Below are 144,179 nucleotides of genomic sequence, written 5' to 3' on the forward strand. Positions count from 1 at the left end.
TGTATTTCAGCTATTGAGTTTATCCAGAGAAGATCTATTAGATTATTGACCTTGCCAATCTTCTCTTCTCAGCCATCATCTGTAGTAAGAGTGGGGAATCTGCAGCTCTCCGGGTGTTGCTGCAGTCCATCTCCCATCAGCCCCAGGTAACATGGTCAATGGGTGGGAGTAATGGGAATGGTTGCCCAGCAACATCTGGGGGCCAGAGGTTCCCCATTCCTGATTTGCAGTAAGGATGAATAGGGAGTTGGGTACATTTAGCTTGGAGAAGAGAAGACTGGTCGGTGATATGATAGCCACCTTCAAATAGCAGAAGGTCTGTCAAATGGCAGATGGAATGAGCTTGTTTTCTGCTGCTCCAAAGGGCAGGATCCAAACCAATGGATTCAAGTTGCAAGACAGGAGATTCCGACTAAATGTTAAGAAGGACTTCCTGACAGGAAAAGCTGTTCAACAGAGAAATGGATTAATAATAATAATAATAATAATAAATTTTATTTATATCCCGCCCTCCCCAGCCGAAGCTGGGCTCAGGGCGGCTAACAACAATCAAATAACCAAATAGTTGAATAATCACACATTCTAAAATATTTCATTATAAAAATTAATTAAAATCAAATTGATGGCAACCAAAATACTGTGCAGGTTGCCAGAGGAGGGGGTCAGGCTGCGCCCCAACCAAAGGCCTGGTGGAACAACTCTGTCTTGCAGGCCCTGCGGAAAGATGTCAGGTCCCGCAGGGCCCTAGTCTCTTGTGACAGAGCATTCCACCAGATTGGAGCCACAGCCGAGAAGGCCCTGGCTCTAGTTGAGGCCAGCCTAACCTCTCTGAGGCCTGGGACCTTAAGGATGTTTTTATTTACCGACCGTAGGTTTCTCTGTGGGGCATACCAGGAGAGGCGGTCCCGTAGGTACGAGGGTCCTAGGCCGTATAGGGCTTTAAAGGTTAAAACCAGCACCTTAAACCTGATCCTATACTCCACCGGGAGCCAGTGCAGGTGGTATAGCACCGGGTGAATGTGATCTCGCAGCGAGGACCCCGTAAGGAGTCTCGCTGCGGCATTCTGTACCCGCTGGAGTTTCTGGGTCAGTCTCAAGGGCAGCCCCACGTAGAGCGAGTTACAATAATCCAGTCTGGAGGTGACCGTCGCATGGATCACAGTGGCTAGGTCAGGGCGAGAGAGATAAGGGGCCAACTGCTTAGCTTGGCGGAGATGAAAAAATGCCGCCTTTGTTATAGCTGTAATCTGCGCCTCCATAGAGAGGGAGGTATCGAAGATTACACCCAGACTCTTAACGGACGGTGCTGGCACCAATTGCACCCCCGCAAGAGATGGGAGTTGCCCCCCCGATCCCATATCGTCCCGCCCCAGCCAAAGGACCTCTGTCTTCGCAGGATTTAACTTTAACCGGCTCCCACGTAACCATCCAGCCACAGCCTCCAGACATCTGGTCATTGTGTCTGGGGCCGAGTCAGGATGGCCATCCATCAACAGATAGAGTTGGGTGTCATCAGCATACTGATGGCAACCCAGCCCGAAGCTCCGGACAAGCTGGGCAAGGGGGCGCATAAAGATGTTAAAAAGCATCGGGGAGAGAATCGCACCCTGAGGCACTCCACACACCAAGGAGTGGCGCGATGACAATTCCCCCCCAAGCGCCACCCTCTGTCCCCGACCAGAGAGAAACGAGCGCAGCCATTGAAGGACTGTGCCCTGAATCCCCACGTCGGCAAGGCGGTGGTCCAGGAGTTCATGATCGACCATGTCAAAGGCTGCTGACAGATCTAGAAGAATCAGCAGCCCCGACCCACCTCGATCCAGCTGCCTGCGGAGATCATCTGTTAGGGCGACCAGAGCCGTCTCGGTCCCATGACCAGCGCGGAAGCCGGACTGGAATGGATCCAGAGCAGATGTTTCATCCAGAAACCTACCAAGCTGTTCAGCAACCGCTCTCTCAATCACCTTACCCAGGAATGGAAGATTCGAGACCGGGCGGTAATTGGATAGATCTAAGGGATCTAATGATGTTTTCTTTAAGAGCGGACGCACCACTGCCTCCTTCAGTTCCCCTGGGAATGTCCCGGTGCCAAGGGACAGATTGATGATATCCCCTAGGGGGGCCCGCACCTCGTCTGGACACGCTCTAATCAGCCAGGACGGGCACGGGTCGAGAGGACAAGTGGTGGGCTTTCCAGCTCGGAGGAGTCTGTCCACATCGGCTGGGGATATCCGGTCGAAGTGGTCCAATACTGGACCCGAGGACAGTCGAGGGGCCTCCAGTTCCTTTATTGTATCGAAATTGGCGGGGAGGTCATGGCGGAGCAACAGGACCTTCTCCGCAAAAAAGCTCGCAAATGCCTCACAGCTGTGTGTCCAATTGTTATTTAAATTTGGCTGTCCTTCGAGGGACGTTAAAGATCGAATTATACTAAATAATTGCGCCGGGCGAGAGCTAGCGGATGCAATGGAGGCCGAGAAGTAGGACTTCTTAGCGGCCTTCACTGCCATCTCATAGGTTTTCATAAAAACTCTATAGGATGTTCTTGAAGCTCCGTCGCGGGCACCCCGCCATACTCGCTCTAGCCGTCTGAGGTCCCGCTTCATTTTCCGGAGCTCCTCGGTAAACCAGGGAGCCCGGTTTCTCAGAAGGTGGTGGGTTGCCTTTCATTGGTGGTTTTTTAAATGGAAGCCAACTGTCAAGGATTCTTTACCTATGAATCTTGCATTGCAGGGGGTTGAACAAGGTGACCTGTGGGGTCCCTTCCAACTCTACAGTTCTGTGATTCTATGAATAAGTCAATAAATTGGATTTTTTCTTTTGAGGAGAATGGGAGGGTTCTTTCCCCCATTTCCCCCCTTCAGGTTTTCTTTTTTCTTTTTAACTTCCATTTGCAATATTTCCATGTTAGTTTATGAAGTTGTTTTTTTGGGGGGTTTTTTAAGTCCTGGCAGAAAGAATTCCAGCATTTTAGTGGGCGAAATATGTACATTTTGTATGCAATTTCTCCCAATATACACATTTTTGCAAGCAATTCCCCCTAATATTTTGCCTTTTGTTTATTTTCATGGATACATACACACTGTCCCTCAATATATGCATGTTATTGGTTGGAAAATATCATCATAAAATGCAAATTTCAAACTGTAGCTTGAATTTTGGGTTGTGTATTGTTTCAGGAAGCATGAATTAGTTATGTTCACATTAAAATGCAAACAGGAGGGAATTTCTTCACCATTCCTATTCTACAGAATATGAAGGTTTTGTGAAGGTGAATGAGTTCACCATTTTCTTAATGAATGAATGAATGAATGGAGGGAGGGAGAAGGAAGAAAAGAGTGGTTAGGCTTATTTACAACCCTGGAATCTCCACAAGGTGACATCCACCCGAAACAGAGACTTCTAGGAATTTTCGGTTCCCCAAGGCATGGATGGTACCCACAAAAGCTGTGATCTTATTTTTATAAGATATCCAGTAAGTAAAAAAAGGTCAAAGTTCTGTAGAATGACTGCAAACAGATCACATTGGGTGGTGAACTTTCTGAAACAGCTACTGGATGTAGTCTTTTCCATGTGTTCAATTTCAATGCTTTTGGCTCAAGACTTAAGAGGAATGCTTAGAGGATAGGGATTGGGACAGTTTTTTTCAGCCCAGGGGTAACATCTCTTTGTGGGCAACCATCTGGGCCTGCAGGCCAGCCATGGGAAGGAACAGAGGAAAAGCTGGAGAGATCAATGGAAGTTTGTGCAACAGGGTAGATTCCATTCATGCAAAAGCTACAGGTTTTAAGTCCCACATCTCTTTGTATCCTCCATCTAGGCAGGCAAGAGGCATGGTCAGCATTCAGGGACACAGTCCAGCCAGGCAAACAAGGGTATGAAGCAGACCTAATGAAGGATGTGACCTGGAGAAGGAGCGTGAGCTGGTGAGAGTTCCAGATACAAAAGCCTAGAAGGTTGTGTTCTGCCCCCAGGGTTGAAGTTCCCCATCCCTTTAGAGAATATACCCATCAAAAAGCTAGGTAATAACATTGTTGTCTCTTGCCACTGAGAACAGAATAGTAAGAGGAAATTACCGACTCCCTCCAAATACAGCTAAGTCCTGTGTCAACACAGTATATTAGTGTGATGCCACATCAAAAGTTCTTAGAAAGATGTGGGTTGGTGGTGCTCTCAGGTTTCCCTGGGCTTTGTTGACGGTGGAAAGAAGAAGAAGAAGAAGAAGAAGAAGAAGAAGAAGAAGAAGAAGAAGAAGAAGAAGAAGAAGAAGAGAGCTGATATAAAGTATGAAAAGGTAATGTTGGGGTAGGCATTCATCTTTGAAGATCCTGTGTCCCTACTCCAAAATGGGTTTACTATTCATAGTTATAGGATGCATTTGGTACCCATTTAGCATGCTGACACTCCAAGAAAGGAGACATAATGTCTGTCTTTAATAGGCCAGCCTCCAGTGTTCTTCATGTTTTAGAGCTAGGAATGTTTGACTTTTGCAATGTTTGTGTTTGGCATTGACTGAAAGAAAACTCAAATGTCACCACCAGCCATCTTCAGGAAGCTGTTTCTGCTCTTGGTACTGGGAAGTGGGAATGTTTTGATTCTGCACACTCTAAATTAGTTGGCACCAACCTGGTGTCCTCCATATGTTGTTGGACTACAACTTCCATAAGCCCCAGACAGCATGGCCAATGAACTTATGGGAATTGTGGTACAAGAACATATGGAGTGTCCCAGGGTGTGGAAAGCTGATCTCATAGTCAACTCTAAAAGGGCATAAAGAAAAATGGGTTAGCAGATCTTCCATAATACTGTGCAGAATTCATGTTGGACAGGCAAAGCAGGAAGTGCTAGCAAATCCAACTTCCTATGTAATGTATCAATGGGAATCTAGGCATCTTCCTTGTCATTACAATAGTGAGTTGTCCATGTGTCTGAAAAATACCCATTTCCTGGTTGGTTGCTTTGCTGTGACATAACTCTTCAAGACCCACTATGAGAGTCACAAGCAAAATCAGAACTACTAATTAACGCCTAATTGAGCTGATGCTGGCATTTCTGGAAGCCTTGGTACATAGTCCAAGGATAAAAAAACATAAAACTCTTATCTTTCCAAGGAGTCTGTGCTGTGCTTATTCTTCGAAACAAAGAGGGAATTGATTGCACAACTTAATTATTTTATATCTTGCACATGATAACAAACGTTCTTGCTTGAAGATAGATTTTAGGGGTGGTCTTTGTTTCAGTTTTCACACTGGCTGATGGCTGACCAGACAGATCCAATCTTGTGTTTTCACAGGTCACATGTTGACGTGGTAATGCGGGGTCTGCCAGTCAGAGACAACAATCAGAGGTTGAGCCTAGTGACCTCCAGCAAAAGGTTAGCCAGTCTGAGGACTGAATTGAGGTCACAAATATGAAAAAGAGAGAAAGACAGAAGATGTCGAGCTGTTCAAAGACTGCCTTTGGCTCGTCCCATTATTTGTATTATTTGTTTTATTAAAGGATTTATTAGGTTAAACTGGGCCTCCCTACTAATGGAGTTGAATCTGAGTTCAGGAAATTTGGCAGAGAAAGCAGTTGACAATCCTTTGGCCCAAAGCCTTCCTTCTGGAAATCACACCCCCCCCCCATCTCTTTCTCTTGAAACATGACTGCATATCAGAGTAGGTTTGCCTAGAGTTGAAATAATAATCCAATCACTCAATTTTCCATGGGTGTAATTTTAGTGAGGCACACACAAATTCTATGAAGGTCTTTCTTCTTGCTATCTTGCGCTGTGGGCCTCACTTTTAGTTTCTTGTTCAAAACTCCAAATCCGCCACCCACACAGTTTCAAAGTGTGCCACTGGATTTCATTCCCCATAACTGATGCTGCTCCCACTTCTGTTTTTGTGGTGCTATTTAATGCATTTTGTGTGAATGCTTGTTCATATGCCAATGTAAATATTTCAATTTGGTGGCCATTTTTTCCACGTGCACCAGTGAAACAGAATGGTGGTGACCAGCAGCGTGATCCAAATATGGCAGCCATTTTTAAATGTGCAAATGCATGCTCACCAGAACAATGGGGACAATAGTTTGAATCAAGTGAAATTATTTGGGTGGAACAACTTCTGCTTTTGCAGTGGAACTTCCCTTTCCTTCCCTCTACTACCCCCCTGTCCCCTGTGCCCCTCCCAGATCTGCTCCAGAGGGTTGGGGGGATAACATAGAGCAGATTTGGGGGAAGTCACATGGGGGGGGGAGGGAGAGGAAGATCCACTGCACAAACAGAAGCCTTTCTGCTTGTGCAATGACTTCATTGGATACAATCCAGAGACTCAAAGTCCCCAAATGAGCAGCCCTAACTGTGGATACTAGTACCAGATACCAGTTTATACCAAAGTATAAACAAATACTGCATTAGCCCACTGTAATGGATCAAAGCAGAGCCAACAATGGAATGACTGAAACAATTATCCTTCTCTGCACCATTGTGGTTGGTGATACTAGGGCTGCCATACATTTTCGAAAGGTGGTGCTGTGTCCTGGATCTTAGGCAAGTCAATTGAAAAATTGTGGGGGGTTTTGTTTAAAAAGGCTCAACAATTTCGGGGTGTCTTGGTTTTTACTTTTTGAAATATGGCAACCCTAGGTGATACAGTAATGCATTGCATCTGGTATTAAAGTCTGGGCATTTGAGGACTTTGAGTTGTTGTCCCCATCATTCTTTGTCGTCTAAGTTAATGTGCTTGCATGCACATATGTACAAAGGATTGCCATCTTTGGCACCCATATTTGACACCTGCCACCCCTTTTACATTTCAACTTTCCAATAGTTGTTCAGACATCAGAATTTTCAATGGCATATACACAATGGGTACGCAGTACCAGCACAGCTCTCTCTCTTGGTTAAAAAGAGTAGCACTTACTGTAACAACTTCATGATGAGTACCGGCACCTATTTTTCTAGGGGTGGGGGGAGCACTGGATATACATTATATTTCCCAAGCAGAAATACATGGGGGTGTTGGTTTGTTTGTTTGTTTGTTTGTTTGTTTGGTCTAAGAGCCAACAGTGGCCTTCATAGCACCTGAATAACTTTCTCTGTGGCTTCACATGCTTCCTATGAATGTGTGGCTTTCATGTAGTTTCCTCCACATAGCCGAAAACTTCCTTTTCTTTCACAAAATGGTGGCACTTTCCTTCCAGGATCCTTTCTGACAAATATCGATATTTAAAACCCTATAACAAAACCTAGGACGAAAAAGTGCATGATAGCCTCCAACACTTCGTGTCCTGCAGAAAGAGTATGTTAGATCATCTGTCGTTGCCTGCGCTTTTCAAAATGTTTGCTTAAGGATTGCCATAAACCACACACTATTGAACGGAGGATGCAATTTAAGTTGATTTAGACCAGGTCTTATCTGCCACCATATAATCATGATTCAGGGCATAGACTCATAGGGCACAAGGCAGAGAGAGAGAGAGAGGCAGAGCATGCAATAAAGACTAGGTCATTTTTACCTTCCAACCTTCTGATAGTGGTGGGGGAGGGAACAGCGGGAAAGTTAGGTAATGATTTGTCATCCTCAAGCCTGCCGTAGTTGTCAACCCTACCGTGCTGGAGATCCTCGCTGTGATTGACAGCAGGGTCGTGGGGGCCTCACTTGTCTCTGTTGACAGTAATAATGCGGATTTGTCAAAGCCTAATGGACATGGAGATGCCAGATTACGCTGAGTCCCTCGACTCCTCATACACTATGTTGGAGTTCGAAAACCTGAGGGTGCTGCCCACAAACTCATCAGGTGAGTGAGGAGATACCTTCCGTTGCCTCTCCAATCGGCCTCTGCTACCTTTGTTCAAATGTTGTCCTCTTCGGTGGACAAGAAGGAATGGGGTCGAAGGGTGGAGGGTGTCGCATTTGTGTGGGTGAACTCTTGGACTTCTGCATTGGGACGGGTCTTATGCTGCGGCCTTGAATTATATTGCCGATAAGGGACTTAGATTGAAAAGCTTGTTGTATTGTGATTGAGAAAACGGATTTCTAATCAATGGAAATCTCTTGGAAAAGGTGTATTCCACACCTCACACACCTTGCTATGACATCACAATGTTGCAAAATACTTAGCCAACAGCAAAGACTATTGTTTATTAAGCCTGGAAAAATCTACTTTCTGAATATTATGCTGATGATGCATTTATCAAATAAATGGCATTTTATACCACTGTCCACTTTGTTTGGCAAGATGTACCATTGATAAATGAGATGGTGGGGAGAGATTACATTTAAAAATATATATGAAATAGCTTGGCCTTCTTCTTCTTCCTCTCCTTCTCCTCCTTCCAAATCACTCTCATCCGAAGCTGATTTCTGGGGCACAGGGAGAGAGGTCATCAGAGTTTTGTTGGTCATGTTCATTGTGAATGTTCACAGAACTTGCATATATTTAGAATCTCATGTCATCTTGGTTCTGATTGTAGCTCTTGGATTTCATGACCATTTGGACTTACTCTTTACACACGTTTCCCCCATCTACCAGCTGAGGAAAACATAACATTTTACATATCTGATGAAGTACAACATTTCATTTTCCAGAGGAGGAGCTGTGTTTGTCTGTTGTAGCAAACGCAACAGAGAACCCTGTGCTACCTTAAAGATGAACACATTAATGATTGGATAAGCTTTTGCGGACTACAGTCAACTCCATCAGTCCATAAAACCTCACACCATTATAAATGAGTTAGTATTTGAGGGGAGAAATGGCATTTCAAGCATCTGATAAAATGAGCTCGAGTCTTGTGCTACAAGATTTCTCTTAGTCTTTAAGGTGAAACACAGGTGCCTCCCTGTTCTTCTTAAACAATATGGTGACACCTTTCTGTGACTTTGACACAGAAGGCTTGTGGGTAGCCAGAAAGCTTGAGCTGATGTTTCCTTCAAATATGTCCCACCCCCCCCCCTTATAACCTGTGGCTCAAGTGTCACTGACTGGACAGGACATCATTCCTAGGAGTACTTCTTGTGGTTCCCCATGCCCCTGAATTTGGGCCAGCCTCTGCTGTGGTAGGCAGCCTTTAGTGTGGTAGGCCCTGCCCTGTGGAACTCCTTGCCAGTAGAAGTTCAGAAAGAACTGTCCCTCCCTCCCTTCAGACATCTTCTGAAAACTGTTTAATTTAGAAAGGGCTTTGCAACCTGATTTTTCTTTTAACTGATCAATATCTATTGTTATTCATTGTTTTATTAATGTTTTTAATGATGTGTTATGGATCTTTGATTGGTTTTATCTCTATAGCTCCACCTTGCTATATATTTAGAAAAGTTAGGATTCATAAATAAATTATATCTATACAATAGTGTAGAAACAACACGCTAGCTTTTCTGAAAGGTGAAGGCTGTTTCAAGTTGGCATTGTGGTATTTGCCTACTTGTTAATAAGTAAACCAACATAGTCAGGAACTTGCTGTTTTGAAATGAGCATGTTTGTCTTGGGTAAGCATCCTCATCAAAAATTTGTCCAAACAGCTTAAAAAAGAAAACACCCCCCTCCCTACAAGCTAGCCAAAACCTTGAGACTGCGACATATCCCATTAGTAAAATGATCCAAATGTAAGAGGTCTATCCAAGAGCTTTCACAAAGCTCTTACAATAGACAAACAGCCATCTTTTTAATGGTGTTTAGGGAAAATTAGGGGAGGTGTTTGCTCAAATTATGGAATTAGCAACTGGTTTAGAAGAAAGGAAAGGCTTTGTCTTGTATTGTGTTCTCAGTCTCATTCTTATCCTGGGCTTTGGAGCTTTCACTCGTGTTCCTGCCCACCCCCCTCCACCAAACAAAAAGGAACTTTGATAAAGTGATACTTCTCTGTTGCAATGGGGAAGGGGGAATATATTGATCCCTGAAAGAAAGTTCACATTGAAACAAAATTAAGACTCTCAAAATGGTGGTACATCACTGAAGGGAGAGGAGATAGTTTTGCTGGCACTGCTCCTGCTTATTCTCTAAAGGGTGGTATGCCAGGAAAACCCTGAGGCTGGCTTTAGAGATGAAGAATAAAATTAAATCGAAATGTCTTTTAAAGCATACAAAGATGGTGTTGACATGAGGTGGTGGTGGTAAGCTGCACTGCTTATCACCAGAGATATCACGAGCACTCTCTTGAGTAAGGTGTTCATGACATTGACGCAAGCACACCTAATAGGACTCTGCAGGTTTACTGGCTGAAAAACTGAGCTCCCCTCCCCTCCACCAATTGCAATTTATTGCAGCTTGAGCACCAGGGAAATGGGATATCCTTGAAGCAGAAACACTTTGTAGAAGGAAAACTTGGCGGATCTCATCTTGCACGATAAACAAGCAACATTTGCGCACTTGTTTCTTGAAAAGCTAATCATTGGGTAGGTGTCAGGGGTTCAGGAGCAGAGGCAAGGGCAAGGAAGGAAACAGAGAGCGAAGGGGAGGAGGCAGAAGAAAGGATGAGCGATGACGACGACCCGAGATCTCCGAGTCTCTCCAGTGAGTCGGAGGATTCACAGAAAGGAGCACCAGTGGCCAAGGCAAGGGGGGAGTTTAGGGGGGCACCCCAGGGAGATAGAGCCAGAGGGGAATCAGAGGAGAGCAGTTGGAGATCGGGTCCAGCGTCACCGCCAGAGAACAGGGAAGAGGAAAGGAGCCAGGGGGCAAGCGCTGGCAGCTCACAGCAGGAGGGAGGGCACGAGTCAGGGGTGGCCACACCTCCATCTGGGAGCGAAGAGACGGTTAGACGGAAGGTGGAAGGTTGGGCGCGCGCGCCAAGTTCAAATGCACAGGAAGGAGGCGCAGTAGGCAGCCCGGAAAGAGAGCCGGGTCCTAAAGCCCGGCGCAAGGAGACAGGAGAGTCCGGGGGGTCAGCGTCCGAAGAATCCCGGAAGGAAGAGACCCAGGGGGGCAGAGGGACCCAGAGAAGAACAGTCAGGCGGAAAAGGTGGAGCAGGGCTAGGATATTAAGTTGGTGTACGAGGGGCGGAGATTCAGACGGAGCTTCGCCGATCTAGCTACTAGACGTAGGGTTGCACGCAGCAGCTTGAGAATGGAAACTGTAACTCAATAAAGACTTTTACTTAATGACCGTTGGCTAGCGTGATCCTCTGTGAGCTAGGATCTTGAAGCAACCCTGACAGGTAGGGTTTTAGATATGCCCCGTTGAATCATCTTATTTTGTCGAAGCCAATGCCCTTTCCAATGCAGATTTAAGAGTCAAAAGAATTTCAGAATTAAAATCCAGCGATGAAACCTTCTGACTTTCTTAATTTTGTAGTGATTTCCTGTAACCTCCAAGAACCCCACTGGATTTCAGTGGCCTTTCGGTAGCCTTCCCAGTTGTTAAGATGGTTCACTTCTGACATGAAATTGGGGAAGAGCTCTATGGTAGAGCATCTGCCTTACATGCAGATGGTCCCTGAAAAGTATATGTGATGTGCAAACAATGCTAGTGGGGTTTCAAGAAGCACTGTGAAAGTTGAGATACATTGTTAAAATAGAAATAGAAGTGGGAGAGAAGTCTAATGGCAATATAAATAGAAGAAATGCGTAATTGAGAGGCAAATATGGATGATTGTCAGAGAAGCTGAAGGAAGTCCAAACAGAGTCAAATTTGTGGAAATTTTGATATAATTGTATATTTGTGTTGAAAAATTAATAAAAATTATTAAAAGAAATATACATGCAGATGGTCCCAGGTAACATTCCAGCATCTCCAGGCAGGCCTGGGGAAAGCTCTTGCCTGAAACCCTGGAAAGTCATCATCAGTTAGTGTAGCCCAGGGTTTCCCAAACTTGGCCCTCCAGCTGTTTTGGACTACAGTTCCCATCATCCCTGACCACTGGTCCTGCTAGCTAGGGATGATGGGAGTTGTAGTCCAAAAGCATCTGGATACCCAAGTTTAGGAAACCCTGGTGTATACAATACTGAGCTGGATCGACCAATAGTCACTAGGTATAAGACAACTTCCTATGTTCCCATGTGAAGCCGGCATAAATTGGCCTTACAAAGAACACCTATGTGGTCACTTGGCCCCATTGCTACTCACTTCCAGGTGGACGACAAAGACAGTTTCATTTCAGTGGCATTTTTTTTTAAGACTGCCTTGGGAAGGGGATTTTATGCTGACACTGTCTTTGTAATAATTTTAGCTTGTTTTATCTGGTATGATTGAAATTGTTCTTGCTTCATTTATTACTATGCATTGATTTTTGATTTTTTAAAATGGAAAATCATCTTGAATACTTAGTGGGAAAGTGGGATATAAATTGTGGCAATAAAAGAAAGAAATATACATCTCTTTTCAGTAGATTTTAGAATTTTGAAGATTCACCAGAAGTGGATTGAACCAGAACAAGATGTATGGTTGTAATCTAGAATAATTTATGATCCTGTTTCTCACCCCCCCTCACTTTTCTTTCCTTTTCAAACCAACTCTTACAAACTTGAGAAATATTCTCCATGAGGCTACATCTGTTTAGTTTTCTCTTAGGTACCATTTTAGCTGTCCTGGTCTTCCTAACTTACATTGTTTATGCTGGACGAATACCTGCCCCATAATACAATTCCTCATATTGTTGTTTCAATATCTGGCTGATGTATCTCATTAATTGGAATTGCTATGACAACTGGCTTGGAAAAGGAACTTCTCTTATGAAAACGTTTCGTTGTTTGCCCTAATACTTTCCCCCATCCTAGAAGTTCAGCATGACCCTTTTCAAAAATGTCACAGCTGCAATCTGGTCCATGGGTGGTGGCCAGGATGACCAAGTCAAACAAAGTAAGCTTATTATAGAGTAACATACCAAGAAGGCAATAGACTATATATCTGGATTCATGGAGAAGTGCACAGGGCATTGGGAGTAAAAATGGCTCTGTTCTTGAGGTGTGGCAGAACAGGCCAGATAACATCTCAATGCCATTTCAATAAGCCTCACCCCACTCGTTGGCAAGGAAATACCCATAATAAAATACATTGTGACATTGAGTAAGTTGATATCACATTATCAAGTGCCACATAACGTTCGTTCTGCACTTGTAAGGAATCATAAGAACGTTAGAAGAGCCTTCTGGATCAGATCAAAACTCCATCTAGTCCAGCCCTCTGTTTTCACAGTGGGCACCAGATGCCCTTTTGGGAAGCCTGTGAGCTGAACTTGGTGCACCTGCACTCTCTCCACCTGTGATTGTAAGCAATGGGCAACAGCACCTACTCTTTGGAACGCCCTGCCCATTGATATTAGGCAGGTTGCCTTCACTGTATGGTTCGAAACTTTTTTTGTTTCACCAAGCTTGCAAAGGCATGCCATTTTAACATGTAATTTTTAGCAGGTAGTATGGCTGATTTTATTTGCATTTTGAGACTTTGTGCGTGTCAGCTTGATTTTAATGCTTGCTTTCATCAATATTTTAAATGAATAGTTGTTATTGTTCTTTGTAAACCCCTTGAAGGTTTTCTGTCCAGTTAGCAGGATATACATTTTGTTCCATAAGAAGTACAGAAGAAGAAAACAGGGAGAAACTTGACACACAAGTTGCAATTCCACTGCTAGCTCTGTGGAATTAAAATAATAATTGAGATTCCAAGATGAAAACTAGGACTGATCCATTGTTGTATAGAGAAGCTCTAGGCTGCTCTGAGTGACTTACAATTATAAAAGCATGCATGATACAAAATTTAAAAGACATCAGATGGATGAAATGGCATCCATTGACTAAATCCTGCAAAAACAAAAAAGGGCAAAATCTTACACACACCCCACTACTAAAAGAAGAACACCAATACAGCCTAAGGTATTGTCATTCCCAAGTGACCCCAGTTAACAGGCAACTAGTTGACTGAAGAGTAACATCTTTGCTTGCACCAAGAAGTTGAGAATGATGGCGCCAGGCACATCTCTCTACGCACACACATAATGAAAACACACAATGAAATAATTTCACCAGAACATCAAAATAAATTAAAGTGTACAATAAAACAAGCCCATTGAAACAACACAACAATTTTAATAGTTCCCCCCACAATTAGAGCAGGAATTTCAACTTAGCCAATTAGGGGAATGCTTGTCTAAACAAGTTTGTCTTCAAGAGCCGGAGGAATGCCAGTACTGATGGGGCATCTCAGATTTCAGCAGTGAGATCATTTTACTACACTGGTTTCACCAGCGAAAAAGCCTGCCTTCGTGTTATCACAAGCTGATAGCCATCAGACCATGGTGACATTAACCAGGTTCCATTTATTGACCGTAATGCCCTTACTGGCCAATAGAGTGAAATAAAGTAGAGGGTTTTTTTAGGGCTTTATAAGTAAGAACATGGCCCAGAGTTGTTTAGGGATTTATAAGTAAGAAGGAGTAACAAAGAAATAATTAAGTCTATCTTGTTGAGTGCTAACCATAAACTGCACGTTTTCAGGTTTAAATGTCAGCCTTTTGTTCTGCATGCACTGTATATATTGAAGATCAACAATGTGCTACGCACTTCCTCCACACATGATGCGGTTGTGAGGATACATTTTCTACCCCAAGACATTGCCATAAATTCCCAAACTGCACACAGTGCATCCATCACAGCCAGAATGTTTGTGGAACTTGGACGGAGTAGATTATTTTTCTGCCAGAGAATTCTCACCACAAATATATCTCAGAGCCACTCCCAGGAATTATTTTCCTGCCCCAGAACAAGGCCATTTATTGTATTTAAATTAGGGTATGTTTAGAGGAGATCTAGAACCCAAGTTCCATTAAGAACAGTTTAAAGAAATTTTTTTTAGCCTGGAGAAGATTATGGAGAGACATCATAGTGATCTTCACATCTCTGAGGACTGTCGCATGGAAGATGGACAATACCTGGGCCACATCCACACCATACATTTAAAGCACTATGATACCACTTCAAAAGTCCTGGCTGCAATTTCTAGAGTTCTCTATGAAGAGTGATTGATTGTTAGACCACTCTGGAAACTAGCTCTGCAAGGCGAAACAAGGGATCTCCTAACAATTCTCAGCACCTTTAACAAACAACAGCTCCCACAATTCTTTGGGGGAAGACACAACTGTTTAAAGTGGTATCATAGTGCTTTAAATGTATGGTATGAATGTGGCCATATATTGCCTGCTTTCTTCCCACCCACCACCTGCTTTTGAAAAGCACTTCATCCCCCCTCCTTTTGACATCATCATAGCATCACTAATATTATTTCACTCACTGAAAGAATCAGCCAGCCTTTTCTTTCCAAGCAAAGACATTGAGGAGTATTTATGGCCAAATAAAATGTCATCATCATATATCCCAAGCTAACATTTACTTAGCTGAGTTAAACTAAATGACAGGTGGCAAGCATCAACAAAGGATTCCATTTTCTTAAAGGTTTCAGAAGGCAGAATTGGAGAGATGGCCCTGTGACACAAAATATTAATGCCAATGATGCTTACCTTGGTTGGGCACCTTTGTGGGATGGCGTCAGGATCCAGCAAGCACTCTGGTGGCGAGGCACTTTCCTGAGCCTGGGTGAACCCACAGGAGAGGAGAGTGCTGTTGTGTTCAGGCCTTGCTTGCAGCTTTCCCAGGGGCATCTGGTTGGCCACTGTGAAAACAGGATGCTGGACTAAATGCATCATTGCCAGTGTGGTGTAGTGGTAAAGAGCAGTAGACTCATAATCTGGTGAACCGGGTTTGATTCCCCGCTCCTCCACATGCAGCTGCTGGGTGACCTTGGGCTAGTCACACTTCTGTGAAGTCTCTTAGCCTCATTCACTTCACAGAGTGTTTGGGAGGAAGGGAAAGGAGGTTGTGAGCCGCTTTGAGACTCCTTAGGGTAGTGATAAAGCAGGATATCAAATACAAACTCTTCTTCTCTTCATCATTGGCCTGGTCCAGCAGAACTCTTCTTATGCTATCTTCCCAAACACCTGAATGGCTAAACAAGGGAGGGACTTTTCAGTGCTCACACCTGAATTGTGGGATTAGCTTCCAGAGATACCCACCCAACTCCATCACAGTTGAGCTTTAGGCATCTGATTCAGAGAGCAGAGGAGTCAGTAGATGACCAGCCTGTTCACTGCTGGATGGCTTGGCTGCTTTACTGATGCTGTGGTCTCTTATAATGCTATGTTGTGTTTTAATTCTCTTGGTTTTATGACCACAAGCCACCTTGGCGATTGCAAATATGAGAACGTCGGGTATGGCTTATGGCTGTGCACAGCTCATCCTCCTTCCATCCAGCCTGTGGTCTCAATTTGGGTGGGCAATCAGGTTACATCCCCCACCCCACCCAGCCACCTACCCCAGATCCAGCCCCAAATTAGTTTAGGGGTGGGACTAATGTTTATTTCCCCCCTTAAAACCTAATTAAACATACAGGTGGGGGATGTTGCAACTCCCCACTAACTGAGAATAGGAGGGTTGAACCTGGAGGGGGCGCTGTTTCACAAGAGGCTTTCCTGCAGGCAAGCCACTTGGGAAGGAACACCCTGAATCCGTTGTTGCACAGAGACACCAATCATGTGAGGTGCTGCTTCAGAGATGGCGCATCAGGCAGGAAGGAGAATCATGCAGCACTGGGCCCCTATCTTATCTTGGGAAGATGCAGCTGGTGGTCAGATAGGCCTTGGCCTCTTAGTGGAGGTTTCCTGTCCACCACCTGCCTCTCATTGCTGCCTGATGCCAAGTTGGTTGCGTGTTTTTTAATGTGAAATGGCAGCTGCCTGGATTGAGAAAGCAGCATTGGTAAAATAAGGTGGTCTGTGAGGGCAGTAACTGGAAGATCCCTGTGCAAGACAAGAAAATAGAAGTCCGTTGGGATACTTCCATGTGTGCACAGTCTTGTTGCACCATCTTTTGCACGTGGCCTTGCACAACATTTCAGGATACTTGCTCACAGAAGATGCATTGCACATCATCACACAATGTTTTTCTGGTGGCTCTTGCACAACAGTTAAATTGAACAGCACCGCTGCCAGAAATTTGTCCTCTACTGCATCTTTGGATCCAACTCTAAATAAATAATGCTTCCCCTCTCCCCAAAAGATTGTCAACTGATCCTGGGTAGGCTGCTAATTTATTTCTCTGCTCTCTTGTGTGGTGTAGCTTGAACCACCTGAATCAATAGCTTTTTAATGATCAAGAATCTGTTTTGTTTTGTTTACCTTTTCAAGACCTATAAGGCACCATCTCTCGGCTTGGTCGTGGCTTGTAGCATCATATCCCAGGACTGCATAGACCAGGCATAGGCAAACTCGGCCCCCTTTTTGGGACTACAACTCCTAACATCCCTGACCACTGGTCCTGCTAGCTAGGGATGGTGGGAGTTGTAGTCCCAAAACATCTGGAGGGCCAAGTTTGCCTATGCCTGGCATAGACTGATTTTCAGGATCCTGATTGAACTAGCTTAGGAGTGGGCAGATCTTGCTTCCATGGCCAATTTCTGGTGGGCCACCTAGAGTCAGCTAGTGGCTTTGCTAATTTAGACCACATTCATATCATAGACTTAAAGCACTGTGATAACACTTTAAATAGCCATGGCTTCCCCCAAGAATTCTGGGAACTGTAGCTTGTGAAGTGTGCTAAGCAATGTTAGGAGACTCCTCTGTTCCCCCTACAAACAATGATGCCCATAGTTCCTTCTGAAGAGTGATAGATTGGTATATTTTTGAATTGTAGCTCAGGATGGGTAAAATGTGAGTCTCCTAATAATTCTCAGCACCCTTAACAAATTCTACAGCTCCCAGAATTCTTTGGGGGAAACCATGACTGGTTAAAGTGGAATCACAGTGCTTTAAATGTATGCTGTGAATGTTGACTCATTTAACACGCAGCAGTGAGCAACGCAAATTTGGATTTTAAAAATAAGGCAAGACCCAATACTCTATGGATTGGGTTGGTTTTGTTCCTATCCAGAGCTGGTCCAAGAGGAAATATAGAGCTTACCTCCCCACCCATTCTCTATATAAAAGCCAACCAGATTGGTGGTTGCACCTAACTTAGACATAGGTGGTGAGAAACGATCCTCCACTCCACTAGAGGGCAGTAGATTAGTTTATAAGTTGCTAGGCAGACCCAGCTGTAGCCATACCTCTTACCTATGGTCACCTGTGGCAGCTGCCTCCCTCTGCCTCACAGTAGGACTGGCATCCCCAGGATACCCACTTTATTGACCACTGGTGAACTCCTTTTTTGCAGATGCCATTGTTTCAGAGTCAGGGAGTGGCGGCCTGCTGGCGAATGGGATCAGCTCAATGTGTGCCATCTGTGGAGACCGTGCTACTGGGAAGCATTATGGAGCTTCCAGCTGTGATGGCTGCAAAGGGTTCTTCAGAAGGAGCGTCCGTAAGAATCACGTCTACTCGTGCAGGTAGATCTATAGTTTTGTAGGTCATCCTTTGACACTGACCGGCTTTTCCATAAGCTTTGAACATTGTCACTGGCTTGAAGTTGAAGACGAATGACAATTTGGAATTTTCTCTAGTTTGCACTGCCTGAAACAATATGTGAACCATCCTTTGAAATTCACACGTTTCCTAATTTTGCAGTGGAGTTCTCCATCCAAGTAATTTGTACAAAAATGTACATACTAGGATAAAGTTGGCATATAAGGGCATGTTTTCATGAAAATAACACACGACAATGCATTATATTTGGGGAAATTGCGTGCAAAAACAAGCACATTTAATCAAAACTGGATAGCTCAGTTGTTTAGAGTATGGTGCTGGTAACAGCAAGGTTGCAGGTTTGATCCCCATAAGGGACAGGTGTATATTTCTGCATTGCAGGGGGTTGGATGAGATGATCCTTGAGGTCCCTTTCAACTCTGATTCTATGGTCAGGAGAAGTTTGCACCAAATTTCTAATAAATTCTCATGAGGACTGTTTTACCTAAAATTCATAAATTGCTACAGTAGCTTGAAAAAATGAATTTAAGCGGGTGGAAATGAGAAATGGAGAAAGAGACAGAATTGCCTATCTCTGTTGGCCGTCCATGAAGCTGCCCTAACACTTAGCTGAAGCTAAGCAAGTCTGGCCAGTGGCCACCCAAAGACCACTTGTACTCCACCTTGGGCTCCATAATGGACAGATAGTGAGATATAAAATGTAAAAGAAAATAAGAGCCTAAGACATTTCATTGCCTGAGGCAAAGAACAAGATAGCTCTCAACCCAACCACACTGACAGTTGACCCTTGCTTCAACCCTGGCAAAAGGACAGCGTACAAGGCAGCAGGATTTGGGAAGGGCTGGTAGCTCATTGTATCTGCTTTGCATCCAGAAACTCCCAGGTTTAATTCCCAGTACCTCCAGGCAAGACTGGGAATGTCCACTCCTGTCTGAAACCCCAGAGAGCTGCTACCACTCAGCCTAGACAACACTGAGCTAGATGGGCCAATGGTCTGACATGGTATAAGCTTCCCCTCTTCCTCTGCTTAGCAGGGGAGTTTCCAGCCTTTAGCATTGCCCATTGCCACCTTCACCCCTGGCACCTGCCGTCAAAGGCAGCTGGCTCACTCTGCCAAATGATAGGACCGGCCCTTCATATCACCAATGATTTTTTCAGAGCTTGCCTCTTTCCCTTTCCAGATTTAGCAGGCAGTGCATAATAGACAAGGACAAGAGGAACCAGTGCCGATACTGCCGTCTGAAGAAATGTTTCCGGGCAGGAATGAAGAAGGAAGGTAAATGGTCTAAAACTATCCCCTGATCCAGAGTCCCATGTGCACTGCTGTGAGGCTAGCCTTGCATTCAGGAGCCTGCTGCTAGCGTTGGGGGAGCTGATGAGTTGTGCCAAGTTCCACATCAGCAAATTCCTTTGCAGCACCGTTAATGAGGGTGCTGAATCACAACAGATGAATTCTGAATCACAAATAGGCAGAGCTGGATCATGTGGTTTGGAGGGGGGGGGGGTTGGAAAAATTTTAGGATGTTGCCCTGACAGTGCCATCCCAAGACATTTTGCTTCCTGAAGCAGAGTTCAGATTTGTATTAGTAGTTTGATTTATTGTCTACCGTTCACTATGCAGTCTCAGGGCAGGTTTCAACCATTCAAAAATACACTAAAACCAGTTAAAGACAAATTGCAATTGCAAGAATACAATGGCCCCTGAAAATATACCTGTCTAGTGTCAAAGGCCAGAGGTGCATCTTCAGTATTTGATAAAGACAGTATAGTGAAGGTGCCAGGTGAAACAAGATGAAAAACAAGGATAGAAACCTCATCTTGTTTTAAATTTCCTAAGCTGCTTTGAGAGCATTTTGCAGAAAAAGGGGACTATTTTTAAAAATAAAATAAAATAAGTAATTAGTATATCAGCAGAGCACCAGATGTTGCAATCAGACCCTCATCATTTACATAGTATACGCATATCTAGTGAAAGTTTTGGGAAGTTACTGATTTGCTTCCTTTGCCAGAAAAGTGACCTCTACTGGGACATGTATCGATTTCCTATGGTTTTTTTATTTATTTCCGCCCCTTGTCCCACTCTGATTCACCCCCTCTGTAGCAACCCGATCATGTTTCAGGGGAAATGAAGTAAATTGTTTGGTTGGTGTTGCACTAGGAAGTCAAACAGCAAACACAGACCTGTTTGTTCAAGATTTTGAACCTGGAAGGGACATCAAAGTTTTCCATCACTCAATTGCAGAATGCTCAGCAAAATTCAGATATAGCAAGGCTCCTGATAGGAAATACCCAGAGATTTTCTACATCCTAAATTCTGGTCCAAAACACCAAGAAGGCATTGAGTTTGTAAAGGCAGAGTCAAAACTTGCTCTGTGATCATGCTGTATTTCCAGTGATGCAGTTTCAGTAAGCCTTTGTGTCTGTCCAGCCTTTGAGATAGGCTACTGGCTTCAGCTTAGAGATGGAGGAGAAACTCAATTTAGTTTGCATTTATGGGCAAACCTTCCTAATTCACATTTTCCGTAATAATACACTATCTGAAATGCAGTCATCCTTCAAAATTCACACATCTTTGAACTTTGCAATCTACCATATTTTTCACTCTATAAGATGCTCCAGACCACAAGACGCACCTAGTTTTTGGAGGAGGAAACAAAGAAAAAAAAATCCTGAATCCCAGAAGCCAGAACAGCAAGAGGGATCGCTGCGCAGTGAAAGCAGCAATCCCTCTTGCTGTTCTGGCTTCTGGGATAGCTGCACAGCCTGCATTCACTCCATAAGACGCACACACATTTCCCCTTACTTCTCTAGTTAAGTAACAAATAGAACAAATAGAAAAATGCACATATAGAGGCAAAGTGTTCACAGAAATGCATATATAAATGAAAACTGCATATAAAAATGCATTATATAAGGGAAAATCGCCTTGCAAATATATGTACATTAGGGAAAGCTGCATACAAAGGTGTGCACATTAGGAGGAATTCACACTAAAATGCTGCTGAATTTTCACAAGGAAAATGTGGAGAACTCAACCTAATTCTGGGAAACAGAAAAACTGAAATTCACAGGTTTGCCCATCCCTGTCTCAGCCTTAATGTTTCCATTCATCAGAAATGCATTGCAATGCACTCACCACCTAATAATGACTTACTTTTACAGTAGGTAAAATATTAACTGGATAAGTTTCTTCCAAGGAACCTCCTGCGATAATGCCAAAATCATCTTGAGAACGTCATGCTTTAGGCTGGGGGGTTGTTATCTGCCTTGAAGGGAAAACAGAAAAATATACACCATAAACCACACAAAAGATAAACAAGGAACCGCTTTGCTCTCCAAAGGGTGTGATTATGATAGGAGCATTAATGCAACTCACTTCAATTGGATCATGTCTTCATTTGTGCTTTAAACAGTATGTGACACACCTGTTTTTTATCTCTTGCGTGGATGACCTTTTGGCCTCACTTTGTCATAAAATAATTCTTCTTTCTGTTCTCAGGGTATATATGCCTAGCTTATGCATCCATATACCTAAGTGGGACCCACAAAAGCTTTCAACACAAAAATGTGTTTGTTAGCCTTTAGGGTACTGTGGGACAACACTGAGTCAGACCACTGGCCCATCCAGCTCAGTATTGTTGACACTTAATTTATATCCTGGGCTTAGCGTAAATGAAAACAGATGCAACTTAAACCACACAATGAATATCAACAGCGGCACTGAAAACAAACCACACAGAGAGACAAAAATACAACGCCCACCCTCAGAAGGCACTGCCACAACAGCTAGTTGGTGGCCAAGGACTGTTGGAACAAAAAAAATATCTTTGCCTGCTGGGAAAAGGAAAGCAGAGGGGGGCGCCATTCTAGCTTCCCATGGGAGGGAGGTCTACAATCTGGGAGCAGCCAGCAAGAAGGCCCTGTCTTGTGCGCTTACCAGATATGCCTGTCATGGTAGCAGAGAAACACCTCCCCAGAATATCTCAAAGCCCAGGCAGGCTCTCATAAGGGAGAGCCCGTCCTTCAGAAAGGAATATGAATTCAAAGGGTGTGAACATTTGCAAATGATTCTAACCACGTCCCCACCAGAACACTTGCCTATGGGTTCTTCCTACCTGGCCTGACCAGTTCCCAAGATTCTTAGCATCTGCATTTGGCGCAAGTCCAGTAAGAAATGTAAACTTCGGAAATTACAGTGCAAGTCAGCCCTCTTGCTTATTGACAATTGGTTGTGTGGTCATTGGAGGGGATGCCTGCCTGACACGGTTGCTTCGTCTCTCTTGCAAAGCTGTACAGAATGAGCGTGACAGAATCAGCATCCGCCGGAGCAGTTACGAAGACAACGGAGCCCTGTCAATCACCATTCTGACCCAAGCAGAGGCGATGGCGCATCAGGTAGGAGGGGAACCTCCCCCCCCCCATTTCTTCTTACATCTTGTGGTCATTGGGAGTCTTCTTATCCTGAGGTCCTTAACCACACGGAAACCTGGCAATAGGGTATACAGTGGTACCTCGGGTTAAGTACTTAATTCGTTCTGGAGGTCCGTTCTTAACCTGAAACTGTTCTTAATCTGAAGCACCACTTTGGCTAATGGGGCCTCCTGCTGCCGCTGCACCACCAGAGCACTATTTCTGTTCTCATCCTGAAGCAAAGTTCTTAACCTGAAGCACGATTTCTGGGTTAGTGGAGTCTGTAACCTGAAGCGTATGTAACCTGAAGTGTATGTAACCTGAGGTACCACTGTAATCTTCTGCTGCACGTGAGGCAGCACAATGTGGTTCAGGTCACATCTAAAGGTGAACCTACCTAGTTCGTACTTTCCAAAACAATATGTGAATTGAAACACAGCCATCTTTTGAAATTTGTGTATCTCCATATTTGCAGTGCAATTGTCAAGCCAAGCAATGGGTTCAAAAATACTAGGGTGAAATGTGCAATAAAATGTGTATATAAGCAAACAACAACAAAAGGAGCAAAAGTGCATTGTGTTAAGGAGAATTGCATATATGCTCTAAAATGAATTTTCGTGAGAACTAGTTGTTGGGGAAGTGTGGATGACTGAACTTAAGGCAGTCAAAATGAGAAACCAAAATGGACAAATTCATCCACCCCCAAACAACAGGCTAGTTTAGGAGGCCAAGGCAGGACAGATACTGTACATGGCTATGAACTCTTCAGCCTCCCTGAACGCTCACATTTCCTGAAATCCCCAACATCCTCAGCTGGGCTTTCCCATTAGCCCCAGTAGGTGGGGAAGCTTCTGACTGTATGTTTGGAATTTGTTTATCATTTTTTGGCTGTAACATCCAGACCATTTTCCTCCTATCCTTTTCTTTATTCTTTTTCATTGCCCAACCACTCCCTACCACATGGAGGATCTTATCCAACAATGAAATCTGGAGAACTCTTAAGCTTGCCACATTTTGGCTACTTTTTGTTTGGTCCTAAAATAAAGGTATTAGCTAACTGTGTACTATGGAGTTAGTTTCTCTCTCTCTTTATGAAGAAATTCTAAAGTGCCCCAAACAGGAATCAATAAATAAAATGCAAGCCTCTTGCACTGAAGGACTACAGATTTCCAGAACCTGGAGGGTGAGTTTGGGCAAAAGGCAAATTCATAATGTCAACGTACGTTGTTGATAGAATAGTTGTGATCTATTGCCACCTTCTGGACAAAAGGGTAACTTTCCATTTGGAAACGATAGACTCATCTATACGATGGTGTGTTATATGGAGGGGTGAAGGAGTGGGAAAATGGGGAAGAAGGAGATGTAGGCTTGCCTAGTTAAAGGGTGCCTTATCTTTTCTCTTATAGTATTCGGCTCTCCGTCCTGTGCACAGTGCCGATATTGCCATGAAGAAGATTGCAACCATCAATGATGTGTGTGAGTCGATGAAGCAGCAGCTCCTGGTCCTCGTTGAGTGGGCAAAATACATCCCAGCATTCTGTGAGCTTCCCCTGGATGACCAGGTGAAAAAAGCAACATGTGGCTTCTGCAACCTGGATTCTTTGAACGTTATGCTTTCCTTCTGCAGACCTGCAATGTGCAAAGGAGAAACTTCCTAACTCAAAAATCTGTACATTTGTTCGTTTCACAACAGTTATGGATTGATTTAGTGATTTGAGAGAGAGAGAATAGAAAACCTGGGTGTAAAAGATTAGCATTTTTCAAGCTAACACATGTACTGTATGGCAAATGTTGCACAGAGCTTCAGATATCAATGAGCTGGATGGGTAGGATGCCATGGAATGTTAGCGAACATTGCACTTGCTCAAAGAACAGATGTTTTCTGCTTCTGAGAGGGGAGTGGAAATTGTCAGTTTGGCTGAGATGAAAGCTTCGCACAGACCCTAGAGACAGGAGTGGCTTTTGGGGGTTGGTCTAAGAAGAAGTCTCAGTCCAAGAGAGAAGTAACCCCCATAAGCAAGGTAACCATAAACAGGGTAGAATGGACTGAGAAAAAGGTACATGAAGGGAAGGTGTTGATGGAAGAGAAGGGAACTTGGGTAATTGGACAGATGAGGTGACAAACTGGGGCAACAGGAGGCTCTGAAGAGACCTCACAGCACTTAAGGAGGTGGGGAAGAACATAAGAAGAGCCTGCTGGATCAGGCGAATGGCAGTGAGGGTTGTAGGTAGGCAGCATTGAAGGAACCCTAGGGAGGCAATGAGCATGAAGAAGCTGTAGGGAGGTTACCAGGGAACGGATTTCACATATTAGATGTAACAATCCTAGCTGCTACTCCAGTTTAGCAGGCTGGGGAAAAAGCATCAGGTTTGGATGGTCACTTCTACATTACCAAAACATATATGTTAACTTTGGTATGTTTTAAAGTATGGTTGTGATTTTTTTCCTCAGTTTTATTGTTTTCTTTTTTGTAAATTGCTTTGAGGGCTTTTTTTTTTTACATTTGTGTATACATTTTATGAAATGCACACACACAGGAAATGCACCATTTGTAAAGGAGACAAAAGGAGAGGACAGGTCTGCATACAATTTGCAAATGCTCATTAATGAGGCCAGGGAAAGACTGGCGCTGCAGCAAAAAGGCTGCTGAACACGCCCCCTCCACGGCACCTGGTTGGGTGGCCACCGGGGGGGCGTGAGCGCCAGCCCGGTGAGCTGGAGGCAGAGGCGACACCCCCTGCTGGGCGGTGCTCGGGCTCCCGCCCACAACCACTCCCCTCTCTTTCAGGGAGGAGAGTCTTTCCTATCTATAGAGGCGCATTGAAAGATAATGGCTATAATTCACACAGACGTTACTGTGACCAGTGTGGAGAAGACTGTGACCAGATGACCCATTTGCCTAGTGCTCATTGTCAAGTCTCACCTGCTCTCCCTCCTTAGGGTCCTTTATTTTTAAACCAGGCTTAGGCCAGACAGCCCTTCAAACAGAGGCCACCTTCAAACAGGGGACTTACCTCTGTAGAGTTGGACACATGGCCACCCTAGCCAGGCCTTCACACTCCTCTCATTTTTGTGGCTTTGGGGCTTCAGTCCTAGTTAATTTAAAACAAGAGTTCTCCCATATATCCCAATGGGTAACTCTCTGGTATTATGCCCATTTAATTAACAATGATCTTAAACCTATGGTTTGTATTTGGATTTAAGATTCCCTCCCCTCCCCCCCCCCCAGTACCAGTAAGGGGAAGAAAGTATAGAAGCTGTAGGTAGGAAGGAAGGAAATTTATGGCAGCACCAGACATAAGGATGCTGGCTGATTTATTTCATGTTTTGATCACTTCACCAGAACTAGGATCTGATCAAGATCCATTGTTGACATGCATCGGTAAAGCAGACTACAGTTTACAGTTTAGTCAGTATGAAATTGTTCTTTCTTCTCTCTCTCTCTCTCTCTCTCTCTCTCTCTCTCTCTCTCTCTCTCTCTCTTTCTTTCTCTCGGGATTCACAGGTTGCCTTGCTAAGAGCCCATGCTGGTGAGCACTTACTGCTGGGAGCTGCAAAGCGTTCTATACCATACACGGATTTTCTATTACTAGGTAAAAATACCCATGCACTATAACTCACCTCATTGTCTGGTTTCCACAGAGTAACCAGATCTCTGTACTCTCTCCATGTTTTCAAAACCACAGTGGTTCATTATTATATTTTTGGTGTTATAGAATAAGACAACTGGAAAGATTACCCCCAAAGACCATATTGTCCAACTCCCTCTAGTAAGGTGAAAGGTAAAGGTAAAGGACCCCTGGACGGTTAAGTCCAGTCAAAGGCAACTATGGGGGTTTGGCGCTCATCTCGCTTTCAGGCTGAGGAAGCCAGCATTTGTCCACAGACAGCTTTCCGGGTCATGTGGCCAGCATGACTAAACCGCTTCTGTCGCAACAGAACACCATGATGGAAACCAAAGCGCACAGGAACACTGTTTACCTTCCCACCACAGCGGTACCTATTTATCTACTTGCACTGACGTGCTTTCAAACTGCTATGTTGGCAGAAGCTGGGACAGAGCAATGGGAGCTCACCCCATTGTGGGGATTCGAATCGCCGACCTTCTGATCGGCAAAGCCCAAGAGGCTCAGTGGTTTAGACCACAGCGCCACCTCTAGTAAGTTAACAATAATCTATAAACACCCCACCCTAAAATGTATCACCCTAACACAAGAAGATCCCTGCTGGATCCTGTTTCCCACAGAAGATAAGCCAGGTGTTTCTTTAAAGCTCACATGAAACAGGGCAAGAAATTCACTCTATGCACTGCACCTAGTGGTATTCAGAGGTAGACTGTAGCTGAACATGGAGGTTCAATGATCAATAGCTGCTGATAGACCCATCCTTCACAATTTCATCTAGCCCCCTTATAAATCTACATAAGTTAGTTGCTCTTGTCACATCCTTCGGTGGCAAATCCATTTATTTATTTGGAACAATAAAACATGCATGCATATACATGCATAATTGATTGAGAATTTATGCAGTATGTGAAGAAGTACTTTCTTCTGTCTCAATTTCACCGAGCCTTTATTATGAGAGAGGGGGGAAATATCTCTCTGGTTCCCTCTCTCCACACTAAAGATAGCACATTAAACAGCTTTATAAACAGCCACCATATAATATCCCTTTTATAATCCAAATCTATACATGTCTACTCAGAAGCAAGCCCCAGGGAGTTCCATGGTACCTACTCCCTGGAAAGTGGGCATAGATTATTGCCTTAAAGTGTATCCTATACATCCATTGTCTACTCAGAAGTAAGCCCCCCTGAGTTCAATGAGGCTTACTGCCAGGTAAGTATACACAGGATTGCAACCTGAAAAGCCCCGAACACTCTAGCTTGGAGATGGAGATGGGACGTCTAGATCAGTGGTTCTCAACCTGTGGGCCCCCAGGTGTTGTTGGAGTACAACTCCCATCACCCCTAGCTAGCAAGGCCAGAGCTCAGGGATGATGGGAGTTGTAGTCCAACAACACCTGGGAGCCCACAGGTTGAGAACCGCTGCTCTAGATGATGCTGAACTCCAACTCCCCCCATTGGTCATGTTGGCTGGGGCTGATGGGAGCTGTAGTCTAAGGACATCTGAAGGTCTACAGCTTCCACATCACTCTTACATCCTTTCCCCAACAGAAAAGGGGGTCCACCCTTTTCATCCTTTACCACCAGGTTTTCAGACAAGGAAACCAGAGAACTGTGCCTTAACTTTGTTTGGTGAAGAGTCCCATTTTAAATCCAAAAGCTTGTTCATTCTTACTTGTGGGGCCAATTTGTTTAAAATAATTTTGAAACAGCACATCAATATTTGCACTAAACATTGGAGAAGGCCTAGAGAGCTCAGTGGTAGAACATCTGCTTTCCATGTAGAAGGCTCCAGGTTCAATCTTTGGCATCTCCAGATAGGGCTGGGAGACAATACTGAGCAATACTGAGACAATACTGAGCAAGATGGCCAAGGATCTGGTGTATAGCAGCATCCTATGTTCCTCTTTGCATCAAGGTAAGATGCTTTTTCTCCTCCCTCCCTCCCTTTTCAGGAAATGACTTCATCATCCCAATGCACTGTCCAGAGCTTGAAATTGCCCGTGTAGCTACCAGAATTCTGGATGAGCTGGTGAAGCCCTTGCGAGAAATTCAGATTGATGAGAATGAATACGCTTGCCTGAAGGCCATTGTGTTCTTTGACCCAGGTGAGGTCCTCTCATGTGCTACTGACTGTCACAAAATCCATTAATCATCAGAGGATGATGCAGATTTCAGCAGCAAGACTTCACTGCATATCTCTGCCCATCCACTATGCTTCAGGTTCCTTCCTGGACCATTCATTGATATGGTACCCCCTTCACCATTTCTTCAGAACCCTCCCACAAACATCACTTTTCTTCAAGGCCTTTTGCTGAACCCCTTAATCCTCTAGGTATACTGGAAGAATTCAGTTTTGGTGAATCTGAAAAGTGAACTGACCTGATCTACACATTCAGGATTAATGTGTGGATCGGAATGCAATTTTCTTTTGGATTTTGCACTTCTCTGAATATTACAACATGCTTCTTGACTTGTGCGATTTAGCAATTTGTATTATAGGAGAAAAGAGTGTTTAGAAATGCATAGGTTGAAACAAAATATATTTATAAAACAGCTATTTTTCAATAATTTAAATACAAATCTTCATGCAGATTTCTTAGAAAACAGCAACAACATATGCAATAAGAGGATAATTTATTCATTTTTTAAAAGTATACCCTGAGTTTCACTATCTCAGTCCCCAACGGTCTTACAAAATAGAAACATATGATATACAACATTTGAAACATAAATTACGGTAAATGCCAGAGATTTAAACATCAGTGCAGCAGAGTCCTCCTGGCATAAAACAGTTTCAACCAGGTGTCTGAAATTTAACAGGAGTGGTACAGGTTAATGTGGAAATGGGTTGGAACAAGCTATGAGCATATGTGAAATTAACATGGGGCATCTTTATCCCATAACCAAGCCTAAGTCCAACCAATGGTATTTGCCCTTATCCATCCCTTGCACCTCTTGTCTCTCCTTCACCTTCTTCAGTTGTCTTCACCACATGTCCATTTCCTGGGGTGGGGAATTCCACAAACTGGGCTTCACTAGGGAGAATGTTCTTTCATGCACTGTTGCGAACCACATCTCAGATGGTGGCAGGGCATACAGAGAAATCTCCTCAGGTGATCTCAGAGGGTATTGTGCGTATCCTAGTTGGAAACCCTTTAAGGCAGGGACAGGGAAATTGCTGCCCTCCAGATGTCGGGCTCCAACCCCCATCAGTCCCAGCCAGCATGGCCAATGGTCAGGGCTGATTGGGGGTGGGGTGGAGTCCAACATATGGAATACCACAAATTCCCCTGAGTCAAATTGCTGCATGCAAGCCAAACTAACCTTAGTTAGTTTCTCTCTCCCTCCCAGATTGCAAAGGCCTGAGTGAGCCTGGGAAGGTGAAAAACATGCGTTTTCAGGTACAGGTGAACTTGGAGGATTACATCAACGACCGGCAGTATGACTCGCGAGGCCGATTCAGTGACATTCTCCTCCTGCTGCCTCCTCTCCAAAGCATCACTTGGCAGATGATTGAGCAGGTTCAGTTCGTCAAGCTCTTTGGAGTGGCAAGGATCGACAGCTTGCTGCAGGAAATGCTTCTGGGAGGTAACATGGTGCTGTGTCTTTCTCAGCTGTGTGTCTTAAAACTAGAATGCAGCCCTCCAGACCTTTCTATATGGCCCTCAGAACTCTCCCTAGGCCAGTGTTTCCCAACCTTGGGCCTCCAGCTGTTTTTGGACTACAACTCCCATCATCCCTAGCTAGCAAGACCAGTGGTCAGGGATGATGGGAATTGTAGTTCAAAAACAGCTGGAGGCCCAAGGTTGGGAAACACTGCCCTAGGCCACACTCTTCACTGGCTTTGTGTCATGCCAGAAATGTTTTTGCCTTGTTCGGATGTGTCATTGAACTCTGGTGATGCCCCTTGTTTCCATGCATAGAGAACGTACAGGTGTGTGTAGACCCTAGCCTACTAGACAAAGGTAAACTTGCTGCACCCACTTTTGCCTCTTGCCCTGCCCACTGCTGGTACGTGGCCCTTGCAGAAGGAAAGGCAGCCCTTGGATTGGAAATGTTACCCTGCCTGTACCTTGAAACAAAACTAGGGGGAATGACACACTTTGGGCAAAAGCCAGGAGACAAATCCATCCGTCCATTTGGGTGTTTGCATACAAAGAGAATGGCATAATTAGAAAATGCTTTCTGAAGGCTCAGAGTGGGTCACATCAATAAAAGCAAAAGGATTGCATTAGGCTTTCCCATTAAAGGCAGAATGAACTTCAAAACAAAGAAAAATGACGCCTGTGTTTGGTATTTGGTCAATAATGACTGGCAGAATGAGACAGCTTTTCTCTCTGTTCATGCAGGGACAACTATGGATGCACCGCAGTACCAGTCAGGCCCTTCCAGCCTTAACATGGAACCTCTTCCAGGACACATTGTGCTCCCCAGCAGTATCGGATCAGTAATTCACACCATTTCAGCCTGTAGGTGTCCAATTTCCTATCTGTTTCACTTAGTTAAAACCTTTGCTTATTAAGGCTACGCAGATCTTTCCTCTGAAATATTAAATTCTGAATGTGCACATATTGGAACATTTCAGAAAGGCATGTGCTTTCTTCCAAGGAGCGAGGATAAGAAGAGGAAAATTTGGGAGCGATGCTTCAATTTCACTGCTAAAATTTAAGATGCGATATGCAATTTCCTGAAAAGGAAATTGCATACTTCAAGTGCACATTTCTTCACAGCAATGGGAGAAATTGTACACGGCAGTAATGTAATTCAATGATAGCAAAGATGCTTTGCATCCAGAAGTACTCTGGTTTGATCCTGCCACGATCCTGTCCAACCCAGAGACCTCTTTGGAGGGAAAGGTTGAGGGGATGATTACATACATAACATTTGCAGACTTAAAAAAAAAAAAAAAAAAAAGCTAGTGAATGCTACTCATATTCACTTGTATGATTCCAGTTCCTGATCTCCAATGAACATGCAAATTGCAGCAATGTCCACTCCTGCTCCCATTTCTGATGGAATTCCCCAACATCTATAGTTCTGACCCACTGGTTGAAGATTAATGCCAGGCTATTGCAAATAACACCTTTTTGTGTTTTTTCACCTCCACAGCATCTCCTGAAACATCCCTTCCTTCTCCTTCAACCAGTACAGGAAGTGAAGATTACAAGCTAGGTCCTGCCCCCAGGCCTGAAGTAGTACCTGCGACTGTTTTGCCTCAGGCGGTGATACCCAAACAGGAGATTCTATAAAGAACCACGCTGAAGAAATCAATAATTTAACCTTTCAAGTCTTAAGTCCAGTGGCAGCTAGCACTGCCAACCTCGCGGGGCCCTTTTCAGACACTGAAACAAAATGGCACCTTTCAGCAAAGACAGGAGAGAGCCCACCTGTCGGCAGTGTCCCCTTCCTATGGGTTCATGTCGTTTCCTCAGTTAGAATTGTAAGGTGTTTGGGGCAGGTGCTTCCTAATGAAGCAGCAAGGGTTCTTTGTTAATGGAGATTAAGTAGAAGATAGATGCATGTGTTCTAAGTTCTCTTGGCGACGGGTCTTCATGCTTGTGCGTGTTCATGCTTTCCATGCTCTGCCTATATACCAACAATGCCTGGAAGGCTCAAGCAGCAAGACAGACACAGACTCAGAGAGACACGTTCAAAAATTAGAAGCAAAGAGCAGGAAGCACATTGTGAATCCTAGACCTGTCTGCTGCTCTCTTCTCCTCTGGGAAGCTCCACAGTGCTCCAACAGAGAGATACTCCTTCATGGGGCTTGGCAATATTACATCTTATGAGGCCTTAATAATGTGCTGCATACTAAAGAGGGCAAGCAAGCATAAATGCATCATCAGGCCTTGTTTCCAAAGTCCCATACCCTCCCACATTTCTCCAATGAAAATAGGGACATCCTATTCCAAAATAATAATAATACTAATTTTACTATTTATACCCTGCACATCTTGACTGGGTTGCCCCAGCCACTCTTGGTGGCTTCCAACTAACAACATTCAACATTAAGAAGCTTCACTATACAGGGCTGTCTTCATGTGCCTCAGGGGTCAGATAACCCCATACTCTCCAACATTTTTCTGATGAAAATAGGAATGTCCTAAGGAAAAGCAGGACATTCCGGGATCAGATCAGGAACTGGGACAGTTCTGTAAATCTGCGACTATCCCTGGAAAATAGGAACACTTGGAGGGCATGGGATTCCAGCTGGCTCCCTGTTTCACTGCAGAACATCCACTATCTCAATCTTGTAGCACTCACTAAAGAGAGACCCACTGATATTATTATTTGTGTAATTAATAGATGTTAAGTGCTGTTTGCACTCTCCTCAGTTGGTATCTCAATGGAGGCTGGTTCATTTGGGCAAATGGGGCACTGCCCCACCACCCTCTAGCTGCCGTCTCCCAGTCCCCAGCTGCCTGCCTTCTTGCTCCAGGATGTGGCGACACTGGCTGTCAGCTTCCAACTTCTCAAGTCCCAGTGTTGGCCCTGTAGAACTCAGTGGGGAGGAGGATGGGGACAAAACTAAAATTAGTTGGCTCCACCTGTCCTTGGCTCTGTTTCTGTCTATGTGGGTCTCCCTGGCTTCCACCTTACCAGTTCCAATGGGCATCAGTCTTCACTGAAGAGCATGCTGCTCATCAAAAATTGGCAGTTTATTTTCTGTTAACACTCCCAGCTGTTGTGTGGTTCTTTTGGAACAGAATACAGGATACATAATCCAAAGAAGATTGGTTCTGCTCATATCACAGCCACTGCCAAAATTGATTCCTACATTCCCATTGCTATTCCTTTTGATCCCATAGGTGTCTGTTTATTAATGTCTGATCAGCATACTATTAGGACTTACTAATGTTTCTGAGATTTGTTATGCCGTTTCTAAAAGCCGTCAACATTTGAAAATAGGAACATGCTGTGCTTAAATAAAAAGTCATGAAGTATGTATTAATGCTTCAGTCTTTCCATTGCTTCTTGGGGACAGAAGCCTCTTCATACGCGTCAAGCTATGAGGTGCTCCTAAGAATATGTATCATGTGAAAGCCACAAACCACTGTATTGACTTGGATGGATGCATTGCCACTGCTGCCCTCATGAAGCGGGAACCACGACCAATAGCAATTATTGAAAGCCAGGGTCACCAGTGCTTTGGACCCAGTGCTTACATTTGGGATTTTGAGAAAGTGCTGTGGCACAAGTCACAAAATGGCTGCCATGGAGACATGACAGAGCATAACACAAAATGGCTGCTGTGAGGTATGTGGAAGACCACAAAATGGTACTGTCGTGCCTCTCCATCAATGGTAAACAAAGACACCTACATTAGGCACTGCCAAACTTGCTCACGGAGAAGCTCTTGGCACCTCTCCTATGTTCAGAAGGGTGTCCTGTCCTGGTACACAATGAACTGTGGACATGCTTAGGAGGACATGTTCAATGTAACAGTGCAAATAGAAACTGAGTGGAAAGAGCACTCATGGCTTGTGGATTTTTGAGGGGAGACCTTTTGTAAACAACAGGGGAAGTACTTGCAGACACACTGAAACATGTGGGCACCACCTCTGATTTAAAGCTACCTTCTGAGGATTTTGAGTTGAGAAATATCCTTTACTACATGGAGTATGTGGGGTATCAACAAATACATTCACCACCAACACCACACCGTATTTTTCCGTGTATAAAACACCCCCATGTATAAGGCGACCCTTATTTTTTTAAACCCAAAATTAAGAAATTAAGTTGCTTAGCTTTTGGGGTGGGGGTCACTTCTGCCAGTTGCTCACCTGTCTGCCTGCCCTGCCACTTGTCTGCCTGCTCACCACTACCAACAGCCCACTTGCTGCAGCCACCAATTGTCTGCCCACTTTGCCACAGCCGCCAATCGCCTGCCCCATTGCCGCTGCCAATCTCCTGCTTGCTGCTGCCATTAATCACATGTCCCCCCCTCTGCATTCACTATCTGTGTGTAAGACGACACCCAATTTTTGCCTTTTTTTTAAATAGCAAAAAGCATCGTCTTATACATGGAAAAATACGGTATATTCTATTCTGGCCCCAGCAGAGGAAGCTAGTTTACATGCTATGAAAAAGCCACTGGGCAGCACACAGGGATGTAACAAACATTTCATTCAAAATGATACCATACTATGACTTATGCTAGGACAGTGCAACAATGTCATGGGTAGGAGTGCTTGCTATGAATACATGCAGATCCTGTTGATTGCTCCTTCCTGGTAAAACTCCTTTGTTTGATATCAAGTATAACAGAGGGGACGTGGGTGGCGCTGTGGGTTAAAGCCTCAGCGCCTAGGACTTGCCGATCGAAAGGTCGGCGGTTCGAATCCCCGCGGCGGGGTGTGCTCCCGTTGCTCGGTCCCAGCGCCTGCCAACCTAGCAGTTCGAAAGCACCCCCGGGTGCAAGTAGATAAATAGGGACCGCGTACTAGCAGGAAGGTAAACGGCGTTCCGTGTGCTGCGCTGGCTCGCCAGATGCAGCTTTGTCACGCTGGCCATGTGACCCGGAAGTGTCTCCGGACAGCGCTGGCCCCCGGCCTATAGAGTGAGATGGGCACACAACCCTAGAGTCTGTCAAGACTTGCCCGTATGGGCAGGGGTACCTTTACCTTTACCTTATAACAGAGGGATATGTAACTACACCTCTGTTGAACCAAGGTGAATCTTCCAGGGTGGCCACATGCCATCTTTTACAAAGCACAGCCATCTGTTTGAAGGAGTCTTCTGTTGCAGAGCTATCTGGTCCAAGTCTAGTCTACAAATAGCCAACACTTAAGAGTGAAGAAATTAAGGCAGGAAATTGAGTGAGCACACAGGAAACCTAGCTTTCTTCACTATGTACAGATGTACTGTATTTCTACAAACAGGAGATGGGTCGGAGCTCAGTGGTATTTACTTTGCACCCAGAAGGTCCCAGGTTCAATTTCTGGCATCTCCATGTAGGGTTGGGAGAGACCCACAACTGAAAAACTGGAAAGAGCTTCTCCCAGCCAGTCTGTGAGCTAGATGGACCAATGCTCTGACTCAGTATAAGGTACCTTCCTATAGTCCTAATATGATCAGCTACCAGACCAAAATATATGTTAACAGTTATTTCCTCTCTTTGAACAGCTGAAAAATAAAATGTCAGAAGGACATAGTCCTTGAAGGCAAGGAAGTTCTTAAAAGACAAATGCACAGGGAACAAAAGACATTAGGTCATTGGTCCCCCTATTGCCTCCTCTGTTTGGTTTCTGAAAGTTTTAAGTAGGTATTCTTCCCAAATGATGCCCAGACTACTATGCACGCAAAACATGAGCTCTGCTGTCAATATATAAAAATGAAATTAAATATCCAACACAAAGCCCTCAATTAGTTACTTTATTTTACATTAAAAAAATTACAACAGAACAAGGATTCGAAAAGCCAAGAAACTCCATTTTCATACACACACGCACACACACTTGCTAAGTCACACACAGGTTCAGCTGCTTTAAAAGGGATTTGCTGAGTTCCAGCAGTATACAGTCCATCAAAGTGTATGTATGAAGTCTTGTGTTAAAGCAGATATAACCAATTCCCAAACTAGGTGAAGGTACAAAATGGAAATGGGCAAGATCTTCCTGGGCTTGCTGCATTTTTACCCCTTGCTTTGGTGATCCGAATCTAATGTTATTTATCTGCTTGCAAGTTCTGCTTCCCTAGTAATACGTGCACAGACTTGACGGAACTGTGAATATGTACATAAGAACAAACTGCAGGCTTTTGTTCATGGGCCGAGAATGGACTGCAAAGATCCCTTGAGGCATTGTCTGAGCATTTTTTGATTCTTACAGGTTGCTTAGTTCACCAGCTGTGTGGCCTTGTAGCCTGGCTTCGCTACAAGTCACCACCTGCTTGCTGTGAGCCCATTTTTCTGTATGGCAGGTAGTGCACACATCACCATGGTTCCAGTTTATGCCCTGCATGGTGGGAGAGCAAATAGGACCCCTTCATCACCATATAAATACTGTGATTTTGTAAGAAGCCTCTCCTGATGGAGGCCCAATTCCCCTCCTCCAAGGGAGAATTGTTTACATGGATGTATGTACAGTGTGCTTGCCCCACAGCTTACACTATGTGTGTGTGAAGAGGGGGAGCCTGTAACAAATTCATCACCTACATTAGGAGGGTCAGTGAACTGGTATGCAGCATGAAACAGACCCTTCCGTTGTATCTCTTGTTTCTCCTCCCGTACTTCTATTCCTCCAGATCACACAGTTTTCATTTAATGCCAAAGACCAAAATGGTCATGCAGGAAGCCCCCTTCATGGGAACACACGCTTGGGCATCATTGCCATCCTGCTATAAAACACAATTCAGGTCAGTATAGTTAAGACGCTGCACAGAAACATAGAGAAATAGGCGAGTGAACCTCCAGGAATTAAAGATCCTACTGGAAAACTCACACTAAACTTATAGCCTACAAGTCATTCAGAAGAGGGAATTCTGCATGAGACAGAAGTTTGCTTGCTGTTTGCTTGCTTTTGTAATAAGAGAAGTCGCAATCCACTCTCTAAGCCACTTCTTTTCAGCAGTGGGAAGTGCTGGGGTAATATCAGCAAAGTCCCAGCTTCCCAGGCACATGCATACTCTGTCATCTGTGGGGTGTGCCAGCCTCCAGATTCTTGAGCATGCTGGTACTGTGATACCAACGGCTAAGCAAAAGCTCAGCCTCGATATGTTTAAAGGCAGGTTTCAATTTAGAAAGGCTTCCCCCGCCCCCTCAAAAAACATTTCTCCTTTCTATATATGCATGCTCAAGATGTGAAGTCTCCTGTTTAAATGGCATTAAAAGAAATTGGGGGGGGGGGGAGGATTAGCTTCTGTTACTGAGCACACATATCATTCCCTTCAGACAATGTTTCATTACTTGCAGATGTAACAGCACATTCAGACCATGTAGTGGTTTCACTCTACAAGGGATGGTAAAAGCTGGTTTGATACCACTGATTTCTCCAGTTCAGAAGTGGTTTTGTTTGGAATATGGTAGCATGCTGTATTTCCTTTTGCTGCCAAGGATTAAAAAAAAAAAAATTACATGGAATTGTGACAGTCAAGTACTGCACTTGTTTCTGAAGAAATCTGCCCATCTCCTTTGCCGACAATGGTAAGCAAGTGTAGCTATGAGTCACACGGTTGGCATGGCTGCAAGGAGACTATCTGAACAATTGGCAACATTCCCAAACGCATACAAGATTCATCATGAGAGGCCCATATTTGTGTAGGAGTGCTGACGAGTACTCAGCGCTCTCACAAGAGTAGTGCCAATAGCTTTAACAGGACAATGCCACTACAAGAATCCCTTTGCGGAATCAGGAGGCGCCTCTCCCACTGCAGTGAACATGAAAACTGGTGTTATGTGGCAGCAGTGCATGCACAATGGTGCATTAGTGAACTCGGCAATTAAGGCCATCTGGAACCAGCAAGTCTGACTTCCACAGAGCATGTTTAGAATCTGGCTGCAGGCCAGCATGTTTAAAGATATGCCTGTTCTTCAGATCTATTGCAGCTTACATCTTCCCTATGTGCAAGTTCACTAGGTCTTACCCATAGCTTTTGAGAGGCCTGGCTTGCATTCTGACAAATTTATATAATGAAATGCAAGAAGCAATTGAAGCCGTTGGTTCAATTAAGAGACTTCCAATATGCATTTTTTCATGCCACCAGAAGTTTATATCCATGGTTCCACTCCCGCCCCCCTTTTGGAAGGACAAAAGGTAATCCTTCAATACACCTAATGATGAGTTCCCTTAGAAATTATAATGAACAGGAAATTGGTGTAAATACCTCAGGGTAGAACAAAACCCTGCAATATGATTTCTGCACACTTACCACTTAAAACTGAATCCCAAAAAAGGAGTACTTTTCTGAGCCTATGGAAATTTTGGACACTGACCGGCCTTGTATGTTTTGGCTACAAGGTAATGGATTACAGACCTGTTCAGATACCCACATGCAGAAGTACAGCTGAGGGGGTCTTTGGGGACAAACAGAAAAGTTACATAATGGAGCTGAGCATTGCCTAAAAACTATCAGGTCAAAAATGGTTTCTTTTGGCTCGTGATTTCCAGCATTTGTACTTGTATAATAACATGATTGACAACTGTGCCTTGCCACAAAGTCATATAAAAACAGCAGAGGTCAACTCCTTAAAAAAAAAAAAAGACACATATCAAATAAAAGGGGTTTGACAAAAATAAATGCATAATTAGTCCTCTAAAATAATAAGTTACAGTAGTAAAGACAATATTTTGGCTTCATAGTGTGACTGTCCACCTTTCTTGGTTGTTTCTGATTGTTTTGTCATCTTGCTTGAAAGCCATGTGTGGTAGTATCCAGTTTTCTGAGAGTTAATGAGATGTCTGTGACTATAAATGTATAAAATTCTGCTTGCTACAAGCAAAATGTTTCATGTGTGTCAAATCTTCATTGGTCACAGGTTACTTGTGGGCAGCTTTTTTCTTTTTTCCTGGTGCCCAATAAATACAATATACTACTTTTTGTGAGTTCCAGCATGATTAGACAGACTCAAACAGAAAACTCAGGACCTCCTTTCTTGGCTCTTAGCATAAGCCGTCTGATTCGAAATCCAGCAAACGGATTTATCCATAGCAGAGAAGGCTGGCCCCCAAAGACAGATTTCATTCCTTCCCAGCGCAACCTCCGTTCCCATGTAGGCTTCTCACTCTTCAGTCTTTCAATCTCCTGCAAGTAAATATGATAAAAACTGATGTTAAGAAATTTGGAAAGCACGCCAAACTCTAGCCAAGACTGAACACCTGTCTCAACAGAGGATATGGAAAGGGGCATAGGAGCATAGGAGAAGCAGGTTCAAATCCCTATCCAGTCCTGAAACCAGACCCCAAGAAAAACCCTCAATTCTGACCGTTTCATCGTTGCATATCGAGTGGATCTGGGTGCCGAACATTACTGCGGTAAACGTCAGAAACAGAAAACCCTCAAGGCACAAGAAGATCAACAGGATCACAGTCACAGGTGGTGAAAAGTCACTGCATTCTGAAAGAGAGCGGATGAACTTCAATGAAAAAACAAACTGCAACAAGCACGCCAACAAGAGTTAACTTCAAAACGATTAGCAAATCTGAGAATGTAACAGGAAGTTAGGAGGATCACATGCATACACATCAGTAGCCAGACTGTTGGCCTGCAAGGGGCCAGTGACATGTAGAATGGGAGTTTGTTCCTGTATGGAGCTGCCACTGTACACAAATGGTAGTGGGACACCATGTGCTCAAATGGAAAGCGCCTTCCAGGTGCTTCAGGCTCAGGTGCCACCAGAATTTTTATAGATCAAAATACCCAGCTGTATTTATATGGCAAAGTATAAAACACAATATACGCAGGCCTCCCTCATCACTGATTCACCATGCTAGCTAGGTGTGCATGACCTGCGCCCACATGCACAATTTTAAAAGGCAATTATTTTAAAAGCAAAGTTAAAAGGCACTGTCTATTGGAATGTGTCCCACCATTGTCAAGCTCCAAGGACTTCCTTAATAAGGAAGGATGATGCCTGTTCATCTTTGTGATGGAAATGGCAAAAACCACCTTAGCAAATACTGCAGGGCTTCTCAATCATAGATTTACATGGGTCACCAGTTTTTTAGGCCAAAATTTCAAAGGGCTGTTTTTAATCTTGAAAGCCCTATACACCCCGAGCTGCCAGAGGACCGCCTTCTCCCCTATGGTTCTGTCTGACCCCTTCAGAGGTCCTTCTCAAGGTACCCCCATCTTCAGAGGTAAGGAGGATGGTTGCCAGGGAAGAACTTTTCAGTGGTGGCTTCTATACAGTCTTGGTTGACAAATGCCTTGCGACTTGAACGTTCTGGCTCCCGAACGCCGCATACCCGGAAATGAATGTTCCGGTTTGCGAACATTCTTTAGAACCCGACTGTCCGACGTGGTTTCTGATTGGCTGCAGGAGCTGCATCCAATTGGAAGCCGTGCCTTGGTTTCCAAATGTTTTGGAAGTCGAATAGACTTCCGGAACGGATTCCATTTGACTTCCGAGGTACCACTGTACAATCCCCAAACAAATCTGGGAGGCATTTTTTAAAATAATACTTATGCGGTGAGTGAAAGCTTTTCTTTATTAACCAAGGTGTTTGAATGACTGTTCTGCTGTTTTTACTGTTTTAGTGGTTCTTGAGGTTTATCTGCTTTAAAAAACAACAACTGTTGATTATTATTCTTTAGATAATGCTGTTAACTTTTCAATTGTTTGATTTTTACATGGTAGTTTCTTTTATGGCACTTGGATACTCTGGTAGAAAAGTGAATTAGATATACCAAAAATAAATAAGTAAAACGCCATATTACAAAAGCAACTGAAGTGTGTGCTTACCAATCCACTGTCCTCTGACGCAGGAGAAGAACTGAAACCCACACAGGATGAGAGCATGAGCTGAAATTAGAGCTATGTACATCTGGAAATGAGAAAAAAGATTTGGAAATCAGCTCTGAAAACCATGCAACCATTAGGCAGGCAGTCAATATTTAAATTCTTTTACAACTTGTAAGAGGACCATGCTACACTGTGCAGTGCTTTCAAAATTCTCTTTTTTTGAGGCGGGGCAGGTGGGCAGGGAATTTGCTGCATTAGCTCAAGGTTTCATCTAGCACAGGGATAGCAAACCTTTCCCACCATGCCTCTACCCAGATGTTGTTGGACTGCAACCCCCATCATGATGATGATTTATATCCCGCCCTCCCCAGCTGAAGCCGGGCTCAGAGTGGCTAACAACAATAAAAGTAACACAGCATTCTAAAATCAATTCATCTTAAAATCAATTCAAAATCAAATTAATGGCAACCATTGGGCTGGAGTTCTGTGAGGATTACCAATGGAGGGGGGTCAGACTGTGCCTTGGCCTGGTGGAACAGGTTTGTCTTGCAGGCCCTGCAGAAATATGTCAAGTCCTGCAGGGCCCTACTCACTTGTGACAGAGCATTCCACCAGATCGGGGCCACAGCCGAAAAAGCCCTGGCTCTGGTTGAGGCCAGCCTAACCTCCCTGTAGCCCAGGACCTGATGTTTTTGTTTGAAGACCGTAAGGTCCTCCATGGGACATACCAGGAGAGGCAGTCCCATAGGTACAAGGGTCCTAGGCCGTATAGGGCTTTAAAGGTTAAAACCAGCACCTTAAACCTGATCCTGTACTCCACCGGAAGCCAGTGCAGCTGGTATAGCACCGGGTGAATGTGATCCCGTGGCGAGGACACCGCAAGGAGTCTCGCCGCGGCATTCTGCACCCACTGGAGTTTCTGGGTCAGTCTCAACGGCAGCCCTACGTAGAGTGAGTTACAATACAGTGGTACCCCGCAAGACGAATGCCTCGCTAAACGAAAAACCCGCAAGGCGAAAGGGTTTTCCGATTTTTAGAGGCTTCGCAAGACGAATTTCCCTATGGGCTTGCTTCGCAAGACGAAAGCCCATAGGGAAATCTCCTGGGACAGCGGGGAAGCGCAGCGCACCTTCTCCTCTGTTCCCAGACCTGTCCTGAAGGCTTGTGGTGGGAGGTCCGGGAACAGAGGAGAAGGCGCGCAGCGCTTCTCCTCTGTTCCTGGGGCTTGCGGTGGGAGGAGGGTTTTTCCTCCCCACCGCCAACATTCAGAACAGCCTTCTGAATGTTGGCGGTGGGGAGGAAAGCCCTCCTCCCACCGCAAGCCTTCAAGACAGGTCCGGGAACAGAGGGGAAGGCGCGCAGCGCTTCTCCTCTGTTCCCGGACCTGTTTTGAAGACTTGCGGTGGGAGGAAGGTTTTCCTCCCCACCGCCAACATTCAGAAGGCTGTTGTGAAGGCTGGCGGTGGGAAGAAAAGCCCTTCTCCCCCGCCAGCCTTCAGAAGAGTTCCCGGAGGGCTGCCTAGGCTGCGGATAGCAGCATGCTGCCCCGCGCAAGGGGCGCTCTTAAGCAGAGCGCCCCTCGTGCGGGGCAGACATTCGCAGCTTGGGGAGCCCTGCAGGACTTCCCCGCAGGGCTCTCCAAGCTGCGGATAGCAGCCTGCTGCCCCGCACAAGGGGCGCTCTTAAGCAGAGCGCCCTTCGCGCGGGGCAGACATTCGCAGCTTGGGGAGCCCTGCAGGACTTCCCCGCAGGGCTCTCCAAGCTGCAGATAGCAGCCTGCTGCCCCTATCCGCAGCTTGTGGATAGCAGCCTGCTACCCCTATCCGCAGCTTGCAGAGCCCTGCGGGGAAGTCCTGCAGGGCTCCCCAAGCTGTGAATGTCTGCCCCGCGCGAGGGGCGCTCTGCTTAAGAGCGCCCCTCGTGCGGGGCAGCAGGCTGCTATCCGCAGCTTGGAGAGCCCTGCGGGGAAGTCCTGTAGGGCTCCCCAAGCTGCGAATGTCTGCCCCGCGCGAGGGGCAGCAGGCTGCTATCCGCAGCTTGGAGAGCCCTGCAGGGAAGTCCTGCAGGGCTCCCCAAGCTGTGAATGTCTGCCCCGCGCGAGGGGCGCTCTGCTTAAGAGCGCCCCTCGTGCGGGGCAGCAGGCTGCTATCCGCAGCTTGGAGAGCCCTGCGGGGAATTCCTGCAGGGCTCCCCAAGCTGTGAATGTCTGCCCCGCGCGAGGGGCGCTCTGCTAAAGAGCGCCCCTCGTGCGGGGCAGCAGGCTGCTATCCGCAGCTTGGAGAGCCCTGCGGGGAAGTCCTGCAGGGCTCCCCAAGCTGTGAATGTCTGCCCCGCGCGAGGGGCGCTCTGCTAAAGGGCGCCCCTCGTGCGGGGCAGCAGGCTGCTATCCGCAGCTTGGAGAGCCCTGCGGGGAAGTCCTGCAGGGCTCCCCAAGCTGTGAATGTCTGCCCCGCGCGAGGGGCGCTCTGCTTAAGAGCGCCCCTCGTGCGGGGCAGCAGGCTGCTATCCGCAGCTTGGAGAGCCCTGCGGGGAAGTCCTGCAGGGCTCCCCAAGCTGTGAATGTCTGCCCCGCACGAGGGGCGCTCTGAAGCAGAGCGCCCCTCGCCGGGGCAGCAGGCTGCTATCCACAGTTTGGAGAGCCCTGCGGGGAACTCCTGCAGGGCTCCCCAAGCTGCAGATGTCTGCCTCGCACCGGGCAGCAGGCTGCTATCCGCAGCCTAGGCAGCCCTGCGGGAACTCTTCTGAAGGCTGGCGGCGGGAGAAGGGCTTTTCTTCCCACCGCCAGCCTTCAGAAGGCTGTTCTGAAGGCTGGGGGTGGGGAGAAAAGTCCTTCTCCCCCCACCAGCCTTCAGAAGAGGTCTGGGGACAGACTGTCCCTGGACCTGGTCTGAAGGCGGCCTCCATACGAACGCATTAATTGATTTTCAATGCATTCCTATGGGAAACCGTGCTTCGCAAGACGAAAAACTCGCAAGAAGAAAAAACTTGCGGAACGAATTAATTTCGTCTTGCGAGGCACCACTGTAATCAAGTCTGGAGGTGACCGTCACTTGGATCACAGTGGCTGGGTCAGAGCGAGAGGTAAGGAGCCAACTGCTTAGCTTGGCAGAGATGAAAAAATGCAGCCTTTGTTATAACTGCAATCTGTGCCTCCATGGAAAGGGAGGTGTCGAAGATTACACCCAAACTCTTAACGGACGGTGCTAGCACTAATTGCACCCCCGCAAGAGATGGGAGTTGCCCCCCCCCCATCTCAAACCAACGGCCATGAAGGCTGGGCACTGAAGGCTGGGGATCTACACGCTGACTATCTGTGATCTAGCCCATCAATGTTTTCCAACAACAACTAGTCAGACGGATTCAGAAAGCCATGAAGTCAACAGCTCTCTCCTGCAGTTTTGGCATCTGCGCCATCAACTGATATTCAGAAGCACGCTGTGCCTCTGAGTGTAGAGGTTCCAACTTGAAGATTCAACCCCCAAATTAGGATAGCCAGGGACAGTTTTACATTGGCAACAAACAAACAAACAAACAAACAAACAAACAAACGCTAAACAACTAAATAAATAAATAACCCTACTCACAGTAAACAGCACAAAAAACCTCTGGTTTCTTTCCCCCACACAGTTATTGACCCAGGGGCAGTGATGATCCATCTTCCGAATGCATCGCTTGCAAATGCTAGTTGAAGGAGGGGGAAAAAACACTGGAAGTTATGCTGTGGTATGTGTTACGGATATTTTGCCCTTGGTGACTGCAAAGAGGCCATCTCTCTGGAAATCTAAGACGCTGGCATGCGTGGTACAGGAGGCCAAATGGAGGATGATTTCAAACTGCAGCTCGTTCAATGCAGCCGCTCTACATTAACAGATGCCGTAGGACATTCAAACATTGTGCGACTTAATATTGTTTGTTTTCTGCATGTCAAGGTGAATAAACGTGATTAAAATACACACAAACACACCTCAGGGGGCACACCTTGCTCCCTCCCCAATAAAAACAGTTCAATGAAAACTAAATATACTTAGAAGTCTTGGAATATTGAGTATTAGCTGGAAAAGAAAAAAGGAAAATTGGGGTGGGATAATGGAGGAGGATACGACTGGATGGGTGGCTCTCTGAGCAGCACTCAGGTTTGAAGGTGAGTATATACATTTTGTTCCTTGCCCCACCAACAATACTAATGCTACTAATTATAATAATTTTCAATACATAACAACATTGCACAGTTCCACATTTCATTCTACATGGAGTGCTGGCACCGTCCCTTACCTTGAAATGAAGGCTCTCAAGCACTACATTTTCTAAAGCTAGCAATTTTTAGTGCAGATGAGCTCTGCCAGATCTTCCAGGAATGGCCAGATTCAAGTGCTTTGCTATCACAAAGCCACAGCGAGCTTTTAAGCATTCAACTTAATGCTTAGAAGAGCGAGGCACAAAGAGATGGTGGGACAAAGTGGGGAAGCAGCTGCAGGCAACTTGTGGAGAACAACAACCTTCCATGCTCCTGCTTAGCTTGTTCAGACAAAAGGGAATCTGAAAGGAATCTTGAAAGAATTGACCTTATCTGTCACTTTTGCACAAGCTATAGTGAATTGCAGGCAACTTAAAAGTCACACAGCAATGCTCTGTTCCGAGAAAGCTGCAAATAGAACACACATGAAAGCAAAGAATACTTTTAGGGAAATGTGCTGAAAGAGGCATCTCTGAGGTCTGAGAAGCCACGCAAGAGTCAAACTATATATTACACTGAGACTGCCATTGTTTATGTGATTTTTTAAAAAAACAAAAACAAACCACAGCTTCAATCCTTATTGGAAGTATTCTGCAGAGACCGTGAGTCTAACTCATTTCCCCAAGTGCTGAAGTCACAGGGAAAATTGCCTTACTATTTTCCCCAGGAGGGAAAGTGGTGGAGGAGGATGATTTTCATTGGGGCTGTGGAAAGGAGGAAAGGGGTCAACTTCCTTCCACCTGCATAATTGCAATATGCAAAGACGTTTTTAACATCACTTATAGTTTGGGCCTTGGATTCCAGGCTGAGAACAGTACAGAAGCAGCAATGGGACATACCTGCAATGGTGGGCACGTTCCGGTTTAATGCTGCAGCACTTTGGACACTTGTAGATTACTTCGCCTGGTTTCAACTGCAAACTCTCCATGTACTCTTTTGTGGCATTTCCTTTTGGAACAGCCCCCTAAGGCATTACAGATGGAAAGGAAGACAAGGCCCAGTTACTGGTATATATCTGAAGAGTCCCAGTGGAGTTTTCGAGAGTGATCTAAAAGGCAACCTGAAGGCACAGCTGAGAACAACTTTAATGTTACTTCTATAGGGGCTGAGGTCCACAAGTTTCATGCAAAAGGTATATTCCAAGCAGGGATTTGGATAGAAAGAAACAGGGCACCACCACGTTTTTGAGGGAGTTCTCAGCAGAAAGGAAGAAAAGGCAGAGTAATTTAGAGGACCTGGAAACATTTGGGCAGATGAGGTGGCAGAGCAAGGTGGTTGCAAGTAAACGTGTAGCAGGACAGGAGGGCAGAGTAACAAGATGGGACAAGGATCTGGGAGATCTTTGGTGGTAAGGACTAACTGCCCTCAATACGGAGCCTATATACATAGAAATAACATTTTAGAAAGTTAGAGAGAAACTGCCATATTTCCTCATACACTGGGCCTTCTCAATAAGCTACCAAACTGAGCAGTATCATGTTCAGACAAAAACGTGCTTGTATTATGATTTACAATCCTAGTTTAGGTAGATAAAAAAAAGGATCCTATTCCTCCATTTCTTTAGCAAGTGATATTATAGACATGTAAGATTTAATCTTGGGAATACCCCAAGGAAAAACACACTATGTCCATGAGGAAGGTCTGTAGGAAGGAAGATGTATTAAGGGTTTTCTGGTAGCAAGACCACAATGGGGCAGACACTGGAGCAATTTCTTTGATTTCTGGCTACAATTTCCCACTTGGCTATTCATGATGGTTTAAGCTTTGGCAACTGAATGTTCACTGTGATCCAAGCCAGAGGAGTGCATATGTGTTCTATGCGCAACTGGACGGTTTTCTTATTTTCCAGCACAAAGTTCTGTGGGGTGCGCGTGCATGTGCAAATCACCTCTCTCAACTCTAAAGGCCGCTTTGCATGAAAGAGAGAGAGAGGCAGCAACACAAAACTGATAGCAGTTACTGAAGCAAAGGTCTTGGACAATTAAAAGAAACAAGCAGGCACTAGGGCCTGGAGGGAGTACTGCCCCAAGTTTCAGTGTGGTAGCTAGGGAGAACTGCAGAGGGTGAGGCTATAGGGATGGGGAATTCTTACATGATAACAAAGCAGATGCAGCAGTCTAGAGGCAAGGTTGAGCATGATATGTGTCAAAGAGGAGGCTAATGGGGGCAGCTGACCTATTCTTGCCCTTCAATTTCCCCTCATGTCATTTAAGGTGAGCTTCCTAACTGCCCTTCGGTCAGTGAACCTGCAGTTCACTGACTGTGGTTTAACTCAATGTAACTGGCTCTGTATTTAAAAGCCTTTCTAAATGACTTACTATGAAATCTCTTAAGTGGTGTACAAAAATACTATACTGGCCACTCTGACTGGTGGTGACTCTTCAAGGTTTTCCCTAGTCCTGCTACCCATGTTTCATTTAACTGGAGGTATGGGAAATAAGTCTGGGACCTTCTGCAGGCGCAGTGTGTTTTTAACTTCTATATGGATACTCCTACCATTCTCAACACTGAGCCTGGAATGGGGAACTGCTGGTTTCTTTGGAACCAGCCCATAGTCTCCTGTCCAAGATCTCACCCTCTGATAAATAAATTTGATTTAGTTGGGAAAGCTTCCATTGGTGCTAATGGGAGCTTTTTCTCTAATCCCAATTACTGTGCTTGGAAATTCTAAAGGGGTGGCAGCTGAAGAGTAAGGTTAAACTCTGCCTGACATGACCCCACTCTCCCAAAAGCCCTCCTGTGTAGCAACTGAGTTTAGAACCAAAAGCTTCCACTGGGGTCAATGGAAGCTTTTCTTTCTAGTTATTGTGTAGGGCTGATTTTCAGTGTGGAAAGAAGTGCAAAGAGGAAGAGGAAGAGTGTGTGTGTGTGTGTGTGTGTGTGTGTGTGTAAGATAAATGAAAAAAGAGGGGAAATCGTGTAACATAAAGATGAGTTGGCTGTGGTATTTGTCACTGTAACTGACTTGTACAGGTTTGATATTAAAGAGATATATAGTAAAATGTTATTTAGGGAGATATTTGTAAGTTGTAAGGTAAGATGAGTGCAAGGGGGTGCGAGTGAGAATGGGACAGAATGGTGTGGTGTGTTGTGTCCCGATTGGCTGAGGGTGGAGTATGACAGTGTGTGTGTGTGTGTATACAGAAAAATACAGTTGCGGTCTCGAGAAGGGTGGTTGGTGTGGGTGCTGAGGAGCAGGGGGCAGAGTGGGCAGGATAGGATTAGGATTTGTATTTGTATTAGGAAAAGAGTTATAAGCACATGCTATGAAATTTCTAATGCTAATGTTGAAAGCAAATCATACCTATTAATGACTGCTTTTAATAAATATTTGTTCATTCAAACACCTCATATTTGGCCAAGCCATCAAGGCTGTGACAAAGTCAGTCAGAGATATTATTGTCTAGATGACAGTAGCAGAATACCAGTGGTTAGAAGATTGCTTGAGGTATTGGAATTCCAGATCTGGAAACCTGATAAGGCAAATAAGAGCCCAGGGGGTTGAGAGAACATTCACCAAAAGGGATTGATGATTTGAATTAAAGTATACACTTGCTCCTAAACCTGAGTATGACAATGGGTGTGGCCCTGCCTGATTTTGGCTTTAGCAGTATGTGGTCCTCGAGAGATTATCCCTAAAGGAGCACAGTCCTTAGCATAGAAAGAGTTCCCAACCCTGTGGTAGGCAATCCACAAGTGCATGCCAATACAATAAATTACTAGGAAAGGCTTCACACACAGTAAGAAGTGTTGACTGTTCAAGCACGATGTATATAATGCTAGTTGTGTTTCCTGTTTGGGGCATTTTAATTTGACTGTAGGTTCTGTTTCTTCCCAAACACGTTTGTGGTGCTATGCAAGTGCCAAAAGTTCTGCCCAGAAAAGATTCCCTGTGTATCACTGTTCCATGCACACAAAATGGTTAAACCCAACTGTGAGGAACATGTCTACTCACGGGATCAGTCAGCATTGTTCTCAGGTGCGAGGACAAGGCGAGCACCGCCAAGCAGTTGAAAAGGACCCCATTGATGAGGGAGTACCAAAAGTCTTTGGAAGGCAGCAGCATGACAAATGTCACTACAAAATCCGCATAGATAACGAGAAGCCAAGTCATAACCGCACAGACCATCCCACAGCCGTCACGGATGAACCAGACCCGGTCGGCCATGTCAGACTCCGACGATGATGAATCATAGCTGTCATTTTCGGCAAGCAGCGGGTGATGCTCGACGTCGCGGAACCTGTGCCCAGATGACTGCATGATTTTCTGGACTGGCCCTGCAGAAAAATAATAAGAGGGCAGCCATGAACCAAGGCGTTTTGACAGCAGATGTCAGGTTCTATTACCATGGGACAGAAGCAGGTCTGATGGTAGAGGTTACCTCGCCATAACAATTTTGTTCAAGGAACAGTACTTTAGCAAGAGAAAGTGCAAATCTTCTGTCAGTTACCTGAATATTTTGCACCTCCCACTTCTCTCTAGCAGACAGATTTGTTGTGGTTGTAAGAACATGCACAACCCAGTAAGATACATCTCACACCACTTCAAGGGCCAGTTATATATTTTTACGAACTCTGAATTCTTATGTCAACTGCAGGAAAGCATTTTGTTTAAAAAATTAACTGAAGTTTTTGTTTTTGTCCCTCCTTCAGAGTTCTTTTTATGTATTCTCATCTATTCTAATCCCAAACCTGTGGTATTTTCTGCATTTCACAGCACACCATTTTTTCTCTTTCTGCACTCCATCCATTATGCCTCTTTTCCATCACTCATGAGTAGGGTGAAGGAATTAAGCCAAAAACAGAAAAGCAAGTGGAAGCAGAGATTGCTGCAGTTAAAGGTTCATCTGTGGTCAGGAGCATAAATTAATCAAGCAAAGACATCACTGTTGTTTTCTTTGAGTCTGCAAGTGACTTTTTAAACCATTGTTTTGACATTTGCTTTAGACTGAAATGAATGTAAGTTACATACCTTAAGTAAATAGTTATTTAACTTATGTTAAACAGCAGACAGAACACAAATAACACGGTATATGGTGGAAACTAAACTGCAGTGGAATGGAAACAGTGCCGACTGTGATGAATGGAAATTGCTGCCTTTTTACATCTCTATCTGCAGATTTCTCAGCACCCCCACTTCATAGGTACTTATTTTTTCTCTTCCTCACCCCCCAAATCACTTTGTACTCCATGTCACCCCTTTTTTCTCTGTGCATCCTTGTCCCTTATTATTATCCTCATCCCTTCCAGGCTCTAATTTTTGCTCATTTTGTTGCTGTTGTGCACTCCCTTCCCCACGATCACTTTACTTCTACAACCACTGTCTGAAATTGGTGGCAACAGCAAACCAAATGTTTGCTACCCCAACCATTAACCCCACTAAGGAGTCTTCAACTGCAATCACCAGCTCACGTACTAGGGAGTAAGCCCCAACGGATCTCATGGGATTTCCTTCAGAGGAAGCATGTTTATGATTATGGTACTACATTCAAATGGAGCATGCAGCAAATTAGCTAAAAATACTGGTGCCAACTCCACTGGCTGCCTCAGCATAGAGGGAGAGGAGCAATGAAGATATTGTGCTGTAGACATTCTCCCTCCCTCATCTCTGCCTTTAACAGGAAGGAGAAGCAGGCTTAGTCATTTTCAAAGAGGTGGGAGATGACTGTAAGTTGTAGGCATTTGGAATTCCCCAAACAGGAAAGGAGTACAACTGGCTCATGTGCCTAACATTACGTGAATGCTCTTTACAACATTCACATAAGTCAAGAAAATGAAGCCTATGCAAGATAGGTTTTTAATTCACTGAGGGAAAACATTTATACGTTTGTACAGAGTTAAAAATAGTTTATATTACATCCAGGACAGATTCCACACTTACAACAGTTAATTCTAAGTCTCATTTAAAAGTATGAAGAAATGGCCTTAACTGCTCTAGCTAATTAAGGTTTACTCTGAAGCAGGATCTACTGAATTCAACTGAGGCTCATATTAACATTTCCCTGGGAACCAGCATCATTTTTTTGATCCCAGGGGCCAAAAAAAAAAAAAAAAAAAAGGATTCTGCTCCCCGCCACCACAAGTTATAAGTAATTTAGGCAGAACCGTTAGCATATGATGAGAGCACACTACAATTGGTACAGCAAGGTGGCAAAGAGATTAAATGAGGCAGGAAACCCGATGTGATTTTCATTCCACCATAGATTAGATGGCCTAAGGCAAGCCACTCTTGCTCTTAATCTCTGCAATTTGAGGCTTATCAGACTTGGGTACCTTTCAGGGTTGTTGTGAAGCAGGGATAGAAACTTTGCAGCTCTCTATATGCTGCTGCACTACTAATTCCCATCAGCCTCATCCAGCATGCCTAATGACCAGGGGTTCTGGACATTTGGAAATCACGTAAATGGTTATGTTCACATCACAAATTAAAAATATACACTTCTGTGCAGACGGAATAGCAGGGAGATCAAACAATTGATCCCATATGGTGCTGGCAAGCAGAGGCAATTGCTAAAGCAGAGACAACAGCTAAAGCACACACACAGCAAAAAATATGTATGTCTCAATTTATACAATGACTCAGCGAAAAAAGAAAAGAAAAGAAACAGGGCAGAGGCTACTCAATGCACTGCAGCAGCAAGATCTCTGGATGGGGTTGTGCTTTGCACTTTCAGCTAGCAATTTAATCTTGGGAACAGATGCTCTTTCTGCTGCCCACACATTCTGTTCATTCAAAAGTGGTTAAGTGGTGAAATAGGTTCCAGCCTTATGAAATAAAACTGCTTTCCACGAGAACACCTTATTTTTACACACTGACTTTTATACTCATTCCCAGGATAGAACGATCTAAATCAAGTCAATTTAAAATCAGTTAAAAATAGTAAAGTTATTTAAATCACTGTCTTTAAATTAAGTTTCCCCATTTTAAAATTGATATATTTTGTGAACAAGTGTTATGTTCACTGATTCCTGTTGTGAAGCAAATTGGTTGCAACTAAGCTGAGTTGTTTTACAACCTACAAATGTAGGAAGCTGCCTTATAGAGACTACAGTCCTACACAGAATCAAACCAGTGGTCCATTTAGCGAAGTACTGTTTACACGAAGGTAGCTGAGGTGGAATCCTCCAGATGTTTTGGACTCCCAACTTCCATAGAGCAAAACATCATCAGGCCTGGCTCGTGCTGAAGGGAGCTGCAGTCCACAACACAGACAAGAGATAAATTTACCGTATTTTCCGCCCTATAGGACGCACTTTCCCCCCTCCAAAAATCAAGGGGAAATGTGTGTGCGTCCTATGGGGTGAATGCAGGCTTCAGGAAGCTATCCGCTTTTGGAGAGCTGCCTGCACCCTGAAGCCTCGGGGCGCGCTGAGCTCAGCGCCCCCCAGGCTTCGGGCTTTGCGCAGCTCTCCCACAGCTTGTGGAAAGCTGCCTCTTCTGGGGGCTGGGGTGAGGGGAAGCTCGGGCTTCCCCCTCCCCAGCCCCGTGCCTGGGGGGGGAAAAAAATAATTTTCCCCCCTTTATTTCCCCCCCAAAAAACTAGGTGCGCCCTATGGGCCGAAAAATATGGTATCTTTAGCCGTCTGCACACATATGCATGGATATTAAGTGAGACTGCCTTCCTGTAGAATATGCACATTTATGTGAAAATAACACCTACTGAACCAAGTGGAACTTATTAATAAACTTGTATATGATCAGATGTTCAAAACATTACAGAAATAAAGGTTGGTCTTAAGTGGGAAAACTATGAGATGAAAAATGCCTATGCTGTTTGGTTATTGGGAATCATAACTATTCATAATTTGGAAACAGAACACCTTGCAGAGTTCAGATTGTTGGAGGACATAAAATAAAAGGTATAAAATCACCCATATGAACTGGTGAGATAAAGGATGCCATCTCCTGGCTCCCAGTCTAATGACTGAAACTTCCTCCAAGAACACAACTTTGAGCTCATTTGTCTTACTTTCTTCAAATCCTTCCTTGAAAAGCCACATGTTCTTTGGTGCATCCCTATAGTTCTCATAACATTACCAAATCTAACATTGTGCTGCTGAAATATTATTCCACTGTATACACATGCTTTCAATTCCTCCCTACGTCTTCTGCAGCTATCTTCCTTGTCAGAAACTGCCAGCCGCCTGCTTGTGGGTACCGTGGCACAAACAAAAGCTTTAATTAGTGACCCTGGGCAGGTACCCCAGTGTCGAATGAGCACCTGGGAGACCAAATCCCCTATACAGTGGTACCTCGGGTTACATACGCTTCAGGTTACATACGCTTCAGGTTACAGACTCCGCTAACCCAGAAATAGTACCTCGGGTTAAGAACTTTGCTTCAGGATGAGAACAGAAATCGTGCTCCGGTGGCGCAGCGGCAGCAGGAGGCCCCATTAGCTAAAGTGGTGCTTCAGGTTAAGAACAGACCTCCGGAATGAATTAAGTACGTAACCAGAGGTACCACTGTATATATAAAGGTGTGATATAAACGCAGTCATAAATAAATAGATAGATAGATAGTCTCTAGCCTTTCTAGAAAGAAATGGGGCAAAATGTGCTGCTATCTTCTATGTGACTTCAGTGAAATGAGAGTGAGTGCCGTGTCTTTGTACTTAGTAAAGCACCATGACGACGGATGGCATGTTGTAAATAAGAGTAATTTTGATAGATGCTCACAATAATGTCAAGTGCATGCATTAACATTGTTCCTTTTAAATTTGGCATATTTTTGAAAGAGAAACAGTATCATTTACTTAAAAAATAAAATTGAGGGTTATATCCAATGTTAGACCCATTAATACTACTTTACTTGGATACAGCTCAGCATCTTTAAATACTAAATAACATTCCGACTTTTTAGCTACCCTATTGGTTTTATTTTGCAATAATGCTCTCTCCCAGCAGATGGAGGGTTTTTGTTTTGCTGGTGGGACTAGGTGTTCACTGAACTGCACTTGGTGTCTGGAGTGGAACTATAATGAGCTTCATTTATTTGCACATTGCCTCATCGCACCAGGAACAGAAAGGAGGCCCCAGAGAGCCTCCAACTATCTATATAGAAAATCAAAGTATTATGACCAGATTGCAGCATAACCCCAAAAGTGCCAGAAATAGCATGAAACCCTAGAAGCACTTTCATCACTGAAATCCCTATTGATTCACTGCTATTAAGGGCCATGTTGGAGAGCAACCTGAAAGCACTGCATTGATTTGTGATATCTGAGCAGATGCCTCACCGCTTTCCAGCTTATGCTAGGTCCCCTTCCCTATAGCAAGCCAGCTTCAATGTAGTTTAAAGCACATGCTTATCAATTTGTGTCACTACTGATTCTCTTCCAAACATTAAACTTGCACCATCCAATTTGATCATAGTAAGAACTTTTGGTGTTTCTGAACCATATAAGGCAGACCCCACCCCTTGTCAAAGGGTATTCACAAACAATGGGAGTTGTAGTCCAGGAACACTTGGAGGGGAAGCAAGATTTGAAGTAGAGACTTCAGCCTCAGTCGCATTACAGCACATCACCTCTATGCAACATGCTGCTTTAAGTCACTAAAGCCTGTTGACCAAATAAGCAAGTTGAACTGCGGAGGGGGAGGGTAGCTGCATAAATTGCTCAACTTACTACGATCAGGATGCAAGTACAAAAAGGCCTATTAAGGTAACGTCCCAGGAACAGAATGAACTTTGAATGGAAGCATGCTGAAAGTTTATCTTGAAGACAAAGACCCTGAAGACAAAGACCTAATGAGCACATACAAATGATCTGCCATTTATGTGTGGCAGGTTGCTATGCCAATCCAGGGGTGCCGCCAGTTCACAGGAACATTATACTGAGTCAGAACATTGGTCCACCTTGCTCAGTCTTGTCTACGCTGACAGGGAGTTTTTCGCAGCCCCACCTGGAGACGGAACCTGGGACATTCTGCATGCAAAGCTGGCGATTTACCACTCAGCTATTGCCCTCCCCTCGCCTTTTTTATGTTATTTTATTTTGGTCTGGCAAATACAGCATTTGAAATAGCAAAGACAAATGCCACTTCTGCTTGCTGAGCCGCTACACACAAGTTGCTTGAAGAGTGGAGGAGCCTCCCTTCTTTGGCATTTTAAGGTGAGCTGTTGTAGCTTGTTCCAAGTCATCATACTTACGTCTATTGCTCTATTTTTACAAATCTGAAGAAAGCTTATTCTGGGCTACAGGCTCACCATTAGGGACTTAACGGCATCTAACCATTTGTATTTCTATTTGCAACCCACCTTGAGCCTCTGGGGACAGGCTGGGCAATAAATCCAGAATGAACACATACCTGACAAGGAGTGTGAGTGTTAGTCTGACATCTTGCTGTTCCTTTGGGCTTCTAAGATGCATGTAGTCATAGTTGATGTAACCTGCACAGACATAATAAAGCCACTCATTAGTTACAAGCACAGCAGCAAGGTTATAACAAAGCATGAGGTGTCTTCTGTGATGGAATTACAACACATCTGTAGAAGCCAAAAACCTGCACTAACGTGGAGGAAAACTTCCATTCTGACCTCTGATTCACTTATCAAGTTAAAAAGGCCGCTTTTCTCCTCTGCCCTTGGATAAACACTGAATCTCTAGGAAAAAAGTGGGGGGAGGGGCTTTTCATTTTTCTGACGAGAGGATAATGTTAATGATAGGCATTATCTACCATCAGCTGTTCAGGAAATCTCAGACTCAAACCATTTGCCCTGCCCAGCTGCTCCACGTTGCTGTCCAGCTGTCTGATCCTTTCACCTCCATGTTCTTCCAGCAAGAGATTTCACAACTGGGAAACACCAATATGTGCTGTAGAAGACTATCTATCTAAGAACTTCTACCTGGAGCACAACATGGTTGCTAAATTACTGACTTGGATTGTATCTTGTAGTTTCATTCTGGGCAAAATTTTAAAATGCTGGTGTTGACTTTTAAGGTCAGTAAAGACTTGGAACCTGGATACCTAAGAAGCCATCTGCTCTTACATGAACCAGTCCAGCCATGATAAACTTCATCAGAAGTCCTTCTCCAAATATCTGGGCATTGTCTCTTCCTCCATGGCTGAACTCCCTCCCTAGGGATGCTTACCTGACACCAACATCATGAAGCTTTAGGTGCCAGTTAATAATGATGTTTTCTGCCATTTGTTTTTCTTTTTTTCTTTTACTGAATTATGATTTAATTTTACTACTTCTGAGTGGATTTTTGTGTGTCTATATTTTGCTGTCTATTTATGCTGCCCCTTTGCTATTTATACAGGCAATGCTTTGGGGAAGGTCTTAATTATGTTTATTTTTACATAAACCTTAACTGGGAACTTGCCTTGGAAATTTTAGCAAACTGAAAGGTGGGATATCATTCCCTCCTTTTAAGAAGTTCAGAGGTAGGTAACAGAACTTGCATAGCCAAAACAGCACACACTCACAGGAGAGGTAACAGCAAGTTTGTGGAACCATCAGAATTTGCTGAAGTTAAAAACAATAACAAAAAAAGCGGGATCCCAAAACAAACCACTGAGCACTGGCCACACTCAGTGGTCACAGAATGCTGACTAATGATTTGGGGAGGGAGAGAACAGAAAAGCAGGTAGTGGGGAATAGAATGGAATATTGTAGACTACCTGAGACAGTAAACCAGTGTACAGTGGTACCAAACGCCTTGGTAATCAAACAGCTTGGAACCCAAACACTGCAAACCCGGAAGTAAGCGTTCTGGTTTGCGAACTTTTTTTGGAAGCTGAACATGCTCTGTTTTGAGTGTTACGCTTCCAATTTGAGTGCCACACTTCCATTTTGAGTGTTACGCTTCCGATTTGAGTGCCACACTTCCATTTTGAGTGTTACGCTGAGGTCTGTCTGTTTTTGCGGCTTTTTTGTTTTGTTTTTGTGACTATGTGGAACCTAGTTCAGCTACTGATTGTGTGAATGTAGTACATTGCTTATTGCTTGCATTTTATGGATCAACTGTCTCGTTAAATAGTAAAATTCATGTTAAATTGCTATTTTAGGGGTTGTTTCTAAAAGTCTGGAACAGATTAATAAATTTTGCATTACTTTCTATGGGAAAGCACACCTTGGTTTTGGAACGGACTTCTGGAATGGATAAAGTTTGAGAACCAAGGTACCACTGTATGGACATTGCAGCATCATATATAGAGGCACCTTCACCTATTATTTCAAGTATGAACACGTCCCCAGACACAGTGCTTGAGGTTTCATGACCATGAATTCAATTGGGAAAAATTCTGTCTCTGCAGTCAGATTAGCTCCCCCTTCCCCAAAAAAGATTTCTGTTGGCAGAAAAGAAAAATCTACAGGGCCCTAAACGTGGGCACCAGTGACAATATTAGCGAGAATATCCGCATTGACAATGTAAGCAAAGCTGTCACACACAGTTAAGGCATGGTTTCAAAAACGAAAAATGAAAATCTCCCAGCAAACTGGCTCTGCTAACTACAGAGTCAGCATCTCCTCTCTCAGAAGGAAGGCCAGCCAGTCTTTCATTATACAGGTCTGTAGCCCAGGGGAAGCCCTTCTGCAGGAAAGCAGCAGCTGCAGGAGACTCAATCTACCTATAAGTGCCCAATTAACCCCCTCTTGATTATTTTGTCCAAGTATTCCATGCTCAAGGTCACAGTTGCTCTACTCCAGCTAATGGTAGATTTTCTGCAATTGGATACGCAAAATGATCTTGAAGTAAGATATTTTCCCTGGAAGCTGCCTTTGTACACGACCAGCTGTACGTTAGGAAAGACAGGGAATTATTTTCAATTATGCTAGGCTACCTTTCACTTTTTGTATCTCCCAAGTCTCTGACCTTCACAGTTTGTCTATGCTTGTGTCTTGCACCCTCTCCTTCCACCCACTGTGTGATCCATAATCAGTCCTTTAAGATGACTTTACTTACTTACAAGTAAGTAAGGTGAACTGTTCTAGCTGAAAGGGTGAAGGAGCTTGGGAATTCTGCAGGCCTCGCAGGCGCTGCCCGACCCACAACGGTGCTGCATGATGTCATCCCATCATGGAAAGCGGGCAGACCCTGTTCAACCTTGAGGGCCAGTCACAAGTCCATAGCCCCCTTCAGCAGCAAGGCTCAGCCATACTGTGTGAAACCGTGATGTCACAGAGCCCAGCCATCTCCACTCTGCTTGTGAGGAGGGCAGACCCACGTATTCAGCAACAGGCTGGTTGAGAGCAGTCACAATTTGAGAGTTGGACACAGACACACCTAGAAGGGCCTGAAGTTTACAAATGGCAAGATAGGAACAGACACACAAATCTGAAACTAGTCCTTCTTCCTACATAGTTGAGATTTACTGAACCCTGGCTTTGGTTAGGATTACACAAGCAAGCCCACACACACTACCCCCCCCATTACAGTTACACACACACACACACACACACACACACACACACACACACAAAACCCAATCCAGGTTTTGAAAGGCAGTCTTCTGGAGCTTTCTCAATGCTTATGACATTAATAAGAAAGCAGTGTGGTGTATGTTCCATTGAATTGTATACACATCCAACCACTTTCTTTTGAAGAGTTTTCCAAGTACATACAAAAATTTACCTATTCTTTTGCATGCCAGTTACTGGATTGCTTAATCCAGTAGAGAAGGACCATAGCTTTCAGTAACGAAGTGCCCACTTTGCATGCAGGTACAGTCACTGCCTTCTCCAGTTAAAAGGACTTCAGGTCCAAGTGCTTGAAATAACCTCTGCCTGAAACCCTGAAGGATCAGTCCAATCAGAAGAGAAACAATTCAGCTAGATGGACCAATAGTCTAACTCAGTTCCACATAGAGCTGCTTCACATGATTTGTCTCGAGTACTGCTACCGACGCCTTTATTAAAACACTAGAGAGCTTGGAAGTACGCAGGTACACAGCTAAAGTATTTGACATCAAAGTCCAAGAAACAGCACTTATCACAACTACTTACTAAACTACTGACTCCTATTTCTGGTTAACAAACTTTACGGACGAAGGTTCCCTTCCCCACAAAAATTCATCATGCTCACATTCATCACGTTAAAAATTCAAGAACAAATTATGTCACCCAAGTCAGTTTTCGGTAAGCAAAATAAGAAGCCAAAGGCTGTTCTATTCTAATAAATTATACATATAAAGAACCTTATTGTACCAGGTAGAGGACGACTGCTTTACACCATTTGGTTTTCGGCAAAACATTTCAACAAAGTGCCCTACTGCACTGCACGGTAACGACAAATATGCATGGGGAAACTACCATGATTTTGTTTCACTGCCATCGTGCTTTCAGACTCCCAACAACCAAAAGGACTAGAATCATATTTGAATAATAGGTAACAATATCACAATACCACTGCTCAGTGGTGCAGCACCTGCTTTGCATGCAGAAGGTCCCAGGTTCAATTCCTGGCATCTTCAGGTAGAACTGGAGAGACCCCTGGCTGGAACCCTGGTGTGTTTCTGCCTGTCACTGTATACAATATTGAGCTATTATTTACTTATTGAATTTATATCCCGTCCTCCCAAAGGAGCCTAGGGTGGCAAACGTGTCCATAATTCTCTTAAAGAGTATTCCAAATCCCCAGATGACAGCTCCCAACAGTTTTATACAAATGTTAAAATAGCAACGAGACGAAAAGGGCCCTTGTGGGACCCGTAGTCCAAAAACCACTGAGCCAAGCGACAATCTGCTAGTACTACTTCCTTGTAGCAACTCGGCAGGTAGGAGTGGACCCACTTTGACACAGAACCTCCTGATAGGTGGACCAATGGTATGACACACTGTAAGGCAGCTTCTTATGATCCTAAAAGCTGCACAGAGATACAGCAGGGACTACAAATTCTTGTAGTACAATAGGGACCCTCTCTCTACTTTGGTGACTGTGATTGGCTTTAAACTGTTTTAATACTGTATTTTTATAATGCTATAACTTGCCCTGGGATCGCATGGTGAAGGGCAGGTAAGAAATCAAAATAACAACAACACAAGTTCTGTGTGCCTAACTCCAAAATGATTATCAAAGTTTCAGGTTCTTACTTGTTTTACAATTTGCTTAAATCATCTGAAATGCGAGGACCTTAAACAGAGAGGTTGTACTGAGCAGTGATGATGGTGGGGAGCCAATTGAGGAGTTAGGTGGAGTACATGCAGTTTCCTGGCAGTATGTCCTACCTAGTTCAATCCCTTGTCACAGAAAAGGAAAAAAAGGAGTGAGGGGAACCAAAGACTGCTGAGCTGGAAATATCGTCTCTCTACCAGAGACTCTTGAAAGCCAATGCAAGCCACAGTAGAGAATGCTGGTGTAGATGGACCATCGGTCTGACTCAATATAAAGAAACCTAATGAGCAGTGTCTCTTAAAGCCAAGGATAATGAATTAAATCAATGACAATGTTCCTTGATTTCTTTGCTGCAAAGACAGCAGCCAACAAAAGCATCAGCATCTGGCTCTCAATGTGAGTTTTTCTGTACAAGGTGAATGAAATTTTTTTAGCAGACATATCAGAACAGAAAGCCAATTATCCCAGACACTGGGTTGATTAAAAACATTTTCTCTCAAACTTGGTCCTACAATCATGGAGAAACACAAAGCCATGGCTGGAAGAAAAGGAGAAAACTTATTCTCATTTACAGGACTAGGTCACTGGCAGTCCTGGAAAATGAATGCTAATGGTTGAGGATTTCACCTTTATGCCAGGAGGAAAAATGTAAGCCTCTGTATTAAACTGTGCTGAGACAAGAACAAAGATAACAGCATGATGGGAAAATCCTGATCAACAGGGAAACCAGGACCAATTTCTCATAGAGATGGCAAGCCAGTGTCTAGACTACACCAGCCTGTAAGTGGTGACTTGAAAGCAAACCATCAAATCATGAGCTTAAAAAAAAAAAGCAACTGTGTCAGGGAGACAGCAGGGTTCCTGATTTCCTGGTTTTCTATGTGGATGGATTTTTAAATATATATATATAGAGAGAGAGAGAGAGGGGGGGGGGGAACATTCAATCAAGTGCATCCCCCCTGAGGCAACGCAGTTCAGGCAACCATATGCTCAGTGAGCCCTAGATGAAGCATGGTACAGCTTTTGCTGTGGGATGGAACAGTTATCCAAGGACTGCAATCTCGTGCACATTAACTGGGATAGGGTTGAAAAGTGGGAGAAACACAAAGTAACAAAGTATTGAAGAGTAGAAGGCAATAACGGCTGATTTTATCCATGACAGTTTGTAGGGGTGGGGGTAAAAGACAGGCTATCAGTTGTCAGATGGCGATGAAAAGTGTGGTCAAGTAGAGGTCGTTTTCAAATGCACAAATAAGACTGGGAGGGGTTTACAATTAACCAGCTGGAAGAGAGAAAAAGGTGTCAGCGCTGTTGGTTTAGGACTGGAGAGACCCAGGTTCAACTTCCCATTCAGAAATACAGCTCAACAAGTGCCAGTCATGACCTCATCCTCACCTACCTCAAGGGTTAGTGAGGATAAGAATGGTAAAGAGAACCAAGCATACCTTGGCAGAAAGGTGTGATTTAGGTAAATAAGCATAAATAGTCAAGCAAACTAATTAAGTACAGTGGAACCTTGGGTTACATACCGTTCTCCTTACAAACACTTCGGGTAACGAGCTTCGTTAACCCGGAAATAGGTGCTCCTGGTACTGAACTTTGCCCTGGGATGCAAGCGGAAGTTGCACACCGGCAGTGGGAGGCCCCGTGAGTGAAAGCGCGCCTTAGGCTAAGAACGGTTTCGGGTTAAGAACGGACCACCGGAACGAATTAAGTTTGTAACCGGAGGTACCACTGTACTTATTTTAGTATATATTTTAAACATCTATTTTATTATATTTATTGCATTTCTATCACATCTTTTCTCCAATGATCACAAGGTGGTGTATATGGTTCTCCACCTCCTCATTTAATCCCCACAACTCTGTGAGGGGGCCCAAGGTCACCCAATGAGCTTCATGGCTGATTTCCTAGGTCCTAGTCTAACACTGACCACTACAGAACACTGACCCCACTGTTTCTCAAAGGAGCTCATCAGGTGGCACAAACCACCTCTCACCACTTTCCCCAAGATGGTGACTACTAGATGTTGCTGAACTCCAACACTGTCAGTTTCAATCAGTGTGGTCAATGGTCAGGGATGGGAGCTAAAAGCCCAACATCTGGAGCATGCCAGCTTGGGGAAGGCTGCTCCAGCTTAAATGTGCTATATGGCAGCACAGGTGTGGGCCTTTCCAGTGGCGGCACCACCTTAATAAACTTCTTTTCTGAAATACTGGTAGTGTGAACTCTTGATTGGTTTTTTTTGGCACCAGCCAAAGGCCTTACCTTGTCTGCCCTGGCCTTTGTTGGGAATGAGCACTGACGCTGGGTGTTGTGGTGTTCCTCTGCCCATGCTGGCTGCAAGTTTAAATTGCTATTTGTTCGATATAGTTTTAGCTTTGATTGCATTCCCATCCATGGGGACACTTTAGAGATGGCAGCACAGGCCAAATAAATAAATATTCCAAATAAATAAACCAAATCTACTTCACACAGCCATGAGAGAAGCCCGGTTGTGGGGAGGTACAGTTTGTGGGGCAGAGGAACATGGGTGGGGGGGAGAGAACTGGTGACATGCTTGGTAGGCGTGGTCTAAAGAGGAAGGAGGGGTCGAAAAGGGCGTGGCTTGGGATAACCGAGGCGTGGGGACACCCGAATAGGCGTGGCTTAGAACAAGGGCGTGGCTTGCTTATCTCTCTTTCTCCCTGCCCCTCCCTCACAGACTCACCGTCGCTTCGGTCCCTTCAGGGCTTTGCCGACGACAACCCAGGATGATGAGGGCGGCGGCGGCGGCAGCGGCAGCAGCCTCGCATTCCAACGCCCGGCCCATCCCGGGGAGAGAGCAGCCCCTCCGCTCGCGGCCCGCCGAAAGGAGGTTGGCAGGCCGTGTGTGTAACGGCCGCTGCCGCTGCTGTGAGGGGAACAGGGCGAGCGCGAGCTTGGGAAGCCAGCCCGGCGCACTGCGCATGCGCCTCGTCGCGCGGCTTAGGCCCAGCCCCTGAGGGGTGGGGAGGAAAGATGGCTCTGCGCATGCGTAGAGTGATGGGTTCCAAAGGGGACAAGAGAAAGAAGTAGAAAAAATTAGGGCACTGAAGCGACTCTGGAAGTCATGAAAGCAAGCCTCTTTTCCTGTTCTCCCATTAATCGAAAATGCCGGGGGTGGGGTGGGGAGCAGAAGTAACAGCGCGGGAGCTGCGAAGCATACAGGGCATCTCGTTTTGGTTTGTTTTGCTCTCAATCGGAAATGCCCCGCAAATGGCAGCTGTCGAATGGAAACTCGAAGTGAGGGGTGATGGGCAGCGCTCCTGGAAAGGCCCGGATTCCTCGTTGCGCTTGCGCAGTGCATAAAACGTGCCTCCTCTGCTCCTGTTTTTTCATGTTTTCTCCTGGGAAGTTTTTGACCTGTGACCTTTGCCGTGATTGTAATTAATTGCTGCAACGGGGCTTCATTAGAATCCGGGAGCTCAGCCTCACTTCCAAAGCCAGCTTCTCTAGGCCAGGCTTAATCCCTGGAGAAATCATCCCCAAATTCAGGAAGGATAGGAATGCAACTTTATTTAATTACAATTAAATTAAATAATTTCTTTAATACAGTTTAATGTGCATTCATTCACACACACGCGCGCGCGCGCCATTTATGACTCCTTTCCCATAATATAATCTCGAAGTGATTTCATATTAAAACATTAATAAAATTTGCACAGCTTCATAGATAAAAGCAATCAGAAACATTAAAACCATTTAAAAACACTCATTTGTATTTTTAGAGGTTCATATGTAATATAGATACAGACTGGAATAAATTCCCTGCTTTTGTTGCCATCCTTCTTCTGAAAATGAATCTAAAAAGAGCTGCAAAATCAAAACAAGCACTAAACCAATTAAGCAATACTAGATAAAACGGAATGAAATGACACAATCTATTCCCAGAGCGTCCTACAATAATTTTCTTGCAAATACCTTGGTCTCCAAGTGGCTCAAAAAGCTGAGATTAAAAGAGCCAAATTAGACGTAGGGTTGGATCTGAGCATATATAGGGCAAACCTGTAAAAGTCCCAAGATAGCCTCACTGAATTTCGTGGGAGCCCAAGGCAATGTACACACAACAGCCTTGTGAGGTACGATAAGCTGTGGTAAATACCTGCCTCAAGGTCAGCCTGTGAACATCATGGCTGAGAGGGGATTTAAACCTGGGTTTCCATGCAGCTGTTCTGACAGCTTGAGAGCCAGTGTGGTATAGTGGTTAAGAGCAGTGGACTCATAATCTGGATAATCTGGGTTCGATTCCCTGCTCCTCCACATGCAGCTGCTGGGTGACCTTGGGCTAGTCACACCTCTCTGAAGTCTCTCAGCTCCACTCACCTCACAGAGTGTTTGTTGTGGGAGAGGAAGGGAAAGGAGAATGTTAGCCGCTTTGAGACTCCTTTGGGTAGTGATAAAGCGGGATATCAAATCCAAAATCCAATCCAAACTCATAACACCTACACTGGCTCTCTACTCAGCTGGCTGTCAAATAATAAAGAATAGCCAAGGAATGAGAACACCTTGCTATAACACATATCAAGAAAGGGCCTTGGCATTTCATTTCAATGTAAAAAAAGACAGAAGCCTGATGTCCATTTTCCAAACTCCTCACTGCAGTATCTCATCCCCGTGCAGGTTTACTTGGCAGTAAGTCCCACTGTATTCAAAGGGCCTTATTCCCAGGTAAATAACCATAGAACTGCAGGCTGAAATAATTCCCTGGTTCTATTTTCCCCATAATCCATTGATCTCTATTTGGCCACCAGGTGGTGCATTTAATTCAAAGGCCGGTGCTGGAAAGGTGTTATTTCAGTTATTCCAGTGTGTTATTTCAGCCCTCTGGGAGCTGATTCAGACTGGTCCAAGGTCACTTAGTGAGTTTCATGGCAGAGTGAGGATTTGAACCCTGGTCTCCCAGGTCCTAGTCTGACACTATAACCGCCATGCTGCACTGACTCTCTGTTGGAACAGGGCTTAAAATGGAAGGTGGATGCAGCCACTAGGCAGTAGCTCCTCAGTGGCAGCATAAAGAGGAATTATTGTGGGATGGTATTCGGACAGTCATATTTCCAGGATGGATAACTTATTCATTGCTTTCCTTCTAACAACATTTGTAAAGCTTGGTCATTTGTGTCTGATGGAGCACAGCTGCATGGCTCAGCTGGGATCCAGATGTTCCTGAATATCTTTACATCTGCTGCTTTCAGATTGGTCTTCCTTTGCCTGGCAAGAGAATATAAATGAAAACAATCTTCTCATCCTGCTTCTCACTCTCACACTCTTTCACCCATTCCCTCCCAAAGTGGTGATTTTAAAATATAAATATATGGGCAGGATTCATTGAGGAAATTAAAGAGCACGGAAATAAAGAAATCTCTGACTCCTTCCAGATGGGTGTCTCCTAGAGCTACCCAATAATTGCTCTTTTGTTGTAAGCTGTGAGTAGATTTGCAAGTGACTTTCCACACTATTGGGAGGTGGGTGGGTTATTTTTTGGTTTTTAAAAGAAATTATGGTTCTTCTGATCCTGCAGCACATATGGGGCTTGTTGGCCATTTTTAGAGCAAGAAAATGTGTTGAAACTGTAGAAAAGCCCAAGTTGTGCTTGCAGTGGCACAGAATGCTTTGAAAACAGACTTCCATCGCAGCAGCATTCCCTTGTATGCCTATGTGACTACCTCAGCAGCTGGGGTGCAACCAGGCATGAATTAGTGAAACCAGACTGACTCATTGGAATTGGTGGGTTCTTTGGGACAATTTCCAAAGATTATTGCAACCTTACTTACATAGGAAGTTGCTTTAGACTGAGTCAGACCATTTGCAGGTTATGGTGGAGCCCAGGTAGACTCAACCGTCTACAACCTTTCAAGCATTCAAAATGTTTTCAATGTATTTTCCCAACAAGACTCACAACAGCCCTGGTAGCAAGTACTGACCCACGTTGCCAATGATGGACTGAGAGTGAGAGAGAATGTGTGTATTTACTGAGGCCACCAAAATATTTGAAACAGGATCTTTCCATTTCTGGACTTGCGCTCTACATTGCAGGTGGCCACCCAATAATTGCTCTCTGTTGCTGTAGCGTTTATTCACGGTGCTTGTTGGGTAGAAGGGGATCTCCCTTTGGCCAGTAGCCAAGTGGTCTTCCACCTGCTTGAGACACGAGGCAGGTGGCTCCAGAACCCAGGGCCTTGCTACCATCTCCTTTTCTTAGTTTTTGCCAGTAGTGTAGTGATGAAAGAGTATCTTGATTGTCAAGCGAGTTAGGGAGAGCAGAGAATAAGATTTAAAGAGCTGGGCATGCAGCACGAACTCTTAGCCATGGAGTCATTTATTTAGGGAAGCTACAGAAGAGACTGGAGGGTAGCAACATAGAGAACTGGAGGCTGGTAGATGCCTAAGGGTATGAAATCTGCTGCAGAACAATTTCAACATTCACAGTCTCTCTTGCTCAATAGCTAAGCATGGTTTACACTAGCAACGGGGAACATGTGGTCCTCCAGATGTTGCTGGACTCCAACTCCCATCATCCCTGACCATTAGGCACATTTGTTGGGGCTGATGAGAGTCGGAGTCTAACAAAGTCTTAGAGGCCACCCTAATTTATGGAGTTACTACAGAGTTATTCAAATTTGGGTGTCCAGGTGTTGGACACCCAATTATCCAATTATCCCATTATCCAGCTTAGCCAATGGGCAGCGATGATGGAAGTTGTTAGTCCAACAGCTCCTGGGCATCCAAGGTGGAAGAAAGCTGGTTTAGAATAGAGCTGCTTTGGGAACCTCATGCAGCCTTTGAGTGGCTGAGAATCAAACTGGCTGCCTTTTAATAATCAAGATTCTATTCTGGGAAAAGCCAGTTTTGTAATCTGAATAATTTGTACAAAGCCTATTAGCTTTCAGACACAATCGTTTGTGGGTTCCATTTTCTTTTATAGAATTACAGAAACATAGCTTTGCAGAGTTTGGGAGGGGCCCTGAGGATCATCTAGTGAAGTCCAACTCCCTGCAATCTCAGCGCACGGCCCCCACCCGATTTGAAGACATACTTATCTGAAGGAAGCTCATTCTTAAATAATAGGTTATCCTTTTTGGAAGATGCAGAGTGACCTCTAGTGGCTGAAAACAACATAAATGCTATTCCCCTCAAAAAACAAAATTGAAGGTGTACAAACAACCAGAACTAAGAGAGGATGCGATGTCTTGATGCCCTGAAAGAGTCGATACAGCTCCATATTTCTTTCCCCCACTCTTCCTGATGAAATCTAGTGCCTTTCCACCAACCCTGGTGCCTTCCAGACATGTTTGGACTAAAATTCTCATCATTCCTGACTATTGGCGTTGCTAGTTGGGATTGATGGGAGTTGGGCAGCGCCAAAATCTCAAGGTCGGCAGATTGGGAAAAGCTGATTTTGTGTCACATATGATATAATTGTGCTGCTTCCCCCCCCCCCCATCCCTCCCACCACGCAATACTGCAGATTGGAGTACCAGAAGATAGGCTTGCTCCTTCTTGTATGTGACAGGCCTTCAAGTACAGTGGTACCTCTGGTTATGAACTAAATTCATTCTGGAGGTCCGTTCTTAACCTGAAACCGTTCTTAACCTGAGGTACCACTTTAGCTAATGGGGCCTCCTGCTGCCGCTGTGCCACCGCCACACGATTTCTGTTCTCATCCTGAGGTAAAGTTCTTAACCCGAGGTACTACTTCCGGGTTAGTGGAGTCTGTAACCCGAAGTGTTTGTAACTCGAGGTACCACTGTATTTGAAGATGGCTATTATATCACCTCCCAGTCTTTTCTTTTCCATGCTAAACATACTCAGCTCCCTCAACTGTTCCTCATAAGTCTTGCTTTCCAGACCCTTAATCATTTTGGTCACCCTCCTCTGTACACACTTCAGCTCATACTGAATGATAGTGCCCTGAACTGGACACAGAACTTCTGGTGAGATCTCCCCAAGACAGAGTACTATTATTTCCTTTGATCTGGACACTATACTTCTGTTGATGCAGCCTAGAATTGCATTAGCTTTCTTTGCTGTTGCACCACACTGTTGATTCCCGTTAAGCTTGAGGTCTACTAAGACTCCTAGATCATTTTCTAACTTATGATAGATGTATCAAAAAAGTTGTGTCAGTAATGAGTTCTTTTAGTTCATTTTTTTCCAACCAACATGCTACCCATCCCTTCCACTTGGTTTACTTTATTTTCTTTTAAATGGGTAGAATGTAACCATTCCAAAGGATAGGGAGTGCTTTGCCACCAGCTGTTAACACTAAAAAGAGGTGTTTTGATGCTCCAAATTTGGTAAATAAATTCTTTTTGGTTCCCTCCATTTATTTATTTTTATTTACAGTGTCATTTCCAACATATTTTCAAGGGGGAAAGCAGCCTGCACAAATCCAGTGCAACTGAAGTTCATTCTAATACAGCCGTAAAGTTTCACGATGTACATTAAATCATGAGGAGCAGGAAGAGCTAAACCGGCAGCAAAGCTCTGAAACTGTCAGGCTCCCTTACCGGAGCTGTTCCCCCAAGGGAGCCATTTATGTAACAAACGTTTAAAATCCAGTTGTAAATGATGGCAGGACAAGGAAAGTGCTTTGCTCAGTTTACAAGGGGATTTTTCTTTCATTTTTATTCTTCTTCTTTTTTTAAAAGTACACTTTGTTGACAAATGCTCTTTTCCCTATGCTTAAGGGAGAGATTAAATTTTCTTGGTAGTTAGCTAGGGCCTCTCAAAGACAGTTCTGCCGTAATAATGGAACATGGAATTCTTCTGGCAATTTCAGTGGATGCCATCTGCCCTGAGTTGCAACCGTGGCAAGAGGGTCCCCTGATGGATGGGGTGAGGACTTAGCAAAGGGCTGCTGTAGAGCATCTGCGTTGCATGCAGAATGTCCCAGGTTCAATCCCTGGCTATTCTAAGGCTGGGTAGACTAACGATGGGGGTATTAAGGGGAACGGCCAAGTATTTTGATATCCCTCTGATTTGCTCTTCGGTGAGTCTAATGTGCCAGTTTCTCATCCTGCCAAAAGATGGTGCTGTTTCATAGAGCTGGGAGAAGAACCTAGCCTAGGAGGAACATAGGAAACTGCCTTGTACCGACTCAGACGATTGGTTCATCTAGCTCAGCATTGTCTACACTGTCAGGCAGCAGCTCTCCCACAGTTTTGCCACAGCTTCCCTGGTGATACCAAGCTATGGCCCTTCCCTGTAAAGTTCAAAGTCCCTTGGTGGGACATGATACCTAATGCCTTAAACATTCCAGGGTGTTGCTGATTCACCCTTGCCTTGGACACCATTAAGGAAGAAGATTGCTACGCATGTTTCTTAGGGAATCCATTTTCTGTGCCATTCTCATAGAGATGCACCCAACTTTCAACTTAAACCTACACAAAGCCCCGCGCTCAATTCTTTCTTTCAGGCCTTGTTATCAGCCCTGCAATTTGCTAGCTGTGTGCCAGCCAGTGGGGGAGCAGTCTGAATACGATGCTGGATATGGTGCCTCAGTGCAAGTCAGGCAGATTGGTCAGTCACCCCTGCTGGGCTATAATGAAAGGAATAATGCAAAGCTGAAGCCAGGAGATGTGTGTCCATCTCAGAGGGACCATTCCCCACTGCTCCTTTGTTGGCTTTGGGCTCCATTCAAGGGCTTGGGCTTTCATCTTTGCCATCTCATCCACCGCCTCATCCCATATTCTGCTGAGAATCATATATGATTGCAGGAGCGGCATAGCTGTATATCCAGGGGCCGCCGGTAACATGTTTTCAATGGACTTTTGCCTTTGAAATTGTCTTTCCCTTTCTTGAAGAGATAATGTTGGAGTTTGCTGAGTTTTGGGCTCAGCTCAAAGGCTGTCCCTTGCTGTGAGGAGATGAGAACATAAATCATATATTTATTTGAATTTGGGGTGGGGTAACATTTTGAATTGGAATTTCTGGTCCTGGGCCTTAAAGAAACTGCGTTTGTTTGGATAATTGCGATAAACTTGAGACTCGGGTATATGCTCTCCTAACCATGATCCCTTCTGTGCTTCGAAGCTGTAAAAATAAAAAGGAAAGGGGAGGGGGAACCCAATCACTCTTGTGTTTTGTTTAGTTCCTCCAGGCGAGGAATTCATGAACATGGATCCACAGGTAGAGCCAAAGGAGCCAAGTTATGACCAGAGTAGAACCATCTCTTGTTATTTTCATGGAAATGTTTCTTTGCAAATGTATTTCAGTTCCAAAATGGTCCGGATGGTGTTTTCATTGGATCAGCGACATTGACAAGGCAGAGGAGCAGCCTTCCAAGTTGTCTGCTTGAGCCTTCAAACATTCTGTTATGGTGGGCACTGTAAGAATGGAAGAGCACAAATCCCTCTAGGTCAGATCAAAAGCCCATCTAGTCCATCATTCTGTTTCTGCCAGTGGCCCTTCCAAGTTGCTTCTGTGATGCTCATAACTGGACCAAGGAGGCAGCCATCTTTCCCTGTTCTTCCCAGCATGCATCTAGATGTGCACAGCCCCATGGAAAACTCCAAAATCCACAGTTGAGCAATACATATTGACTGCAATAGAGTAAGGGATAGACAAATCTGTTGATTCTGGTTTCTCTCAGTTTCTCACTTTTCCAGTCTTAAATTTAGTTCTCTTTACAGTGGTACCCCGGGTTACATACGCTTCAGGTTACATATGTTTCAGGTTACAGACTCCACTAACCCAGAAATAGTACCTCGGGTTAAGAACTTTGCTTCAGGATGAGAACAGAAATCGTGCTCTGGCGGTGCAGCGGCAGCAGGAGGCTCCATTAACTAAAGTGGTGCTTCAGGTTAAGAACAGACCTCCGGAACGAATTAAGTACTTAACCCAAGGTACCACTGTATTTTCAAATCAGTTTGACTTAAAAAAAAAAAAGTTCTCATGAAAATTTATCAGCTCTGGAATGCACATTTCTCCTAATACAAACTCTTTTTTGTATGCAATTCTGCCTAATTCAGGACTTTACTGTGATCCACAAACCACACACAGTAGACTCATTTAAATTAATGGACCAAAGTTATCCATCAACTTGAATGGGGCTACTCTTGAGGAGAACCAGCATTGGATCCCACCCTATCTCTCTACAATGAGACCTTATTCAATTCCTTGGTTCTGACCTCTTGGCTTCCGATCCTTGACTTCTTCTTGACTGTTGCCTGGAGTTCAGCTCTGAGATGCTCAGCACAATCCTATGCCTGTTTGCTCAGAAATCAGTCTTGCTGCATTCACTGAGGCTTCCTCAGAGGCAAATGTGCACAGGGTTGCCAGCCTGATACTCATTTTGTCCTATGTGTTTCTCCATTAGCCTTCTGAGGAACTCAGGCTGGTGGTGTGCGTGGCTTTTTAAATCCCATTTTCTCCATCAATCTTGTGAAGCAGGTTAGGCTAGGAGAGAAAGAAAGTGCATGTTTGTTGCATTTTTTGCATGTGAAACTCACCAGGAACTTGAATACAGGCTTCTGTAGTCCAGAGTTGCCAAGCCATCCTGCCTATATCCCCATCCCCTGGGGCAAGGACCACCTTATTCAGCCTAAGGGCCACCTTCTGTTCTGGGCAACCTCCCAGGCGCTGCATGCCAGTGGTGGGCAGGGCTAGAGGCCAAAGAAAGGAGCGCAATGAATGCAGATGTTATCTTTGTATAGAAAGCTGGTTTCTATGCACATCAACACACCCATCCTCCACCCAGCCAGGCAAGAGGCACCACCAGAGTTGAAGGGAACATTCCAGCCAGGCAAAAACACTTCAGGTGTGACACAGAGTCAGTGAGGAGGATGGCTTGCAGAGAGTATCAGAGCCCTTACAGAGAGATCTGGAGGGTGGCATTCATCCCCTAGGCCTGAGGTTTTATGACATACAGGTGGGAAAGACACATCACCTCCAAATGCTGTAACTCCCAGAAGCATTTCCTGCAGCAGGCTGCTGATCCTCATCACTCCAAAGAGCTTAATGAACTTGACCTGCTTGGTCATCTGCCAAACCAGGGCCAGCAGAGGGTTTTCCTGGATATGAGTGTGTGGCTGAGTCCCAAGGGGCCAGGCAAAGAGGCCTGGAGGACCACATTCCACCCCCGGGTCTGAGTTTCCCCACCTCACCCCATTATTTTTTTTTCTTTTTTTGCCCCCATGTAATCTCTGATGCAGTAACCCTAGTCCAATTTACTTGGAAGAGTAAACGTCTTTGAATTCAGAGGGAGTAGATATACATCGGAAGACCTAGGGAAGGATCCTGATTTGGACAAATATCTAAAGGCTTTCAAACAAAGTCAGCTATTGTTGAGGCTTCCTTCTGCCTCCCCCCCCCCCCCCCCGCCGTCTAGAATTTTGGATTGTGGCCACAGTCAATCAACTCCAAATATGGCTTTTCTGGCATCGGATAACTGTCATTCCCTTACTCTCAACATTCTGTTTCTCTCAGTAGGCTGTGAAAAACCACCCAGGAAATTGTCTCAGACTTTAATTTTTTTAGGAAGGAGGATTTATCGGTCCATTAGTATTTTGTTCTCATATTCACCATCATCTCCAGTTATGGCTATTTCCATATTTCTTGTTTTGCAAAAAGCAGAGCTGTTGTTTTGCTGCTGAAACTGCAATTTTTCACTGCAGTTGACCAGCTATCTTATTTGCCTGATGATGAAAAATGTGATATATATACATATATATAAGTTGCTATCCCCCCCTTGCTTTTTTAAACGCTGTAAAAGCAATTGTGAACTCAGTGGGTGATTTTCCTGTTGTTAAACCATAGGCCGTAATCAAAGGGAAACAACCCGCCCTCCTTTTATTTTCATTTTTTGAAGCAGATAAGATAGGCAGTGTTATTAATCACGGATTTCAATGGCCATGGTGGGAATTTGAGGCTGGGACTGACGAGTTCCAGCTTTATATGAAACTTGTCAACATGTACAACAGAGCCCGGCTGAGGTCTGGAGGGAGCCTTAAAAAGTCATTATGCATCTGTTGTACGATAAAGAGCAATTGGCCTGTGGTGATGTCATCTTCTTTGCGTTTTTATGTTTCACATAAAAGGAACCCAGCAACACAGTTTCTCTTGTGCAGGGCAAGTGAGGGAGTAATGTCTTTAATCAGGGGCAAGTGGGGATTATTATTTACCATCTCACAAACTTCAGGGCTAAGCTGAAACAGAAGGGCTGGTTGTATGAGAAACGTGACCCCTGCCAAACACACACACACAGTCATTTCAGTCTGGGAGAGGGCAGAGAAATGGAGGGGAAATGTTTGCCTATTCAGGGCGAGAGCAAGAAGCATCACCCTCACTCTGATCTGGCTTTGTAACACTGGTTGGTAACCTCAAGCACATGGTTTCCCCAAAGGATCCTGGTGCTGGGAATGGTATCTCTGTGAAGGGGAAACCATGGGTCCCAGGGTACTTTGGGGAAAGTCATGTGCTTGAATCATGTGCTGAATATGCTCTCGATGTATAGTGGGGATCTGTCCACAATATTAATTCAGTTAAAACATTTCAGAATTAGATGGGTGATTATTCCTGTAGTGGGGAGAGAATTCCACAGCCTAGGAGCTGCCACAGAGAATGTCCTTTTCTGGGCTGCCACACCCCAAATCTCTGGGGGCATTGGAACTAGTAAGAGGGCCCCCTCTGCTAATCTTTACACCCAAGTGGGCTTGTAGGGAAGGAGGCAGTGTTTCGGGTATTTGGGGCCTTGAACCAGGCAACCAGGGCAGCTGTTTTCAAGCAGAGATTTTGTGAGATCTAAACAGGACCCCAACCAGTTATCTGACCACTGCATTATGGACCAGTAGAAGTTGCCAAGTCATCTTCAAGGGCAGCCGCACATAGAGTGCATTGCAGTGATCCAGTAGGAGGGGGAAACAGCTCCTCCCATTTCAGGTGGGAGAACTTATTGCAAAATTTGAGTAACTCAAAAGAATTCCAAAGGATGGCTTTGTTTCGGTTTGTGCATTGTTTCAGAAAACATGAATTTTATAGATGTGACTGATCATTTTTGTCTCTGCTGGAATCACCCTGGGTAATCTGGATTCACTCCTAGGTGATAGGAGGCAAAGCAGGACATGTGAGAAAGCATCTTGGTGGCCTGGCACATTGAGGACACCCTGCCCCAACCATTAGCGACAGCTCCATTTCTGCTTCTGCAGAGCCTGTGTTGCTGAGAAAGAGTGACATCATATGTCTGCAATGTTCGAGCCTTGAGCAGTAAAGCAAAAGACTTAGGACACAAGCCAGAGGTGTGCTGGGCATGCCATGCACAGGGTCCCTGTAGATTATTATTATTTTTAGTCATAGTCAAGGGCTCATGCACAGCAAGTTGTTTTATGCAGTTGGCATCTGCAGACATCAAATCAACAGAGCTTTCCCCCATTATGATGGGGTTCCAGGTCTGCAAAAGCAGCATGAGCTGAATTTTGTTTCAATCAGCTTCCTTCTCTATTTCCTTGTTGTTTAGGCTGATACGTCTTAGGTTGCATCCTGTTTACAACTCCCTCCCTTTTCTCTCGGACCTCCATATGTCATCTTTAACTATCCTCTCTGGTGAAAGTGTAACCCCGATCTCGGAAGGAAAAGTGCCAGAGGACAAGTGCCATCACAGAAGCAAGGAGTGAACTGGTTTCCACTGGTCTTTGTTTCAGGAAATGAGCAAATATATCTGCCTTGTTTTTCTCTACACTACTTAGACTAGAATGAGAAACTTTCCTATCCAAGGTATGCATTTTCTGCAACAAGCCACTGTGTTATTTTCTTACCTACAAGCACTTCTCTGTGTGTGATTGCAACAGATGAAGTCTACTTTCTAGCCAGATTCACTAGCTTAGCACTGCTCACTCTAGAGGGTTTCAATAGATAAATGACCTTGTTATCCCACTAGGAGTCAATCCAGCACTCCTGCTGGTACATTTGCTCCACACCAACCTCTACTCTCCACCATGGAAGGTGCCAACAGCTGGCATGCTTGTGACATTTATCAATAGCATACCTTAGATGCACAAATGTTTCCTGACTTTAGATGCCAACTTTTAACAACTCTAGTACTGCAATGGTGACGTCTTGCTGTTTTATTTTTGTATATTGTTATTGCTATGATTTTATTGTGGCAAACCACCTTGGGATTATTTCTTTTCATGAAAAACAGCAGAATTATGTTAATTAATTAAGTTGATTGGCTCTTTTTCCTTTTTTAACCTTTCTAGGGTCTAGTTCTTAGAAAGCAGCTGATGCGCTCAACCTGGTCCTGGGCTTTGCAACTGGAGGGTTGAATGCTCCTTAGGGATGCTCTACCCAGACTTTCCCTTCCGTCTGCTCATTTGTTTTGAATGATTTTGGTATGGAGAAATGCACAGCCATTTCAACACCCCACCTGACATTCAGCCCCGCACAGACTGACCCATCTCATTTGCTGCTCCTAAGAGGCAGGCTTATATTTATCTCTAAATCAATTGTTCTGAACCTATAAAGCATATCGCACTACTTGGGTAATCCTGGATTCTTCTTCCTTTCTACGTAACATTTACAACCTCCTGAAATAGTTTGCAAGATGGACCTCCCAAGCTTTGATTCCTTGCTGCGTTCAGTGTGTGTGTGTGTGTGTGTGTGTGTGTGTGAATGTAACTTAGACTGCCCACCCGCCCCCCTTCGGCTAACAGATTGAAATGATTACACTCCACGCTAGGTGTTAATGCTCCTGACATTTGCCCGTTGTGAGAAATTTATGTGCCAACTGTCCAGAGCTCTGCGGCCAAATTGTAGCCTCTCCGCTTTGCCTCAGAGCTGCCCTGCTTGCTGTGCATTTGCTCCTTTATCTGTTGCAGCGAATCTTGGGGGAGAGAGTCCCACTCCACTCCTCGGAGGGGCCTGTTGAACGCTAACTTTTGGCAATAGGTGGAACGGGCTCAAAGGCAACAAGGAGATTTTTTCAAGATGTGCCCACAACGGCCTGAAGTTGCAGCTTCCATAAAACGCATCTTTGTTGCACGCGATTGCAAAGAAAAGTGCTTTTGCCCCTGTGTGGTAAGCACAGCTGAAGAAACACATTAAACTTCTGAAGTGTTGGGGAAATTCAGTTTACATCTTGGTTACCAGCCCTGGAACCATTTGGATGGACTTTAAAAAAACACAAACCACCTCGTTGGGCAGTCTTGTAGGATTCCTAAGGGCAGAAAAGAGCCACCAGAAATGATTCAAATGTTGGCTCACCTTCTCTAGCAGGAAAAGCGAAAGCATTGGGGAACTTTTAGTTAAGGGGAAATACAAATAAAAATTATAAATGGCAGAGATTTATGAAAGTAAGCACAAATCTTCAAGGCATGCATAGAGAATATTAGCTGTCTACATTACCATGAGCCAGCCAACATCAGACTTAACGTTATGCAAACTGAGTACTGTAGTTCCTCCTTCTGCTGTGCATTAAGATCTTTAGAGAGATCATTTGTAATTACAGTTGTACTTATGAAGGAACCCTCCCTGTAGATGTTCATGGATCTAGGTGTGGGGAATGGTGGGGTAGGCAGACTTATATACCAGGATAAATAAGACTTTTAAAAGACACTGTTCATTGCATTATGAATTCATGCATACAGCACAGCGTGTCACCTTAACTGCATCTAAGGAACAGATGAGACAGTGAGGCCCCCTCCATCAGCTCAGCCATTTGGCTCCTTCCCTCCCAGAAGGGTCTCCATCAGCTGCAGTAAATCCAGCACTATAACACTATAACAATTGCATAAACTTCTATAACAAGCAGAACCCAAATCAGTTTAGAGCCAGTGTGGTGCAGTGGTTAAGAGCGGTAGACTCGTAATCTGGGGAACCGGGTTCGCGTCTCCGCTCCTCCACATGCAGCTGCTGGGTGACCTTGGGCTAGTCACACTTCTCTGAAGTCTCTCAGCCCCACTCACCTCACAGAGTGTTTGTTGTGGGGGAGGAAGGGAAAGGAGAATGTTAGCCGCTTTGAGACTCCTTCGGGTAGTGATAAAGCAGGATATCAAATCCAAACTCTTCTTCTTTATTTTCCTCTCCCATCCTCATCCCCTTTTCCTTACGTGCCATGCACATTGGATAACATGCCATGGATTTTAAATCATAAGCTGACTCGACTGTGTTGCTAAGGTATAAAAATGCAGCAAAGAAGTAAGTGAGGCAGAGAGACATATTGCGTGCCAAAAATATAGTCCAGGATCAGCTCTCAGTGTTTTATAATCCAGTGATGACTAGGAGCCTCAAGGAGTAAATAAATGAGGTGCATATCAGGGAACTGACAAAGCCCTTCAACTCCTGGTGAGAAAGGAAGCCCCGTTTTCCAATCTGGTTCGTATCTCCGTCGATTTGAGCTTGGCAAGTCCTGCTGGCTCCTTATTATTCCAGGTGGCTAGGTGTTGGGATTAATTGGCAGGGGTTTCTGTGTGGCTTTGACAATTGCAGTAATTTTCCTATCAGGGCCCTGACATGTTACATTCTCACAGGGGGTGGGCAGGTGGGGGGTTGTTGGTGGTGGTAGAGGAGCTGAGCTCTGAAAGTTTTCAGGCTTCTGAACCTTTTCTAATTATCTCTAATCAACATGCCCTTCTGCAGATAGCGAACCCTTAGCACGCAAGGCGATGAGTGAGAAAAGGGGTAACGGACAGCAGCCTGGAGAAAATAATCGGGCTGCAGAGGAAGGCGAAAGAGATCGATGTGGAGCTTGGAGAGTTGCGGAAAGGGAGTTCCTTTTCCGACATATTCCAACATCTGCAACGCACATTTGTGAGGGGCATTAAAAAAAAAGCAGTCTACCAGCAGGTCTTTGGGGAAGAGGGCTCACAAAAGACTTGAAGATGGATGGATGGATGGATGCAGAATACACAACTTTCCGGAGGGTCTAGCTTAGTAAATCCATAGACCATGACAGGGCCGTGTTTGGCAGTCAGCAGTATGTCCAAGGATAGCCCACTGGTATTTTGGAGGGCAGGGTTTGAGGTTGGAAATGGGGTTTCCCTAAGCAAGGCTGTTCATACCTCTGCTTTAAAAAGCCTATTTTGCAACCTAAATTCACCTCACAATTTAAATTTATCCACTAAATTTACAGTGGGTTTCCAGAGCGGGACTTACTAATAGTACTAATAGGTTATTCAGATCACAAATAGGGCTTTGGCAACATTTTTTAAAATAAAAACTCACTGGATTTTCCATGGAAAAGGTAAATCTGGGTTAAAGGGAAGGGATGCAGGCTGGCATTTTGATGCCAACAACTTCATGTGGATGCTACAAAGCAACTTGCACGCACCAAGAGCACCCATCCCACAATAAACACCCATGTGGAAGCATCCATTCTCTCTCTCTTTTTTTTTTTTTTGCATTTGCATCTAATGTGTCTTCCAAGGAGCAAAGGTTGGTTTGCATTGGTACTGAGCGAGAATGGTCATGGAAGTGGAGGGGGGGGGAATAGGGCTATTTTGTTATGGCTGGGGATGGAGAGACCCATAATTTCAAGGATGAGACAGTGGACACAAAACTCTTTGGTGCTCCCCACCCCTGAAATTCACACCATTGGCCTTTGAAATGTAAACTGAATGTAAACAGTTTGACCAGCCCCAGCCAAGCCCAAAATTCCACCTCCCCATTCAATGCTCAGTGCTTTGCTCACTGTATCAGAGGCCACATTCACACCATACATTTAAGGCACCATGATGCTGTCATGGCTTCCCTCAAGGAACTCTGGGAGACAAAGCTTGTTAAGGGTGCTGAGAGTTGTTTAGGAGAACCCTATTCCCCTCACAGAGCTACAGTTCCCAGAGTTCACTATGAAGAGGCTTTGATTGATATTGATATGAAAATTGTAGCTTTGGGAGGGGAATATGAGTCTCCTAAAAGCACCCTTGAAAATTATGGCTCCCATAATTATTTGGGGGGAAACCACAACTGTTAAAAGTGGTACCATAGAGCTTTAAATGTATGATTTGAATGTGTCCAGACTGGCTCTCAATTATTTACTAGCACCATAGTAAAATGGCACAAACTCATTTCTTATCTGCTGATATGCTTATATACTACAGAGCGGGTGGCGCTGTGGGTTAAAGCCTCAGCGCCTAGGACTTGCCGATCGAAAGGTTGGCGGTTCGAATCCCCGCGGCAGGGTGCGCTCCCGCTGCTCGGTCCCAGCGCCTGCCAACCTAGCAGTTCGAAAGCACCCCCGGGTGCAAGTAGATAAATAGGGACCGCTTACTAGCGGGAAGGTAAACGGCATTCCGTGTGCTGCGCTGACTCGCCAGATGCAGCTTGTCACGCTGGCCACGTGACCCGGAAGTGTCTCCGGACAGCGCTGGCCCCCGGCCTATAGAGTGAGATGGGCGCACAACCCTAGAGTCTGTCAAGACTGGCCCGTACGGGCAGGGGTACCTTTACCTTTACCTTTACTATATAAACCTGTAGGAAACTGCTCATCATCAGAGGACTTTCAGACCAGTAGAACCTCCTCTGACCTGTCTGTCCCTCTCCTTAGCAATGGCTTGAATAAAGTCTTGACAGAGTTTAACCCTAAAGTAAGCTGAAGGCTCATTTTCTGGGACTGTATCTTTCCAGATCTCTGCAGGTACAACCCAATTGGCCCAAATCCTTATATGGCATGGGCACCCAGAGCCTTTGCACCCTGGGAAAAATGAAAAAAGGTCATTCTATGCTTTAAGAACCTGAAGCCTTTCCCACTTAAAACCTAAAGCCAGAGCACTGCACATTTGTGATGAATCAGTGTTGTCATAAATAATTTTACTGCACAGTTCTGGTGCTAATGCTTATTATCCACCTCCATCTTACGGCTTCTGTGGCCTGCTCTGTTATCTGAACAATGAGTACCCATTATTAACTTAGCAGTGAAATAAAGTGGTGGAGAAACAACACACCTATCATCGCCACCATCTTATGGCCCTTCATTTGTTTTCTCTCCTAATTGGATCTGAAAAGGCTAGACCCTCTCAGCGGGAATGAGTTTTCCTTCGCAAGGAAAGCATGCTTGTGCTGTGCCAGACCAGTAGGTGGCACTGTCCTATGCTTCATGGGGTCATGTTTAGGCCCCACAGAGGTTGAGATCCTCAGGTGTTGCAAACTTCTTACTCCTTTCCTGCACGAAGAGGAGGCCGAGTGCTAAAGAAAATGTGTTTCTGCTCTATTGGTCAGGTGCTAAGGACGAATGGTTGGCTGGGGATTAGCCAAGTACATGTTCTGAAAGGGCAACCAAAGCGATCAAGGGGATGGAGCGACTCCTAAAGAGGAAAGCTGGCAACATTCGGTCCCTTTTTGGTTAGAGGAAAAGTGAATAACATGACAGAGGTTTATAAAATAATGCATGGTGTGGAAAAAGTGGATAAACATTCCCAGCCCCCGCCCTTGCATAATACTTCATCGGGACCATCCAGTGAATAATAATAATAATAATAATAATAATAATAATAATAATAATTATTATTTTTATTTATATCCTGCCCTCCCAGCTGAAGCCGGGCTCAGGGCAGCTAACAACAATAAAATAGTACAACTTTCTAAAATCATTTCACTATAAAATTAATTCAAATCAAATTGATGGCAACCATTAGGCTAAATGAAGCTGAATGTTGGAAGAATCAAGACAGATAAAAGAAAGGGCAGTGCATTAGTTAAACACTGGATTTTCTCTCACAAGAGGCAGTGATGGGCACCAAGTTGGATGGTTTCAAAATGAGGATTTAGACAAATTCATGGAGGATAAAGCTAACTCCAAGTGGTTTAACAACCAATTCCTCTTCCCACAAAACTCTGGGAATTGCAGCTCTGTGAGCAGAACAGGGGTCTCCTAACCACCCTCAGCACCCTCAACAAACTACAGCTCCCAGGATTCTTTGCAAGGAAGCTGTGGCTGTTAAACTGGCATGATGGCTGTGCTTGATGGATAGCGCAGGTGTGGCTTGGGTTTTTGGAGTATCTCAAACCCACCCAGCACAGCTTCTCCATTGGCACCCTGCAAGAAGGCATGTGCCGTCGCTGCCAAATGGTGTCTTCTCTGTTTTCAGATCCCCTCCCTTTGGAGTCCCAGGACTCAACATTTGGCAGAGTGGAAGATGGGAACTGAAAGGGCAGCTGGTCAGATTACTCAGCAAGAAGAACTCAGTCTTTTGTTATGTGGGGATGAAAGGGGCAACCACAGTGGATGGTGTGCTGAATGGAAGTGTTTCTAATAGTGTGAAGTTTTCACCCCTGTATATATAATAGAAACAGGTAAAAGATAATTACAGTTTCATCCTGTTATAGCACCCTGAATATATATATATAGAGAGAGAGAGAGAGAAGGAGGGAGAGGGAGAAAAGGAGTGCTACACCAGGATAAACAGAACATGCCACATCAAAGAGAACACCTACAGATCCTACATTATAATATATATATTATTATCCTCTAAGTGCAATGAAAAGGAGTGTCATAGCTGGTGCGTAGGTAAACGTTCACCCAGCCACACTTTTTAGAAACCAGGAATCTACTGTTTTGACAAAGAAAAACGAAAAAAGAGGGGGGGAGCAACCAGTTCTAAGCTTTCCAGTTCTGAGAAGCACAGCCTGTCAGTCCTCCTACTCATTGCTACAAAGATGCCAGTGGCTCCATCAATGTTAGCAAAAAGATAGAGCTTCTGGATATACATGCTGGCCACATTAGCCCTGCATGGCCTCAGCCTGGAAGGTGATGCCAGCATGGCTCAGCTTCAGCGAATGAAGCCCATCTGAGCATTCCAGCCTCTGAGCTCTAAAACAGCCACATTGGGAATAGCATCATGCCATTTTTTATCTGAGCAACTGATGAAGGCGGAAGCCACCTAAATAAAAAAATACTGTTTTCCTAATATATCTGTTTTATACTGAGCCAGGACACCGGTTCTTCTAGGCCAGTATTGTCTACACTGACTAGCATTGGCTCCTAAGGGTTTCAGACAGGGAGTCTCTCTCCCAGCCCTTCCTGGGCATTGCAGGGACTGGACCTGAGACTTCTCCATGCAATGCATCTGCCTTACCACTGAGCTACAGGCCTGAATCCAAAGCTTGGAATTCTTATCAGTCCCAAACTTCCAGATAGCTTCCTGATTAGACATCATGTGGAGAAAAGACCAACCTCTGCCTTCAGCAGCTGTATCTGCTTTGCTGCTAGACAGGAATACAAGGCTGTAAAGACTTCTTTGGCGATCACTCGTGGCCGAGTAAGATTGTCTTCCATAAACATGGTTTTAACAATGAGTCCATAGGTGACTGTGGAGGCCAGTTCTGGAACCACACGTCCTTCCACAGTGGGGACATTGGTTTCCGGGCAGGAGTTGATCACGGTGTGGATTTGGCAAGTGTGCCTTCCTCTTAGCATGTTTCTCCCGTGCATCCTGAGTTCGAGTGTCTTCAAAGCCCATGACACCTTTGGTAAAGTCAGTTCTCCAGTTGGAGCACTCTCAGGCAAGTGTTTCCCAAATGTTGGTGTTTATACCACAATCTTTTTAGATTTGCCTTGAGATAGTCTTTAAACCTCTTTTGTTGACCACCAGCATTACGCTTTCCATTTTTAAGTTCGGAATAGAGTAGTTGTAAAGACTAAGCCAGTGGTAGTGTCGTGTTTAGTGTCGGACTGGGACCTGGTAGATGAGGGTCCAAATCTCCATTTGGCCATGAAGCTCACTGTGAAACCCCTTGGGCCTGTCAGCAGTGGCAGGACTTGGGGGTCTCAAATTTCAGTGGTGCCCTGTGAGACACCAAAATTCAGCGTCCTCCGCCTCTCACCTTCCATTCTACGTCATAGTTGTGGTGTCCTTAAGGCTCTGTGCCCAGTGTGACAGAATCAGTCGTGCTACCCTAAATCTGCCTCTGCTGTTACTGTCTCTCAGCCTAACCTACCTCACAGGGTTGTTGCGATATGAGGAGAGGAAGAACCACCAACTTGAGCTCCTCGGGGGGAAATGTGGGATTTAAATATAATATTTTTTAAAAAAACATAAAATAAAAAGGTTTGATCTGCCACTCATGGTGTCTTAAAAAATTATATGTTGCTGCAGTGGCCGCAGTCTACTGTGCAAGACCCATATGGCATGTTCAGGGGTGGGGTGTATTATTGTTCCATTACCCGTGCTCTTTGTGCTAAACATTCCCCCTGCTTCTCCAAACACCCCAGTAATTCTTCATCGACTCCTATCATTATTCCCATCTTATTTTTCCAATGAAAGTAGGGACGTCCTAAGGAAAAGTGGGACATTCTGGGATCAAATCAGGAACCAGGACTGTAAATCTGGGACTGTCCCTGGAAAAGAGGGACAATTGGAGGGTCTGTCTTTACCACCCCATGACCAAGGGGGGAGGGCAGTCAGAGGACGTGTGGGCATCAGGAGAAGACCTCCTGAGCCCACAGGTGCCACAATGATGACCTCTGGTGTAGAGAAAAAGCCTCCTCTCTCCTGGAGGACCCGTTTTTAGTGAATGGTTGTCTCTTATTTGCCAGTTAGAGTTCCTGCAACTGAAACAAAATGTGGAGCAAAATGGTTTTGTGTTCGTTCAAATGCCAAACAAGCCAGCCCAATTCTCTCTCATTTTCTCTTCTGCCAACTTAAATATTTTCTTTTTCTCTTTCACAGCCTCTGGAGTTACTCAGGACTGGTGGCATGTATCCATTGGCACACATCCACTGATGGTACGTAGACATTGGCGCACAGAGTTATTCACGGAATGGTTCCACCCCTTGCTAAGGTGGGTCCATTTACTGCAGGGGTGAGGAACCTCAAGCTGAGGGGCTCAATGCGGCCTTTGAGGTTTTTCTAGTTGGTCCACACAGGGCTGTCCCCAGGCCACATCCCTCAGAATATGCCATTGGACTATGATAACACCTCTTGCTTACCTGGCCAGAAGATGGAGTGGTGTTAATGGGTGTGGAGAAACCTCCGGCTTTTGCATGGCTTAAGTGCCACATACTGTACAAAGATCAAGGTTACATCCATTGCTCTGCTCAGTTTTGCTTCTGGCTATGCCTACTGGCATGCGGCCCTCGGAAAGTTGAGCACCATGGAATGTGGCCCTCCCTGCCCTGGATTTATTGGCTTGCATTTTGTTGTATTGTCTCTAGACATGAATTGATGTCACTTTGCCGTTCCCCATCTTTTAGCAAGTCATTCAGGGCTCGTTCGGGAGACTCTGGGAAGGTCAGAGAGGCTGCAGGTCAACATGGGTCACTAAACGTAGCTGATATTTTGTCTTTGCATTTCCCCGAAGGAACAGAATGTCTTCCTTCCTAGCCGTATAAAGCCTTGCAGTTTACATTTTTGCCTTGTCACTTTTCCAAAAAAATCTATGTCACTCTTCTCCCCCCTCTGCCATCTTTCCTCTTTGTTTTGACTCTATTTATTACTTTTCATCCCGTATATTAATCCCTCCAGAGGATGGCTGTGTTTCTTGCCTCCTGTATTTATTGCAGTTCTCCAACACCGAGCTCAACTGAAAATAAATAAAAATGGGCGAAAAATAAATTACACAAACTCAGCCTGAAATTTCTGACTGCTTTTTCCCGCTCCGGGGGCACCCGGGAGCCAACTCTGTGCAGCTTTTCACTCACCGCCGGTCATTTGTTTCCACAAGGCTGATCCCGCTGTCGGCTGTGTGGATGTCGCCTTGGGTTTACAAAAAGGCCTGTCTTCTAGATGGTTTTTCTTTTCTTTTTTAAATCTCTGAGAACATCTAAATGACTTCGAAGGCTGTTGGCTGAACTCTGTGCATAAATAGGAAAGATCTTCCTGTTAGCTCTGAGTTACAGCTCTTCTAACACTAACCTACTCCACTGTATATACTGACGGACTTAACAGGGTTCTGTTTAGGGTGCTTATATTTCTTCTAAGCTAGCACCAGGTGCTAAATGAGCATGCTGCTTCCCTTGCTTCAGAGAATGGAGCTTTGTAACTCCTCTTTCTCTCTAATGTCCCTGACTTGAACCTCCTCCTCCTAAAAAAAGAGCTCCTCTGCCCCTCAGAAACTTCACCCAGCCCCCAGTTTCCACTATGCACACCTCCCCATTCTGCAACCCCTAGATTCTGCCTGGAATTAGAAAAGGTTTGGAAAAGTGCAACCCAAACAATCAGGAGGCTGAGCGACTCTCCTGCAGGAAAGCTCAACAAAGCATTTGGGACTTCTTAGTTGAGGGTAGATTGGCCATTGGCCTGATCCATCAGGCTCTTCTTCTGTTCTTATCCATGAAGAGTGGTGGTTAGAAGGTTGGTTTGGGACCTGAGAGACCTGGGTTCAAATTCCCACTCAGCCACAAAGCTTGCTGGGCAACCTTGGGCTAGTCCCTGCCTCTCTCAGCCTAGCCTACCTCACTGAGTGTTTGTGAGGATAAAATTGAGCAGGGGCTAGTAGCCACTTGAGCTCCTAAGGTGGAAGGTGGTGTAAAAATGTAACAAAATAAATGGATCAATGTTATCCTGAGTTGCAGATCTACAGAGACAAGGGGGTGGGTAGAGGAGAGAGAGAGGAAAAATGTAACCAGAGAAATGAATTGCAGAAAGCACAGAGTGATAATTACATTGCAGTTAGTTGCTATTCACACCCACACCAGTTGCTGTTGTTGATAACACAGAAATCCTGGCATTGGTAAGCCAATCAACCCATGCAGTGCGATTTTTTTATTATTATCCTTTGTCCAAAATCAGTTCCTAAGCGGTAGCAGTGAACCTCTTGATGCACTGTAATTCAGTGGTTTCAGCTACTGTCTCCCCTTAATGTTCTTACAGAATGTCATGGGAGGTTGAAATGCCCCTCTGGATATTGCCATTTCCAATGTCAAATTTGCATCCATTTATCCTTTTGTGTAGTGACTGGCCTGTTGCCAGATGCATTGTTGACAGATGGTGGCATATCTCACATTGCAAGATGAGGAAGTGAAGGAACACCTGGTCTTGCACGCAGCATTATTAGGTCTTGTGACTGTGTTGCCAGAGCAGAAATGGTGAGGTTGGGGCACTGCTCTGGGTGTGTTGTAAAGGCCAGTTTGTTAAATTCTGTTTTGTTTTGTTTGTTTTTTAAAATAATGTTACTGCTGCCTCTGTATTTTGCAACTTCAGATGGAGGAAAGAGAGCCTCACATTCGCTGGCTGTCCAGTAAATTTCTGCTGAGACCAGGTGGGCTCCTCCAGATGTTTGCTACACAAGGATCCCAAGAGGCTGCTAAACCAGTCTTCAACTTGACCTTGCAGAGGTCGGCCCAGAGAGGGGAGGACATCATTGCTGGTGATTAACTTCCCTCTGCCCGTCCGTATCCCAGAGACCCTCACATTTGCACAAACGCTGGGAAAACCTGTGTGCGGTGGGTTTGTTTTTGATTAGTGAGCGGTGGGGACTGAGCGAACGCTCCCTGCAGTTAGAGCGGAAGGTAGGAGTGAAGCTCTGGGACTTGGGAAAGAAGAAGGAACATTGTCTCTGTTTAACTCGGCAGCCTCTCCAGAGAAATCCAAATGGAAGCCTGGAAGGAGAGAGGAAGTACATGGACCTAACTACTGTGAAGAAAACGGTGGAGGAGAGATCTTCCTCTCAGGTCAAGCTGAGTGGAGAGACCTCCACAAGTTCTCTTAATGTAGGTGGTCTGAGCCTGCTCTTTTTGAACCAAGATGTAAAAGACTGGAGGTGAGGGACACAGAGGGAGGAGGAGGGATCTCCATTCATTTTAAAGCAAGGGCTGCACAGCCAAAGGCCAGCATCTCCTCAGAAAGTACCGTCTGTTCCCGGAATGAGCAATTTAATTTCCAGAAAACAGCGGCCGGCGTTTGAAGAGCAGAACCTGCGGGTTCTCCTCACGCGCCGCTCTTTAATGTTCAACGTCGAAGGGAAATAAAGCTGAGCCCATCTCTCTCGCTCATTGCCAAAGTAATTCAAAGGCTATTGTTCTTCATATCAAATATGTTTCTATCCAAATAAGGGAACTATTTTCTCTTGGTGGGGAGCTGAAAGTGGGGGGGATATTTTGTGACTGACATTTGTTTATAGTATGATATTAAAGCCCACGGAGATATTTTCAGACTGTGACCCACATGCCATCAATTCATCTTTTTATTCACTAAAGCAATAAGCAAATATTAAAAAGCTAGGCTATTGGGACTTCCTGTTTATATCGCCAGACTGCACATTTTTCCTCTGTTAATTCTGCAGATGGATTAATCCACAGTTATTTCCACAGACTTCAAATAGGGTTTGAGTGGGATCATTGTGAGGTGTTTTTTTTTGGGGGGGGGGGAGTGGGGAGGAGGTAAGGGTAGAAATGTAATATGCATTACAATTTGCACTTTATATTAAAAAACCCCGCATGATTTTGGCAGCTCTGTGGATTACAGGAAGCACTGAAAATCTTCTCGAAACTTGCACCCTTCTAAAAAGTGTGTGTTGGGGTGTGTGTGAGAGAGAGCAGAACTGAATGTGAATCTCCCCACTTTCTAAGCACTCTAACCAATACGATAACACACTGCCACACTAGCTTATTTCCCTTTAAAACATAATCAGATAAATTCATGGAAAAGGGGGCTAGGAATAACTATGAAACCTCCAGATTAATGGCGGTGTACCACAAAATATCAATTGCTTGGAAGAAAACAGCAGAGATTAGATTAAGGATGGGGGAGAAATCTGGTTCATAATTTTTCATAGAGCACATAATTAAACAGATACATTCATGGAGGATAAGGCTACTAGACATGACAGCTATGTTCTGCTATCTACTATTGGAGACAGTATGCCTCTAAGGAATACCAGTCTCTGGGCATCACAAGGAGGAGAGTGCCATTGTGCTCCTGCCTTATGCAAGGGCTTCCCACAGGCATCTGGTTGGCCACCATGAGAACAGGCTGCTGGACTAGGTGGCCTTTTGGTCTGATCTGCAGACCTCCTCTTATGCTCTTATTGTTTGCCAAGCCATTCTTGACTGTTGCAAAGGATTCTGGGTAGATGTCATGGGTTGGAAACTGAGTTCACGTAAAGAGCTTGACTCACCATGTCTCCGAATGAACTGAGGATGCACCCAAGGCCACACCCAACAAATAGCAAAGTTGAGCAAATGTCTTTCAGGAAAGTTTGTCTTCTATTACTGATCCTGACACTGAAGAACCCTTGACTGCTTTCCAAGTGGCCCTGAGGTAAAGTCTTGACATCACTGGGATAGACCATTGTTAAACAAGTGGAATATTTTATATCACCACCCTAGCTGCAGAAGTCCCTAAAAACCTATCCATTAGAAAAAGGGGGGCATTTTCTTTTCTTTTCCCCAGTTCAACGAGAGAGCCAAGCAATTTGCGATCTCCCATGTGTGCACAAAAACATCAAAGGAAATTCAAGACCTGCTCCAGCAACAAATTAATCTTCTTCCAGGAGAAATAACGTTACAGATATAGACATTGTCTTAATCCTCAATTATTAAATTGCAGTGAGGAATTAATTTGTCAGCAAACGTTTTGATACATTTTGGACATCTTGCCAGTGGTTTGTTTGAGGGCGCTGCATGCCGCTACGTGCACTGAACTATGCGTGAACCCAAGATCATCATGAGCTTTTGAACATACAAGCGGTGGAACAGCTTCCAAGTAAAAGTGTCTTCCCAGAAATGGATGCACGCAAAAGCACCAATCCTGCAGGAAACGATACGAAATACTATAAGAGAAGGGAAACAGGTCTCTCTCTCTGATAAAGTTAGAACTTGTGGTCATCTAAGTATGGGGTGTTAGGAGAGGGACAGTATCTCTGGTCGGGGACATATCATGCTCCTTACCCCACCTCTAGTCCCCACCCTGCTCTTAGTTCTCACCTGTGGCTCCTAGAAGCTGACAGCAGCCACACCCTGAGAAATGTCTTTGACTGACTGGCTAAACCAGGTGAGGGTAGCCGATGGGTCTTAAACTCTTAGCGAGTTAGATGAGTTTGTGGATGGCGTCTCGTATGCCTGCTTCTGACAACTGCTGGAGCCAAATGTATAGCTATCCTTTTCTTTGGATCACATTGGTGAGGCCGAGAGGAGAGTTATGTGGGTAGCGCAGGACCTCCGTACATATTGCCCGGGCTTGGAAATCTAATTAAAGCAACCAGAAGAAGAAGAGTTTGGATTTGATATCCCGCTTTATCACTACCCGAAGTAGTCTCAAAGTGGCTAACATTCTCCTTTCTCTTCCTCCCCCACAACAAACACTCTGTGAGGTGAGTGGGGCTGAGAGACTTCAGAGAAGTGTGACTAGCCCAAGGTCACCCAGCAGCTGCATGTGGAGGAGCGGCGACGCGAACCCGGTTCCCTAGATTACAAGTCTACCGCTCTTAACCACTACACCACACTGGAGATTCAGGGCAGACAAAAGGAAACACTTCTTCACATAGTACAATTGCTTCTTGAAATAAACATCGTATTTAACTATGCAATTTATCTGGAATCACAGAGCTGGAAGGGAACCAAAGGCAATCACATCAAAGATTTGTATATGCATCTGATTAAATGGACTCTAAATGGACTCTGAAAGCTTATGCTTTGTAAGTGATAGCAAGGCTTGTCATTTTGAGGAAGAGAGAAATGTTGGCAAGCACTAAAGACAAGCCAGTGTTGCTCTCACCCACTCCGAGAACCTGCTGCCCCCCGAATGTAGGGCAAGGATGCCCCTGTGAATGATTCACTTGCCCTAGATGCAGCTGCTATACCTTACTCCTGCAGTCTCACCACTTGTTGTGTTTGTGTTTCACTCCTTTTCCCCCTTGTGTTGCCTTACTTCTCTCTCCCTGGTTTATGGGCCCCATCAAAAGTCCTTGGTAGCCAATGGCAGAGCGACCACCAAGAGTAGATTTTTATAGCTTGCCATCTTCAGCAACTATCATAAACAATCAGGCCGATAAGCCATGCCTGCCAAGAGGACTGTGCATCAAGCTGGTGGATAGCTGTTTATCTTTTTGTTTTAAGAGAACAGAGCCTTCATGAGGACTGGGAACTCTCAGAGAATTAGGTTTTTTAAAAACAACAAGTGCTCAAATCCAAATGATGAACTGTAATACAGTGGTACCTCGGGTTACAAACACTTTGGGTTACAGCGCTAACCCGGAAGTAGTACCTCGGGTTGAGAACTTTACCTCAGGATGAGAACAGAAATTGCATGGTGGCAGCGGGAGGCCCCATTAGCTAAAGTGGTACCACAGATTAAGAACGGTTTCAGGTTAAGAACGGAGCTCCAGAACGAATTAAGTTCGTAACCAGAGGTACCACTGTATTAAGGATGGTGGGGTTTAACCTTCTCAGTGCATCAGGAGTGTCTAGATCAACCTTTGCCAACCTGCTGCCCTCCATGCTGGCTGTGGCTACTGGGAGTTGTAGTCCAAAACATCTGGTGAACACCTAGTTGGTGAAGGCTGAACTAGATGACCTTTGAGTACCATTTCCAGTCGCACAGTTGTATGAGTCTACAAGAAGACAAGGATAATTACTGGTTCAGTTTAAAAGCAGGAAAGCGAACTCTTTAAGGTACATATTCCAGTCCTTAAATCCTACGACTTTCTACATAAACACGCCATCCAGCAAGTGTTTTAATCATGGTCCTCGTAAAAATTTCATGCCTATAGAGCCTCATTTTATAGGCAACCTTGCAACTGGCTCATGTTATTGCTAGCGTTATTACCGCAAGCTGGATACACATTCCAAAAAAGATTTGGGTTAACGGGAGGGATGGACTGCCTGTAAAGAAAAGGGGGGCGGGAGGGAGGCAGATCAGATGCATGCAATACATTATAGATGCAAATAAAGTTTTTTTAAAAAAACAAACAAACAACTAACTAAAAAATAAAAAGAGAGAGCAATTGGCAACCCCCAAAAAGTCCCAGCAGGAGCGCCAAGTCAATTAGGGAATGTTGCGGTTTGTTCTCAAATGAGCAGCTTGCTGGGTTTAAACCATTTTGAAATTGAAAAATAAAGCAAACAAATTATCCTATCTGAAAATCTGCAAGCCTTCTATTTTTCCATGTGCAGAGCAATGTGGCACAGCCACACTGATGCACTCAGAAATCCAAGCTGCACCTGAGGAGGTACAATGGAAGAGTTCGATGGAGAAACACTGTAAGGCTCAGGGCAGAGCCATGCACAGTTCAGGTTCCCAGCCCCTTCCAAATCCAAATCTAGAGTGTGTGTCCCTTGCCTCTCCATCTCTCCTGAATAAACACAGGAGTTCATGGGGCAAGAGGTGGTTGCAAGGTGTGTGTTTCACTCATGTCTCACACTGTGGGGACAGGTGGGAAGTTGGGAGAAGGTGAGGGGAATCCAGCCCCCTCAGGACCCCCTTCCTCAGGTTCTCCTCTCCTGGGTAGTAAGCTTCCCAGACCACTGGATCCTTTCCCGGTGTCTTCTTTCAGTCAGTGCTGTTCTGTGTCCTGCCTACCTGCCCTGCAGTCAGGGCCCATGACTAGTGTAGTCTGCCAGGGAGGAGAAGGAGATGTGCAGGCAACCTGTGTCTATCACCTTCCCCACCCATTTTTGACATTTTGCACATTTAATAAGGGCTTTAAAAAACCCCAATTGAAGGCACACAGATCCATTTGAGCCACTGATCTGGGTCAAGTTGGCCCTGAATTGGATCTGGGCCACTCCAAAGCATCGGATCTGTGGTCCTACACATAGCCATGTCTTAAACAAAAGCAACTTGGAGCATTTGCGATGTGCAAATGTATCTATATTACACACAGACACACAAATGCACTAATTCAACCATTCTGAGCAAATCTAATCTATTCCAAGCATTTCAGCAGAAGATGTTTGGATGTATAAAAAGTGTCACATATGTGAACAAAGAGAAAGATGGAGAAAATTGGAGGAGGTGGGGAATCTGGGGAATCGGAACAGAGCCAGCGAGTGGGGAAGAGCAGGGGAGAAGAGTTTAGGCCTTTCTGAAGAGCTTTTTGCTGTCACCCAGCACAGGATGTCTGTCCGTAGGTGTGAAGTGGAAGCGAACACCAGCAAGTATTTTGCAAGATGATATCCCAGCAGTAGGCTGACCTCTTTTCCAGCACATACTGTTCTCCTGCCAGAACCACACACAGACTCCCTCACCCTTGGCTGAAGTCCCCCCCCTCCCTAGTTTCAAAACTGGCCTTTACATCTTTGCTGAGTTACTCCACTGGGAACAACCATTATCTGTGTGTACCAAACCCAAGCTGTCTCTGACTGGGGACTTTGCTTTTGAGCTGGCTCACTCTTCCAGCAATCCTTGATCTTGGAGGAGGGGACCCAAGCTGTCTCTTTGATGTTGGCAAGCCTTGACCAGCGTTGAGCCTCCCCACTGATCCCTTTATGCTTTCTCTCCCTGAGACTACAAAGCCACAGGGAAGGGCTGGCTATTGTATTAGACTCTCCGTGAAGCATCACCCAGGTCTTTATTACTGAGCAGGACAGACAGGTCATAGCACGAGGCCCAGAACTTGAAAGGCCTTCATGTTCAAAGGATGCCAGGTTTTAAGGTTGCAACATCTACCTTGACTCCGTTGAGTCAGCCCTCAGATGCAATGGAAAAGTTGAATGAATCAAAGGCATTAGCAGAGTTGATGCACATGGACATGGGTCACCGAAAGTCTACTCCATCCTCCCTTTGTTCACAGGGATCTTCCACTCTGCCCAACCATATCTCAGCACCCCTGTAAGGCCACTTAGCTCAGTGGCAAAGCATCTGCATTGCACACAGAAGGTCCCTGGTATCTCTAGGTAGGGCTTAGAGCCTGAGTAGAACCCAACATAGATGATGTTTTGTCCCCCTTTCCTCTAAGACAGGGACTGGGAACATCTTTCAGCTGAAGGCCACATTCCCTCCTGAAAAACATTCCAAGGGCTGTGTGCCAATGGTGGGTGTGGCCAGAGGCAGAAGTAGGTGGAACAACGAATGTGACTCTTTAGAATTGTAGAGTTGGAAGGGACCCCAAGGATCTTCTAGTCCAACCGCATGTAATGCATGAATCATCACTAGAGTATCCCTGACAGATGGCCATCCAGTGTCTGTTTAAAAACCTCCAATGAAGGAGAGTCCATCATCTTCCAAGCTAGCCCATTCCACAGTTGAACAGTTCTTACCATCAGACAGTTCTACCTAATGCTTAGTTGGAATCTCATTTCTTGTAATTTAAATCCATTGGTTCAGATCCTACCCCATGGAGCAGCCCCCCCCCAAAAAAAAGTTCATTCCATCTTCCATGTGGCAACCCTTCAGATATTTGAAGATGGCTATCATAGCACCTCTTGGTCTTTTCATCTTCAGGTGAAACATACCAACTTCCTCATCTGTTCTTCATAAAGCTTGGTTTCCAGACCCTTGATAGTCTTGGTTGCCCTCCTCTGTGCACATTCTTCTTAAACTGTGGTTCAGTTCTGGGCAACACAGTTTACGAAGAACGTGTGCAGAGAGTTAAGAGAATCTTAAAGCTTTACAGTAGGCTGCATTCCAGCTCCACAAAAGTCAGAGGTTCCCAGATGGTCTGCTCCTTATATCCCTACATTCATGCATGGAAAAGGCTTTGTGACAGTTTATGACACACTCCATCTAGGAAAAAAGAGGATCAAGGAAGCATAGCTCAGGGAGATTTTTTCGGGCCATAACAAGAGGGCACATTTAGTCCTCAGGTGTGGGGTGCATCACCCCTGCTTTAGGGTGAAGTGGGTAGGGCGCATTTCAGCAATTCTGAGGTGGATAGTGGGTGGGCTGATCTTTTTCTTTTTTTAATAGCCAGCAAAAATTCAGTGATTGTTTTCACCACACAGTGCCTTCTGCTTCCCAACTGATGTTGGGTTGAGACAAGTTTTTAATAGTAAAAGAAAAGGGAAGTGGGGTAGAACCCATCACCCAACAACAACGTCACATAAAATGAGAATTGGTGAGGTCTAGGGGGAAAAACAGCCACATTCAAAATGTGAGAGCGGTTTAAACAAAACAAGCTTTCAAGAGACTGGGTCATAAAAGTGATGCATCTCCATATCGGATCTGGAGACCACACATCTTGGGAGTTCAGATACGATCGGAAGCTACTCAAGATGTCATTCCGTGGTTACCACGAAGAGGCCATTAGAAGGAGGGGGGAACCCTTTGATCTAGTATCTACAGCTGGCTACCTGGGGAGTATCACCTCCACTAGCTTTCAAAGAGGGGCTCCATCTGCACCATACATTTAAAGCAATGCCATACCAGGTGGATCCCCACAGTCATGGGATGTGTAGATGTGGCTAGAAAATCAGTTCTAATCTCCAATGTGAAGGAAGGAATTATTACAGGCATCTCTCCACATATGCAGGGGTTATGCTCTGGGCCCCTGCACATGTAACTGAAATAGCGTAAAGTGGGGAGCACCCTCTAAAAAGCCTCCAAATGGCCATTTCCCCCTGCTCTACAGCTCTCTCCTCCATTCTCTCTCCAATCCAGACCAAAATATCTGGAGTCAAAGCTCTGAGCCCAGCTGGAGGACATGCGGGAAAGCGGCTGGTGCCCCATGCGCCAGCTGTTAGGTGGGGAGGCTGAGCAGCCAAAACAAAAGTCCTGCTGCACCTCAGGTCTCTTCAGGGCTTCCTCTGGCCTCGCTGCCATCAGTTCCAGGGAGGGTCTCCTCGTAAGTCACAAGGACACTACAACTCTCCCCCATGATTTCCTGGTATGATTCTGTCTATTTATTTATTTCCCAGCACTGCACATTTATGCGGTTGCACATAAGTCGATTGCATGTAAGGGGGGTGGGGGACACAGGTATTATTATTATTTATGAATCCTTTCCCATGAAGCACCTCAAAGCGATTTACAGAATAATAAAAAGATATGTGAACCAGTTATTTATATAAGAACAGTTGAAACAATTGCACCAATAAAAAATCTTTCTTTCAGTTGTACATTGGTTGTCAAAAGCCTTGGTACTCAGACATTTGACTCCTGAACGCTGCAAACCTGGAAGTGAGTGTTTTTGTTTGCAAACGTTTTTCGGAAGTTGAATATCCAACACGGCTTATGCAGCTTCCAATTGAGTGCAGGAAGCTCCTGCAGCCAATCGGAAGCCGTGCCTTGGTTTTCAAACCGTTTTGGGAGTCAAATGGACTCTCGGAATGGATTAAGTTTGCCTACCAAGGTACAACTCTATTTTTTTTAAAAAAAACCCTAAACAAAATCAATTCAAATCCAAGGCAAATACCAGCTGGGATAAAGATATTAGAAGGCTTATGTAAAGAAGAATGTTTTTAGCAGGTGCCAAATAGACAATGGAGAAGGTGCCTGTCTGATATATAACAGTTCCATAGGTGCTTCCATGGTAAGGCTCAGTTCCGGCATCATGTGGAACAGACAAGCGATTGTATTGGCAGTTGAATTTTATTTAGTATGCCGGCAGTGGGCCAGGGTCCTCCTGAGTGAAGCAGGCTAACACAAAGGGCACAGGCCGGCTGGCTTCCAATACCTCGTCACCACTCTCTGCCTCCCATCATCTGCCACCTGAGGTGGACGCCTCCCTCTTCCTAATGGTAGGCCTGGCTCTGGTCATTCCAAATGGAATGTTGCATAAACATTTGCTTATTTATGTAACATACAGGCCCTTTGGGGCTCTGGATTTATTTCCTCTTGAGAACTGGTTGATTTTACGGCAAAGACATCACTCGCTTCGTATTATAAAACAGAGCCGGAGCCCGGATTGTTTTTGCAGAATGCATCCCACTATGTGTACTCCGACACAAGTTAATAATATAGTTCCTTCTGAAAATACGAGAGCACTTTGAAATCTTTTGGACAGCAACCTCGGATGATTTAGGGCTCTCTGAGTGTTTGCCTTGGAATCAAATCTTATTTCTAAATTCACAGGTCTTCAGCAGTTGGTCAGAATGTGCTGTGAGACCTGCCAGTTTTCACACCTTAACCAAAGATTTATTCCCAATAAAAGTCACCAAGAAAGGAAATATCCTTATATACATAGCCATACACTTCTTCTGCCCCCACCCCCAGGAAATCTTTTCATAACTGGATGATTCCCCTCCCTGTTCATGCCCATATTTGCCGAACTGAACCTCTCCTCTCTAAACATCGTCCTTGCAAAACTCAGTACAAGGAGAAGAAGCTTTTTAACATCCCCTCCACTTTCCAGTACCACGTGCACACACACACAAATCGCCAAGTGGCCTCTACAAAACTGGTCTTTGTGCCCAGCAACTGAGCTGCAGATGAAGAAAGGAAGTAGATTTCTTCCCCTCCTCTGTGATGATCTATGTGGAATCTGGCACTGGCATGGCTGTCTGCAAAACCTGGTAGCTACCTCCTCCTCTTGCTTCCTTCAAGTGCATCCAGATGTGCAAAATTTGGGCAGTGAGACAGCTTTGGGAGCATGATTGCCACAGTTACAATGCATGTTCTGTCCTGTCCTCCACATAAAACTTAGGCTGCATACACAACACACCATTAAAGCACATTTGAAGCACATTCACCCCTCAAAGAATTGTGGGTACTGTAGCTTACCCCACACAGAAGGACAATCCCCAGCAACCTTGAACAAAACACATTGCCCATAATTCTTAGCCGGGGGTGGGGATGTGCTTCAGATGAGCTTTATAGTGTGTACATAGCCTTAGTTGAACAGAATGAGGATTTGCACAGTACTGGACTGGCTGAACTCTGTGTCAGTCACAAAGCTACCTTCCCCCTTTTCAGGGCTGTGCATGCTGCTGATTGGCTGCCCTTGGCGAGAATCGTGAGGCCACTTCCCTGACCCCACACACCTTGTCAGAGGTGTCTTCAAAGCATTAAGAAACAGAAAATGAAATTCAGGCTATGTTGTGCTCTTAATGGAATTTATGGCAGGGAATATCCCTTGCCTGAAACCCCAAAGAGTTGCTTCCAGTCAGTGCAGAGAATACTGAGCCAGATGGACCAATAGTTTGACTAAGAATAAGGCAGTTTCCTTGTTCCTGTATCCTGTTTTGAGCCAATGAACAGGGTACAGTCTTACTGGCTGGGCCAGTAAAATCTTGGCTGATTAGCTATATCATAATCTGTACAACTCTTTCTCCATTTTTTTCTGATTACTACTTTAACATCTATGTTCTTTAGGCCAATTTCTGCTGGGGTTGTGTGTGGGGGGGGGTTGTAATTTGCAGCTCGAGCTTTTGATCTAGGGCAGCTGAGGTTTAAAGGAAGATAATTAGGCGAATTACCAAAGGGAACATTTTTACACTTAATGGTCCCATTTGGTGTCTAAAACATGTTGTTGCAGTAAATAAAGCAAAGCTGAAAAACTCATACATGCCCTGAGGGCTTCTTTCCCTATCCCAAGGGAGATGCTTTATCCAATGAAGCACACACTGCAACGTGATGGTGCAATGTATGTATTTTCTTTATGAACAAGCCCAAGACAAAAATTCACAGGGAATGGCATTCATTTTCAACTGGACGAATTGAGACATTCAAGAAACATAGAGGGGAAGGGAAGCCAGCATTGCACAACTATTAGGGAGAATGAATTTCAGCTATGCAAGCATATTTATTTTAGAAAGCTATTTGTTCACTGTGCATTTGGACACAATTATATCATAACCATTTTTTTATGACACTCCCTGAGATCCAGGAGCAGGTTTTCTTCTAAGTCTGGATACAATGGTGGGCTAAAACTTTTTTAAAAACTGCAATGATTTACATCCCAGCATCTTCATGCAGGTCTCGAAATCTCCCTTGCCTAAAAGGCTGAGGAGCTGCTGCCAATCAATATCGATGGAGCTGGTTGGACCAATGGGTCTGACTCTGCATAGGGCAGCTGGCAAGGTTTCTAAGTAAATAAATAATGAGAAAGCTTTGCAAAAGTCTTTAAGGATGCACCTTCAAATATTTAAGGTGGGACACACATTAGGCCCTAAATATCTGAAAGATGGCTTCCTCCCTACAGATCTTTATGGGTGTTAAGATCAGCATAGGGTGGGAAGGGATGAAAGTAGCCCTCTTGGCAGTTCCACCTGTCTCAGAAGTTTGGGGTGGAGGTGGTGGCCCAAGAGAGGGCATTCTCTGTGGCAGCCCCTAAGCTGAAGATGCACCCATTTACCCTGCCCTTTGATACATAAGAGGTGTGTTTTCAGGGTCCAGCCAGTTCCTGTGATTGTACTCTGTTGGAACTGATTTTAATTTTTAATTGTTGTAACTGTGTCCAATTCTGGGCACCACAATTGAAGAAGGATGTTGACAAGCAGAGGAAGGCAACCAAGATGATCAAGGGTCCGGAAACCGAGCCTTATGGGGAACGGGTTGAAGGAGCTGGGTATGTTTAGCCTGGAAAACGGGAGGGTGAGAGGAGATAGGATAGCCATCTTCAAATATCTCAAGGGCTATCACATGGAAAAAAGGAACAAGCTGGTTTTCTTAAGCTCTGGAGGGTAGGACCTGATACAATGGCTTCAAGTTACAAGAAAGGAGATTCCAGCTAAAAACCAGGAAAAAAACTTTCTGACAGTAAGAACTGTTCGACAGTGGAACCAACTCCCTCGGGAGGTTGTGGACTCTCCTTCCTTGGAGGTTTTTAAGCAGAGGTTCGATGGCCATCTGTCGTGGATGCTTTAGCTGAGATTCCTGCATTGCAGAGGATTGGACTAGGCTAGGGGATCCTTAGGGTCTCTTCCAACTCTACAATTCTCCTTGGAAGAAGAAGAAGAAGAAGAAGAAGAAGAAGAAGAAGAAGAAGAAGAAGAAGAAGAAGAAGAAGAAGAAGAAGAAGAAGAAGAGTTTCTCAAGAAGTCCAAGAACTGCGATTTGAATCATGCAATACTACCAGATAAACATGGATATGTATTATTTCATGCTTTAGGAAGGCTTTAGAAAGCAGCATGCAGAGACACCAGCTGAATAGTACAATGTCTGAATACCCAGGCTGTACTTCAGAATTTCCTTGGCACTTTACAGGGCTGGTGCAAAACCCTTTTCATTAGCCCCCAGAGTGTAGGGCCCCATGCCAAGAAAACCCCATAGTTTTTATGAGTGCTGACTTTCCATTTGAGCCTGAGTGTGTCTGTTCTCGTGCAGAACATGCCTGGCTCCACCTCAATCTTTGCACCTTATAAAGCCTCGTTGTGACCCGACATGAGCCGCTTGCATAAAACCCCTTCAGCATCTCGGGTAATGAAGAGTAAATAACTGGGCAAAGCTTTGCAGCTTTTTTGCCGTCTCCAAAGAAATAAAACAACTCCGTTGACCAGAATTCTTTAATCCTCTGCACCAGCTCGGCCTCCTTTATTGGGTGTTATACTGAGCCAGTGTAAATCCAACTCTTGTAACAGGGTTGGGGTTTTTTCTCAGCAGGTGTTGGGTGGATACAATCTAAGGATCTATTCCATCCCCTGGCCCCAGTAAAGGTCAAACCAAAGAGTCCCGTTGCTCTCACTTTCAACTTTGGCCACCTATTTCTTGACGTGTCCTTCTCTTCAGCAGTCTAGATGAGCCCAGTTTGAGCACAGCAAAAAGGGAAAGGTGGTTGTTTTGATGTTTGTCAGAGCACATGGAAGAAAACCTCTCATCTGAGCAGCATCTTAATCTAGCAAACACGGTTCTAACAAAAACGTCAGAAGAGTCCTGCTGGATCAGGCCAATGGGCCATCTAGTCCAGCATCCTGTTGTCACAGTGTCCAACCAGATGCCTCTGGGAAACCTGCAAGCAGGAACTGAGCACTAAGGAGTATACCTGCCTAGGATTCTCAGTACATGATATTTAGGAGCTTCTGAGTGTGGAGGTAGAACACAACCATTGTGGCTAATAGCTGTTGATAGCCTTATCATCCATGAGTTCGTACAATCCTCCTTTGAAGCCTTCCAAGTTGGTGTCCATCACTACCTCTTGCGGGAATGAATCCCATATCTTAATTATGCGTTGTGTGAAGTTGTGCAGGGGTGAGGAAATGTTTTCAGTTTTTGCCCGCATGTGTGAACAGCAGGTGACAAGTCTATAAATATAAAGACCAGTAGGCAGATCATAAGACTGGGTCATGCATTTGAGTCCCATGCTGGGCAAAAGATTTCTGCATTCATTGCAGGGGGGTGGACTAAATGACCCTCATGGTTCCTTCCAACTTTACAGTTCTGTGATTCTATACATACACAAATCTCATCTCTGAGTACACCAGCTGCTCTTGAGGTCATCATCTACTTAGTGCAAAATAATTTCAAATAATATGAAAACATTTCAAATAATTAATCAGATGGTGGGACAGTTGCTACAACCAAACCCAAAACTAGCCCTATTATCTTATTGTACTTCTCAGATTAGGAATGCCATCAATAAAGATCTCAACCTTTATTTATTAACTGCAGCTAAGTTGGTGATAGCAAAGAATTGGGAAACTTTAAATGCAAATCTGTTTGAAGCTTGGATTTTGCAAGTATGGGGCATCGTGCTTACGAACAAATTAACCATCTTGCAAATGGAACATCGATGTGGGAAAAAGGACTCACACCTTCTGTACAACATAGAATCCTTTTATTGACTTAATTAAGGCAATTGAATATGGTTTTCACTCTCCATTAATACATGGAACCTTGTGGAGTAACACCTTCATTTGACTACCTACATTGGAACATTTAAGATGACAACCATCAACTGGTATCTTTCTTTCTTTCTTTCTTTCTTTCTTTCTTTCTTTCTTTCTTTCTTTCTTTCTTTCTTTCTTTCTTCTTTCCTGAACAACCATTAACCTCCGTATTCCCTTTGTGAGCATGTTTTGTGAACTGAAATTAAAAACCAATAAATGTTCCCCTCTCCCAAGAAAAATCACATTTGATTGAACACACTTAGAAATTTCCTTACAAGCAGGAAGCCTGACTTATCATAGCCTCTGATTGCAGGGAGCAATTTCTAAGTGCATTCAACTGAACATGCTTCAAAAATCCCCTTCAAACCTTCGTGCTAATCTTACATAGATCTGAAGAGCAGACTTCAGGTCCCCCAAACTGGAAAATAAAAAACAACAGCCACCAATTACATTTGTCAGTTACAGTTTCTCTCACTTGTTTTTCTCAAGCTTCAGTTCAGTTCTCCACATTAGATCACAGAGTTGATGGTGATGGTGATGATGATTAAAGTCATCATGAAAATTCACCAGCCTTTTAGATGAAAATTTCTCCTAACAATCACATTTTGGTCTGCAGTTTTGCCTAATATACACATTTTGTGCAAAGTGATTTCATGCAAACATAATGCATTTTTGTAAGCTATTGTCACGAATATTCATGCTTTCAGTGCACAGTTTGTCCAAGAATGTGCATTTCTTCACACAGTACTTGGTTGGAAAACTGCATTGTAAAATTTGGAGAACTGCAGAATTTTAAGGACAGCTGTGTTTCAGTTTGCTTATTGTTTTGCAAAGTGTGAATTAGCTAGGCTAACCTTTAAATGGACATAAAATAGAATTTCTCATCCATTCTTACTGGCCGATTCTTACTAGGAACTGTGGCACAGTTGGTAAAGATCACCTGTGGACTTAATCCCTTGCAGTTATCCAGATCTGCCTCCATCATTTGATAACTTTCTTATAGATCGCTTCTCTTCCTGCAACAGCCTGACCAAATTCTCACATCTGATAAAAATATATGTGCAAAATTGCGCTTGAAACCCCCACACCCATATATCAGGTGAAGGAAACAGGTACACACATTTAATATACCAAAGATATATCTTTGTTCATTTATTTGCTTTGAGTGGCAGACCTCTAGATATGGCTGGACTCTAGAGACAAATTGAAATTGCAGAGTTTTGAGAAATTAAAAGACAAAGTGTGAGACTGGCTTCACTATTATCAAATAAGAGATGCTTATAATCTGGACAAAAAAATTGGCTTCCAGGCGGAAAAATCAAAGTTGGAAACAGAATTGTTAGATCCCAAAACTAAGATACTTTCAAGAATGTATAACTTGCTGTTAAAATGGAACACTCAGGATGAGACGGTTAAATCTGCTATGATTAAATGGGCACAGGATCTTGGACATAACATTATGTTTGCTGACTGGGAACAGTTATGGACCACAGGTATGAAATTTATGGCATGTAATGCCTTAAGAGAGAATATTATGAAAATGATTTACAGGTGGTACATGACACCAGTCAAGCTTGCAAAAATCTATCATTTGCCCGATAATAAATGCTGGAAATGTAAAGAAAATGAAGGTACATTCTTTCACCTTTGGTGGACGTGCCCAAAGATTAAGGCTTACTGGGAGATGATCTATAATGAAATGAAAAAGGTATTTAAATATACCTTCCTGAAGAAACCAGAGGCCTTTCTTTTGGGCATAGTCAGCCAATTGGTGCCAAAGAAGGATAGAACTTTCTTTATGTATGCAACAACAGCAGCAAGAATACTTATTGCAAAGTATTGTAAGACACAAGATTTACCCACCCTGGAAGAGTGGCAGATGAAGGTGATGGACTATATGGAATTGGCAGAAATGACTGGCAGAATCCGAGACCAGGGAGAAGAGTTGGTGGAAGAAGATTGGAAGAAATTTAAAGACTACCTGCAGAAATACTGTAAAATTAATGAATGTTAAAATGATGTTGGATTGAAAATAAGTGGTATTGGTAACAAGGTTAATAAGAATATGCAAATATGGATTGATAATGGATGAAAATGCATAGTTATAATAGGTTAAGATATAGAGTTAAGATAAATGAAAGAGGGTAAGGATTTGCTGAATTGATTATGTAAATGGGAACACAAAAAGGGGAGGTGTGAGGAGGTCAAGGAAATAAGCAAATGAACTTAAAGATATTGAAAAATGGATTTTTTATTTTCTCTTAGCTATTTGTTTTTTTGAACTTTGTATTTTTTCTTTTTTTCTCTTTCTCTATGTTTTCTTTTTAGTATTTAGTATTTTAGTATGTTAATTACTGTTTTAATTTTTTTTTATTCTGTAAACCTATGTTTTTTGTAAAATGCTAATAAATATCTTATAAAAAAAAATAGATATGGCCGGACTCTAAACCCCATCAGCCCCACCCAGCAAAAACAATGGCCAAGGATTATGGGAGTGGTAGTTCAAGAAGATCTGGAGGGCCATAGGTTCCCCATCCCTGGTAAACTGCATCATCTTTGTTGCACTCAGCACAGAGTATTTATCTGCTGCAAAGGCAATAGGAGAACAAGCAGCCTAGAACCACTTTCATCCAAATCTCTGCTCTTTCTTTAAAAACTTTTGCCAAATCACCAAAGATGCAAGACAGCAACAGCAGGGCGTTCAAGCAAAGGCTTAACCTGTTCCTGGTTCAAACCACTGAGCTTGGTTTAGAACTCCACTGCCATTGCTTTCCATCAGAGGGCAGCAAAATCAGTTCTTCTCCCTGAATCAAATAAAGCACACCAAGCTGAATTTGAATGCTCGTCATCCAATACTTCCCGACCAGCAGCCCAATCCCAATGACCCAGTTGTATCCCTCTTGAGTTGAAGCCCATCTTGCTGCCTCACTAACCCCCCTGGGATTGGCTTCCTGCTCATGAATGCATGGTGGATTTTGCACCTCTGTGGAACAGCAACCTTCCAAAGTCTGCAGAAGTTGTCACGGGGATCCCAATTGCCCCCCTTCTCTGCCCCCATTATGCATGGCATCTGGGATACACTGGAGGTGCCATTGCAGATATGGAGTTGCATGGTTACAGCTGCACAAACAGCCATGGGCGGTAGGAACCATCAGGGCTGAAACTGGGAATACACAGGGCTGTGCACAGTGGTTCAGGGAGCACGTCCCTCAGGACTTCAGGCTGGATAATTCTCCATGGCTCCCATGGGTTCTGAGATATAGGGGTGTCCCTATGCACCTAGGCTAGCCACTGGTTGTCATTGCTATGGAATGTAACCAACTTAGTCCAGCCCAACTTAGTCCAACCTGAATGGACTTAAGTTGGTCACATCCATTACTTTCAATGCGTCTAATGCCCCAAATGCAGAAATGCTGATAGGTGCTCCAGCCCCTTGATAATTTTGATCTACAACTGCTGAGGGCGTGAAGATCATGGAGGAAGACAATTGAGGAATGAGCTTGTGACAACTCCCAGACTTTGGTGGCTTAGCTGAGCAGAGCCATTAGGAGCAAGCAGGGTTGCAACCCTTAGTATGAGTGATACAAGACTAGGGTAAGGAGGTGCATCTTCAGCATAGGGTGAAAGCTATTCAATGAATGTGCTAGATACCCCTCTGAGGGGAGGAAATTCCACAGCTCTACCAGGGCACCCCACCTGAAATTCTGAGGGTGGTAGAACTACCAAGAGGAACCTCTCCCTGCCCTCCCAGCCTGCTGATCTTAACAGCCAAGAGGGCCTGTAGAGAAGGAGGTGGTCTCTCATATCTTCAAAGTAAAGAGCTATAAGGAGGGAGAACAAGGTGGGGAGGGTTGCTTGATGTTGCCTGTGAACAAAGGCCTCAGACTCAACAGGCACACAGCTCACTTGGCCACAGTCTTTTCCACTATGGAGAGATGTATTGTATTTCTATTTAAATGACAGCAGTGATTTATAAATATGCATGCAGATGTATAAATCTGCAGATGGACTGCAGCCCTCCCCCCCCTTTTGCCAAAGTCTAAGTCCCCACCCAAATCTGGCCTTGGAGGTCTCCTCTCTTGCATGGGGAATCTTGAACTCTGAGATACCCCACAATTCCACCAACAGAGAAGCGCATAATGAGAGATGCGAGTTCTTGCCAGCTACTCCACGATCCCTCCTTATGTTTGCTGTTGTTCAAAGGAGTTACAAATTAATGCATAATGTGTTTTCTGAGCTTTATCTCCGCCTGGGAAGGAAAATATTTGGCTCCCTGCATGTTCCTTCGTCTTAATCCAATGAGAGATCTTTGATGGAGGTAATTTGGATGGTTATGCTTTGAATTATGAACAGGGCAGGGACTTCATTAACATATAGATTTAAAAACAAAATGAAAACAAAAATGAAAACCTTCCAATTAAGATTATCGCTCCACTTTTCTTCTTTAAAAGCAGCGTGTTCTCATGAGAGAGCTCTACAGGTTGCTTGGAAATCTGGGCCTCTTTCCCAGCCATCTCTTTTTATGCAGCCCAGTTTCCTGAGCTTGCTGACAGAGCTGTCTGGATAGACCCCGGCTTGCATTCCAAGGAGTCTTTGCTCCGAGTCAGCTTCGCCGGGCCCAATTTCAAACAAACACAGACAGACCACCACAATCCAGAGCTCCAATGTGGGACTGGCACGGTGCGCTTTTGAGATATCGAGCATAAATCAACTCATGGCGAGTTCAGACGCATGTGGGAGTCAAGAGACTGGCTGGTTCTGCGCGCTGCGTACGGAGGTTGGCCAAAAGGGGCTCGTGAGAGATGGCAGGTTCTTCTGGAATGGAGAGGGTGTTGGGCAGGGAGAAAGTAATATGAGAACCCACCTCGATGGAATTTGGTGCTCCGGAGAACTAGTCAAGCTGCTTGTTGCTTCTGATAGTCTACGCATTGGTGACTTTAATATTGGATTGCTGCAATGCACTCTGTGCAGGGCTTCCCTTGTATTAGGTCTGGAAACTGCAGTTAGTGCAGAATGCTGCAGCATGATTGCTGACAGGAGTGGGGACCCTGTCAGCATATTACACCCTTGCTCAGAAATCGGCATAAAAACATGCAAAGAGTCCTGCTGGATCAGGCCAATGCCCCATCTAACCCAGCATCCTCTTGTCACAGCGGCCACCCAGCTGCCTGTGGGAAACCTGCAAGCAGGAGCGCTCTGCCTTCCTGTGGTTTCCAGCAACTGGCATTCAGAAGCCTTTCTGCCTCCAACTGTGAAGGCAGAGCATAGCCACCATGGCTAGTAGCCATTGATAGCCCCCACCCTCCATGAATTTGACTAATCCTCTTTTAAAGTTATCTAAGCTGGCGGCCATCACTGCTTCCTGTGGGAGTGAGTGAGTTCCATAGTTTGACTATGCGCCGTGAGAATAAGCACTTTCTGCGGTGTCTGCTGATTTATTACTGGGCCAAATTCAGGGTGCTACTTGCTGTTAGTATATAAAGTCTGTAAGAGCTTGGGACCAGATTACTTGAAGGATCGCTTTGCCCCATCTGTGGAACTGCCCACCTATCTGTGGAACTGACACTGTTGTAAGTGCCATAGACACTTATAACAAGTGTTACAAGTTTGTTCTTCACTTTCAATGAATTTATTTTTCAGCATGGCAAACACCTACCCTTTGGGTCTCCCTGCCCATTGACTTTAGGCAAGTACCTGCTTAAAAAAATAATCTGTTTAGGCGTGTCTGCCCAGACATGTAAAGCTTGAATATGTAATAGTGTGTGTGTGTGTGTGTGTGTGTGTAATATAGCGCAGGATGTAGGCTAACATGTTTTTAACTTATGACTTTTATTGATAATTTTAATGTACATATTATATCTTATGTAAGCCACTTTAAGGTTTAAACATCTCAGGAGTGAAGGCGATTTCCTTTGCTAAGAAGCAGGTACAGGACCCTCTTGACGTTGGGTGTATCAGGACATGGATAAATTTGAATCGAGTGCACCCAGTGCTTAGCGCTGATGAAACTGAAGCTCATAGTATGTTGGAGAGAGAGAGAGAGAGAGAGAGAGAGAGAGAGAGAGAGAGAGAGAGAGAGTTCTTCAAGAAGAAGATCTGCTAAAAGGGAGAGCTGCCAGGGGCATGCTGTTGTCAGAGTGAGCCACGCTGAGAACTATCTATGGCACATTCCTCCTCGAAAGTACTCAAGACGCTGCTGCAATCAACAGTGAGAATGGGCCTGGTTCCCATGTCAAAAGTGGGAATTCTAGATGAAGCAACCACATTCCAATGCGACGGCATCATGCAAAAGACAGCAATGGTGTTTGGGGGGGGGGTGTCTCTCCTTCGCCATTTTTCCCTTATGTGGAAGTGTCTTTCTTCCTTGCCCATTCGTTTTGGTTGGGTTTCGCTGAAGCTCTTCCACATTTTTCCATGGCATTCCTGCTTCGGGCTCTCTCTCTCTCTCTCTCTCTCTCTCTCTCTCTCTCTGTGTGTGTGTGTGTGTGTGTGTGTGAGAGAGAGAGAGAGAGAGAGAGAGAGAGAGAGAGAGATTTCATTGACATAAATAATGGTGGCACAGGGAGATGCCTCTGCTCTGGTCATGTGTACTGTGTAAGACTGTTGGGTTCATCTAGAGGTATCTACAGCAGGGATGGCAAGCCTCCAATATCTGGGGTCCCAAGGCTGAAGAACACTGGTATTCACTAACAAGCAGCAGAGTTCCAAGGACTCAGGCCTGGGCATTTTCCAATCCTACTCCTTGAGCAAATCCAAGACGGTGCTCTTCCTTCTCCACATCAATTCATGTATTCATATACTTTGGAACTTCTGAGCTAATGGTTGCTTTGATTCCAACAGAAACAGGACTGGAAATTGCTGACGTTGGCTTATTTGTCCCATGTCTGGAACGGAAATCAGTGCAGCGAATGCCATTGGTATAGGCTGTTGCTGCTGCTGCTGCTTTCAGTTCAAAGACAGTACATAATTGATTACATCCCCTGGTCGTTTTCACTCTGTTTCCTTTGCACTGGAATTAATTGGGCGGGGTAACACAACGACAATGTAATTTACATAATGAACGATGTAAATAAGTCATGCAATTTTGCCCCAGAAGGGCAAATGACACAGTTATTTTCAAATACAGGGCAGGATGGGATATCACTACTCTCAGCCTTCCCCCAGATCAACCCAGAAATGAGCCAATTTAAAACAGTATAAAATAGCAATAATGCAGTCAGAGTACAAAGATATTGTTAAACCCCATTTAATGCATTGACAATGTTGTGGCCTGAATAGGATAAAAATTCAGCATGTCTCCTTCCTTGGTGTTCTGTCTCAGGAAAGGCTCCAAACAGTGTCCCAAATATTTTCAGGTGAGCTTAAAGTTCAATCTGATTAAACGTTAACTTTTTTTTTTTTGTCCTGACCAAGTTGTCTTGGGATGTGAGCATTCTGCTCTCTTCTTCTTTCTGTTTCTTTCCAGCCCAGAAAGGAAACTGGTCCTTTATTTCTAGGTTTAAGAGGTTATCAGGGCGGTGCAGGGTTATGGACCAAAGTTCATTAAGCTTTGGGAAGAGGGAGACAGACACGAGTCTCCCTCTGACGAGGAAACCTTTAAAGTCTAGGATGTTTCACACTTCCTGCCCATAGCTCATAAAGATAGGAGCTGTTTCCCAGAGGAGACAAATAAAAACCTAATCACTTCTTCAAGTCTGATCCAGAGAGGAAGAGATGGGAAAAAGAGATTTGCCACTGGCTGTTGCATAGGCTCAAGCAAGTGGCACGAACCAGTCAAGTTATGCAGTTAACAGGAGCAATGCCCAGCTGATTGGGACAAACAAATCTGTCCATTTAGGTCTTCTCAGTTTCCCATTTTTCTAATCTTAAATTCTTTTCTCTATGTTTCTTTATGCCAATTTCCCCTAGTAAACACATCATTGTATTCTGATTTGACTAATAAACACTTTTTTTTGCAAAGCAATTTCCCCTTATGCATTTTTGTATATTCTTTTCATGAATATGAAAAAAATGTGTATATTAGTCAAATCAATGTATATATTAGGGTAAAATGTGCATGGGTTATAATTAGGTTATAATATTATGAGAGAGGGAGAAAAAACTTTTCAATGTTTTTTTTCCACATCATGCAAGTTGGTGGCCATCACTACCTCTTGCAGGAGTCAATTCCATAGTTTAACTGTGCACTGTGATAAAGTCCTCTCCTGAATCTTCCAGTGTTCAGCCTCAGTGGATGACCTTGCTGGGTTCTAGTATTTTGAGAAAGGGAGGAGAAAAAAGCTTCTCTTTGCCATGCATCCTTTCCCACTTTCTCTACACCATGCATCATTTTGTACAAACTTCTCTTATGTCTTCCACCCTCTTACAGTCAACTCTTTCTAACCTGAAAATAAACACTGCAACCTTTCTCTGTGCATGAATTACCCTGACCCCCGATCATTCTGGCCACTCTTTTATGCCCCATTTTCAACCCCACATCTTATTTTTGAGGGGTAGTGTCCAGAGTGGCACCCAGTATTCTAATTCTAGCTTAGATTAGCATAAGGGCACGTTTGCCAGCTCACCTTTGCTCTGATACTGCAAGGGCATTTATTCATTGTCTTTGCCTTGCAGCCCCAGGCTGTTGTATTGGTAACTGATCTTGAGTCCCAGTTATGGCTTCCCTCCCCCACGTGGCTTGGAATATGGGAGGTTTCATTGGCACGCATTCCTCCATCAGTTCTCCTTCCTTTTACATTGGTACCTCGGTTTAAGAACAGTCCTGTTTACGAACGATTCGGTTTACGAACTTTATCTCGGTCTAAGAAAGGAATCTGAATGGTGGGAGGCCTCATTAGGGAAAGCGCACCTTGGTTTAAGAATGGTTTCAGTTTAAGAACGGACTTCCAGAACGGATTAAGTTCATAAACCGAGGTACCACTGTACTCAGAAAGGACACCAGCTCACGACAAGAGTCTGAAAACAACGTTGCTTGTCTGCCATTTTCAGCAGCTCCTTTGTCCAAGAGCTGACACCTCCCCACACACAAATGGCTCTGAGAATTAGCTCCCCATAGGCTCCCCTTTGCCACCTGAAACGTGTTTGCTCTTTGCATTCTTGTGTGTGAATTACACGACACTCTCCAGGCATCCCCGTTCCTATTCACCCATGAGCAACAAAGATTATTTGGTTCTTTTCCATTAGCTTCTAGAGAGTGCTGTTGTGCAGCGAGATGCAGCAGACACAGAAAACTCATCATGTTATTTGAAACGTCAGTTTGGAGCACCTTTTTTATAGCTGGACCATAAAACATTGTCAGGTCCAGCGTAAGCCACCCATTTTGTTTCTCTAGTGAGCCTTTGCTCTGCTAATGGAGGTGGCAAAGCTCCATGCTTGGATGCAAATGAATATGGGGGTTTGGCAGCTTGGAATAATGCTCCCAATCAATCAATGCCTTGTCTTGCAATGTGGACCAGAAATGTCCCTTCGGACGTTGAAGAGGCCAGTCTCTTTCACATGCATGGCATAAGAACCGCCTTAAAAATTCTATCCAGAGAAACTGAGGAGCTGGAAATAGGCAAAAGACACACACCACAGGGAGGCAACGCAGGCGAAACAGGTTTAAGGACAGGTTTGCCAGGCCTCCAGGTCTGAGCTGAAGTCTCCTGGTTTTACTGACCCCCTCTAGGTGGCAGGTGGAGGGCCTGTTCTCCTCCAAGTCAGCAAGACTGCCTGTAATAATAATACAAATTATTACAAAGACTGTGCATACAGCTTGCAAGCTTCAGCCTAGAAGGAGCTGTCCACAAATAATAGCATGGACACTTGGGCCTGTTCTCCTCTTCTCCCAATTAACCTCTGTCTCCAAAGCTTGCCCCTGTGACATCACTAGGAGCCTCCTCATGACATCATCCAGGTCTGCCTGTAGGTCTCAGGCTTGGGCGCTGAAATCTCAGGGTCTCCGATGCTCCTCACCTGGCAACCCTGTGTAAGGAGCCTGAGGTCCCCCATCCTTGCTATAGAAGGAACCTGCAGCAATTTAATTTTTAGTGTGGCAGCACCTACACTTTGAAACGCCCTATCAACACCAGGCCTTTGAAGTGCTCTATTCGGTGCCTGTTTAAAACACTTCTTTGTGTAGGCAAGCCTACCCAGACATACAAAAGTTATTTGTGTTTTATCTCTTTTTAGCAACTGCTGATTTTAATCTTTTTTTTGGGGGGGGGGAGTTTTTAAATACCCATTTTTAAAATCAATAATTTTAATATTTTATTTTATATTTTTGTAAACTTCTGAGAAGTGGTTTTGTTTTTGTTTTACAATCAAGCCATATATACTTTTTGATATCTATCTATCCAGTGCTTTTTTTAAAAAAAAGTTTAGCGTTACTCTCATTTTGACTCAAGAAAATTTTATAGTTCAAATTGGGAAAAATAAATACAGTAAATGGACAAAAAATAAATAAAGTAAATGGACAAAAAATAAATACAGTAAATGGACAAAAAATAAATACAGTAAATGGACAAAAGTACAAAGATTCACAAAATGTTTAGGGGTATGTGTACCCCCAGAAAAAAGCAATGTATTTATCTCTCTGGAGGATTAGTGTGCTATTGCAATCAGGTCCTGTATGTTGGCTTCTCAAAGGCAACTGGTTGATCGTTACAAGAAAAGAAGGCTGGACTTAGTGGGCCACTAACCTCTTCTGATAGTCTTCTAATGCATTTTAAAGCCCATTTATTACAACAGTTTTCCACCAATGATGTTTTTGCTACAATCATAGCAAAGGACATAGAATTTGTTCTTTGGTCACAAATCTGTCGGGTGTGTGTGTGTGTGTGTGTGTGTGTGTGTGTGTGAGAGAGAGAGAGAGAGAGAGAGAGAGAGAGAGAGATGACTTTCTGACTGAGTGATTTTGGCCCTAAATTGAAAAATCACACATTCTGAACTAAGCTGAGCCAAGCTGGAAAAATACTCAGTTTATTTTTCAAAAGGTCTTCCTTTTTTTAAAAAACCCCAACTGTACAAAAAGTGGATATGAAATGCTCTAGTTGTTGGAAATAACTTTCAGCATGGTGTGTACCAAAAAGAAACTGAAGCAACATACCGTTTTGAGCTTGTTTTTTAAAAGAATTAAGCTGTATATAAATTTTATGAAATAAAGTAGTAAGAAATATAACCAAAGCTCCCTAGAGGAGTTTGCCCTGTGATGAAGTTAACCAAGCAGGTATACCTACCTTGTATATAATTATGGCTGCTCCACACACCCTTCAGCCAAACTTCTAGTGAGAAACTCCATTAATTCTGTGGAGAAGAGAAATCATTGACCCCCTTCATCATATATCTAAAGTCCAGTTCAAGGGAGGGCAAAAGGTAAGAACATCAGAAGAATCTTCTGGATCAGGCCAAGGCCCTGTCTAGGCTACTGTTTCTTCAGTGGCCAATACTCTGGCTCCAGGAGCAACATAGGCAAGGCATGAAGGCAACAGCCCTCTCCTGTTGTTACTGATAAGAACACAAGAAGAACCCTAATGGATGAGTCCAGTGACCCACCTAGTCCAGCATCCTGTTTTCACAGTGGCCAACCAGATTCCTGTGGGAAACCAGCAAGCAGGACTCAAGCACAAAAGTACTCCCCACCCCCGCGATATTTCCAGCAATTGGTATTCAAAGGCACACTGCCTCCGGTAATAGAGGCAGAACATGCCCATTGTGGTTGGTAGCCATTAGGAGCCTTATCCTCCACGGATGTGTCTAATCTTTTTCGGAAGACATCCAAGTCGGTGGTCATCACTACATCCTGTGGCAATGAAATCCGTAGCTTAACTGTGTGTTGTTGGAAGAAGAAGAGTCTGGATTTGATATCCCGCTTTATCACTACCCTAAGGAGTCTCAAAGCAGCTAACAATCTCCTTTCCCTTCCTCCCCCACAACAAAGCACCCTGTGAGGTGAGTGAGGCTGAGAGACTTCAGAGAAGTGTGACTAGCCCAAGGTCACCCAGCAGCTGCATGTGGAGGAGCGGGGAAGCGAACCCGGTTCACCAGATTATGAGTCCACTGCTCTTAACCACTACACCACACTGGCTCAGAAAGAGGTACTTTTGTCCTGAATCTTCCAACACTCACCTTGATTGGATGGTCCTGTTGGGTTTCTAGTAATTATGTGAGGGGGGAAAACCTCTCCTATCTACTTTCTCGACACCATGCTGGACAGCAGCGCTGGTCACACAATCAAGATCTGGAGATACTGTGTGTATGGAGATGGTTGGGAGGGGAGGCAGTGATCCAGAAAGGCCTGAAATGGGTTATGTGAGAGACAGATTTTAATATTTTGCCTAAAGGCAGCCCTTCTCACAGTTAAGAAACTGTGAAATTTAATGCACACTTGTGTTTTCTTCTGTAAACGCCATGCGTGGTTGTTGTTGTTTTTTTTTGTTTGTTTGTTTTTGCACAAAACACAATGGATGAAGGGAGAGTGTCAGGGATGGGCTTTGGAGGGGAGGGGGTGCACAAGGTGTAAGTGCCTAAAATACCAAAGCTCAACTTCACTTCCAGGCACTGTATTTTATTGCCAGGAAAATATTTTCTCAGCTGCTTTTGCGCAAAGGTGGTGATGAGTAGCTGGTAACGCCATGTAACGCCATGTGCTTTGACCATGAGATAGCCCACAGATCTACTCGGGCATACACTTCCTGCTCGGAGGTGGCAGTCTGCTTGGTCGACCCAAGACAGGTCTTGAACCCTTACATTCAGCTGAAATTGTTCTCCTCCCATGAAAGATTATGCCCCTATAAAATACAGTGGAAAAGTGGATCTTAACATCAGCTGTGAGATTAGAACATCTGTCTACCTTTCTATGCTGGGGTGTCATGGAATGGTCATGAATATTCCAACATTTGAGGAGGATGGGTCAGTAATGGGAAACTTGCAGTTTCCATGGGGAGGCCATTTCGGCTGGGGAAGGGGGAAGGATCCCTCTGCCCTTTACCCCAAGGTCCTATGGTGGCTTACAACAATTAAAACACAATATTAAAACTGGTTTAAAACACATTTAATATGCACATTTCCCCCCGTGCAATTTTGCCAATGTCCACATCTGCAAAGGAATTGTCCCCAATAGCATGCATTTTTGTATGTTGTCTTCACCAATATATGCATTTTTGTGCACATGACTTGGCTGGTTAGCGGAATTGCAAAATTCAGAAAAAAATGTGAATTTCAAATGAAGTCTTTGTTCAGGTCTGCATATTGTTTCAGAAAGTACAAATTGGATAGTTTTGCCTTTCAATGCAAACTGAATTGGATTTCTGCCCCATCTTTAGCTACATCTCCCATCAGCATAGAGGTGCTGGCTGGAATGGTAGCCCAAGTCATTTAGAGGGTTGGCGAAGGCTGGTGTAGAAACCCAGGCGAAGCTTGCAAGAGGGAATTTGCAAAAAGGAAAGGAGAGAAGAGAAGAGAAAAGAAAAGAAAAGAAAAGAAAAATCTTTCCTGCAGCGTCTCAAGGGAAAATCAGGGTTGTTTCCTCCACCTCCCTTTTCCCTTATCTGAAGGGCGGGCCACATGGCCAGTTGACCTCCAGGCCACTTATGTTCTGGGGCTGATTTACATGAAGCATCTGCCTCTTCTCTGTGTGTAGGAGCTTCACTCTTAGCAAAAGGGCATGGCTCTCACTCTGGGACATTATAAGGGATTCTGTCTGCTGAGATGACCACTTGTCCTCTTTCAAAGGGAAGTCACAATCAGACCTTTTGCTCTGGCTTCAGACTTCCTGTTCCTGCTTGACTTATCACATTGTGGCTTCTGCCTGACTTGAGCTTCCTCTTGGGTCTGCTAAGAGAGATCCTTCATCCTGTATCATTATTACTTCTTCCTGACACGATGGCTCAGATTTCTCAAGGGGACAGCAGTTCTGAAGAGTGCTGGGCTCCCATCATAGGTAGTATGGGGTGTGTGTGGAAGAGCAACATCCATATTAAAAAGCAGCACCATAAGACAGACGTGGGGAACCTTTTTCAGCTTGAGGGCCATATTCTCTCCTGGGCGATGTTCTGGAATGATGTATGGTTCCTAAATGCTTAGCTTTGGAGCATACAGTGACTAAAAAGCTTCCCTTTCATGCTGATTGGATGGTTCTAGGACACTGGGGACAGGGACAATGCTGCAGAAATACCAATGGGTTTTCCCCAAGACTACAGACCACTGCACTTCCATCATGTTTCCTTGTATGCATCTTTTTTCTAAACTAAACATTTTCTTCCTGAAAAGCTGACAGGTAAAGGTTTTATACCTGTCTTCCTTTCCTTTAACATGGAAAGAAGCTACCGAACATGGCTTGTTGTTTTCTTAATCGTGAAGTTTTACGTTCTGGCTTTACGACTTGGGCGCTCCATCGTCCATGCCACAATTTCCCCCTCGTAGCATGGAAAGCAGCGGGGTACCTCCTTCATGTCCGAACATTAAAATCTTGGACTTCTTTCAGGGAAAACGGTGAGGGAGACATAACCCACTCTTCGAGATTTATCTGCAGCCGAGGAGCCAAAATTACGTTTGCTCAGAGTTCAAAAGATGGCGGAAAAATATTTCAAGCCGTTTCTCCTATTAATAATAGCAGTCAATCTGTGCAAATTAACATGTCAGCTTCTTTCGGCCTGGGCTATCTCAGTGCCCTTTCATCCCTCCACTCGCGGCCGGTGGCCCTGAAAAATGTTTTCACTCCATATTTCCCCCCTGACGGCTTTTGCAGGAAAAGCAATTACATTATTAAAACTTTAATTGCTTTCCTGTATATAATTTTTGACAGTTAAAGGGTTTTACCAGGGTCTGGGAAAGAAAGACCTAGTTTCCCTCACACAAATGCTTCTCCTACACAGACACCAGATTCACATCCATTGGAGAGAGGGTGTTCCATTGAGGGTGTTCCACATGACATATAAGTCCATTTTAATCCGCCGTCCCCTCTGTGGTATATTTATTTTATTTTCTTTCTACAAAGCTCTAGTTAAAGACGGGCATTTGGGTTTAAAAAGTGCAGTGATGGCTGGGATGGAAGCAATATATTAGCAGAATGATAAAATGGTGCCTCTTCAGTCAGCAGGTATGTGCACTCTTATTATGCCTCTGAATACTGATTGATGGGAATCACTGGTCGGAAGAGTGCTGTTGAACTTATGTCCTGCTTGTGGGCATCTGGTCAACCACTGTGAGAACAGGATATTGGACTAGAAGGGGCATTGGTCTGATCCAGCAAGCTTGGCTTATGTTCTTATGTTTCAAAGCTCTTGAGCAGAAAGAGATGTTACTAGCATAAAGATACACAATTCTCCTTCAGTGCAATGCCATAGTTACTTATGACTTCTTTCCTGTCCACAATAAGTGTTGGGTAGAATCCAATTACAGTGGTACCTCGAGTTACAGACGCTTCAGGTTACATATACTTCAGGTTACAGACCCCGCTAACCCAGAAATAGTACCTCAGGTTAAGAACTTTGCTTCAGGATGAAAACAGAAATCACACGGCGGTGGCGCGGTGGCAGCGGGAGGCCCCATTAGCTAAAGTGGTACCTCAGGTTAAGAACAGTTTCAGGTCAAGAACAGACCTCCAGAACGAATTAAGTTCTTAACCCAAATTAAGTACCACTGTAATGGTTGCACCGCAAAAGAAGAAAATTGATTCAAGGTCTATCTGTATGTGCATTTGTTTACATAGTCCTATTTAGTCTAAAGTGTGTGGAAATAATGCAAAGAGGGGACATGAGGCAGCATGCACGACACCCGCCCCAATATTCCCAACCTGCAGGCTGTACCCCTGACATTCCTGTACTGAGCAGGAAAGAGGGTTTCTTCATGCTATACATGCTTAGAACCCTTTCCATAGCTGATGGCACTCACAGCCTGATACTTTAGCATCACACTAAGAAAACTCAGGGTGGAGCTATGGGGACAAAGAGGTGAGATTGTGCAGATCAAAGAGGTGGGGCCATGCAGATAGGGCTGGCTCACTGACTCCCATTCGTTTATGGGAGACTCTGTGGAACATGATCTGAGACAGACTTAAAAGGGAGGTAGAACCTCATCATCAATCCATCCAACTAGGTTCACTAGGGTAGTCCATTCAGGTCTCCAAGCACATCCCTTTACATTCTGCCAAGAGAGTGCCTCCTTACCTTCAAATTGTGGGGAATGGAGACACTGCCTCTCTGTAGTTTGCATCACACTGGTCTCTTCAAAGGTCCTGTGTCAACGACTGCTTATTTTCAGATCTCACTGGTTTAATCTTGGAACAAACATTAACCCTCAGTGAAAGCTTGGATGGATGGATTGCACTGATGAATCAATTAATTTAACCAGCTCTATGCCTTATATTTTAGACGTTTATGCCCCTCATCACCCTACTTGTGAAAAAAAAAATGGTGCTGTTTTGATGGCTGTCATTAGAATGGCCAATCATAATTTCCATTCTACAGAGGGTTTTTTGGAAAGGATTTCTGGGAACAACGCCCGAGCGAACAGGGTGCCAAATTCTATTTGGAGAAACGGGGAGAGGAATTAGCGATGGGATGCTAAAGGTCCCACGCATACCCAGATGCCTTCCTGCAGACCAGCCACAAATTTCCAACCCTTTCAAAATGGCCTCTTTTTAAGACGCAAAATGTGTGAATGGGGTGTGTCTGTGTGTCTGTAATTTGTAGTATAGATGTATTGGCAGTGCAAAGGAAGAGGGACACATTTTAATTTAGAAAACACAACACTGCAAAACAAGGAGGCGACACATTTAAGGGTTGTCCCTTTGCAGTTTTTAATAGCAACACTCACCAGGATCAGAAACCCAAATAAACCAAGCCGAATCAATGAAAAAGGAATTGTGTGCCTGTTTAATATAACACTTTCACACACAAGCATACGGAAGCCAGGAATGAACTCAGCTCAGTGCCAGATAGTGAAGGGACGAAAACAAAACAACAAAGAGAGGTCCAGTCCTATGAGCTACTGTCAGTGGCCAGGTTGCTCACCGGGGCAAGACGGTTTGAGCCAATTCTGGTCCGACTGCATTGACAGCCAATTAATTTCCAAGCCTAATTCAAAGTGCTAGTTTCAACCTATAAAGCCAAAAACTGCTCAGGACTGCAATACCTTAAGGGTGTGTGTGTAATTGTTTGCTTTTTATTATGTATTTTGTGTTCTCATTTTGTATTTTTATGTTGTGAACTGCCTTGTGATCTTTGGATCAAGGGTGGGATGCAAATTTATATAATTATTATTAATTATTATTAATTATTATTAATTATTATTATTATTGAATGATGGAATGGTAAAGTTGGAAGGGACCACAAGGCTCATCTAACCCAACCTCCTGCAATGCAGGAATATTTTGCCCAATAAACCCATGACTCTGAGATTAAGAATCTCCTACTTTACCCAATTTCAGTGTCTCTGAGCTGAGGCCACATACATTCACAACATACATTTAAAGCATCATGTTACCACAGTCATGGCTTCCCCTAAAGAATTCTGAGAGCTGTCATTGGTTGAGGATGCTGACAGTTCTCAGGAGACCCCTATTCTTCTCACAGAACTACTGTTTCCAGAGTTCTGTGGGAAGAAAAATAGACTGTTGAACAACTCTGGGAATTGTAGCTGTCTGAGGAGAATAGGTGACTCCTAATACTTCTCAGCACCCTTGACAAACTTGAGCTCCCAGAATTGTTTGCGGGAAGCCATGGATGTTTAAAGCAGCTTCATAGTGCCTGAAATGTATGGTGGGAATGTGGCCTGGCAGCATAGACTGCAACTCTGTAACAGCTGCAGGCTTACCCAAGGATTTCACCAAGACGAACCCCACCTCAGCTATACTAAAATCTTGGATTTCTCCATTGGTTTCAACAGGCAGCTTCCAACATCTATTTCTGGAAACATTTAAAAACATCACCAGGAAATTACCTGTACAGAGAATGGCACCCACCTCCTCTTCTCAAGCCACACCCTTCATTGATGAGGACTCAGCAACACAGCTGCAAATAAAACATTTAAAGTGTGTTTTAAGTGCAATATACAATGTGACTTTAGATGGCGATGGTGAGCCTTATGGAAAATCCAACATTTTTCTTTTCTTTTCAGAATGGCTTTTATATATGTGTAGATTCCACCTGAGTGTTGCACGCTTCTTGAGTGTTTTTGTGTGGCTAGATGTGTCCTCAAATGCCGATAATGTCTATTCTTTGCCTGGATGGATGGATGAAAGAGTGTGAGGGTGCATATAGAAACTAGCCTACTGTACAAAGATAATGTTTACATTAATTGCTCCACCCATTTTGGCCTCCAGCCACACCCAATACTGACCTGTGGCCCCCAGCAAGTTGTCTAGATGGAACTGTGGCCCTCAGGCTGAAAACTGTTCCTCACCCCTGATATAGATGAGCTGATCCAGCTGGGCTCCTCTTACATTCTTGTATCCCTTGCTGGATCACAGTCTAGTTTCCGCCCTGTCCTGCTCTGTATGTGGGTTGTTTACGCATGTAGCCCCTTTCTTATGTTTTGCAAGAAGATGCCATTTAGCTGCAGGAGGAGTCTACCTCATACCTCTCTGGGCAGATGGCTGGGTGGAAAATGATTCACAATAGCGAGAGCGTTGGAAGACAGCAGAAAAGAGGAAGTTGCTTGGTCCGTGGTGCTCTTTGGTCTTCTGGTCTAAGATTTCAAAGTTCCCCTTGCTTTGAAATTATTAGACCACCAAAAAAGTGACAGGCTGCCAAAAATGACTGTAAAAGGTAATAATTGTTAATAACTTGGCAACCCCTTGCTCATTTGAGCAGCGGGGGTTTGGCATCCAGTAAAGACAACATTGTAAGCAAACAGAAGAGCAAAATGCCTGGTGTGTAATATTGTTAACCACATCATAACTAAATATTAAACTGGAGGCTGCAGCGCAGTTTACACTCTAAATAAGGCTCTCTGCAGCCGCTTTGCAGGGATTAACATGAGTCAGCCTCAGAAGTTGCTAATTATAACAGGGGGAGATGGAGAATTTGGAGAGATCAGAAGTGCATCTCTGACCTTATTTTAAAGCTATTTTTTTACTTCAGAAATTTAATTGAGAGTTAAAACAAGCTTTAAGCTTGGATTCATAATGCCATGTATTTAAAGATCCATTACCCTGTTTTCTTCTGTTGTAGGCTTTCCCTGGTCCCGGGGAAGACATGTATGCTCTCAGTAAAGACTGGGAGAAATATTTAGGGTTCTCCCCTTTTCTTTTAACTTTATGTTCTTGCAGTGGAGAGCCTTGGTGTTAGGAAGAAAGCACTGCTTCCTTTTCTGGACCTTCACATTCCCCTCTAGTTAATGCTTCCTTCTTTAGAAAGCCAAACTGCCCTCAGCGGATCTTCTAAGAACATTAGGAAGTTGTCTTACACCAAGTCACACCATTGGTCTATTTATCTCAGTATTGTCTGCACTGGCAGGAGCTCTCCAGGTTTTCAGGCAGGGGATATTCCCAGTCTTACCTGGAGATGTTAAGGCTTGAACCTGGGACCACCGGCATGCAAAGCAGAGGCTCTACTCTTGAGCCATGGTCATTATTTTCTTCTGGCATTGGTCTTTTCTTCCTGCAACTACTTTTTTTTTTTTTTTTTTGGCCAGACCCAGGTATGCCCTTCCATCCATGCAGCTGCCATTTCTCTCCATCCAGCTAAACTAGCAGCCACCAGCAAGCAATGTTCATTTAACCATCATCTTCTAGCAATCAGTGCCAATGGAGGAAGCATCTTTTTGTACGCCCACGCTGAAGGGGAGAGAGGTAAATTTATTGCCTGCTTCCTTATTTCTTTGTAACAAAGTGGATGGACTTGTGTGGCAGGGTAAAGAATTGAGAAATGGGGGTGGTATCCAAGAAAGGCTTCTCTTTCAAAAGGAAACACACACACACACACACACACACACACACAGAGAGAGAGAGAGAGAGAGAGAGAGAGAGAGAGAGAGAGAAGGATCAGTTTCTACTTTCAGCTCAAATGGGAGAGGAGAGCTTATTCGCTGGCTTTTGTTTTTATAAGTGGAGCATGCTAAACTGTTTTTCCAAGGCTTGCCAACCAGTGTTAAAACATAATGCCATTAAATTTGAGGTCCTACTGGGAAAAGTAATGCAAACTTCATTAATGCTAACCAGGGTTTCCTCCCTCCCTCTCCACCCTGCCCCCCACCCCGCCCCCCCAGCTCTGTTTTCTACAAGGGCTTTTTTTTTTTTTTTTTTGCTTATAAAGCACTCACTCAGTCAACAAAGTGGCAGGAGCCAGGATGGAAAAAAGGTCAACCCAGCCCAGCAAGGGCTCAGGAAAACAGCAGGCAGCAGTACAGACACCACAAGCGCGGCATGGGTGTAGAATGGGACACACACAATCACACGGCAAGAGACCCTAAAATAGAATGTTTTTATTTCACTTTCATTTCCCCTGATGGGTTTCAGACAGGAGTCTCTTCCAGCCCTACCTGGATATGCCAGAGACTGAACCTGAGACTTTCTGCATGCAAGGCAGATGCTCTGAATGTAATAGCAGCAATAATAATATAATACGGCTGAAAATTCGGACAAAAAAAGTTGTTGAGCTTTTTTTACTTTTGCCCAAAGTTTTGCAAAATCTGATGGCCGAATCTCAAAGGCAGAAGGGCAGGCTTTCCATATTTCCCTATATTTACATCAGGTCCGGCCAATCAAAAGGCTTTATGGTGCCTGCCACTTCTGCAGGCTGATGTTGTGCACGCCTAATCCCTTTCTCTGTCTGAAGAGGGCACCAAAGCTTGAGTGTGCCCAACCTTAGGTACCTCCCATCAAACAAGCACACACAACAAACAAGCAAACCACCTGAAACCATGGAATCTCTTACAGAGAGACCAGTTCTGTGCTGAATTTTGCCCATGAAGCTGCTGGGGTGAAAAGTGGGATTCTTAAATGTTCCCCTAAAGTGCAATTACAGTGGTACCTCGGGTTAAGTACTTAATTCATTCCGGAGGTCCGTACTTAACCTGAAACTGTTCTTAACCTGAAGCACCACTTTAGCTAATGGGGCCTCCTGCTGCCGCCGCGCTGCCGGAACCCGATTTCTGTTCTCATCCTAAAGCAAAGTTCTTAACCTGAAGCACTATTTCTGGGTTAGTGGAGTGTGTAACCTTAAGCGTATGTAACCCAAGGTACCACTGTACTTGGAGGCTGGGTTAGATTCAAGTTGTGTCCCTCTCTCCTCCCAAGCCTGATCCAGGCACTATTTTCTTCTTCTTTGTAATGTGAACCCAGATAGTCAGGGATCACAGCATGGATGAGATTCTGTCGTAACCAATCAGCTTTAGTATGTGCCAACAACAGATGAGGGCAAGTGAAAGTAACTATTTTTCAGTATTCCCACATTCTGACTGAAGAGGGAAGGGAATACGTTGATGCAGCCTGCCTTCCGAAACCAAAACAAATGCAAAATCAGCTCAATTTGGCAAATGCAAATTAGGTAGGTTCACATTAAAATCTGAACCAAACCAAATTTATCTCCCCACTCCCTATTCTCCCTGCCCCAAAACTAGCTGGAATTACCTGATGGAGAAGAAAAGCACCAAAAATACCATAAATGCAACCTCCCTGAGCTGCCTGCACCAATGAATTTTGTTAGTTAATTAATTAAATTTTTATTCCACACTTCCCCTTTAAGGTGTCCAGCGTGGTCAACAACAATCAATAAGATAATTTTTTAAATCTTTAAAACAATTGCAATACAGATGCAGACTGGAAAAGATCTCAACTTGTTGCCTATCTGATATTCAAGGGGGCGGAATTAGGTGCCACAATACTAAAGGCCCAATTCCTACACTGGGGGGAACTGGCTTCCTGGTAAAATGGTATCTGCAGGAGGTCCTCACCTCCAGAGTGCAATGATCAACTGGGTGTGTAAGGGGCAAGACAATCTCACTCTTATCCTTGTCCCAAGCTGTATAGGACTTCATGCACCAAAACCGGCACCTTCAGCTTTGCCAGGGAGATAATTGGCAGCTATGTGTTAGTTTACACATATGTTTATGATAAATCAATAAAAATGATAACCAAAAAAGTGGGGCAACCCTTTGGAGATACCCTGCCCCAGTGAGCAGTCAAGCATTTTGCAACAGCTGTAGCTTCTTGATCAACCTCAAGGGTAGCACATAGGGTTGAACCTCAAACCTTCTGCCCCAAGAATGTATGACCTGGCAGTTGCACTGCCTGGCATAATTGCATTTGACATTGTCCTTCCAGCAAACAAGTTCAACATCTGAGCTTGCCATTTCTTCCAGGCACTGGGCTGACGTTGGCCTCAAGTGTTTGCTTGCATTTAAGAAGCCCTATCAGCACGGAGGACCCAAGCCCTGTTGGCTGCTACCGTCTGTGCTAAATCCTCTCTACCAGTCATTGTTTCCCCCACAAAAAACCCTTTTGTTATTCAGCGTGTGAGTCCCATAGTGTTCTCCCTGCGGTGTCTGTGTTTTGATAAGAGGCACCAGAATAGAATTATCAGTCCACGGAGAATTTGTATTTGTCTAAAATCCAACAGGTTCATTACCCAGGCACTGCTCCCCACCCCCAAACCCTCTCTATTGCAAATGCGAGCTTGATCTAGCTCTGTGATTACTAAAAAGCTATGAGTCTCCCTTCTGTAAGGGCATTTCCGGAGCAAAAATCAGCAGTGTGACATCTCTTTCTTTCCAGTACCCCAGGAGTATGTGTGTGTGTGTGTGTGTGTGTGTGTGTGTGTGGATTAAGTGAACTACGCCTACATGGAAAGTTCCCATTTCCTCCTCTAAACAACACACACACAAACACACATACATACAGAAAGGGTCTTTCGACTGCCTTGTTCTACAATTGTGGCAGGTTCCCGCCGGAGCTACACTATAGGCCAGCTTTGGCACCATGCCGAAAACTCTCGTCTGTTTTCCAGACAGGAAATATGAATCAAAATAACATGACAGAAAAAAACAGTAATTAGCTTTTGTGTGAGACTGCTAAGGCCTTAATGAGGAACAGGCCTGCAATAAAAATGTTGGCTTCTCCCTCTCCCTCTTTCTCTCTGTTTGCATATGTGTGCGTGCGCACGTCTCTGCGCGCTTCTGAAATGCACATGCTTTGAAAAAGCAGCCATTTGCTTGTAAAATGAGATGGCTCCCCAATGAGGGTGGCAGCTTTTTGCATCGCCAAAACAGAGGGAATGCACTGTCCAAAAAAGTACAGAGTTGCATGAAGTTTACATATGCTAACTTAAGGTAAAGGTAAAGGTACCCCTGCCCGTACGGGCCAGTCTTGACAGACTCTAGGGTTGTGTGCCCATCTCACTCAAGAGGCCGGGGGCCAGCGCTGTCCGGAGACACTTCCAGGTCATGTGGCCAGCGTGACATCGCTGCTCTGGCGAGCCAGAGCCACACACGGAACGCCGTTTACCTTCCCGCTATTAAGCGGTCCCTATTTATCTACTTGCACCCGGGGGTGCTTCCGAACTGCTAGGTTGGCAGGCGCTGGGACCGAACAACGGGGGCGCACCCCGCCACGGGGATTCGAACCGCCGACCTTTCGATCGGTAAGCCCTAGGCACTGAGGCTTTTACCCACAGCGCCACCCGCGTCCCATGCTAACTTATAGATGCAAATTTAGAAACAATTTAAATAGAAATTCAATAGGCCCTTCCGTAGTGTGGGAGACTGCAGAAGGGAGTCCAGGAATCTTAGGAACACAAGAAGAGCCTTTCTGGTTGAGATCAAAGGTATACCCTCCAACATTTCTCCAATGCAAATAGGAATGTCTTAAGGAAAAGTGGGACATGCTGGGGTCAAGTTAGAATCCAGGACAGTTTCTGTAAATCTGGGACTATCCCTGGAAAATAGGGACATTGGAGGATCTGCAAAGGTTCGTCCAGTTCAGTAGCCTATTCTTCACAGTGGTCAACCAGATACCTAGGGGAAGCCTGCAAGCAGGACCTGAGCACGCTCCCCACTTGTAACCCATAGCAACTGGAATTCAGAGACATGATTGGACAGAGGCTATATCCCTTGATAGCCTTACGGTCCCTGAATTTGTCCAATCCTCTTTTAAAGACTTCCAAGTTGGTGGCTATCACTGGATGTTGTGGTGAGACGTCGGCTATCCAGACACTAACTGTTGATGGACAACTTCAGGGCCTATGCTCCCCTTTTCTTCTGTTTCTTTATCCTTAAACTTGTCATGGGCCACTCAGTGCCATGAGAAACTGGCATGGTTTGTCAGCTGCAGGCCGAAGAGGCGGTGGTGGAAGGAGAAGAAACAAAAATCACAGTCTCTCGGCCTAACTACCTCCCAGAGTGATTGTGGGGATGAAATAGTGACGTAGGAGAACTGTGTACACCACTTTGAGTGTCTTGTAGGAAAGGTGAGATATAAATGTAATCATAAACTTAAAAACAAAGGTCCCTGGTCCCATCTCTGGCACCTCTGCTCATAAGAAAACCTGGACAGCTACTGCCAGTCAAACAGAAGAGACCATTGTGGACTAAATGATAATAAGGCAACTTGTTGTTCTCCTGACATGGTAAAAAAAATGCCAGATCTTGCTGTGTGAGGATGAATTCCAATGGCCTAGGACCACAATACTCAAGGACTGCCTCTCCCCATATGAACCTACCTAGTCTCTGCGATCATCATCTGAGGCCCTTTGTTGTGTGTCCACTCCACAAGAGATCTGTTTCGAGAGAATAGGGCCATAATAAGGAGTGGAAACTCTGACAGAACTTGTTGTTTGTTTTTTTTAAATCAATGGACTCATTATTAGGTATGGCGATAACTTCTCATTGTATCAGAAGGACACCAGCTTTTGCCCACATCCATGGTTTGGTACCTGGAAAGCACCAAGCTGAGAATAGCTACATAGCAGTCGTATTGTTCTTTCTTCCCTTCTTGCCACTACATCAGTCCCAAATCTTACCATTTCCCCTCTGACATCATTTGAAAGATTTCATCATAGCTGATGTTCTCTTCTCAGACTTCTTGTCCATGTGGACTCCTAAGAGATATTCCTACTGACAGCCACAATTTGGACAGGAAACATGGGAGGCAGGGAAGCATGAGGGATGGTGGTGGTGACTATTATCAGTTGACAAGCACTGGCTGAACATATCCTGAATGGAAAGTGAGCCAAGGTTAAAGTTGATACCTTTCCCAGCTTTCAAATTTTAAATTGGAAGCAAAATATTTTTGGATTGAAAGTCTGTAGGAAAGCTTGTCCTGCTGGCGTCTTTCTTTCTACAGCCTAGTTCAATGGGCCTGGGCACAACTTTGCACAACCTTGCTAACTTTAAAATTTAAAGTGCAGGAACAGGTGATGATACCCTACCTGACCTCACCCCCTTGGCCAAAGGACAGTCCACAGCTACACTCCCAAGGAGACTCCAAACATGCAGGCGGGTCTGTACAATCTTGTGCCCAAGTGTTGCCATTATGATACTGCTATGAAGTAGGAATCCAGACAAAGGAAAGGAAAGAAGAATCTAGCCTCTCTTTGTTTCCCTCATTGTCTGACCTGAACACTATACTGCCACAAGCAAATGTAGAGCTTCATTCTTTTGCTAGAGCAAGGCAGCTTCCTCATTTACCAGGGATATTCACAGCATCTCATTCAACAAGTGTGCAATCTGTTTACCTGTGTACACAGATGGACCACTTGTTGAATGCACCTCTCTAGTACCGAAGGTGAGAATGAGGCTTAAGCTGTCTTCAGTCAGAAGATGCCATAGACCTGTTTGAAAAGGAATTTTTTTACCTGTGTTGGGATCCCAGGGCCCATGTGCATCAGCTCTGCCCCAAATATCCCCACATGAACCAGCCTCAACCTCTCTGTTTCCAGCCTTCCCATGGAGCAGGGATACCTGTGTTTGCTTGGACTAGAACCTTCTGTGCAGCTGGTAACTTTGATAAATAGGGGTTTCCAATCTCACAAAGGATGCTACTCCTACTCAAGCGAAGGTGCATTGAAACCTCCTCCAGATTTTCACTGCTAAGCAAGGGAAGGTCTGGAACTAAGCAGGTGAGGTTGGGACATTTAAACCAAGGTCAGCATGTGTGGTTAGGAATGGAGGACAAATCCAATTCAGTTCTCATTCAGAGGCAAAACTATCAAATTTGTACCATCTGAAACAATTTGAGAATTGAAACACAGCCATCCTTCAAATTTCACACTTCTCTAAATTTAGCAAAGTCATTCTCCAACCAAACAATGCTTACAAAAAAGTGATTATTAGGGGAAAGTGTCATTTTAATGCATATATTAGGGGAAAGTGTGTATTTTAATGCAATTTTTAGGGAAGATCACATGTAAAAATACATTAAGTTATGCTTGCAAAAATTCATCAAAACTGCACACAAAAGCATTCTTATTCAGAGAAGTTCAGAGAAATTCAGAAAAAAATGTACTAAAATACTGGTGAATTTTCATGAGGATTCTAGCATTATTATTAAAAAATAAGTTGCAAATTGCTACAGAGATGCAGAGAACTGGATTTAAGATTGGAAAATGGTGGAAATGGACATTTCCTTCCATCCCTAGGCATTGCCCTATGCTCCCAACACAGATCTTGTACCCAAGACTAGTTAGAGGAGACCTGCCAAAACTAGTGGACATGGCTAACTGTAGGTCCATTGATTTCAATGGCTCTGCTCGGCATAGAGTTTAGTTTGATGCAACCCAATATTTCCTGATGCTTGAACAGCTGCTGGAGAGGGGGAATCAGTTGTGTTTGGACTTTGATGAAACTCCAGGGGAAGCTTTTGTTGAAGTGATCTCAGAGAGCTAGCTGAAAGAGGAGAGGGGAGAGCAACGGGCAGGGCAGATTAAGAGAGAAAGCGGTTTGGTGAATCCTAACGAGGAAGGACTCCCCCAAGCATTTGCAGATGACAGCACAAATTGCATTGGACCCATAGGACGTGTTCCGCAGCAGCGACTGGTGTTACCACCCATTGAAGGGGAACTGATTTGGGAAGCCTGCCTAGTCTAAGTAGAGAAGGGAGGTGAAAGGAGGGAAAAGCTCTTCTCAGAAAACATTTAAATTGATGTAGACATTTATGACTTGTGAAAGTTGTAAAAGCATCACACAGCGTTCTCATAAAAAGCAATAAACCCTATTTACAGCCTCAGCATTATTGGCCCAGTAACTCAAACCAGAGCTGCCTCCTCCTCCTCCATGCCTTTGAATGGATTGATATGCATTCAAGAAGGCCCTTCTCAACTCGCTTGGAAGCATAGAGAGGAGCCCTACTGTTCTGGGGACGGGCGGAGGGAGGATGAAGAAAGTGAAGGAGGAACAGGGGTGGGGGAGAGATTGCTACATTTGCATTTCTTCATGTTGTTTGTTCTGTGGTCACATGGGCACTGTTCTTTTGAAGCTGGGAGGTGTAGTCTTTGCCATTTTGCATGCATGAAAGCAGGCCAATCAGAGGCCAATCAGAGGCCAATCCCAGAATGCAATGGGAAGCCATAGTCCTGAGCTGCCCATAATTATAGAAAAACCATATTCACAAGCCACACGTTTAAAGCACTATTGTGCCACATTTGTTTACTGAGATCCTGTTAAATAAACAAATCCGCCTTAGCCCCATCTGCACTATACATTTAAAGAAGATTCACACCATGGTAAACAGCCAAGGCTTTCCTCAAAGAATTCTGGAAACTGTAGTTTGTTTAGAGTGCTAGGAGTTGTCAGGAGACCTCTCTTTACAGAGCTACAATTCCCACAATTCCCTGGGAAGAGGGATGGACTGTTAAATCACTGAGAATGTAGCTCCACCAACCATCAAATACTATTCCCAAGGTTCTTTAAGGGAGGCCTTGACTGTTTCAAGTGGTATCATGGTGCTTTAAATATATGGTGCAGATGGGGCCCAAGGACGTGCCCTACAGGGAGCTGGGTTCAGGCACCAAAACAGAGAACTGACCCCTGAAATAGAGGACTGGGCTGGGTGAGGTAGGACAAGAAGGGCAGTAATTGACTGGCAAAGCAATTGCTCTGAATGCAGAAAGTCCTATGTTCAATCCCTGTCATCTTTAGGTAGGTCTGGGAACCCCCAAAGAGTCACTGCCATTCAGCATAGACAGTGCTGAACTAGATGGGCCTATGGCCTAATTGAGTACAAAGAAGCTTCTTAAGTTCCTCTGATGCACAACCACTCTCATTTAGAACCTTAAACTGAGCTCGGAAGCAAATTGATGCCAAATCTCAATGATACAGGGCAGCCGCAACATTTTGGACCAGTTGGGGGTTCTGAGCAGCTTTAGGTCAATCTGGAGGTACCTGGACTTTCTAGGGAACTGAAACTGACATTGGGGCATAGATCAGGGCTGACTGTTGGGAAGGGGCATAGCTCAGAGGTAGATCATCTGCTCTGCATGCAGAAGGTCCCAGGTTCAATCCTCAACATCTCCAGGTTGGGCTGAGCCACTGGAGAGCCACTGCAGGTCAAGCTGTCACTCAGAGGAAGGCAGCTCCTTATTTTTCTGTGTAGGTCTACTCTTCTGTGTTCATTCTGTATGAAGAAAAACACCATATATCTTCAGCACTCTCTCATTCAAAATGGAAGAGAGCCCCATCATGCCTGCTCCTGGATCTTCCCACCAGCCAGGGAAATGAGGAACTAGGAACATAAGAAGCTGCCCATCAGTCCATCAAAACCAGTATTGTCTACACAGACTGGCAGCATCTCCCTCCAGGATTTTGGACAGGGGACATTCCCAGCCTGAGCTGGTGATGCCAAGGTTTGAAGTTGGGCCCTTCTGCATGCAAGGGCTCTTCTGCTCTACCTCTAAGCTATGGCCCTTCCTCAGCATGGTCAGATGTTTTAGTGACAATGGCGTCTCCCAACATTACAGATGTTAAAGGGGAAAGAGAGTGGGTGGGTGAATTCAGGGGAGCTAGCCTGGTCCAGAGCGTATGAGAGCCATTGATGGAGGTGGTGGGGTGGGGAAGGAAAACCTTCCAGTCACTTAATTGGGCCATCAATCAGCCTCAGCATCTGTCTGATCCAAGACGTGAGAAAGGGCCGTTCAGGAAGATTTGTTTATAATTCAACTTTCTCAGCATAGCCAAATATATGAAAAGAGGCTACCCCGTGGAGATAGCTGGGGTGTCAAGTTACCGTTGGTGGGAAGCCCACCCCTCCCATTGGCTGCAATCAAATTGTATCTGACTGTTGTCATCGTCCAAATGAACAGAGCTGAGCCTTTAAACCTCTGCCAGAGCATCTACTACTGACTGTATATGTCAGGGAATTATTGATTGATTTATTTTTTTAGCAGCGCCTGTAAAAAATGAACAAGTTCAAAGTAAGTAGCACAGAAAGGCAGCCATCTGGAGGGGAGGGGGGCTCACTCGCAGGATTTTTTTTCAAAGACTAGGATTCTAAACAGAGTTAAATTTCAGGATTGTGGACTCCTTGGACGCTGCGTCTAACACAGCAAACTTCCTTAGGTTCCTTTAAGGGTGCCTCCACTATTTGATGTGAAGGCTTCAAGCACATACGAGAACATTAGGTTTCGGGAGTTAATGCGGTTTCAAGGGCTCTGTTGCCCTAGGGCACCAAATCTGCTTTTAAGACAAAAATCAGACTTTTTGCTGTAAGGAAAGTGATGGGGAAATGCATTGAAAAGTATGGGGCAAATGAATGGCTAATGGGGAGATGTGTAAACACCCCACAAACAAACCAGAATGAAAACAGATGAATGTTCATTATAGCACAACGATCCTACAAACAAATCAGAAAAAATGCTCAGTAAAGACCAGATATAATCTGACTTCCACAGAAGCTTTGTGCAGGCAAATCAGGATGAATGATCATCCCACATCACCTGGAGTGGGAGTATATGATTTCTGAAGCCAATGTCCAGAATCCAAAGAAATATTTCAGATGAGCCCAAGAAAGCTTTCAGAGGGACTGATAATTTTTCTTCCCACCACCTCCCTGGCTGTCATTTCACAAACTTTGCCAGCTTTCCAGGTGTACTGAGCTTGGGTTTGTTTGTTTTTTAAAAAGAGAGCGAGAAGTGCTTATCACCATTATTAATTATATTTATACCCTGCCTTTCCTCCAATGAGTTTAAGGCAACACACACACTAACATTTACCGGTATATCATCACAACAACCCTGTGAAGTAGGTTAGACTGAGAAGTGATGTCTAGCCTAAGGTTACACAATGAGCTTCATGGCTGAGTGAGGGATTTGGACCCAGTTAGCATAAGAAGCAGGAAACTGAGCACAGAGCACTCTCCCCTTCTGTGGTTTCTAGCAACTGGCAGTCAGAAGCATTACTATCTTCCAACAGCTAAATATGCAATGAATAGTTGCTCTTAATTGGGTGAGCTTCCAGCTCTGACATGGCAGACCCCAAACACAGGTGGACCACCACCTCTGCTGCTCATGAGAACTAAATCTTAAGCATTATGGTTAATTAAAAAAACTGAGTTTGAGGAAAGAGAAAGGGGGGACTGCTGGAATAATAAATGGCAAGAATTTATGGTTCAGTCAGCTATTTCCTAGAGAAGACCTTGCCCTGGGAAAGAAACCTGAGTAGGCTTCTACCTTTGAATCAAGGTCTTTAAATAGCTCTTTTCCTTTAACTGCAAATCTCAGGGTGGGGAAGGAGGATTTTCCTTGCCTTTTCCTTTTGCATCGACTGTGCGCAACTGCATCTGTCTTTCGTTCCCAAAGAACAGGACATGAGGAAGCAATATTGTATTATAAAGCCAGAAGACAGGTCCAACCCGCACTGAATTTTCTTTTGACGGACAATTAACCCAGCCTAGTTCAGTTGGCCTTTGAAGCATTGCTTCTGTCTAAGGAATTTGCTTCATAAGAACATAAGAAGAGCCCTGCTGGATCAGACCAGCAGCTCATCTAGTCTGGCATCCTGTTTCCCACTGTGACCAACCAGATGCCTATCCTCAGGATCAGCTCCCACTATTGATTCCCAGCAACGGCATTCATAGGCACACTGCCGTAGATCCTAGAGGTACCATATACAACCACGACCGGCAGCCAAGTTGGTTATCATCATGACACCTTATGGGAGCAAATTCCATAGTATAATTATCAGCTGTGTGGAGAAGTCCTTTCTTTTGTCTGTCCTGAATCTTCCAACATTCAGTGTTATGAGAGAGGGAGAAAAACTTTCCTTTGTGCACTTCATCCATGCTATGCAAACTTTTCTAAACTTCTATCATGTCAGCTTTGGGTCACCTTTTCTCTAAACTAAAAAATCCAAATGCTGCAACATTTCCTCAAATTCCAGGATTATGAGAAAGGGATGGGGAGAGTCTCTCTGTCCACTTTCTCTTCCCTGTGCCTAATTTTATGCATCTCTGTCACGTCCCTCCTTACACTTTCCCCCCTCTTCTAAATCAAATGGCCCCTGATTTTGTAACGTTTCCATATAGCATTGCTTTACATGTGACATGTTGCCAAAGTACATTTGCTACCATATAGTAGCCCTATCACATCAGGGAGGGCTGAGGCAGACCCACCTTGTACCTGTCCACACGGTGACAAACACAAGCACATCGCATGCATACATTTTGGTTTACGAAATTTTGAGCGGCTTAGACATACTGGCCACATGATCTGGAAAAACTGTCTGCGGAAGCAGACAAACGCCAGCTCCCTCTGCCTGTAAAGCGAGATGAGCGCCGCAACCCCAGAGTCATTCGCTACTGGACTTAATTGTCAGGAGTCCCTTTGCCTTTACCTTAGAGCATATCTTTGCCTTTGATCAAGATGCTAAATAAATAGTCATTCATTTTATTATTTATACCTTGCCCATCTGGCTGGGTTTCCCCAGCCACTCCCTAGTATGGTGTCATACCCATGGTTTTTAAATATTGGTCAAGCTGGACTTCCTTAGCCAGGTCATTGTTTGTGTGGATGTTCCCCCCCCCCTCCAGCACTTTTGTTTTTCTTAAGAGTATTTGTGAATTTTGTTATATGCTAGGTTTAATGATAGAGAGAGAATTTCAGTTCAGTCTGCCACCCTACTTTATTCTGGTGGACATATTTGAAAAGAAAAATTCATGAAAATTACTTGCACATAGGATGTAATTGAGGATTTATCAGCTAAGCAGAAAATGAGCTGGTTTTTTGTGAGCTGTGTAGCAAATCATCATAGGCTACCATTATTATTTTTTAATGGAAGAGATTACTTTGAACTGTAGGAATGGGGGGGGGGGGATTTGATTCCTTTTGCATTTACAGGTAGACTCACCTAATTCACACTTCCTGAAACAATACAAATCAAAACACAGCCATCCTTTGAAAGCCACTCCTCTGAATTTTGCAATGTAGTTCTCCATCTAAGAAATGAGTACAAAAATGCATGTATTTGTGAAAGTAGCATACCCTAGTGTTAGCGAAAGTTGCTTGCCAAAAAAACGCATATATTAGCGAGAACTGCATACAAATATGTGTATATTAGGAGAAATCTGCTCTAAAGTGCTGGTGAAAAATTGCAAAATGTGGTAGAGAACCAAATTTAAGATTGGAAAAATGAGAAACTGAAAGAAACAAAAATTGACAGCTTTCCTCATTCATAATTTCTACCTGTTTTAACTATGGTATTTTTCTAAACTATACTGGGGCCATTCAGTAAAGGATGGGTTATAATAACGGATAAATAAATACAAACACAGATTTGAGACAAGTCCATGGATATCTGTGGCTCATGTACGCTTCCCATAAGAATCCACTTCTATCAGCCTGGTGCCCTGGAGAATATACGTCAAGCTAATTCATGCAGTCATGCTATTTAGACCTTGTGCAATCTCTCGGCTACGGTTAGGTACCAATTCTAAATATTTGCTTTTTGAAGTGCAAATATGAATTTTCCCTTCTCTGTCCTGCCTCCACCCACCTCATCCACTAAGAGTCCAGGCACATTTTCTTGAAAAGATTGCAGAAAATAATGTCTTTAATTAGCACCATATATTTAGGACACTCTTATTTTGAAGGGTAGAAGCAACAACAACAAATATATCTTGGCTAGTGCAATCTTGTGTCCTTGCAGGGTTCTGAATGGGTAACTTGGAGGAATGTTTTCTTGACGGGCATCAGAACTTAATTTACAGTTCTCATTACAATAGCGATCTGAGACAGTGTGTTTCTCCCCTCCTTTTTATCTGAAGTCCATAATTTGAAGGACTTATTACAGATTGCCCCTTCTAGGATCCGCACGGGCTTCATCACCTTTCCTAGCTCACCATCCTGAACCATTGGCATGTGGGCTGAGCTGATGGGAACTGAACTCCCAAACATCTGGAGGGCACCAGGTTGGCTACCCTGATCCATGAACTGATTGCACAGTACTTTGTCTGTTTGATCCCCTTTGAAGCCATGGCTTGGATGCATATTCCCAAGGAACTTGTGGCCCTCCAGATGTTGTTGGAATCCAACTCCCATCATCCCCGAGACCATTGGCCAACAACATCTGGAAGGCCACAGGTTTCTCATCCTTTGCCCCAAAGGCAGGGGCCTCGCTGTATTCTTGGCGGCGGCAGGATATACATTTTGCACTTTACATTTTATCTTCCTGATGTTTCATCTGCCACCTTCCCAGCCCTGCACATCTGATATTAATTCTGCACCTCCACAAAACCAGTGTGTTGTTATTTCCTATTTCATGGGGCGCTCGTAATATTTTTATCCAAGGCCCTGTCTTCACCCCACTACACTAACTCTTTTATGCTCCAGATAGTTTTAAAAAGGGGGAGAGGTGGAGAGGGGAAAAAAGAATAAAAAAGTGAAAACCAAAACCACAGATTAGAATTATTGCTACGAAGTTGCAGGCGCTTGACAGATGCTTTCATCCTGGATATTTAAATCCTCTAAAACAAAAATACCGCAGCTTCTACATAGCCTCCCCGCTCTTTCCTTTTTCAAACAAAAACCTCTCCATCTGTGTTTTGGGAAAGAAGGAAAGAAAGATCCACTTTTCTGTTCGATTTTCTTTTTAAGGTGTACAAACAGGTCTTTAAAGGCTACAGATGGTTTGAACAGGACAGTGCTACTTCATGCCCCCCCCCCATCTCTCCATGCGCTAGAACAACAACAAAAAATGCAGAATCTGGCTTGTAGGCAGAGGCTTGCAGGAATCTAAAGGATAGCAAATTCCATGTCAGAAAGGGAGCAAGGCAGCCCTGTTTCTCTTGGCACAGTGCCCCCTCACTTATATGAACTTGTAGCCATTTCTCGCTCTGCGGGGCCAACCTCTGGAGGGAACATTTCAGAAGGAGATCTGTCTCAGCTTCAATGAAAACTGTCACACTTCCTCTCCTCCTCCTGCTCCCCTCCCCTTGCAATTTACCTTGGGAATATATGGGGCATGTGAAAAAATGCAGCCACCCACACAATGGGAACCCGCCCACCCGCCCAGACTGCTGTGAAACATTGCTCAGGATCTGTCCAAGAGCACCCACTGGGTTAAAAAAAAGTGGATTGTAGCCAGCTGTTATAAGCACAGTAGAGTCATTAAAATTAATGGACCTAGGTTAGGCACGCCCATTAATTTCAATGGGTCTACTCTGAGTAGAACAAACATTGGATGCATACCTGTTTCTCTGCACATTTTTTTTAACCATCAGCAGATAAAAGGGAGACTGTGCACAATCAGGCACAAGCCATGAGAGCCATATTGCTGTTGAAACACCAACACTCCCTGCAGATGGAAAGCTAGCACACCAGGGAGATAGCAAGGTGAAGAACCAAACTAGATGCAATGGCAGAAATGTGGCTAGCAAATGCATGAGATGCTTTTTAAAAATAAATCTCAGACATAGGGAACCTGATCAGTTAACTATGTGCCCCCACTGTGGACCTGATCCAGATCATGCACCCTACAACTGCATTGGCAGTGAGGAAACCCTTTTGCTTCAGCGGCAAATTTGGCCCTCAAACGCATTTTTAACATGTTAACCCCCCTCCCCACAACACAGGTAAGTTATTGTGTTCCATTTCTTCTGTGGAATCATTCAAGCAGGTAATCTGTCCTAGCTATCATTTAATGAGATCTGGTCCCTTTCTGATGATGCCAGAGGCTTTCTCTACATGTTTGAATAGTGTAGGAGTGGCTACAGGTCTGCAACACAGCACATGATCTGCTTGAAGAAGTTTGTAGAGTCAGAATTAAGTGTGAATACACACACACACACACACACACACACACACACACACACACCAGAATTAGCTCATTCCAATCACTGGAGGCAGCCCAGGATATTTTGCCACCAGAGGCTGAGGACAAGTTCATCTCCACCTTCACATTTTATGTTCAGACGTCTAGGGCTGCCATACATCTGGGAATTCCTGGACATGTCCTCTTTCGGGGGGTCCTACATGCCTGTGTGTGTGTGTGTGTGTGTGTAATTTTACATTTTAAAACAAATGTCCTAGATTTTGGTTTTTAAAAAAATATGTGTGCAGGCAGCTCTAGCGGAGGGGCTACTGGGCGATAGCTTTTTTAAAAAGCTCCAGATTTTTACCTCTTGAAATATGGCAACCCTAAAGTCAACAAGATCAGTAGTTGGATCAATGCTGCATTGTGCAACACACCTGAAAGCTGTAAGCTAGCTTTCAGAGTGCAAGCTGGGCCAGGTGGCGCAGACAAAGCTCTGTCCTACAACAGCTGCAAGGGCTGCCACTTGGCAAGTAAGAAGGCATCATCTTCTGTCCTGCCCTGTATTCATCTCATGCAGCACTGCATCAGTTCCGCTGCAGTTCATCTTCCACCCAAAACGGCATTAGTCATATCACGGTCCACTGTGGCAGAATGACGTAACTTACATGGTTTATGTTTTCATTGTTTCATCCCACCCCATTCATTTCGGTGCAAAGGAAACACAATGGAAATGGAGCAGGGGGACATATTGTTTGCGAACTGTAAGCAGCAACAACAGTGAATACCAATTGTGTTCGCTGGATTGATTTCCATTCTGGACATGGGACAAATAAGCAAATGTCAGCAATTTCTGCTCCCGTTTCCATTTTCACTGGAATCTTCTGACATCCCTCATGGAGAGGTAGCTCAGTTGGTAGAGCTTGAGACTCTTAATCTCAGGGTTGTGGTTCCGAGCCCCACATTATGTGAACGATTCGTGCATTGCAAGGATTTGGACTAGATGATCCTTGTGGTTCCTCCCAATTCTATGATTCTATGATCACTGCCCCTGCAGCCCCTTACAATCCCTCAACATCTGCTGCCTGAGGCAGCCACCTCACTCTATCTAATGGTAGGGCCGGCCCTGATCATTTAAGAAGATCCTGAGGATCATCAGTTCTTTCTTCCTGAAATCTTGGTGAGCTTCCCTAAGTCCATGAGTAGACAACACGAGCCATGAGATGGGCCAAGGGTCTGACTCAGTATACGGCAGCTTGGCATGAACAAATCATCTTCAAGAGTCACTGGTGCAGAGTTACAGCATGTGGCTTCTTTCAAAGACACGAGTTATGGCGGCTTTTTGAAGACCACCAAGAAGCAACAAGATATTTTTAGGAGCATCTGAACATTTGCCGGTTCTTATTGGTTATTCCCTCGTTTTCATCCAAGCCAAACCAATAAGAATATCAAGTGTTGCTTGGGTGGGTGGCCTTAATGATTTTACCATTATAGCCATCGTAACCAAAAGAGAGAGAGAGAGAGAGGCCCAGTGGATTGCCCTAGTTAATTGGGAATAGTTAAATTTGTTGCATATGAACAAACAGACAGCTAACCACGGAGTTGTTAGCGGCTTAGGGAACAATGTTGCAAAGGTAGTCATTGTGCCACTGATAGAGTGGTGGTCCTGGAACCCACCCAGCTTCTTGGGAGTCCAGAATCCTATGCTCCCTTTTTTTGTGGAAAAAAGGGCTAGGAATGTTGTGGATGCAGGCATAAGTCAGAGTCAGTTCTCAGACCTTCTACTCTTCAACAGAAATATTATAGCTATAAGAACACGGGCAGCTGCTTTGCAACAAGTCAGATGGCTTGCTCCTTTGACTCAGTGCAGGAGTAGCTGATGTGGCAGGCCTCCAGATGTTGCTGGACAACAGCTCCAACCAGCAGGGCCAATTGTAAGGGATGATGGGAGTTGTAGTCCAGCAACCTCTACAGGATGCTGCGTTGGCTTCCCCAGAAGTACTGTCTCCTTCAAGCAGAAGCAGTTCTTCTGGATATCACATTGAAAGCAGGATTCCATACTGTCCCCCTCAGGTTTTGTGTACATGCATAGGTATGCATGTATATATGTATGTGAACATATTGTGGGATGTGAAACACAAGAGCAGTCAAGTGCAACATCCCTAGAGTGGACATAAAAGGGGATGTCTGGACCAGCCAGTTGGAACTTCCTGTTTCTCCTAGGCTGGGACAGATTTCCTCTGCATGTGACCAGAGGTGGGCGTGACCTCACCTGCCCAAGTAACAAAAGAGCAGGACTGATCAGCCATCTCTCTCTCTCTGACCACATTCATCAAAAAAGTAACATCAGCTCAGCCTAAGATGCTCTCTTGGCTTGCAGCCAAGAGACGACAAAGGGGCTATCTCCTTAGTTTCCAGTGTGTATATTACTTTTGTAACTTAAGTCTGCCTTCTAGGATCCATCTGGAAACAGAATGTGAGTGAGTAAACTCTTTTTATACTTTTATAGAAGACTGTCGTGTCTATCTTTTTATGAGGGACTTAAGGGGAAATTAGGGACGTGGGTGGCACTTTGGGTTAAACCAGAGAGTCTAGGACTTGCTGATCAGAAGGTTGGCGGTTCGAATCCCTGCAACGGGGTGAGCTCCCGTTGCTCTGTCCCTGCTCCTGCCAACCTAGCAGTTCGAAAGCATGTCAAAGTGCAAGTAGATAAATAGATACCGCTCCGGCGGGAAGGTAAACGGTGTTTCCGTGCGCTGCCCTGGTTCGCTAGAAGCGGCTTAGTCATGCTGGGCACATGACCCGAAAGCTGTACGCCGGCTCCCTCGGCCAATAAAGCAAGATGAGCGCCGCAACCCCAGAGTCGGTCACAACTGGACCTAATGGTCAGGGGTCCCTTTACCTTTTTAAAGGGGAAATTACCAATGAAACTTATTTTAGAGGCTTTAGCGAGCCTGAGCAAACGCATCCGCTGTGCAAGTTTAAAAGGGGAAAGTTACTTTGCTAAATTGTAGAACTTGTTAACACAAGTTGGAAAGGATATAATCAAACAATATATCCTCTCCTGCATCCCTGAACATTCCCACACATATTCCTCTATTGAAGGGGGTTGGAGTAGATGGCTCTTTGGGTCCCTTCCAACCCCATGATTCTATGATTCTACATATACATATACGTATCGGTATATGTTTTGTGTTCATTCATATGTGTACATGCCCCTTAGGTAACTGTGCATAAATGGCATCCTTCTATCCCCTGCTCCCTCTCCCACTCTCTTAAAAAAAGCTTTGGACATTTCAATACCATTATTGTAACCTTTCTTTGCAGTTTGTTAAGTGATTTACTCCCCCCCCCCCCCGGAAGGCAACCGCCCCAATGATTCTGGGATAACAGCAGCTCTCATTGTTAAAAGGCAAAGAGCAAACTGATGGATGGCAGGTAATCAAAGTGGCAGAGAGACCTTGGCCCCAGCAATAGTCACCTTACATCTGTCACTCAAGACATTTTACTGCCAATCAGCTTCCTTAAGAAGGCTGGCTGGAACAATAGAGGTCTTTCTGTTTCGTTCCCGCTATTGACGCGAGCTTGTGCCTACAAAGTTCACCCTTTATGTAATCCTCAAAGCATGTGTGCTGGCTTTCTCAGCCAAGTTTTGAGATATATATCCCCCAGTGTCAATGAACTGGTTCGTGGAGGGGAGGGGGGAGGCCTCTCCTCGCAGCCAAAGCGTTGAAGGTGGTCCTTTGCAACGGCGACTGGGATGAGCGTATGATCGGCTTTGTCCGAAGATGAGGTGTCAGAGTGATAGGAATTCATTCGGGACCCTCCCTGCAGCTGCCAGAGATGTTAGGGGCCTTTGATGGCTCAGCAGTGACCACTGTTCTCGGATCATTTCTAGCTGTGAAGACGCTCTGTCAAAACAAGCCCTTTCTGCATGCGGCTGTGTGCGTCATCCTGCCTTTGCCGGGAGACCAGCTTTTACAGGGTGACTCAGAAAAGCCCACAACTTAGGGCAGGATCCTGTGAATGTGGGAAGCCCAGAGAAAGTGTGGATTTCTTTCCCCTGTATTTCTCTGGTCACACTCACATCTTTCATTTAAAGCACTATGATACCACTTTAAAGAGTCCTGCCTTTCCCCAAATAATCATGGGAGCTGTAGTTTGTTCCAGGTGTGTAAGGAGATTCCATTCCTCTCAAAGAGCTACACTTCCCAGAGTGGTTGAGCAATCATTCCTTCTTCACAGGGAACTCTGGAAATTGTAGTTCTGTGAGGGAAATAAGGGGTCCCCTAACAACTCACTAGTGCAATATCAAACATTTCCACACCAAAGTACATTCAGACTGCAGAAGACATGAAGGTTAGTTAAATAACACAGAATTCCTGACCACACTTTACTGAGGGAATTGAACAAAAACAGTATACAATTTGTGGAGAATGGGAAAGAGAGACTTCTTACTTCAAGCTTTGTACATAGCAGGGAGACATTTAACCACAGACAGAGAGAAAAATCTCCCTCAGAACTACATAGCCAATCAGAGCATGTGCTACCTCAGCATGCATCATGACACTCTGTGTGCTTGGTATGCAACACTGCCACCACTCTCTCTCTCCATTAGATGACTTTTTGATAACAGGATTAACCCTTAAGGTACAAACTTAATTATTCCTGCCATTGCACTCCAAACACCAAGACTATCTAGCGCACATGTGGGCAACCTGTGAACTTTAGACCATATGTAGACCATGCAGCCCCTTGAAGGACCCCCCTCAGCCACCATGAGGCAGAAGGATTCTAACTAGTGTGGCATAATAATTAGAGTGTCAGACCAGGGCTGGGAATAGATTTATATCCCAATCCAGCCTGGAGGCTCACTGCACGCTCTTGAGCCAGTCCCTACTTCTCAGCTTAGCCTACCTCACAGGAATGTTGTGAAGACAACGTGAGGAAGAAGGGAAGAGAATGATGCATGCTGCCTTAAGCTCCTGGGAAGAAGGATTTTTTTAAAAAAAAACTAAGATATCATGACAGTGACAAATAGGGAGAGAGATATGGAGACTAGACAATTTCATTGTGAAGGTCACAGGAACCTTTCAAAAGAGAAAGTATGAGGACCACAGGGAAATGAAGGAGGGGGGTTTGGAATTGGGATTTTGCCAAAGTAACTAGCCGACTTCCAAGACACGTCTGTCAATGCATTTGCTCTGGAATTTCCTCTGCCTGTACTAGAGGGTTTAATTTTTCCACAAGCCTCAGTATTCTCCTCGATTGAGGATCATGTTATTAAGCAAGGGGCACTGACCAGCGTTTCAACCTGGACTCCGCTAACCTGTTTTGCTCCTGACATTCTCAGAGGCCAAAGCAAAGATCATGTTCTTTTGACACTTCTGTAGGGGAGGCGATAAAAGATGGGCTGCCAGATTCCAAAGCAGGCTTGATTTGCCCAGGCGTGTTTCTGGAAAACAGACGTTTCAGGGACATGGAATGGCCAAGCTGCAAAGGAACTGAGTTTGCATGAGACAGTCGCTTCCCACACTCCCAGCCTGGGAAAAGGAAAGTGCCACTTCCCCTTGGGCATCTCCACACTCAGTTGCGGATCACTCACTGCCCCTCCTCTTAGTGCTGAAGGCCATGCATCTCTCTCCTGCTCACTGGGTCTTTGAGCTCAGACCCACTATTAACAACCCGGGTTCATATATCTTATTCTGGATGGGCCATAGCTCAGTGGTAGAGCCTCTGTCTTACATACAGAAAGTCCCAGGTTTGATCCCTGGCATCTCCAGGTCAGGCTGGGAATGGCCTCTGTCTGAAAGCCTGGAAAGCTGCTACCAGTCAGAGCAGACAATACTGAGCTAGATAAAACCAATAGTCTGACTCAATATAAGACAGCTTAACTGAGCTTAGATAGCTCAGTTGGTTAGAGCATGGTACTGACAACACCAAGGTTGCAGGTTTGATTCCCACATGGGACAGCTGCATATTCCTGCATTGCAAGGGGCTGGAATAGTTGATCCTCAAGGTCCCTTCCAACTCCACAATTGTATGATTCCAACATTCCTATCTTCAATATACTGGTCAGGGATTGCATGTTTCAAGGATCTTCCACATAAGAAAATGCCAAGAACATGGAAATCTAGCATGTAGGGTGATGAGGGTGGTTCTAGCCCTGATATTCTTTGTGCAAAAAAATATGCAACTCTGCATTTCTGGCAACATCAGTTGACCAAACCAATCAGTTTTACCAGAAAGGTTGCCAACTTTTGAGCTGGCCTCTGTAGCTGTCCCTTGAATTGTGACACAATGTACAAACAAGGGCAGGTGATAATGTTTACCTCCATACTGTGAAAGCTTCCCCTGCCAATTCCTGCAGCTCAAGCTGTTATTAAAAGCAAGAGACCAATGCCTGTGGGTTTTCTTTTTCTGCTGCTGATTAGTTGGCAACCCTATTTGTCAGCCTCTTCAGGATATGGTCATTGTCCTGCAGTTCACACTCCATGGTGCAGTCCTCTGAGAGAAATTAGGATTCTCTACAGAGCAACTGTTCAGGTTCCAGGGCCATGCATAGGTGACCTTCACTGACCTTGATGTAGGTTATTAAAGATATACTGGAAAGTGCTTTGTGCCTTGTTTAGCTGAGCCCTTTTAAAACTGCAACCCATACCCACTTCAAAAGAAGAGACTTCTTTTGCAGTGGAGAAATCTACTAAGCCGGGTGGACAAATGGTCTGAGTCAGTACAAGGAAGCGTCCTCATATAAGTAAACTGGGAGGTCTTGGTGACGTAATTCAGAAGCAGCAGCGTGAGGAACGCAACACGGAACATTTTAAGCTCTTCTCCTCGTCCCTTTTGGAGACTCTTAATCCACCCATATCTGACCAACCTCGAGGAGGATGAAAGGGAGCTGCGTAATGCTACAGCTGTCGAAAAGGTAAAAGTTCAGAAGTGCAGGCACAGGCACAATGAAGATATCAGACCTCCGCTTTGTAGAAATTTAAAGGAATATGGTTCTGAATCATGGCTTTGGAATGCAGCTCTGACTTAATAGCTGCAAGCAGGACAGATGACAAAATGGAAGGTTTGTGAGAGGGCATCGCACCACAGGCCATCTGAAAAACAAGACAAGGCGATGTTGAGAATGGGAGGAAATTCTATGCCGGCTGCTTTCACTAGGGGAGGAGGTAAGCTCATGTAACACGCCAAGATAGGTTATGTTCCAGCTCCCAGTGGTTTCAAGGGGAGATTTATGGGTTTCAGCTGGAGCCTTGGCTATTCCCATCCAGAGCTTCACAGAGCTCGCACACAATGATCTGTCACTGCGAAGGCCAAGGCCAAGACCCACCCAGCTGAGTCCAAGATTGCTGTGGATTAAGGCTTCATGAAAGGGTGAATGAGATAGGAGGGGAACTCGTGGCCACCTCTCCAGCCTCATAAAAAAAAGAAGAGGGAAGATGTTCCGATGGATTTTGGAGACGCAGAAAATAATGCCCAGCACATTTATTTTTAAAAACAAATGTATGAGCTTTGTGTTCAGTTTTAGCTACACACAATACTATATCAGGCACCAGTATAGGTAGTGGTTGTTGTTGTTAGGTGATATCCAATTCTAGTGCTATTTAACTTGCTGGAGTTAATAGGCACCAGTAGCTAAGGTTCATTAATGTCCATGTTTCCATCCGAGTTCTGCTTTTGAACTTCCCCAGAGGCATCTGACTGGCCACTGTGGAAAACAGAGTGATGCATTGGATGGGTCTGATCCAGCAGGACTCTTCTCATGTGTTGTATCCAGAAGGTTCAGTCCCTGGTATCTCTAGGTAGGACTTTAAAAGAGCCCTGCCTGAAGCCCTGGAGAGCTACTGCCAGCCAGTGCGAACAACACTGAATTAGGTGGGCCAGTTGTCTGACTCAGTGCCATAAGGCAGGTTCATATACTGACTGTGTTTGCAGCTCTCTAAAAGAAACTATAAATGGCTGCCGGCCACAGCCAGTTGAACGCCATCCTGCTGGTTGCTGGCTACTTCAATGCCATCCCTTTGAGGGCATGACGTTCCAAGGAAATTGTCAAACTGTGGTGCAGATGTAGATATATGCATATTAGCAGGGGACAAGTGGTTAGATGTGGCCAACAGTCAAGGAGATAATTCTTTCCCTTTTAGAAGATGAACCATACAGTGTTTCCATCAGAATGGTTCTTTTCTTTGTACCATCTCATGGGGCAGTTTCCATCCTTTGTGGTTTTCCCATCTTGCAAATTCTACAGAAAAAGAAAGAAAAATAAAAAACCAAGACCCCAAAGCCTGTTTGCCGCAGCCTTGAATCATGAGTCACAAGGGAACAGTATATCTCTGAATTAATATGGATTCTGGAGATAGGAAGCAGAG

At 44.5% G+C, this 144,179-nt stretch overlaps 2 protein-coding genes across 3 annotated transcripts; one reads left to right on the forward strand and one right to left on the reverse strand.

The window, feature by feature from the left end:
- The first annotated feature begins 7,476 nt into the window (after positions 1-7,476).
- Positions 7,477-33,373, forward strand: LOC114602177 (hepatocyte nuclear factor 4-beta-like). Of its 2 annotated transcripts, XM_028740078.2 has the most exons (10): positions 7,498-7,785; positions 18,178-18,349; positions 19,568-19,662; positions 22,675-22,781; positions 24,203-24,358; positions 26,303-26,390; positions 28,378-28,530; positions 29,777-30,013; positions 30,775-30,894; positions 31,535-33,373. In XM_028740078.2, exons 1-10 carry the CDS (start codon positions 7,668-7,670, stop codon positions 31,672-31,674), a joined length of 1,386 nt encoding a protein of 461 aa, XP_028595911.1. In that variant the 5' UTR covers positions 7,498-7,667; the 3' UTR covers positions 31,675-33,373. The 2 variants fall into 2 exon arrangements, with proteins under 2 accessions (XP_077787685.1, XP_028595911.1); XM_077931559.1 differs by lacking the exons at positions 30,775-30,894; positions 31,535-33,373 and adding an exon at positions 30,251-30,693 and having other exon boundaries at positions 7,477-7,785; positions 29,777-30,106.
- Positions 33,374-35,786: 2,413 nt separating this feature from the next.
- Positions 35,787-63,094, reverse strand: ZDHHC7 (zDHHC palmitoyltransferase 7). The gene is made up of 8 exons (XM_028740079.2): positions 62,833-63,094; positions 55,372-55,453; positions 49,016-49,338; positions 45,900-46,024; positions 44,411-44,507; positions 40,827-40,908; positions 39,348-39,478; positions 35,787-39,166 (listed from the first exon to the last, which is right to left on the reverse strand). Exons 3-8 carry the CDS (start codon positions 49,319-49,321, stop codon positions 38,990-38,992), a joined length of 918 nt encoding a protein of 305 aa, XP_028595912.1. The 5' UTR covers positions 49,322-49,338; positions 55,372-55,453; positions 62,833-63,094; the 3' UTR covers positions 35,787-38,989.
- Positions 63,095-144,179: the final 81,085 nt, after the last annotated feature.

Source organism: Podarcis muralis, chromosome 7, assembly GCF_964188315.1.
Source record: "Podarcis muralis chromosome 7, rPodMur119.hap1.1, whole genome shotgun sequence".
NCBI lineage: Eukaryota > Metazoa > Chordata > Lepidosauria > Squamata > Lacertidae > Podarcis > Podarcis muralis.

What these genes read in the sequence shown, in the direction of transcription:
- LOC114602177 (XM_028740078.2), top strand. Translation starts at nt 7,668, where the DNA reads ATGCGGATTTGTCAAAGCCTAATGGACATGGAGATGCCAGATTACGCT. An exon ending in GGCAGGAATGAAGAAGGAAG is followed by an intron (nt 19,663 to 22,674) that starts GTAAATGGTCTA and finishes TCTCTTGCAAAG; the next exon opens with CTGTACAGAATGAGCGTGAC. An exon ending in GCAGGAAATGCTTCTGGGAG is followed by an intron (nt 30,014 to 30,774) that starts GTAACATGGTGC and finishes CTGTTCATGCAG; the next exon opens with GGACAACTATGGATGCACCG.
- ZDHHC7 (XM_028740079.2), bottom strand. Translation starts at nt 49,321, where the DNA reads ATGCAGTCATCTGGGCACAGGTTCCGCGACGTCGAGCATCACCCGCTG. An exon ending in GAACGTGCCCACCATTGCAG is followed by an intron (nt 44,508 to 45,899) that starts GTATGTCCCATT and finishes TCCTTCAACTAG; the next exon opens with CATTTGCAAGCGATGCATTC. An exon ending in CGTCAGAGGACAGTGGATTG is followed by an intron (nt 39,479 to 40,826) that starts GTAAGCACACAC and finishes GCTCTCTTTCAG; the next exon opens with AATGCAGTGACTTTTCACCA.